Source organism: Rana temporaria, chromosome 8 (assembly GCF_905171775.1).
Source record: "Rana temporaria chromosome 8, aRanTem1.1, whole genome shotgun sequence".
Lineage (NCBI taxonomy): Eukaryota > Metazoa > Chordata > Amphibia > Anura > Ranidae > Rana > Rana temporaria.
In genome coordinates this window covers 47,432,852-47,541,858 of record NC_053496.1, presented here as the reverse complement: position 1 = coordinate 47,541,858, position 109,007 = coordinate 47,432,852, and the positions used below count along the sequence as shown (strand labels likewise).

General features: G+C 42.4%; 1 protein-coding gene across 1 annotated transcript; it reads left to right on the top strand.

Moving 5' to 3' along the window:
- Nucleotides 1-13,455: 13,455 nt before the first annotated feature.
- Nucleotides 13,456-91,593, top strand: LOC120946903 (transient receptor potential cation channel subfamily V member 6-like). The gene is made up of 16 exons (XM_040361725.1): nt 13,456-13,682; nt 19,089-19,390; nt 25,713-25,810; nt 27,701-27,823; nt 29,552-29,689; nt 33,880-33,978; nt 35,648-35,820; nt 37,275-37,421; nt 39,637-39,849; nt 42,095-42,181; nt 52,995-53,062; nt 55,871-56,036; nt 57,791-57,857; nt 63,472-63,740; nt 70,340-70,446; nt 90,867-91,593. The coding sequence occupies exons 2-16, from the start codon at nt 19,371-19,373 to the stop codon at nt 91,336-91,338; spliced, it is 2,247 nt and encodes a 748-aa protein (XP_040217659.1). The 5' UTR covers nt 13,456-13,682; nt 19,089-19,370; the 3' UTR covers nt 91,339-91,593.
- Nucleotides 91,594-109,007: the final 17,414 nt, after the last annotated feature.

Sequence of the window (109,007 nt, the reverse complement as noted above, 5' to 3'; positions counted from 1 at the left end):
GTCAGAACTGTGGCTTTGATATATTTCTATGTTAAATATTTCAGACTAAACATTTAAAGAAAATCTCCTTTAAAAAAATAATAAATTGGGTCTTGGGCCTACTAAGGTTGGGTCATTGAATAATTGGAGGGGACTACACTTTGTGTTTTACCCTGGAGTATTTTGTTATGTATTCTTTTTAGTTGTCATGACGATGATGCCAAACGATATAAGGTGTTATGTACTATGATTGAGACCTCTCAGGTGTTCATTGACGCTTTCAGAATTTGTGGCGATGCTTCTGTATTGTTGTAATATTCTTTCTTTCAATAAAAACTATTGAAATATAAAAAAATAATAAATAAGGCAGTTTTGAGCCTATTAATGCCTATGTTTATTTCATTCTATAATAAATTAATTACAAGTGTGACTATTTTGAAATAACTGTTTGCAGCGTCCGTGCAAAGAACTGTGTCAGCTGATTGCGACCCAAAAGATGCTTTAGCTATGGAACTGGAAAGCCAAACAGACCTACGCTGTCACTTCAACTTCCTCCTGATTCAAGTGTTCGATCTACAAAGATGCTGTAACGCCACCCAAGGAACACATCCATCCATTAAAATGTGTCTTCAACACAACATAATGTCGGAGACTCTTAATCTGTTTATTCAATGTCCAGTGTTCAAAAAAATCATTGCTTTTAGGACAGGTTTAAGAGCACTGTTCAGAAGCTTCATTCAGAAGTACAGCGTAACAACATTATTGTTACATAGTAACATGTTCATTTAGGCTGAACACTTCCATGTTCACACTGCTGCGACTTAAGATCCGACTTGTGAGACCCCAAGTTGCATGACATGTGAAATCCCATGTTAGTCAATGAGAGCAGTCGTAATTAGCACTACTGAAGTCACTCCGACTTTAGAAAAGGTTCCTGTACTTTTTCAAGGCGACTTCTATCCGACCGGGCACATATGAGCACTGATAGGCAGCACTGATGGGCACTGCTGCAGGTGGCACTAATGAGCCGGCACTGATGGGCACTGAAAGGCAGCATTGATTGGCTTTACCAATGGGCACTGATTGGCATCAGTGATGGGAACTGTTGGGGCTGCATTGATAATCAAGGCACTGATAATTAGTGCCCTGATTATCTGTACAGGTCTCCCTCGTGAGGAAATCCCACTGATTAGCTCTCCTCACCTCACACGCTGTCAGTGTGATGAGAGGAAAGCCGATAACTGGCATTTCCTTGCTTACATGTGATCAGCTGTGATTGGACAAAGCTGATCACATGGGTAAGCGAGCAAGCGAATTGGCGGCTGTTGGTCTTTTCTTTTGGGGGGGGCAAAAAACCCTCCCCCCCGGTCAGTCGGTCAGCTGGCGGCAACCTCCCCTCCACGGGAGGACAGTCAGGACATCAAACAGTATGTCACAACTGCAAACCTACCAAGACATGGCCGTCCACCTAAACTGACAGGCTGGGCAAGAAGAGCATTAATCAGAGAAGTAGCCAAGGGACCATGGCAACTCTGGAGGAGCTGCAGAGATCCACAGCTCAGGTGGGAGAATCTGTCCACAGGACAAATATTAGTCGTGCACTATACAAATCTGGCCTTTATGGAAGAGTGGCAAGAAAAAAGCCATTGTTAAAAGAAAGAAGTCCTGTTTGCTATTCGAGAGTTGATGTGTCATGTGGGGGACACAGCAAACATTTGGAAAAAGGTGTCCTGGTCAAATCTGCCTAAAAAAGCAAAAAGCTATGTGTGGCAGAAAACTAACACTGCACATCACCCTGAACACACCATCTCCACTGTGAAACATGGTGGTGGCAGCTTCATGTTGTGGGAATGCTTTTCTTCAGCAGGGACAGGGAAGCTGGTCAGAGTTGATGGGAAGATGGATGGAGCCAAAAACAGTGCAATCTTAGAAGAAAACCTGTTAGAGTCTGCAAAAGACTAGACACGGCGGAGGTTCACCTTCCAACAGGACAACAAGCCTAAACATACAGCCAGAGCTACATTGGAATGGTTTAGCTCAAAGCATATTCATGTTTTAGAATGGCCCAGTCAAAGTCCAGACCAAAATCCATTTGGGAATCTGTGGCAAGACTTGAAAATTGCTGTTCACAGACACTCCCCATCAAATCTGACAGAGCTTGAGCTATTTTGCAATAAAGAATTGGCAAGAATGTCACTCTCTAGATGTACAAAGCTGGTAAGACCATCCCCAAAAAGACTTGCAGCTGTAATTGCTGTTAAAAATGCTTGTACAAAGTATTGACTGGGGGGGCTGAATACAAATACACGCCACACTTTTCACATATTTATTTGTAAAATATTTTGAAAACCATTTATCATTTTCCTTCCACTTCACAATTATGTGCCACTTTGTGTTGGTCTATCACATAAAATCCCAATTAAATACATTTACATTTTGGTTGTGACATGACATAATATGGAACATTTGGGTATGAATACTTTTTCTAGGCACTGTATGAAGACATCGGGAGTCTATTAGACCCCAAAGTCTCTCCTACCCTCCATTGCAACTTATCAAGCATAGAGTGTGCTTGATTATCTGCATCCTCAGCTACAGTAGCCAGGGAAAGACAGCTGTGAACCCAAAAGTGACAAAATGCTGGTCACTTCTGGGTTCACTAGTCACAAAGGATATCGGGGAATGGATGCTACTCAACCTCCTACTGTATGGCTAGTTTAACCACTTCAGCCCTGGACCACTTTTTGCGATTCGGCACTGCGTTGCTTTAAGTGACAATTGCGCGGTCGTGCGACGTGGCTGCCAAAAAAAATGTACGTTCTTTTTTCCCACAAATAGAGCTTTCTTTTGGTGGTATTTGATCACCTTTTTTGCGCTATAAACAAAAATAGAGTAACAATTTTGAAAAAAAAACAATATTTTTGACTTTTTTGCTATAATAAATATCCCCAAAAAACATCAAAATTTTTTTCCCCTCAGTTTAGGCAAAAAATTGCAATAAGTGTTTATTGACCGGTTTGCGCAAAAGTTATAGCGTCTACAAAATAGAGGATAGTTTTATGGCATTTTTATAAATATTTTTTTTTACTAGTAATGGCGACGATCAACTATTTTTATTGTGACAGCGACATTATGGCGGACACATCGGACACTTTTGACTCATTTTTGGGATCGTTGTCATTTTTACAGCGATCAGTGCTATAAAAATGATTACTGCGAAAACTGTCAGTAAAGGAGTTAACCACTAGGTGGCGCTGTAGGGGATAAGTGTGCCCTAGTGGGTGATTCTTACTGTAGGGGGGGATGGGCTGTTTGTGACAAGACAGTGATCACCGTTTCCGATTACAGAAAGCAGTGATCACTGTTATTGTCACTAGGCAGAGCGGAGAGATGCTTGTTTACATCAGCATCTCACCGTTCTTCCTCACCGATAGACGATCGCGGGTATCCCCACGGCGATCACATCCGCGGGAACCGTGGTCAGGCTCACGGAGCTTGCGGCGGGCGTACACGCTGCAGCCGGCGCACGTGCGTCCACAATGTCGTGATCTTAAAGGGGACGTATATATACACAGGTATGTCCTTCTTCCTGTCTGTGCCATTCTGTCAACATATATAGTCGTGCGCTGGTTGGCAAGCAGTTAAGGTGGTCCCGGGCTTCTTGGAGCATTGGGAAAGCCTGGGAACCACCATGAGCAGGTGAGGAGGGATTAATCACTTCAAGCCCAGGACATTTCAGAACTGCCCAAGGATGAGAATTGGTTAAATAAAATTGATTATTTGCATTCAAGCAAGTACCTGAATTTGATTTATGTCAGCCTCTTGAGGTCTCTGCACAGCAGAACTCAGACTGGTAGAGGAAAAAGGAGTCCATCAGTTTTTCTGGAGTGTTCATGTGCCAAAAATCAAGGTGGAGAGAGCAGAGTGCAGAGAGATGAGCACATCAGTTTACTGCTTTTCCTGTCACTGATCAGTCACAGGTTGAGTGAGGGACAAGAAAACCTGTATGTGTTGACTGCAGCATAGAAAAAACTGATTCCCTTGCCCCGCCAGACATGGCTGTGTACATTTCAGGTCTGGATGGACAAAATACAGCTCCCCAATACATATTCAATCTTTATATTTATCTGCTTGCCCGGAGTTCAGCTTTAAAATAAGACCCTCTAGAACAGTGTTTCTCAACTCCAGTTCTCAAGGTGCCCCAACAGGTCATGTTTTCAGGATTTCCCACAGATGAAACGGCTGTGGTAATTACTAAGGCAGTGAAACCGATCAAATCACATGTGCACAATAATGGAAAGCCTGAAAACATGACCTGTTGGGGCGCCTTGAGGACTGGACTTGAGAAACACTGCTCTAGAATACTAAATCAAGGTGAAATGGGACAGAAAGTAGACAGTTATGTAAAAGTTCACACAGTTTATGACAACAAGGCGTCAGTGCTTACTAGACGTGAATTGCAAACGGAAAAACAGGCGATATAATGCCTTTATCAATGTTTTGGCATCAGATCAACATAAACGATTTTATATTTTACTCACGCTGATTGTCAACTGATTACCTGACTGACCTGGTTTAGACAAGAGCAGCAGATCTATTTGAGTGCTTACCACAACACAGCCTCAGGCCATATTCACTATTTTGATGGCCTGAAATGTTTATATTAAGTCATCTTTAAGAGATGCTGAGTTTCAGAGAAAACTATTTGGTAGATTAGTTTGTTGTCAGATCATTTGCAGAACAATGTGTCCATGGTTTCGGGGGAAGGCTGTATATACTGTACAGGGCCCTGTATCCTTCCACTGGTAACTACCGTAACTACCGTATTTATCTTCATATAGCGCGCCCCGGCATATAGCGCGCACCCCCAACCTGGAAGGGAAATTTCAGGGAAAAAAGAAAATACTTACAGTTTGAATGCCCTTCACCGGTGTCTTGCCCGGCGTCCATCTGCGGCCTTGGTGGTGTCCTCCCCGCTTCTCCCGCGCTGTTTTTGAGTCGATCCCCGCTTCCCACGCTGTGTTTAAACACCGCCGCCGACATATACCGAGCGCAGTACACTCGGGCACACTCAGCCACGCTCGGCTCCTCTCGCATAAAGGCTAGGAGGCGGCACAGGGCGTGACCGCGAGGGGAGCCGAGCCTGGCCGAGTGTACCCGAGTATACTGCGCTCGGTATATGTCAGCGGCAGCGTTCAAACACAGCACGGGAAGCAGGGATCGGCGTATATCGCCGTCGACATATACCGAGCGCAGTACACTCGGGAAGCGGGGATCGGCGTATATCGCTCACCCACGCGGTATACACCGATAAATACGGTATATGTAAATGTCAATGCGGTAGTGCCAGCAAACTGTGCCTTGACCCATAGTAGAATACCGACCAGACTAGATAAATACACAAATTAAATACAGATATATAAAGATGGCCTTACACTGCTGGAATTTCATTTGAACGTTCATGTAGGGAAGGCCCTGATGTTAAGTGGAGCTCTAAATTGATGGTGGAACTTCCAATGTGATGGGGGAACCTCTGATATGATAGAAGAACCTCTGATTTGATGGGGAAACTCTGCTGTGACGGGGGAACCTCTAATTGTGAAGAAAGGGACTATAATGTGATAGAGGTCCACTAATTCGATACAGGAAATTTGGGGAAATTTAGTAAACAGCTATCACAGGTCAATTTGTTTAAATATAAATCACACAAATAAGAAACATAAGGGGAATACTAAGACACTGAATTTCAAAATAGCCAACTTCCCTAAACTACCATCCTTGCGAGAAGGTACTAAATGAGATAAAATCTTAGCAACAAAGAACACGGAGGAAAGATGGGTATGCTTTAAGAGCATATTAACAAATGTATTAGCCAGTGCATCCCAATGGGAAATAAATTTAAAAGAGCTAATAAAAGTCCTGGGTGGCTTAACTCCAACGTATAAATGCATATAATAGCAAAGAAGAAGGTCTTCAAAAAATAAAAGGCTGAGGGATCATCATCAGCATTCCAACTTTACAAAGAACGCAACAAGAAATGTAAGGATGCAATCAGGGCGGCTATGATAGAACACGAAAGGCACATAGCGGAGGAGAGTAAAAAAATCCCAAGTAATTCCATAAGTATATAAATAATAAGAAAAGGAGGCCAGAACATATTGGTCCCAAAAGGAATGATGACGGGAATTTGGTTACTAAGGATGGAGAGAAGGTATTGAATTTATTGTTCTCCTCAGTCTTCACAAGGGAAACGGCGGGCCTTCAGTAACCAAAACTGCAATGTTTATTCTCACAACACATTACAGAAAGCATCCCCATGGCTAACAGTGGATAGAATTAGAAATAGACTTGAACAACTTAACATAAATAAGTCACCGGGACCAGATGGCTTGCACCCGAGGGTCCTTAAGAAACTCAGTCAAGTAATTGCCAGACCATTGTTCCTAATTTTTTTTGAACAGTCTACTGATTGGAATGGTACCAGCAGATTGGAGAAAAGCCAATGTAGCACCAATATTTAAAAAAAGGGCCAAGATAATTCCCTGGGAATTAAAGACCAGTTAGCCTAACATCAATAGTATTCAAGCTCTCGGAGGGGATGATAATGGACTATATATAAGGTTTTAGTAGTGAAAACTGCATCATTCATGAAGAATTGTTTTTGCCAAACCAATCTATTAACCTTCTATGAGGAGGTGAGCAGCCATGTAGATAAAGAAAGGCTTGTAGACGTGGGGTATGTGGATTGTGCAAGGGCATTTGATACAGTTCCCCATAAACGTTTACTGTACAAGCTAAGGTCTGTCAGCATTGGACCATAGGGTGAGTACATGGATTGAAAACTGGCTACAGGGGCGAGTTCAGAGGGTAGTGATAAATGGAGAGTACTCGGAATGGTCCGGTGTGGAAAGCGAGCCCCCCAGGGTTCTGTCCTGGGACCAATCCTATTTAATTTATTTATAAACGATCTGGAGAATGGGATAAACAGCTCAACCTCAGTATTTGCGGACGATACAAAGCTAAGCAGGGCAATAATTTCTCTGCAGGTTGTGGAAACCTTACATGAAGATCTGAACAAATTAATGTGGTGAGCAACTACATGGCATTAGATAGTAAGGTGCATAAACCAGACAACAGGGAACCTAAATGCACTTCCGGCGCCTAGGATCTAATATCAACTGATCCCAAGTGAAGAAAAAGATGTGTCAACAAGTGAGGTGGATTCTATCAAATAGTGGTAAATTTGATAAAAGGCCAAGAGCAGCTATTTAAAATGGAAAAAACCCATTGACAGTATAAAAACAAAGTATCAAATAAAAAGAACTATGGTTCAAAAATGATAAAAACAGCGCTGTGTAATAAAGTGATAAATAACCCCAAAAGAGAGGTTTCTGTTGAAGATACAGATGTGAAGTGCTGGGTGATCAAAAAATAGGTGGAAGTGCACCCTCAAATCTATTTAAGATTCACCCATATGCTGTGAGAGTGCCCACTTCTGAAAAAAAGGCTTGACGCAGCCTGTAAAGGGGATGTTTAGAACTCACAAGCACTCCTTCAAATGATCCTCAAATTCCTCTGTGACGGTCAAATTGTCTCTCGTTCTCCGCCGATCAGCTGAGACCACAGCCCTTAACTACATGGCATTGGCAAATGAGGTTTAATGTAGAAAAATGATGCATTTGGGTGGCAAAAATATGAATGCAATCTACTCACTAGGGGGAGAACCTCTGGGGGAATCTAGAATGGAGAAGGACCTAGTAGATGATAGGCTCATTGGTGGCATGTAATGCCAAGCTGCTGCAAGAAAAGCAAACAGGATATTGGCATGCATTAAAAAGGGGATTAACTCCAGGGATAAAACAATAATTCTCCCGCTCTACAAGACTCTGGTCCAGCCACACCTGGAGTATGCCGTCCAGTTCTGGGCATCAGTCCTCAGGAAGGATGTGCTGGAATTGGAGGAAGTCCAGAGAAGGGCAACAAAGCTAATAAAGGGACTGGTGGACCTTGGTTATGAGGAAAGTTACAAGCATTGCACTTATCCTCTCTGGAGAAGAGACGCTTAAGAGGGGATATTATTTCAATGTACAAATACCATACTGGTGACTAGGGATAGGCTATCTCTGTTCGAGTTGAACATGAGCTCAACTCGAACATTGGCTGTTCGCCCGTTCGCCGAACAGCTAACAATTTGGGGTGTTCGCTGCAAATTCGAAAAGCCGCGGTACACCCTTTAAAAGTCTATGGGAGAAAACAAAAGTGCTAATTTTAAAGGTTAATATGCAAGTTATTGTCATAAAAAGTGTTTGGCGACCAGCGGTGGTACTTGACGGGGGGTGGTAGTGGTGATACTTGATGGGGGGTGGTAGCGGTGGTACTTTAGGGGGGGTGGTAGCGGTGGTATCACCACAGCCACCCTCCCTCAAGTACCACTGCTGCCACCTCCCCCCAAGTACCACAGCTACCACCCCCCTCAAGTACCACTGCTGACCACCCCCCCAAGTACCACCGCTGCCACTCTCCCTCAAGTATCACCCCCTCACATACCAGCGGTGGTAAATGAGGGGGGTGGCAGCGGTGGTACTTGAGGGGGGGTGGCAGCGGTGGTACTTGAAGCGGGGTGGTATCGGTGGTATATTTTTGCCAATCTTGTCGGAACAAGATACCAGCGTGATAGCACCTTGTAATTTGCCTCCACCAGGGAAGTGTTGAATGTACTCCTGTGCACCATATTCGACCATTTTGTCCACACCTCCTCCTCAATTGTCTCCTCTAGAGCCAATTCCCAGGTTGTTTGATAGGAGGGCTTATTGCCCTGCCCCGAGTCGGGACCACGTATACATTTGTTCTCAAATAGAGTCCTGGTTGTTTTATCAGTTTGGTCCTTATTTAGAGTCTGCAGATAATGAGTGATTTGGCACAAACGGTAAGTCTCCGTAGGGGGCATCTGTAATGATTCCCTAAAATAGGAAGGCTGTCTAATCCCCTTGTGATTGATAAAATGTCCTATGCTTGATAGACCATTGTCAGTCCACCATGCAAACTGTTGAGTCTGCTGTCCTGGAGGCAAGTGAGGATTATTAAGATGGGGGGCCACTGGGGAGTGGGGTGATTCCAAAGAGTATAGCTTGCATGTCATGTCCCAGAGACGTAAGGAGTGTGACAAAGAGGGGCTCAGTATCCTTTGAAGAGAACCACGTTAATAGATCGGGGGGGGGAAGGGGGGGTTGGACTATCCTGAGCCTCCAACCGAACCCAGCCAGGTTGATATGTTGTAGCAAAGGTTTGATATAGCTGGACCAATTGAACAGCTCTATAGTATCACAAGCAGTGAGGTACCCCCAATCCAGCTCGCCCTGTGGGTAAGTAAAAAGGGGAGTAGCCACCCAACATCCACTATTATTCCAGATGAATTTATAGATTAAAAATTGCAGCTTCTGAAAAAACACAGATGGAACTGGAATCGGAAGAGACCGAAAGTAATAAAGTATTCAAGGAAGAATCTTGATGGCCACTATTCTACCCATCCAGGAAAGAGCGTAGGCTTGGCAGTTCATAAGATCACCAGAGGACAACGGTCTGAAGGACTGTTGTCTTAGGTTAACCGATGAAGCTGACAGATGGTCTGTCGTGCATACACACCATCAGTTAAAAAAACGATCGTGTCAGAACGCAGTGACGTAAAACATATAAGCAGTAGTGTTGTACTTTCGCGAGGAGGGCTGCCAGCTTGCAGGTAGAAGCAAATCTAAATTAGCAAAAAAGGAAAAAAGCAGCGCCCTCTAAGCGTAGTAATCTCATTTTTAATGATAAAAACTGATAATTCATATAAAGGTGTCACTCACAAAGAGATAAAATACATGGGCTTATCTGTACGTGTTGTCGTCCCCTCAGGCATCAGGTCACGGGGAGGTGCGCGCGTTCGAAGCATGCATGCTTCTTTTGTCAGGCTCTATCTGGAGCCTTTATACAAATTATCAGTTTTTATTATTAAAAGAGAGATTACTACGCTTAGAGGGTGCTGCTTTTTTCCTTTTTTGCTCCAGGAGGCAGCCTGTGTATTAATTGAATAAATATGTGAATCAACCTTCTAATGTAAAACACAATTAATAAATCCAACTTAATAACATGTGATAAAACCCATATGGTCACATATGCAATGCAATAAACTACTGAATGTACAGAATATATTGAAAAATCAAAGAAAATATATTAAAAATATATAAAAACCCTTGAAAAAGTCACGTGACAAGTGATGCAACGCATCGGGGAGTAGTCTAGTGACGACACCCAGGAGATACAGAGTGAGGAGCTCGTTATTGTATCTGATCGTGTTTATGCGCTGATTCTATTTGACCAAATGTGAGTTATTATATTTACATCTCAGGCATTATAACCATCACTAGCATATTGCGCTATGTTTCACTATCTCTGGTTTGTTTGAGAGCTATGGTACATAAGGCAATCCGAGAATACGAACTAATGTGGAAACACCTGATGCCGCGTACACACGATCGGTCAAATCAATGAGAACGGTCTGATGGACCGTTTTCATCGGTTAACCGATGAAGCTGACTGATGGTCGACTAGTCGTGCCTACACACCATCGGTTAAAAAAACAATTGTGTCAAAACGAAGTCCAATGCTTCCAAGCATGCGTCGACTTGATTCTGAGCATGCCTAGATTTTTAACCGATGGACGTGCCTACAAACGATCGGTTTTGTTCTATCGGTTAGGTATCCATCGGTTAAATTTAAAACAAGATTGCTTTTTTTAACCTATGGATAAATAACCGATGGGGCCCACACACGATCGGTTTGGTTCAATAAAAACGGTCCATCAGACCGTTCTCATCGGTTTGACCGATCGTTTGTACGCGGCATGATGCCCTTACTAAACGGTCTTTGAACAGGACTTTATCTGAACAGCAGAGATCTCTTCAGTGATTACACACTACCAGGACTTTATCCAATTAGCAGGGATCTCTTCAGTGAATACATACTACCAGGCAAGCTCATCTCCACCAGTTTTTGTGGACGTTTTTATATATTTTCTTAGATTTTTTAATATATTTTGCACATTCAGTAGTTTATTGTTTTGCATATGTGACCATATGGTTTTTATCACGTGTTATTTTAAGTTGGATTTGTTAATTGTGTTTCACTTTAGAAGGTTGATTTTAGCGAAACTTCACATATTTGTTAAATTTTTTCCCAGTGTCAGCGCACATTTTTTGTTCGTCTAGTTCCTCGACAAGCCTAACAAGAACTCGACGAGGAAAACGATGTGTTTCGCCCGCCGAGTTCCTCGGTCGTGTGTGCGAGGCCATACACATGACCGGTTTTCCCGACAGGAAAACTCCCAGGAGAGCTTTTGGCCAGGAAAACTGGACGTGTGTATGCTTCCTCACAGTTTTCCCATCAGGAAAACATCTGGGAATCCTGGCGGGAAAATAGAGAACCTGCTCTCTATTTTCCCGTTGGGATTCCCGTAATTTTTTTTTCCGCCAGATCTACTACTTACCTTCGGGAAATACTGCAAGGCAGTGCCGATGGAGCATACACACGGCCAGGATTCCCGCCCAAAGCTCAATGGCAGTTTTCCTGCCGGGGTCTCGGCTTTCCCCTCTGTTTTCCCTGTGGACTTTTTACTGCCGAGAAAACCGAGCGTGTGTACAGGGCTTTAGACTCCAGTTGTGCATGTGATTTGAAGGTTAATGCTAGAGGATGCAAAGGACTGGGACTGCTCATACAGAGTCTCAGATTCGCTGTCTGTCCCATCTACCTCCAGCAAAGGTTGCTGGTAATGGATTAGTGCTTGAGAATCTGTCATCCTTTATCCTTTTTGCTGTTTTGGAGTATCCTGGACCCTCATCCCTCTCTCCTGTTTAATTTTCTTGTAATTTTAGCAACAACCTGTGGGTTTCTTTTAATTATACAATATAAGTGCTGCTTTTACTGACATAAGTAGCAGCCCCCAAATACTTTATTTCTTTTCAGAAAAAATACTTTCTTTTCATTTTCTTCGTAAATCAGAGCTATAGCCCTGATATACAGGTGGAAAAAAATTGGGCCAGTGGCACACCAATTTGACTAAACCGTTTGTGACCCCCGACATAATTTTAGGGAAAAAAAGTATATAAAACATTGGCACTACACACTACATCAGGCCCTAACATAGGTCTTCTATTGTATCTCATTATCATTCCAACACCATTCACTGCTCAAGCCCTGAAGAGGGGTAGGGATGGGGGGCTTTCCACTAAAATGTCTTGGAAGCAATTTATGCCAATTTATGCCACTATAAATTTTAAAAGGACTTTAAGCAATATGAAGTTTATATTGTTGTCTGTGTTCCCAATATAGAGATTCGCCCTCTCTATTTGATCTATTAACCATTGTCGTTGAGAGTGAAAGTAGAGGGAAACAGGGGTGTCACTAGGGTTGGTGTCACCCGGTGTGGTAAAACAGGGTATCACCCCCCCATCCCCCTCCACCAACTATAGTCACCCCTCAATACAGACCCCCTCCTTCAGTACAGACCCCCTTCCAAGTATTGCCCCCCTCAGTACAGACCTTCCCTCCACAAAGTATAGTCCCCCTCAGTATAGACCCCCCCAATTAGTACAGACCCCACTCCCTCAGTATAGATCCCCCACTAAGTATAAACCCCCTCCATCAGTACAGACCCCCTCAGTACAAACTACCCCCTCCCCATCAGTACAGAGCCTTCCCCCAGGACAAACACACCCCCCTCCATTAGTACAGAACCCTCCCCCAGGACAAACTACCCCCTCCATCAGTATAGCTCTTGCCCAGGACAAACCAGCCCCTCCATCAGTACAGCCCCCCCAGGACAAACCACCCCGCATCAGTACAGCACCCCAGGAAAAAACACCCCTCCATCTTAACCCCCCCAGGACAAACCACCCCCTTGGCCAGTTCAGCCAATGTCAGCATGTCATCAAGGACTGGAGACGCAAAAGCATTAAGGCTATGTTCACACTGATTCGACATGAAAGTCACACGACTTACGATCCGACTTTCGACTTCATGTCCAACTTCCATGCAAATTCAGTGAATGGGATCCAATTTTGAGATGATTGCGACTTGTCCTTTGACCAATCAACACAATTCCTGTGCTTCTGGTTTGGATGAAAACCTCATGCCAAATTTATATATATATAAAACGCATTGCCCCGATCCATGCCAGGTCCTTTGAGTCTAGTATTGATCTTCGGAGGGGCCCACACCAAAATGTAAAACAAAAGGGTGTGGCCCCCCAAAATCCAAACCAGACCCTTATCTGAGCATGCAGCCAGGCAGGTCAGGAAAGGGGGGATGAGGATAGGCCCCCCTTCTGGACCATACCAGACCAGATGCCCTCAACATGGGGGTGGATGCAATTTGTTTGAATTTAACCCTTCAGTTGTGTTGTGTTTATGGTTATACTCGAACATGAACATTCTTCCCAACGTAACTCGTCTGGCAGGTTTCAGTCTATTGGTGTTATAAAAAAAATGCTTGACGATAAACTGGGTCTGACAAAGTCATATTATATAGCGGCAGGCGACAGAAGTCACGGCAAGATTTCTACCACAAAACAAAGTAGAAAAAGATTACATTTTAAAGCCGGGTAATCGCAAGAAAAATAATAAATTACTAAATATTGACCTCCACCAGAACCAAGAAGAACCAAGAAGGTAAGTGAATCTCTTCCTTTCCTCTACGTTCTTTAGATGTGAGCTGTCTTGTGTCATACAATATCTGATTGCTTGTTTGAGTGTTTTCAATGTAACTGCCATTGACATGAAAAACATTTTTTTACAATTTCCATTTTCAGTTTGTTAAAATGCAGATCCCAAATCAACAAACTAATTATCAACATGTAAAATAAGTAATCATATTAAACCCTCAGAATTTTTTTTAGTTTAACTCATTGGGCACAATAAAATAAGCATCCCTCATTAAACTATGGCCGGAATCTGTTTCAGTTCTGCATAGTAACCAATCGGCTTCCAGGTTTTATTGTCAAAGCTTAATTGAACAAGCTGAAGTTAGAAGATGATTGGTTACTATGCGCAGAAGCACCAGTTTTAGTAAATCTCCCCCATTTGTTAAAATTCTTTCCCTAGAACATACAGTTTTCAGCTGGCTCCTGCTCTTTATTTATTATATCACTTGAAGGAAATACAAACTAATAAGTATATGTTTAACATACTTGAGTTTACTGGTATCCCAAAAGGGGTGAACAAAAACTGGGGGAAAGGGCAGAAACAAACTGCAAACTAATTAAATGCTTTAGCAAGTCGGTCGGATTATGGCATCCGGGAAGTTTTTCTTTTAAATTTTGCATAGAGTTGATCTACAAATCATGGGGCCCCATAGCAAAATTTGAATAGGGCCCCCCTGCTAAGTGTCAAATGTCATTGAGTTTAATGCAAAGTATACCTAATGAAGGATAGAAGAGCCTTTGGCATAGTCCGACTACTAGGGAGCTTAGGATAAAAGTTTTAAATGTAGTAATAATAATAATAGTAAACATATTAAAGGGTCACTAAAGGAAAACATTTTTTTTGCTGAAATGACTGTTTACAGGGTATAGAGACATAAAAGTTAACTGATTCCTTTTAAAAATGATTACAAATGGATACAAAATCAATCATATAATGTTCCTGTAGGTTAGTTTCACTTTTAAACTGGTTTCATGTTTATGTGAAGTAAAGAGACACACAGAACAAAAACAAACAAATCCAGGGCAGTGTTTTGTTTTTAAAATGAATCTGATTGGTTCTGTTAAGTTTTAGACACACAGTAATGACAGCTTAGACCACAGTGAAAAGCTCCCAGTACCATGGTTATAAGGAAAGAGACAACCAGGAAGTGTGGAGATCAGAGCAGAATTACAGCCACTTCAAAGCAAAAACGAACAATAAGGACATGAAACCAGTACTGCAGTAAGGTAAAGGAAGCTATTTAGCTAAAAAAAAAAATGCCTTTAGTGATCCTTTAATATAATGATATTTTATAATATGACAAAACCATTAATGCTCTTAAAGGGGTGGTTCCCCCTAAAACAAATTTCTAACAATACATTCGTAAGACCCGTTACACTGCGGGTAGGCTGGCTTTTGTTTTGTTTTTTTAGTACATACCTCGATACTGCCGTTTCGTCCCTTGGCGGTGGGCGTTCCTAGTTGATTGACGTTCCTCCGACGGGCACATACGTGACGTCACGACTTTCCGAAAGAAGCCGAACGTCGCTGCGCAGGCGCCGTATAGAGCCGACTCTATACGGCGCCTGCGCAATGACGTTCGGCTTCTGTCGGAAAGTCGTGACGCGCAGTATGCGCCCGTCGGAGGAACGTCAATCAACTAGGAACGCCCACCGCCAAGGGACGAAACGGCGATATCGAGGTATGTACTAAAAAAACAAAACAAAAGCCAGCCTACCCGCAGTGTAACGGGTCTTACGAATGTATTGTTAGAAATTTGTTTTAGGGGGAACCACCCCTTTAAACACAATCATAACCCTAATGCCCTGTACACACGATCGGTTTGTCTGATGAAAACGGTCCGATGGACCAATTTCATCGGACGAACCGATCGTGTGTGGGCCCCCATCATTTTTTTCCCATCGGTGAAAAAAAATAGAACCTGTTTTAAAATTTTCTGATTTTTAAAAAACCGATAGAAAAAAACGATCGTCTGTGGGGAAATCCATCGGTCAAAATGCTCAGAATCAAGCCGACGCATGCTCGGAAGCATTGAACTTCATTTTTCTCTGCACGTCGTTGTGTTTTACGTCACCGCGTTGGACACGATCAGATTTTTAACTGATGGTGTGTAGGCAAGACTGATGAAAGTCAGCTTCATCGGATATCTGATGAAAAAATCCATCGGTCCGTTTTCATCGGATGAACCGATTGTGTGTACAGGGCATAACATAAACTCTCTTGACTACCTGGGAATTTTCGTCGCTCCGAGAATTTTTTTTTGGGGCGATCTCTTGTCTTTTATTTTACATTATTCCTTTTGGTGTTTGTAGTCTACCCCAACATAGTACACATACTATTTAAAGAGGTCAAGTCTTTAATTTAGCAGTAAATTTTGATACATATATTTTTATTTTCTTCCATTCAATATTTTACAATTAAAAAAAAATGCATTTTCTTGTAGTTTTTCCCAACACAATGTTAAAGTAACCTGGTCACCCCCATATGTTTAAATAAATAAACTATATTGACAAAGTCTGCTGCTCACAATATCACATTAGTGCAAGTATTTTGTAATGTAGTGGAAAGGTGAAGTTCAAAGTAAATGTTTACGATTTACTTTGGAGGGTTTTAGACACCTTTCAATTCTACATTGTGCCACACACAGTAGAAAATAAAAATGTTTTCTTAAATATTTTTGCTTAATATTAAAATGAGATTTGTTTGGGTTGATGAGGACACAAGTTAACATGGCGGCGACATTTTCAGAGGTTTGTAGTTGCAGAAAATGACATTCTGTTTGCTTAATGCAATGAAAAAAAAACTTTGTTTTTCAGCATGTTCCAACTTCCTCATTAAAACGACGTTGCCCACACACCATTGTTTTAAAAAAATTATCTAGCAAAGCGCGGTGACGTACAACACGTACGACGGCACTATAAAGGGGAAGTTCCATTCGCCTTTGGTCTGCTTTAGCTGATTCCGTGTTAGTAAAAGACGATTTGCGCTTTTTTGTCTGTTACAGCGTGATGAATGTGCTTACTCCATTATGAACGGTAGTTTTACCAGAACGAGCGCTCCCGTCTCATAATTTGCTTCTGAGCATGCGCGGGTTTTTAACATTGTTTAAGCCCACACACGATCATTTTTTACAACCCGAAAAACGACATAGTTTAAAACGACGTTAAAAAATGCAGCATGTTCAAATATTTTTTTTGTCATTTTTCAGAACCTGAAAAATTATGTGAAGCCCACACACGATCATTTAAAATGACATTTTTTTAAAACAACGTTTTTTTCATGTCGAAAAATGATCTTGTGTACGCGGCATAAGTGAACATTGGAAGCTTGCCCAGTGAATGCAAATGTCATCCAGATCATTGTTGGGACCTGGAGATGGGGAGGGATTTTTTTTTTTGGGCTATTTATTTATTGTATTATTTTTAATGTATTATTTTATATACTGATATACTGTGTGTTTATGTGTGTGTATATGTGTTTATACTATTTACACTTTTCTGTGAAGCAGTTAAAATAAAGTATGCCAATATCAAGGGCAAGGCAACAGGAGAGCTGTCAGTATATTCAGACCATTATGCCGCATACAGACGGTCGTTTTTTGTGATGAAAAAAAATGACGTTTTTGAAAACGTCATTTAAAATGATAGTGTGTGGGGAAAATGTCGTTTTATGTCTTCAGAAAAACGACCAAAAAAAAATTCGAACATGCTCGAATGTGTCAATGAATATGATAGTGTGTGGGCAAAACAACGTTTTTAAACCCGCACATGCCCAGAAGCAAGTTTTGAGACGGGAGGTAAAACTACCATTCATAATGGAGTAAGCACATTCGTCACGCTGTAACAGACAAAAAAGCACGAATCATCTTTTACTAACAAGTAACCAGCTAAAAGCAGCCTCAAGGCGAATAGAACTTCCCCTTTAGAGTGCCGTTACTTTGTTCATCATTTTTCAAAATGATGGTGTGTATGCTACATCGTTTTTGAAAATGAAGTTTCAAAAATATCGTTTTTTTTCATCACTTTACAAGATAAAAGGAGACAATACAATTACCATACAATTCAGAGTGCCCTGCTCCCATGGGCTTACAATCTAAAACAGAGGGTCAATTGATATGTTATATTAAGGGGTAAATGGTTGACTCCACGTAAGCCTACTCTCTGTACATTGCTATATATGTGAAGGAGTTGGATTATGCCCTGAAGAAGCACATTGCGAAACATGTTGGCTTCCTGCATTATCAGGTATTTTATTTCATACATCAAGCATCAACTCATGGTCTATGTAATATGACTGTGCTATTTTAATGTTACTATTGAATACATTTATATTTTACATTTATATTTTCTTAAGAAATTTGTTTTGTGTGCTCACCTTAACAACAGACACAGTGGGGCAGATCCACAAAGAAATTACGCCGGCGTATCTCTTGATACGCAGCGTAATTTCAAATTTTGCGCGTCGTATCTTTGTTTTTGTATCCACAAAACAAGATACAACGGCATCTCGGCTAGATCCGACAGGCGTACGTCTTAGTACGGCGTCGGATCTAAGCTGCAATTTTTCGGCGGCCGCTAGGTGGAGTTCCCGTCGAATTCCGCGTCGAGTATGCAAATTAGCTATTTACGGCGATCCACAAACCTACGTCCGGCCGGCGCAATTTTTTACGTTGTTTGCATTCGGCTTTTTCCGGCGTATAGTTAAAGCTGCTATTATGAGGCGTACTCAATGTTAAGTATGGCCGTCGTTCCCGCGTAAAATTTAGAATTTTTTACGTTGTTTGCGTAAGTCATTCGCGAATAGGAATTTGCGTAGAATGACATCACCGCCGTAAGCATTGGCTGGTTGCGGTTTAATTTCGAGCATGCGCACTGGGATACCCCCACGGACGGCGCATGCGCAGTTAAAAAAAAACGTTGTTTACGTCGGGTCACGACGTATTTACATAAAACACGCCCTCATTAAATCCATTTGAATTTAGCGTCCTTACGCCGCCAGAGATACACTACGCCGCCGTAACTTACGGCGCAAATTCTTTGAGGATTCAAAATAAAATAAATAACTTACGGCGGCGTAGTGTATCTTAGATACGCTGCGCCCGGTGCAAAGGTACGTGGATCTGCCCCAGTATCTCCAATTAAAGTCCCACCACTCTTGAAAGTGCTTAGTCTCTCTTCTTTTTTCTCTTTTTATATCCGTACATTGCTATATATTGTATGCCACCCATAGTTGGGAAGTCAAATAGGTTAAACTGGCCATACATTATTAGATTTTCATTTGAATATTCCTACAGAACATTGTTTCTTTCCATCACTGTTTTCAATCAATGTTTTCTGAGGCTTCAGTAATCAGCTTGATCTTCAAACCCTACAGGTGACTCTCTATGTTCTTTAAAAGGAATCCGAAGAAATGCCTGGGAGCCAACATTAATTCATGAAGTCTCTAGGAATTTGCCCACTGTACACTGTAATTGCAAACTCTTCCCGCAGCCTAGAGGATGACAGAAGAGGTGGTGTAAGGTGCCCATTGTCTCCAAGGTGAACCGTTTGTCTAAGAGTGACTGAGATCTCGTTGTTGGGTGGAACACGCGGTCAACGCATCTATGGGATTGAACTGTTCAAAGATTTAAAAGGGTTTTGCGCTTTGAGAGTCAACATGGACACATGGAAAAAGAGGTAGGAGGAAAGTCCACGTGAGATCAATTTCTGTCAACAACAAAGGTTTTTTTTGTTTTTTTTCATTCAATCAACATAACATAGGATTCCATCTACCTCATTATTAGGAAAGGTTCTAGGCTATGGGGTAGATTCAGAGAGAAGATACGACGGCGTATGTCCAGATACGCCATTGTATCTCTGAGTCCGGCCGGTCGTATCTATGCGCCTGATTCATAGAATCAGTTACGCATAGATTTCCCTAAGATCCGACCGGCGTAATTGTTTTACACCGTCGTATCTTAGGCTGCATATTTACGCTGGCCGCTAGGTGGCGCTTCCATAGATTTATGCAAGGAATATGCAAATGAGCTAGATACGCCGATTCAGAAACGTACATCCGGCCGGCGCATTTTTTTTAGTCGTTTACGTTAGGCTTTTTTCGGCGTATAGTTACCCCTGCTATATGAGGCGTATCCTATGTTAAGTGTGGCCGTCGTTCCCGTGTCGAGTTTTGAAAATTTTACGTTGTTTGCGTAAGTCGTTCGCGAATAGGGCTGGAAGTAATTTACGTTCACGTCGAAAGCAATGACGATTTGCGGCGGAATTTCGAGCATGCGCACTGGGATTTTTTCACGAACGTGCATGCGCCGTTCGTAAAAAACTTCAAATACACGGGGTCACAGTTAATATACATAAAACACGCCCCCATCATCCACATTTGAATTAGGCCGACACAGATCCGTTACGCCGCCGTAACTAAGGGCGCAAGTTGTTTCTGAATACAGAACTTGCGCCCTAAATTACGGCGGCGTAACGTATCTGATATACGTTACGCCGGGCGGACAGATAGACCATTCTATCTGAATCTACCCCTATATTGCTATATTCTTTATTTTCTAAATGTGCAAGTTGCTTGGCAGTTGTGCTGTACCTCAGGAACATGACCTAAGATAATACTGCCTGTGGCAACCGTTTTTTGCTGCCTCATCCCCCAAAAAACATTCAAAAGCCTTTACAATCTCTGCTATTCTGTACCCTATGAATACTCTGGATGTAACTTCAATTTTGCTGCCCTCATTTGGCTGCTAGGATGCTGGGCATGCTGGCACTGAGTGGATGTGCATCCTTGGTTGCTAGGAAGCTGGTGGCTCAGCCTCATGGATTTCTAGTATTCAGGGGGTTGGGCCATACAGCATCAATGGTTGTTATGGTGCAGATAGCCGCCTGCACCATAACAACCAATAATGCTCCAGGATTCTAGCAACCAGCTTAGTAATGCTGCCCTAATTCTGAAGACCACTGAAGTCAATAATGTCAGAATTTAGGTGTTCATCTTGCATTTTCTGCTGATAAATGACCGACTCCCAGCTGTAGTAATATCAATGAGTATTCCCGGTTACATCATTAACCAAATTTTGGTCAATGATCTATATTACCGCAGCCAGGATACTAAACTACTCCTATACTTACTACCCTGTTAGTGGTGGATATCTGGTCACCCCCCCCTATGAATGAAGCTTCTAGGTTCCAGCATAAACCCCCCACGTACCGGCCTCTCCTTTTTGGGACAAGGCCCTTGCCCTTCAACAATTGGACAAGAGGTACTTTGTAAGGGGGTATTCTTTTTTAAATAAATATCACCTTTTGAACTTCATTTGACTCTGGGAAATCCTGGGTGATATTATTAACCATTAAAGGTCACTTTATAAAAACCAATGGGTTTCCCAAGGTCAGCGACTTCCCAAGTAAGTGACAGTACACATTTATTAAGAAAAAAAATGGTGAAAAATTGTATTGGTATCCCCTAATAAGCAAATCAGACTATAAACCTGGCATATAGCTTGTGTTTCCAGGAAAGGGAGGCAGCGGGCATGTGTTTCCCCTTCCTGTACCATACCAGGCCTCATGTCTTTCAATTTTTGTGGGGTACTTTGCACCATAATTCACCCCACCTCATTTTTGGGGCACATGGCAATGGGGATGGCCATTGTCCCTGAACCATGAAATAAGGGTATTTTGCAAGGAAGGGGGGCTTTGCTGCTCCCCTTCCAAAAGGTACCCCTCCAAGTTTTATATGACATTAGGCCTGGTGTTGTTGAGGAAGATGGCGCTGCACTCTCGCTGCCCTCCCTTTCCTGGCCACTTGGGCTGCATGCCTGGATAAGGGCCTGGTTGGAATATTACATTGCAGCGACTTTTTGCCCACTTTTTTGCAAATTGAAGGTTAAAAAAACAGGATTCTGACTGTCTAGACTCCATAGTCAATGAGCCTGTCTCTGCGCAGACTCACCACATTGTTTAATTTAGCCTTGTGGCAAATAAACTGCTCAACTGCACAAGCTCCTGCCTATTTACATGCAGCATCTTAATACCTCTCTCAGGTGAGGGCCTGGTCAGATCGCCAAGGTCCAAGTAGACACTCTCCTAGTGCCTGATCATACATGCTGCTTCTGCAGCAGCTTGTCCCTAGGGGAGGGGGCCCTGAACTATAGCCAGTCACTTGATTAAGGGGGCTGTGTACATCTACACAATCAGGATCCTGCTTTCCAGTAAAATTTGGACCCAATCCAGGTGTTACCAGTCTGACTGGGGTAGAGGTGGCAGGAAAGAGGCAGCTTGACTGTGGGAAGGACATAGCTGGGAAAATAGCAGCTACATGGGGAAGAGGTGGCTGTGAGCGGAGAAGCTCGACAGAGCAAATATGGTAAGGAAAAGAGCTACTTGACTGGGTAGAGGGGGCCAGGGGAGTAGTGGCTTGATGGGGGAAAAGTGGTCAGGAGAGTACTGACTTGACAGAAGAGAGGTGGGCAGGAGAGTTGGGGCTTGACAGGGCACAAAATGGCTGGGAGAGTAGTGGCTTGACAGTGGTTAGGTAACCAGCAGGGTGGAGACTTGATGGGGGTAAGGTGGCTTGGAGAGAACCGACTCAATAGGGAAGAGGGGGCCAGGAGAGCAGCAAATTGACAGGGCAGAGGTGACCAGGAAAGTAGGGGCTTGACATTGCAGAGGTGGAAGGTAGAGTAGTAGCTTGATGGGAGAGAGGTGGCTAGGAGAGTAGTGGCTTGACAGGGCAGAGGGGGCCATAAGAATAGCAGCTTTATGGAAGAGAGTAGTAGGTTGATGGGACAGGGGTGGCCGTGAAAGTATCTGCTTGATGGGTGAGAGGTGGCCAGGAGAGTAATAACGTGCAAATGGTGGACTAAGCAAACCTGCAAACTGTTTGTTTATATAAGGGCAAATCCCGATCTGTCAGCACTAAATACTAAGTCAGTGACTTTGTTTAGGCAACAGCTTTTGCTTATATATAGATAACCCTGTGATGACAACAGAACCTGAAAATATATAATTAAGACTGTGCTCCAGATCTTGCCCAAGGGTTTACAGTTAAGGTAAGCCTGAAGCAATTAGAATTTCCCAGCTATGGAACAAATAAAGCAATACGTAATAGAGAACACCAGCTCCTGATGAGGTCACATGTAGATGAAACGCGTAGGGAGGGCTTCCGTTGACATCACTTCTACTTCCTGGAACACATGTTGGAATGCAAATCGGTGTTACCAATTTCATTTTTTTTTTTTTGGCTTCAGTTTACATTATTGATATAAATCCATGCTAAATTATAACAGGCATCAATAATAAAAGTACTACACTATCAGAGGCTTCCCCATTCTCTCTCAGTGCTTGAGATACTGGGCATTATTGGGTATCTTTAAAGGGACAAAGGCATTTTACAGACTTTAAAGGCAAAGGACCCAGTGGCTGAACCTTAAGCTGACCAAGGACCACCAACTATTTAACAAATACCACACTAGCAGAAAAGCACTATTTGACTTATTTCTTCATTAAGTCAACAACATCTGATAAATGTGGTGTGTATGCTTAAAGGCACGGAGGAAAGAGTATACCTTTGATGGGTCACAATGCACGTTTTGCTATTTGGACTAATTTTATGCACAGAACACTTTTTTCATGTGGATTAGGTTGTGAATTTATTAATACACAATAATTTATTGTAATGTATAGTACCCATGAACGCTATCTTAATTGGTGGACAGTATATGTATGGTGCATGGGTGTACCCCTTTATAAAGGTGGGAGGTGAAGAGGAACAGGTAATACGACCACCCAGGTAATGCAGGAAGACCTTCAGTAACCCTCGGATCTGTGAGAGACCAAATGAGACATGGGAAACAGGCTTGAGTGTGTTTATAAAATCTCTGACTTTTATTGAGTACAACAGTGGCTTATATGCAGAAGAAAGAAGGGAGGGCTGTGTTTTAATGCATGTGTTTCTAAAAGTTATACAAAAGCAGTCATTTCTTATCATGATTTAAACTGCTGACTTAGTTAACAAGAACTAGCTGATGACTTTGCTCACACAACAGGCTGCTCCGTGAATCAGCTTAACCACAGTGACTCACAGGGTGTGTTTCTATGCAAACTGTTAGTTAAGCTAGTTATGTCAAAACACATACATTCAAAAGTCAGTTATTTATACATTCTATTACAATCCCCTCTTAAAGTCATGAACATGACTTTCTCTCCATGGTAACATAATTTGTTTTCTTATCATGGTACATACTAAGGTAGGCTTTATTAGCAGCAGCGGGGTCAGGGGGTCAGGTAGCTCTAGCAATGATACACATTACAAGTTTGAAACATGTATAATAGTCATAGCAATGTCTTTCAGCCATGAAAATATTGCTCCAAATCCCAAATTCCCACTAAAACTGAGCTGCAGCACGCTGGCCAAGACCATAAAGCAGGACAGGTTCCACTCAGAACAGGCCTCGCCATGGTCGGCCGAAAAAGTTGAGTGCACATGCTCAGTGTCCTATCCAGAGGTTAACGGGGCGGGGGTCAGCCTGTCAGAGCTCAGACCATACGCTGCATGCTGCATTAAATTGGTCTGCATGGCTGTTGTTCCAGAAGGAAGCCTCTTCTAAAGACGATGCACAAGAAAGCCTGCTTCAGTTGGCTGAAGACAAGCCGACTAAAGACATGGATTACTGGAATTATGTCCTGTGGTCTGATGAGACCAAGATAAACGTATTTGGTTCAGATGGTGTCAAGCGTGTGCATGAGTGCTGCCGGCACTGGGGAGCTACAGTTCATTGAGGGAACCATGAATGCCAACATGTACTGTGACATACTGAAGCAGAGCATGATCCCCTCCCTTTGGAGAATGGGCCGCAGGGCAGTATTCCAGCATGATAGCGACCCCAAACACACCACAAGATGACCACTGTCTTGCTAAATAAGCTGAGGGTAAAGGTGATGAACTGGCCAAGCATGTCTCCAGGCCTAAACCCTTATAAGCATCTGTGGGGCATCCTCAAACGGAATGTAGAGGAGCGCAAGGTCTCTAACATATACCAGCTGCGTAATGTTGTCATGGAGGAGTGGAAGAGGACTCCAGTGACAACCTGTGAAGCTCTGGTGAACTCCATGCCCAAGAGGGTTAAGGCAGTGCTGGAAAATAATGGTGGCTACACAAAATATTGACACTTTGGTCCCAATTTGGACATTTTCACTTAGGGGTGTACTCACTTTTGTTGCCAGCGGTTTAGACATGAATGTGTGTTGAATTATTTTGAGGGGACAGCAAATTTACACTGTTATACAAGCTGTACACTCACTACTTTACATTGTAGCAAAGTGTCATGTCTTCAGTGTTGAAGTCACAGTCACATGAAAAGATATAAAATATTTACAAAAATGTGAGGGGTGTGCTCACTTTTGTAAGATTCTGTATATCCCATAGTTTGTATCCCATAGTTTGTAGATGCTATAATTTTTGCACAAACCAATCAATATACGCTGCATGGGATTTTTTTTTACAAAAAATATGTAGAAGAAAATAGATTTTTTATATTTTTTTATTATATATGTTTAATAGCTGAAACTATATGTTTAATAGCTGAAACTTAAATATATATATATATATATATATATATATATATATATATATATATATATATATTTTTTTTAATTGTCAGTCTTCTTTTGTTTACAGCACAAAAAAACATGTGCAATTGTCAGTTAAAGTAATGCAGTGCTGTATAGCAAACAATGGCCTGGTCATGAAGGGGGGTAAATCTTCAGGCGGTCAAGTGGATATAGGTGTTAAATAGCATTTCTTGAGCCCTAAAAGTTATTATAAGGGTTCCTCTAGGGGAAAAAAAAAGTTGAGACTGAAACTTCTGAAATATTATAACCCAATAAAAATATTATCTGCTACAATTTCTTACATTTCCTTTCTATTCTCTTTACTATACTAATGACTTTTCTGCGACCATATGCATCCTGTGAACACAAATAATGCAATCTGTTCCTGCAGTATTCAGGAGCTGCCCCTCCTTAAATATGCACAGAGGAATCGCACCAAGGCTCTCAAGAAGCTGCTGGCTTTGGAGACCACTGACCCACTGCAAAGAGGTAAGTACTTCATCCTGGTTATTTGGTAAGACCAGTAATAGATCCACAATAATCAACACTATATACCTACATAGTATCTAGTATCCTCCTAAGCTGGTCATAGAATTTTGATCCAGACAGTGCCTTGAAACAGTATTCATACCCCTTAAAATTTTCCACATTTTGTCATGTGTAGCAAGGTCTCCAGCCTCCTTCAGTCTAATGAGAACCACAAGGGCCAGAAATAGCTGACATCCTTCTGTATGTAGTGAGTTGTGACGCTGTTTTTCTTAAGTTTTCTATTGCCGGAATTGTTTTGTTTACATTTCAGCTGTCAGTGGGGAAGTCCGCTGACAGCTGATGAGCCATAGGTTGTTAAGGATGCAGCGGCTGGCATTCCCGGCCAGCTGATTAACAACCAGCTATTCTTCACACAGAATTTGAATCGGTTGATCGTTTTTCTACCCATCTGAATTCTAATTGTTCTGAAAATTTGGAATTCATTAGAAAACTAAAAAATTAAATGAATTTGAAAGAATTTCAACTAAATTCATTACTATTCGTTACTATTTAATTCGGAGGTTTGGATACATCGGAATCGCAGAATAACCAAACATTTGTCCGAATTTGGATTCGGACCAAAACAAATTGCACATGTCTACTGAATTCCAAGTATGATCTTAAGGAGAATGTCCAGCCCCCCCCAGGAAAAATGTTAAGTTAGCAACTACAAATACTGTAGCTGCTGACTTTTAATATTAGGACACTTACCTGTCCAGGGTTCCCGCAATGCCGGCATCACAGCCGATTTTTGGATCGGGTGCTGGCGCTGCCATTCCTGTTATGGGAAACCAGCAGTGGAGCCTTTCGGCTGCGCAGCTGGATCCCTACTGTGCACTTTCTAATTGGCCCGGTGGTGAAGGAAGGAGGGAGGGCCAAACTTTAGAGGGACGCCGTCGCGGCTCCGTCTCCACAAGTGGGAAAGGCTGACATGTCAAAAACATGTACCCGTTTCCCCCTCCCCCTTTAAAGGTGCCAAATGTGGCACCGGAGGGGGGGTGGAAACAGATAAGCGGAAGTTCTACCTTTGAGTGGAACTCTGCTTTAATTGTATATTTACTTTGGTCCAATATACGGTATGTCATATATTAGGGGCCACTGGGCAGCTGAATATCACTGTAGTGGCTGGCCTACTGCAGTAATTGAACACACTTCCAGATCCTGTGCCAAACATGCAAAATTGATTTTGGGTTGACATTAAAATAAGGAAATAAAGCATACACGGTAAATAAAGGTGAACTTTAACAGCTTTTACACTCATTTTTTTTCACCCAAGAATATGCTGGGTCAGTTCAAGTTTCCCATATATATACCGATAATTATAGACCGAAATGAGACGAGAAAAAAAATATGCAATGTTTATGTTAATGTTAATGCTAATAAGCTCTTATGCCACGTACACACGATCGGAAATTCCGACAAGAAAAGTCCAATGTGAGCGGAAATTCCGACCGTGTGTATGCTCCATCGGACTTTTGCTGTCGGTATTTCCGCCAACAAAAGATTGAGAGCTGGTTCTCTATTTTTCCAATGGAAAAGGTTCCTATCTGAAATCAAATGCTCAGAATCAAGCAGAAGAGCCGAAATGCCTATTGAACTTCATTGATCTTGGCTCGTCGTACGTGTTGTATGTCACCGCGTTCTTGACGGTCGGAATTTCCGACACGATTTGTGTGACCGTGTGACACAAGTTTGAGCCAACATTCCATCAGGAAAAATCCACGGTTTTCTTGTCGGAATTTCCGAACGTGTGTACGTGGCATTAGAGCTTAGAAAACCTGTTCCATTGCATGTTACAGTATATGTCAATATGGCTATGACATTGTCTCACAATGATGGACTTTCTACTAGGAGCCGTTGGAGAGACTGCGCTACATCTCGCTGTGCTCCACGATAACCTGAAGTCTGTGAACATTCTGCTGGAACATACGCCAGAGCTAGTCAACCAGTGCATGACCTCTGACCTTTACAAAGGTAATTAAAGGAACCATTACTGGCGCATTTAAGTCAAAAAATGTATTCATTGTCATTGGTCACATTTAGTTGGGCTTTACATTACAGATCAGATCTAGTTGAATATGAATAACCACTACAAGCTATACCTTGACTTGGATGTATGAGAAGCTTTGCAGATGCCTGATAAGATGTAATGTATTCATAGTATTGTATTGTATTATGGAAGCAAGTGTGGATAGGTGCATAATGTGGACATTTTATCTTCTAAAATGGTGGGCTGGGTCAAAAATCCTTACCCTAGTTTAAAAAAAGCCCCAAAGTTGTACTCTCCCTTTATGCTTTTCAACGCTGCACTTTGTATCCCCTTCCAGTCTTGACCACAAATTCTCTCCTGGCATCACGCTTTCCACCCTCTACAAGTCTCCATCTCCTTCCTAGTTTAAGATATAACATAGAGAGAGGTGTAGAGTCCTGGATAGTGGCATGGCAGTACAATAAAGAGGCAAGTACTGAGTGTGGGTATTTTTTAGGCCCCTGTGGGAGTTCCAGGGCCTGTATCTTTAAAATGCAGACTAATTCATATGGGCTTCCCCACTGGAGGAAGTCAATATTGTGGATCTTTGTGTGGTAAGCTAAGAAGCTGAAATACTCTAAAATAGAGGAAACCCGGGAGTGGGTATTGTACCCAACCATCCATGTCTGAACCATGAAGTAATGGACTATAATGCCTGTTGCACATGTAAAAACAATAAAAAAGACTGAGCCCTGTGATTCCAGTGGCCTATACCTGGGTAACAAAAAGCAAGTATGGACACTGGCTTACGCAGGAGACTGGTGGTGGTTGGGAGAAGGAGTGGCAGTTGTGACGGGTCTCCTGTCCGAATCAGGTCTGTGGAAAATCCATTACCTTGAAGTGTCTGAATAAGTTTGGTATTCATCCTCTGACAGACCCAGCTTGGAGCCACTGTACCAGGGAGCCCAACAACCTTTTTGCATGGTAATCATGTAGACCCCATGCTAAAGACCTTCTAGCCATACACATGGAGACAGAGCCCAGGGAAGGTTTCCAATCTACGTGTCCTTGATTTAGACACACTTAAAGGGGTTGTAAAGGTTTGTTTTTTATTTTCTAAATAGGTTCCTTTAAGCTAGTGCATTGTTGGTTCACTTACCTTTTCCTTCGATTTCCCGTCTAGATGTTTGTTTTCTTTGTTTTCTTTGTCTGAATTTCTCACTTCCTGTTCCTCCTCAGTAAGGTGTTCAGTAAGCTGTACTAAATGACTTTCCACCGCTTGGATGATGATGTAAAGCTTACTGAGAAGAAACAGGAAGTGAGAAATTCAAACAAAGAAAAAAAACATTTAGAAGGGAAATTGAAGGAAAAGGTAAGTGAACCAACAATGCACAAGCTTAAAGGAACCTATTTAGAAAATAAAAGACGAACCTTTACAACCCCTTTAATGCTAAGATCAAAGACACTATGGTGGCCACTGGGGTGGCCCATGAACATCTTGCTATGGGGCCCCATTATCTGTAGTTACACCCCTGTACTTAACATATTTCTGGGAAAAGAAGTGAGGAAAAAAATTTACACTGGGGGACACATAGCTAAATTATCTATGGTTTAACTCTTCCCCACTCTCTTCAAACCTAGGAAAAATCCACCCAATACTCATTGGCAGGTCTGAAAAATATGATATTGGTTCTTTTGTTTTCACAGTTTTCTCCTTTCTTGTGTCTTGGCAGGTCAGACAGCGCTGCACATTGCTGTAATGCGTCAGAATCTGGCAATTGTGCAAGAGCTGATCCGAAATGGTGCCAGTGTGTCTATTCCACGGGCAGTCGGAACGTACTTCCAGTTTAAACCCAACTCCTTCTATTATGGTGAGTGAGGGTATGCTTTCCCTTTTTTTCTACCCCTAAATAAGGTTTCACTTATAGATAGATTGAGGGCCTAAAAAGTAGATAAACCCCAGCAATTCAATTATTTTATTTTCTCCCTTTTGGTCTAGTAAGTAAATCATTAAAAATGATTTGTTATATTTGTATCCCTGTAGCAGCTTTAAAAATGAGCACCTGAAGCCTATTGAAGAATCGGCTCGGGTGAGGACATTGCTGGATCCCTGGACAGGTAAGACCCCATTCACACCTACGTGACAAAACGTCCGACGCCGGACGCTCGTGCCGCTGGAGGGGAGAATTCCGATTGCTGTCTATGAGATGGTTCACATCTCATAGATGCCGTACGCCTGCCGCCTGAAAAAAAGTCCCGGACCCTTTTTTTCAGGCGGCATTGGCGTTCACCCATACAAAGCAATGGGAAGGCTTTGTTAAAAAAAAAAAAGTTACACATTTGCGGCAAAATACGCCGCATACGCGGCGTATCTTGTCGCGGAGGTGTGAATGCAGCCTAAGTGTCCCTATAAAAAGTCAGCAGCTACAGTATTTGTAGCTGCTGAATTCTATTTTTTTTTTTTTTTTGTGGGGACACGGTAGTTCCTCTTTAAAGTGGTTGTAAACCCTATAAAAAAAAAAAAAAAACTCTGCAAGACAAAGGCATAATGAGCTAGTATGCATATCAGTATGAATTTCCTCACATCGAAGCCCCTGCAGGTGATAACAAGGTGCTGGAAATAAATTTTCACTTGATTGTAAAAGGTGAGCATAGTCATGACTTTGATGATATTGAGCTGCCAAGCCAGTCTAGAGCACCTGCTGTCTTTTTTCTACACCCCAGTTCCTATGTTTTCTTTCATAAAACATTGAAACAAGGTTATGCGACTCAACTATGCACAAAAACATAGGAACTGGGGTGCAGAAAAATGGCTCTGGACTGATGAGTCAAAATGTGGCCCCCTTTAAGAGAGGTGCATGATATCAATGTACGGGAGGCCGACGACTGGTGGTTAATTTGCTAGATTCAACCACATGGAAGCACACGCAGCTCCAAGCCAGTTTACACACACTATTCACAGGTCAACAATGGGGCTAATTCATTCCCCATTCACATATTTTACTGGAAGCTTTGTCATCACTTTTTGGATTTTTTGTCCTTATTTGGGTTTAATTACACATTCACCCCCTCATGTAGTCCCCTCATGGAAACACTTAGGCCTTGTACACACAGTCAGACCAAACCGATGTGACTGGTCCGTCAGACCGTTTTCATCGGTTCACCTCTGAAGTGGCCGTACGGCCTGATATGTGTACACACAGTCAGTCCAAAATCCGATCGGGTCAAAATGCGGTGACGTCAAACACACGACGTGCTGAATAAAACGAAGTTCAATGCTTCCAAGCATGCGTCGACTTGATTCTGAGCATGTGCGGGTTTTGAACCGATGCTTTTCTGTACTAACCATCGATTTGGTCCGATGGGGCAGCGGTCCAACGGTTCGATTTTGAAGCATGTTTTAAAATTTTGGACCGAAGGAAAACAGACCGATGGCCTATAAACACGGTCGGTTTGGTCCGATGAAACTGAACTTCGGTTCATTCTCATCGGTTTGGTCCGACCGTGTGTACAAGGCCTTAGAGATATTATCACATCTTCACTAATCAATCTTTAGTTTTGACACATTCCCTACAAGATACTCTACACATCATGTGCACACATACTACACTGGATCATACTATGACCACCCTACCGACCTTTGGATGCTCACCTCAGTCCCTGGAGGATCTCCCTGTCTCAACCCCGGGGAAGACACCATACCCGATATCCCCACTTTCCTGTGCAGATACTGCGCCTAGCAGTAAGGCCATGCAGTAAGTCACCCATTTTGTTAGGATATATGACTCTCTACCTGCCCCCCCCCCTTCCTTAGAGGGCATTTTTTAATAATATCTATTTCCCCTTTCTAGTATATTACATCATTAAACTCCTGATAAATGACTGTAATGACAAGAAATGCCTCGAGTGCCACTAGATGTCAAGAGATACTTGGTCTTATTATGAATTTTTATTTTATTATATACATGTATCATATCTATTTATCAATTGTATTGCATGCTTTGATCAGCATATCTTTTGCCGCGTACACACGATCATATTTCAGCATGAAAAAAACGTTGTTTTTGAAAAACTTCATTTAAAATGATCGTGTGTGGGCTACACATCATTTTTCAGGCTCTGAAAAACGACCACATTTTTTTTCGAACATGCTGCATTTTTTAACGTTGTTTTAAACAATGTCGTTTTTCGGGTTGTAAAAAATGATCGTGTGTGGGCTAAAACGACGTAAGAAACCCGCGCATGCCCAGTAGCAAGCTATGAGACGGGAAGCGCTCGTTCTGGTAAAACTACCGTTCATAATGGAGTAAGCACATTCATCACGCTGTAACAGACAGAAAAGCGTGAATCGTCTTTTACTAACAAGGAATCAGCTAAAGCAGCCCCAAGGCGAATGGAACTTCCCCTTTATAGTGCCGTCGTTAGTGTAATGCCGCGTACACACGATCATTTTTCAGCATGTCCAAAAAACGACATTTTCCCAACTTCATCATTAAAACCAACGTTGCCTACACACCATCATTTAAAAAAAATGATCTAGCAAAGCGCGGTGACGTACACCACGTACGACGGCACTATAAAGGGGAAGTTCCATTTGCCTTTGGGCTGCTTTAGCTGATTCCGTGTTAGTAAAAGACGATTCACGCTTTTCTGTCTGTTACAGCGTGATGAATGTGCTTACTCCATTATGAATGGTAGTTTTACCAGAACGAGCGCTCCCGTCCCATAACTTGCTTCTGAGCATGTGCAGGTTTTTTTCGTCGTTTTAGCCCACACACGATCATTTTTTACAACCCGAAGAAACAACATCGTTTCAAACGACATTAAAAAATGCAGCATGTTCGAATTTTTTTTTGTCGTTTTTCAGAACCTGAAAAAATATGTGTAGCCCACACACGATCATTTTAAATTACGTTTTTGAAAAACGTAATTTTTTTCATGACGAAAAATGATCGTGTGTACGCGGCATAAGTCATGTGACTACCAATTTATTTGATAAATTGTCCTTTTCAAGAGTTTGGTATGAATTTAGTCTGCAACAATAAATCATGTACTGACATTTTCATTTTTGTATTGATCTTGTTCCTAATTTGACATGGCGGGCCTCACTCAAAGTCCCACAATTTCTCCTTTTCTATAACCCATATAGGGATGGAGGTCCGCCATGTGTAATAAGCGAGTGTGCCAGGTCACATCCAATTCACTGTATGGTAAATCTTATGTGAGACATGTGTGATTGGGTTGACATATACACCTCAATAAACCCCATAATATTCTAATGGCCAGATTCAGAAACAGTTACGCCGGCGTATCAGTCGATACGCCGTCATAACTCTGAATCTACGCCGTCGTAAATTTAAGCGTATTCTGGAAACCAGATACGCTTAAATTAGGCTAAGATACGAGCGGCGTAAGTCTCCTACGCCGTCGTATCTTAGGGTGCATATTTACGCTGGCCGCTAGGTGGCGTTTCCGTTGAGTTCGGCGTAGAATATGCAAATGACTAGACACGCTGATTCACGAATGTACGTGCGCCCGTCGCAGTAAAGATACGCCGTTTACGTAAGGCGTTTTCCGGCGTAAAGTTATTCCAACAAATAGCTGTCCTAGTCAATGTTATGTATGGCCATCGTTCCCGCGTCGAAATTTGAAATGTTTGCGTCGTTTGCGTAAGTCGTCCATGAATGGGGCTGGACGTAATTTACATTCACGTCAAAACCAATACGTCCTTGCGGCGTACTTTGGAGCAATGCACACTGGGATATGTACACGGACGGCGCATGCACCGTTTGTAAAAAATGTCAATCACGTCGGGTCACCACCCATTTACATAAAACACGCCCCCTCATCCTAATTTGAATTAGGCGCGCTTACCCAGGCCCCATTTACGTTACGCCGCCGTAACTTAGGAGGCAAGTGCTTTGTGAATACAGCACTTGCCTCTCTGACTTACGGCGGCGTAGCGTAAATACGATACGCTACGCCGCCGCAAAGATACACACAGGTACCTGAATCTAGCTAAAAGTGTCAAAAGTTAATAGTTCTTTATTTTTTTGGACAGGAGAACACATTCTTTCCTTTGCTGCCTGTGTGGGGAATGCAGAATTGGTCCGATTATTACTACAACATGGAGCCGATGCTGAGGCCAAAGATTCCCATGGTGAGGTTTATTACTCTGCTGCACAAATTATTTTTTTCTATAACTGCTTATATGTCTTTCTGTTCTTGGATCCTTATCCTCTCGAGTCTCATGTGCTGTTCTAAAATGGCATCAGAAATCAGCAGTTCTCTCTGGTCCCAACTGGGTCATAGGCTAGAACCGCTGGCTGTCAGTGACAACCAGCATCCAACTCTAGGAGATGGAGAGGTGAGATATGATGTCATGATCTCCACCTCATCCAATCAGAAAAGGCTTTGTATTCATTGAAAAAATTCAAAGTGTTCTTTGAATGGCACCCATGATACATGGGTGACTTCCTGTATGGCAGCAGGGCAGCTGCTCAGCATGAGACCTGGAATCCAGGGTACATTGTTAAGCCATGAGCAGAGTATTGCCCCTGATGACACCACTAAAATACCTTGGCCAGGTGACTCCCTGGCGTCACACAAAGGATAAACACGTACACACAGATGAGATAAATGTTTAACTTGTGTAACAGAAATGGCAAAACAGGCAAAAGAGAACACTTGGCTGAGTCTTTCAAATGGCAAAACCCCAAAGGAAAAGGCAATATAACACAATACAGTACAACTTTAAGCCACTCTCACCCATCCTGCAGGACTGAAGATTCGAATGTGAGCTCCCAAACCAAGAAATCTTCCACAAGTAGGCAATTAGGATGAGAAAAAGTCAGGATTTAACTCTCAGGAATGTTGGCAAGTAAATTCTTGGTAGATACCCCAAGCAAATGGCAAAACACCAACGGAAAAGGCAATATAACACAATACAGTACAACTTTAAGCCACTCTCACCCATCCTGCTGAACCTGTCCAGGGGGTCACACACCCCCGCTAACCCCCTCACAATATATATATATATATATATATATATATATATATATATATATATATATATATATATATATATAATATTGTACAGGACGCCGTGGCTGGGTCCTGGAAGGACGTTACATTTCCTCTATGTTTGGACTGTGGTCGCTTTAAGGCAGTGTTTCTCAATTCCAGTCCTCAGGCCCCCCCAACAGGTCAGGTTTTCAGGATTTCCATTATTTTGCACAGGTGATTTGATCAGTTTCACTGCCTTAGTAATCACCACAGCCTTTTCATCTGAGGGAAATCCTGAAAACCTGACCTGTTGGGGGGGCCTGAGGACTGGAATTGAGAAACACTGCTTTAAGGGAACGGAAAGGGTTAACGCACTTGTCCAAGGATGTGGCTTAAAGCAAGACAGGAAGTTGCAGGTGAGAGTGAAGGAGTGTAGTAGAGACTATGCATGATAATGGTGGACAGGGAAAAGCTGTGAAAGCTGTGAAAAGCTGTGGAAGCCTGCTACCTGAGAACTTACCTGCAAGGACTGTTTAACTGCGATAGCAGTTCTGAGCTCTACGAGTCGGTGAGACTGATTATTTATTTTGGTTTTGCTGCTGTGAAGCCATTTGTGTTTAATAAACCTTAGTTTTGATTTAAAAGCCTGTGTCCTGCGATCAAGCTGGTCCCCCGAACTTTACAATATACTGTATATAGATAGATAGACAAACATATATATGTGCCTGCTGGTGCTCTCCATCCTCTTAAACTTTATATATTTATAGCCCATAAATTTTGTACCACTCTCAGGTCTCTGATTTTTTTTTTCTCTCCTCCTGCAGGAAACACCATCCTCCATATTCTGGCACTACAACCCAACAAAATGTCTGCCTGTCAGATGTACAACCTTATCCTGGGCCATCACAAGGAGAAGTTTGGGCCCGGTTTAGAGGAGATCACCAACAATGATGGGCTAACCCCCCTGAAGATGGCGGCGGTAGAAGGTAACACCGTGGTATGTACACGGAAGGATCCTGCAGAGTGGAGATAATCATTGTTATTGTATTATGGGGTCACGTAGCAAAGGTTAAAATGGGTAAGTGTATGGTGAGTGCATGATCATCGGTCAACAGCAAAGTTGCAATTGTCTGTGATTGCAAGCCAGGGTCCCAAACATAAATATTGGGGTCTGCCTTCACTCTCACGCTGAGATGGAAGTTAGACATGTGCATTTGTTTTCATCCGAATGCAGTTTCGTACGAATTTCGGGTATTTTCGTTATCGTTTTAACAAACCAAAACGACTGCGCAGTATCTGAAAGCTGAAAGATCCGACATAAAAAAATGCTTTATTTTATTTTTCGTTGTTACAACAGTTTCATATAGATAGGAGATTCGACATGACGCTGACAATAGCAATCTGTGTCTATCGAATCTGCGGTCGAATGTGCCTAACCTTAACTCTATTAGTTTGATATTATTCTACATAGAGAGGAAAGATTTGACATAGAGAGAAAAGATTCAACATTATAGAGACAGTGTTGGGGTAGACCATTCGACAACGAAGATTCAACGAAGCAGCGAAAAACATACAAATGTCGAATTTGTCATTAAAGGCTTATGGTGTCTGTCGAAAGTTCTAAGAAGATTCGACAAGCAGCTAAACTGTACGACGCCGCAATCGTACATTTCCGGTCAAATGCTCAGCCCATAGGCTATAGAAGAATTCGAATGTTGTTTGACTAGTAATAATAATTTATAAATATAATTATTACTAGTCATACAACATTAGAATTCTACTATAGCTTGTAGGCAGAACATTACACTGGAAATGTACAATTGCGGCGTCGTACAGTTTAGCTGCTCCATCGAATCTTCTTAGAACATTCGACAGACACCATAAGCCTTCAATAAGATTCAACCTTAATTAATTCGGATTTTCGGACGAATGCATGTTTTTAACGAGACAAAATAAATAAAAACAAAATTCGGGCATAACTAAATACATGTATTTTTCTGACGAAAACAAAATTCCGAAACAAAATATTTCAGTGTGCACATGTCTAATGGAAGTACAGAATGCCCTCATCCACCCACAGAAGGCTGCTATTTGAGGAAGGAGCATAATCCTCCATCCAGCAGCTATCCGGCCCTACTCTTTGTGACAAGAGTGATGCTGTAGTCCCCTCCCTCTCAGCATACAAAGAAAGGAGTGGCTGAAGCGCCCAGTGTGTGTCCCCCCCCCCATCTGTCAACACTGCACCCAGGGCACATGCCCCTAATGCCACCCCTCCTTGTCCCGGTCTTGCCACTCGATACAGTTATAACCCTTTTTCAGTTTTAGAAAAACCCTTTAAGTGCTCTGACTATAGTAAGGTTAAGGGTAATTGGTTGGCATGAGTGACTTTGTTTTGAACATTTAGTGCATTTTGCATTGCTTTATTGAACTACTTAAAATTGGTCTCCCTAGATGTTCCAGCACATTGTACAGACGAGGAGACAACTGCAGTGGAAATTTGGTCAGATTAGTTGCTATCTTTATGACCTGATGGAGATCGATGTTTGGGGGGATCCCAAGTCTGTATTGGATCTGGTGATCTCTGCAAAAAAAAGAGAGGTGTGTATGGAAATATTTGTGCATTTATGAACCACCCCATTCTGGAAGGGGTTTTAGTCTTCCCCTACTCTACTATTATTGCTTATTGCTTGTATAGCGTAGAATCACCCGAAGGTATCGAAACGCTTCCAGACCTTAACAATTCACAACAGGACCGAGTGTTACAGGCATAAATTAACATAGTAACAATATAAAATATGTACCACAATTAAAATCAAATAATAAAACAACAATATAACTAAAGGAAAGTATTTTTATTTCTGTCTTTGTTGCTTTTGGAAAGTTCTCCTCACTTCCTGTCAGGTAAAAGTTGCCAGCAGGACAGCAAATTAGAGAAATAACAGGGCACCACATAGCAATAAAAACAGGGCAGGGTTCTATCCAAAATTAGGAGAATGCAATTTTTGTATTTACAATAAAATCTTTTTATCAATTCCCTTATAAAGGGATCCAGGAGTTCAGCAACAATCAGGTTATACTGCTGTTGGGACACTGGAAAGAAAAAAAAATTGAAAGCCAGTCCAACACCGACTTTGTCCCTCAATAGACTCAAAGAAAGGGATCACACCGTAGGAGAAAACATTTTCACCATCATTCATTGAAGGACATTCAGTAACAGTAGGGATGTTTAAAATCAGTCCAACTGATAGCCACAGAGAAGTCTAAAATAAATTTGTGAACCAGCTACAGAGGAATTTGAATCAGTGTCTGAATCAAAGCTAGATGAATCCCCTAGACATGGGGAAAGTGACCGAGCAGGGTCTCGGTTTTCCCCCCCGGGATTCACGGTGGACGTTTTACCACATGGAATCCCGATCGTGTGACCTTTTGTGTCCCTTGAAGAACGATGAAGAAAGAAAGACACTGTTATCCTTACATACACTTTAACACTATCCCTCCTCCTAATCTTATAGGCCGCATTTACACCTGAGCGTAGCGGTATCGGTCGTTTTTTCCGGCGTTTTGTTGCGCGTATTAACACGTATTCGTGCATTTGCATACATCGTTGTCCGACGTTTTTGAACTTCGTTGTTTTTTATTTTAGCCAATCAGAAAAATGCTCATCTCTTTCATCATTTGTTGCTATGTTTGTAGATTTTTTTTTATCTTCTTCCTGGGTGAATATTCTATTTCGTAGAAATGCTCGTTGTCGCGCTAGACGCTTGAATCGAGCGTTTCCATTAGTTTCTATGGGAATACAAACGTTCAAAAACGCCCAAATCAGCCTGATTTGTTTGAGCTTCAGGCGTTCGGCTTCAGGCGTTTTGGAGTGGAGATGTGAACCATCTCCATAGAGAATAAAGGGCCAGATTCACAGTGGAGATACGACGGCGTATCTGCTGATACGCCGTCGTATCTCTGTTTCTATCTATGCGACTGATTCATAGAATCAGTTACGCATAGATAGCCATAAGATCCGACAGGTGTAATTGTTTTACACTGTCGGATCTTAAGATGCAATACCGCGGCCGCCGCTGGGGGGAGTTTGCGTCGTAAACCAGCGTCGGGTATGCAAATTAGAAGTTACGGCGATTCCCGACGGTTTTTCGCGTTCGCTACGTCGCCGCTAGTCTAGTTTCCCGTCGCAAAGTTAGTCGTTTTTTTTGGTGCCTTAACTTTACACAGCAATCGCATTGCTGTATAAAGTATGGCCGTCGTTCCCGCGTCGAAATTTAAAAAATAACGTCGTTTGCGTAAGCCGTCCGGGAATACGGAATTACGCTACGCGCGTCGCCGTTCGAAAAAATGACGTCACGGCACGCAATGCACGGCGGGAGTTTCGGAAACGGAGCATGCGCGGTAGGTCCGGCGCGGGAGCGCGCCTAATTTAAATGGCACACGCCCATTTAAATTGGCCCGCCTTGCGCCGGAGGCCGCAAGTGCTTGGTGAATCAGGCACTTGCGATGAAAAATTGCGGGGGTGTAACGTATCTACGATACGTTACGCCGCCGCTGCCCTACGTGAATCTGGCCCAATGTATTTTTCCCCTCTAGTGTTTTATAGCTTCAGGCTACAAAACGCTCAGGTGTGAATGCAGCCATAACCTAAGCTTTACAATTGTCTTTTGTCTTTACAATCTTTTGTGTTTACAAAGTTTGTCTTTACAATTGCATTGATCTTAAATTCATTTCTCATTGTCTCTGTTGCTGATTTATGTGAACATGAAAGTCATGATTTCAGATCTTATTGACTAAATACTTCATCTTTTCTTAGGCACATCGGATTTTGGATCTCTCCCCAGTCCAGGAATTGGTCAACAGAAAATGGCAGAGGTTTGGTCGGCCATATTTCTGGACATTGGCCTTTATCTATGTCCTTTACATGATCATTGTCTCTCTTGCCTGTGCCAACCGGCCCCTTAAACCAAGAATGAAGAACGCAACTAATCAAAGGGATATCACCTTACTGGTCCAAAAATCTCTAAATGTAATCATTTTAACCACTTTTCATCGGGGGATTTTAAATATTATTATTTTTTTTTTTACATGCTTATCAAAATATTACTAATATAACTAATTATATGGTCCATATAGGACATGTCTTATGGTGTTTTGTTTATTTTTTACTATTAATTTTCTCGTGAGATATATATATATATATATATATATATATATATATATATATATATATATATATATATATATATATATATATATATATATATAATATTTATTTTTTCTGGTTGTGTATTTATTTATCACATCACAATAAATAGTTTATTTTACTGGTTCACATTATCAATCCTTTTAGCGCAACTCCTTTTGTTACTTATCAAAATATGCATTTTTGCTAGAAATTACTTTAGGTTCAATAAAGGTTTATTGAGTTTTTTTAGACAAGCATAAACAGAAGTTTAACATGGTTTGATCGAGTGTCCGACAAAGAGCGACCCGATCAGAAGATCATAGAACATATACAATCCTTATCGCAGAAATTAAAATGGTACAAACAGTTACTACAGCGAGGGATGGGTTTAGGAAGTGTCAGTGTTTACAAGGCTCATTCTCGGCCTATGATGGCCTCCCCTGACCTGGATGCCCCAATGGGATCCTGCTGCGTCCGCGGCTCAGGGGAGTAAGGGGGAAAGAACTACCTCGGATAGGCAGGTGACTGCAACACCCATACTCGCTGATACCTCGTACATTGAAGTAAAAAGCAATAATAAAATGCAAAAGTAACTGGTCACATAAAGTAGTCAGATTGTGCATGAATAAAACCAGGGTGCGGCTGGGGAGAGTCAGCCAGAAGAGAAAACGCAAAGTAAAGAGGAGAGAAGGCCTGAGGCGGAAAAGGAAGGGGAGAAGGGAGGGGAGGGGAAAGGGTAAGGAACAAGGTAAAGGGAGTGGTGTGCTCAATTCCCATCAGAAATACATCATTTTGGCTTGGGTAAATTCAGATAGGGAAAACAAAACAATTTTTCAAATTCGGATCAATGCTAAAAGTCTTCAAATCAATTTCGAAAAGTTTTCAAATTCGAAAAGTTTTAGAATTCAAATACTTTCCGAATTCTAATAGTTTTCCAATTCCCAAAGAAAAGAAAATAGAATAGAAAATAAAGAAATGGAGTAGAAAAAAATATAATCGAATAGAAAAGAATATAACAGAACATAAAATAATAGAATATAATAGAGTAAAACAGAACAAAATAGGATAGAAAATAAAAGAACAGAATAGAATGGAATAGAAATGAAAAAAAAAGGAATATAATTAAATAGAAAGATTATAAACATCTTCTGAATTTTGAATAGAATAGAAAATAATAGAATATAAAAAAAATAAAAAAATAATAACAATTTTCCAAAATTCAAACTGATTCTATTAGAATTTTGGGAAATTGTTATATTCTTTCTATTACTGTATATTATGTTTCTGTTTATTCTATTTTATTGTATATCCTTTTTTTATTCTATTCTGTTCTTTTCTATTAAAATTAAGATGAACATATGCTTTTTTTCTTTTCTATGCTATTCTGTTATTTTCTATTCTAATATTTTTTGTTCAATTATATTCAAGTTCAAATAATTATATTAGAATTTTGGGAAATGGTTGTAGTCTTTTTTTCTATTCTATTATTTTTTATTCCATTATAGTCTATTCTATTCTTTTTTTTCTATTCTATTATTTTCTTATGTATTCAAAATCAAATGTATTCTATTTGAAATTTCGAATTTCAGAACATGGTTATATTCTTTTTATGTTGTTCTATTATATTATATTATATTTGTTTCTATCATATTCTAGTCAATTCTTTTATTTTCTGTTATATTCTTTTCCACTCTATTTTTTTTCTATTCCATTCCTTAATGTTCTATTCTATTTTATTCTCTTTATAAATTGGAAAAATATTCAAAGTCAAAAACTTTTCAAATATGAAAACTATTCGAAATACTTTTCGAATTTGAAAAGTATTCTAAAACGATTTGAATTCGAATTTTGTCTGAATTTTTTTGTTATTTTGAATTCGGTACTATTGTAATTCAGATGCATCCGAATTTCCGAAAAACAAAGTTTCAATTTGGAACTAAACGAACTGCACATGGCTACTTTGGACCTCTTACAGCAGTGTTTGCTGGGTAGTGTTAGCAATACTTCCAATTCAAGCCTGTTCTGTGGGAAAACTTGTTGTCCACATTGATTATTCATCATAATGTTTTCTTCTTCATCTCACCAGGAATCATACCTCACTTCTGAAGACCACCTACGTCTGGCAGGAGAGCTCATTAGTGTTATTGGAGCAATTGTACTTTTACTTCTCAAGGTATACAGAAAATCTAAAGTGCATGCCAAGCCAACCATTATTTTATTAGTTGGATAAAGTAGGGAAGTATAAGTACTACTGTTGGGGTTTTACTGCTAACTTGTGCACCTTTAGAGAGATCTACCCTCTCTTCTTGTTCTATGGACAATGGTTTTACCAGACAGCCAGGCTTGGGCTAACATCTGTCTCTGTACTGGATTTTATGAAAGCCTTACCTGACCATTTGTGAGCAGTTGACTATGGAGGACGATGGTCAATTAGAGGTGTGGAAGGATCCTTGGTTTGGCTGATTTTAGAGTGTGGAACAAGGGAAGTGAAAGGTTTGTTCCCTTTTCTGAATAGGAAAGGGAACAGTCTGTGATCTAGACTCACCAAGCCTTTCCAGCTGTGCTGATGACCAATTCTAAGAATTACTTAGAAGAGCTCATTATTGTTTTTGTTGAACAATATTTTTGACTTAGAAACCGACATTAAGCTTGTTTGAGAGGATACAATGGGAACAATGAACTATTGTATTTCATTTGACAGTTAAATGTTTTTATTGTGTCTGTAACCTGGTCAAACAATAGCTTGACTTTTTGGACATATATGACCTATGGCATGTATGATACAACAATACCATATAGAGGTTGAGTTGGAGAATGCTTCTCGCATTGCAACACAGTATTGCGAAAGGGACCACACCCATGTGGAAATTGTAAACCTTTTAAAATAAAAAGCCAACAACAGAGACTGAAAGAAACACGATATAATGACTTAACACTAAGGTTAAGGAAAGTCTGTACAGCCACAAGAAGCTATACCTGAAAACACTTTTGCCTGATCTCCAGCAACTGCTTATAGATTAAGCCTGGGATCCTCTTTGCCAACGGAGCTCATGAACCCACTCTAACCTGAATTAAGTACATTTTCAGCGTATTTCTACTGTTTACAGGTCATAGTTTCTGTTTATTTGCTAGTAGCATTCTGTTTGTTGTATGTACAATGGATATTGAAAGTCTACACACCCCTGTTAAAATGTCAGGTTTTTGTGAGGTAAAAAAAAATAGACTAAGATAAATAATTAAATGAACGTAGGGAGGGGTGGTGGCGCTGCCCTACCTACAACTGGACACAGCAAAAATTGTGCACAGTAACCCAAATGGGTATGAGGTAACGTATAATAGTCTAGTGATCAATACAGTAAGTGAGAGTAAACCTGTGTTCCAACAAAATATTATGGTGATAATACAATGCCCCACCACATATATATATTATGGGGTGAAGGTAGGTAAAAGTAACACTAGTAGGCTATAAAAAAATAGCCTATGTGGGTTCCACTGTGCTATAAATACAAATAATACTAATAAGGTATGTAAAAATTATACATGTGACAAAAAGGATGAGCGTGTGACAAAAATGCAAAGTTGTGATACTTGTAAATAAATATTGTGATAGTCCAATTTTATGTATATATAATACAGAAAAAAATATATAAAAAATGTTTATAGTCCAACAATATATATGCAGTGAAAAAAACTTAATGCAACAAAAATATGAAAAAGGCCATCCAGGGAGTGGTAAAGTCCGTGCTGTTAAAGGTGCACCTGTGAAGGTGAGTGCTCAGGTATACAGTAGTGGAACTTGCACGCAGTGGTCACGGTGCTCCCCCTTATGGGTCCCCACTTACCAGAGGCACTAACCCCTGCAGGGGTAAAGTGCAAGTAGTCAGCCTCGGACGGCTCAATGGTCTCCCGTAGTTCCTCAGTTGTACTTGGGACCTCCTAGATGTAATAGTGGTGTTTTATCCGGATCCAAGGTATGTGGTTGTTTTAGAAGCCAGCAGCCCTCCGAAGAAAAAAACACACTGACATAGCGTGGTATGTTGGAATAAGTGCTTGGTTTATTAGCACTCACAAAAGCATGCAGGGTACATCGAAAATATGATAAAAAATGAACATAAAAATATATTAGAGCGGGGGTAGTTGCTCTAAGGAATAAAAATTTTAAAAGCAAAAATATGGATGTGGAGCAGCTAACAGCCTGTTAGCATAGCTCCGTCGCTGCACTAGGTAAGACAGGAAGTATCGGCTAGCGCCTGGGACCGGCGTGTGTTCCACTGATACTCAAGCTAGAAACCGGAAGTGCGTGCGTGTGTGCGTGTATCCGCTTTACGCGCGTTTCGTCATATTACGTCTTCAGAAGCGGGTGCACGCATCCAGCAGAAGGTGGCCTATATAGTAGGTTTCAATATGCAAAAACCCCACCCACTAACGGCAGTGGCCAATCGTATTTTTCCTGCGGGGTTCCCATCGAATCCGATCTTAAGGGAGGTGTAACCTTGGGTTTATCCTGTTTGCATATTTGCACCCTATTATCCTAACTGTGGCTATAATGTACCATAATCCTACTATCCGCAGTATTTGTGCGGGTCTGCCATCGCCACAATCGGTATAAATCAATGTGTATAACCAGGCAACCTAATCTGCTAATTGCGCCATTAACTAGCGGTCATTTACAGAAATCAAAAAACAGATATATAGAACATAATAAAAATAAATATATAGAGCATAATAAAAATATAATAAAAATTGGTATATAGAACATAATAAAAATGTAAGTAAGATAATTGAATATTAAATGTCCGTCTTATATATATTATTAGAGACAAGGCGTAAGGTTATTTAGCATAAGCTCTTATTTAAAGGGCTACAACCAAACTGTTCATGGGTAGCTCAGCCCATGGAAGGGGGTCTGTATGTGCAATGCGCCCTATTACCAGCGCAGATAATTGGATATGTTTATTAAAAACATGGTAGAGCTAGCTATCTAAAGGTGCATACGTAAGAGACATGGGGGAATGCAAATCGCAAATGGAGATAGCCATAAAGGGTTGATAGCTCCAAATTGATACTGGTTAAAGGTAGCTACACTTGAGTAGAGGCTGTACTTCCAAGCCTTCTTACAGGGGTGTTGTGGAATTACATATGGATGATATAAAAGGGGTATATGAGAAAGTATATATAGAAGACACAACTAAGCATAGAAATAAAGGATATATATATATATATATATATATGGAAAATTGAATATATTATTAGGGTAGAAATGTATTAACTATGTATAAATGGACGTCAGTTATCTAGGGTATGTAAGCTGGCATACCCGACAAGGACGTACAATAATGTGGGGATTGTAAATATATATGTCAATATGTAGTTAGGTCTATAAATAGTGTATGCCCTCTTGGGGGAAATAGATGTTGGCCTTCAAGGCATTGCTGTATGGAAATAGTAGGGCAATGGAGGCATTTAAATGTGAGAGTGTCAATATAGTTAACCTGGGGATCTAGTTCAGGGGTTTGCCAGGAAGCAATTTAAATCAATATCCTTATTTAACCCGTGAGGTGCCAATGATCCCAGACGATAGATCCAGCTGGTTTCATTCTGGGAAATAGCTATAGTTTTATTACCGCCCCTCCAGTTATCTTTTACAAGATCTATACCGTAAAAGATCAGACCACTAGGGTCTTGATGGTGGACCTCTTTAAAGTGGCGTGATAGATAGTGCTTATCATATCCTGTTTTTATCCTATTTATATGTTCACGGATTCTCACTTTAAGGGGTCTGGTTGTCCTTCCTACATATTGTAGGTGGCAGGGGCATTCAATAATATACGTTACATGGGTGGTACTGCAAGTAATGAGTTCTCTTATTTTGTATTCTCTAAAGTCAGTTCTTGACTTAAAACTCATTTTTCGTCTTGGTTGTTTTTTACTAACCCTGCAGGGCAGGCATTTCTGGCATTTATAAAAGCCCTTGAGTTCAGGACATATACTAACTGATCGCGGTGGGTCTACAACATTGTGCACAAGATGGTGGCGGAGGGAGGGAGCACGTCTGTAGATAAAGTTGGGTTTTTTCCTAAGTATTTTGGAGAGGGCGTGGTCCTCTTGTAGGATCGGCCAGTACTTTTTGATTATGTGCTCAAGATCCTTATATTGCGAGTTGAAACCTGTAATGAACGCCACATCTGGCTTATTTTGCTTGTTCTTTTTCTTAGGTGCCAGCATGTTGTTCCTGTTCATATTTAGAACTTCTTCCTTCAATTTTATCAGGTTTTGCTCTTTGTATCCCTTTTCCTTGAATCGATCTATGATTATATCGGCTTGTATTTTATAGTCGGCAATTGAACTACAGTTTCTCCGCAGTCTCATCATTTGTCCTTTGGGTATATTGGACTTCCACCTGGGGTGGTGGCAGCTTGCTGATGGGATGTAGCCATTGCGGTCCGTTGACTTAAAGTGTGTTCTTGTCTGTAGTATTGGGCCGTCTTTAAAGATCTGAAGGTCAAGGAAATCTATACATTCACTATCACATTTTCCTGTGAAGGTAAGACCATATCTGTTGGAATTGAGCTCTTCCAAAAATTCCTGGAAGCTGTCCGCCGTCCCATCCCATAGGATGATAATATCATCGATGTACCGCCGGTATAGCTTGATATGGGAGATGTTTCTGTTGTAAACATATTCTTCTTCCCAACAGTCCATCAATAGGTTAGCAACGCTAGGTGCATAGCGTGCCCCCATCGCCACGCCCCTAGTTTGAACATAGTAGCTTTTTTTATACCAGAAGTAATTACATTTCATGGCCATTTCTAGCCCTTCTATGATGAAATTGATCTGTTGCTGTTTGAGCCTGGTGTTCTGATGTAACGCTTTCTCCACCCCCATAATGCCATCTCTCTGAGATATACTGGTATACAATGAGTTGACATCGATGGTAGCTAATAGTAGATTTTGTACTTCACCAATATGCTGCAGTTCGTTAATAAGTTGCAGACTATCACGGAGATGTGATTTTCCCTCTTTAACAACAGGTTGTAGATATGTATCCAGATATTCTCCTAAGCGAGAAAAGATGGAATTGATCCCGCTTATAATAGGGCGGCCTGGGGGCTTATGCAGTCTCTTATGGATCTTGGGGGTGTAGTAGATCACTGGTGTCTTTGTAGAGTTGGAAACCAAATACTCCGCCTCCTTCTTATTGAGTATCCCCATGGTTGCACCCTTTTTGACAAATTTGGTCAGTTGTTTGATGAATCGTATTTTCGGGTTACCTTTTAATTTTTTATAGGTGTTTTCGACACTCAGCAGGTTTTTCATTTCTTCCTCGTAATCTATTTTATTTAGAATTACCAGTCCGCCCCCCTTATCTGCTGGCCTGATAATCACATCATTCTTATTGCCAATCTCCTTAATGGTTTTCCACACATTTTTGTTTTTGTTTTTAAATTTCTTCTGTAGTTTTCTTAAATCCCCCTCCACCATCTTTTTAAACGCTCCTATACATTGGTTGCCCGGTGTATTGGGGTTGAACGTGGAGTTGTTTCTCAGATTGGTTTGAGTGTATTCCGACGCCTCCATTTCATGCTCCTCTGTGTTGTTCAAAAAGAATTTGCGTAGGTTCAGTTTTCTAAGAAATTTCTGGAGGTCGATGTATACCTCAAATTGGTCTAAAGTTTTTTCTGGGGCATATTTAAGGCCTAAATCTAATATGCGTAATTCGTCTTCAGTTAATTGAATATTACTAAGATTAAATATCCCTTTCCCTAATGAACATATAAATAGGATAAAAACAGGATATGATAAGCACTATCTATCACGCCACTTTAAAGAGGTCCACCATCAAGACCCTAGTGGTCTGATCTTTTACGGTATAGATCTTGTAAAAGATAACTGGAGGGGCGGTAATAAAACTATAGCTATTTCCCAGAATGAAACCAGCTGGATCTATCGTCTGGGATCATTGGCACCTCACGGGTTAAATAAGGATATTGATTTAAATTGCTTCCTGGCAAACCCCTGAACTAGATCCCCAGGTTAACTATATTGACACTCTCACATTTAAATGCCTCCATTGCCCTACTATTTCCATACAGCAATGCCTTGAAGGCCAACATCTATTTCCCCCAAGAGGGCATACACTATTTATAGACCTAACTACATATTGACATATATATTTACAATCCCCACATTATTGTACGTCCTTGTCGGGTATGCCAGCTTACATACCCTAGATAACTGACGTCCATTTATACATAGTTAATACATTTCTACCCTAATAATATATTCAATTTTCCATATATATATATATATATATATATCCTTTATTTCTATGCTTAGTTGTGTCTTCTATATATACTTTCTCATATACCCCTTTTATATCATCCATATGTAATTCCACAACACCCCTGTAAGAAGGCTTGGAAGTACAGCCTCTACTCAAGTGTAGCTACCTTTAACCAGTATCAATTTGGAGCTATCAACCCTTTATGGCTATCTCCATTTGCGATTTGCATTCCCCCATGTCTCTTACGTATGCACCTTTAGATAGCTAGCTCTACCATGTTTTTAATAAACATATCCAATTATCTGCGCTGGTAATAGGGCGCATTGCACATACAGACCCCCTTCCATGGGCTGAGCTACCCATGAACAGTTTGGTTGTAGCCCTTTAAATAAGAGCTTATGCTAAATAACCTTACGCCTTGTCTCTAATAATATATATAAGACGGACATTTAATATTCAATTATCTTACTTACATTTTTATTATGTTCTATATACCAATTTTTATTATATTTTTATTATGCTCTATATATTTATTTTTATTATGTTCTATATATCTGTTTTTTGATTTCTGTAAATGACCGCTAGTTAATGGCGCAATTAGCAGATTAGGTTGCCTGGTTATACACATTGATTTATACCGATTGTGGCGATGGCAGACCCGCACAAATACTGCGGATAGTAGGATTATGGTACATTATAGCCACAGTTAGGATAATAGGGTGCAAATATGCAAACAGGATAAACCCAAGGTTACACCTCCCTTAAGATCGGATTCGATGGGAACCCCGCAGGAAAAATACGATTGGCCACTGCCGTTAGTGGGTGGGGTTTTTGCATATTGAAACCTACTATATAGGCCACCTTCTGCTGGATGCGTGCACCCGCTTCTGAAGACGTAATATGACGAAACGCGCGTAAAGCGGATACACGCACACACGCACGCACTTCCGGTTTCTAGCTTGAGTATCAGTGGAACGCACGCCGGTCCCAGGCGCTAGCCGATACTTCCTGTCTTACCTAGTGCAGCGACGGAGCTATGCTAACAGGCTGTTAGCTGCTCCACATCCATATTTTTGCTTTTAAAATTTTTATTCCTTAGAGCAACTACCCCCGCTCTAATATATTTTTATGTTCATTTTTTATCATATTTTCGATGTACCCTGCATGCTTTTGTGAGTGCTAATAAACCAAGCACTTATTCCAACATACCACGCTATGTCAGTGTGTTTTTTTCTTCGGAGGGCTGCTGGCTTCTAAAACAACCACATACCTTGGATCCGGATAAAACACCACTATTACATCTAGGAGGTCCCAAGTACAACTGAGGAACTACGGGAGACCATTGAGCCGTCCGAGGCTGACTACTTGCACTTTACCCCTGCAGGGGTTAGTGCCTCTGGTAAGTGGGGACCCATAAGGGGGAGCACCGTGACCACTGCGTGCAAGTTCCACTACTGTATACCTGAGCACTCACCTTCACAGGTGCACCTTTAACAGCACGGACTTTACCACTCCCTGGATGGCCTTTTTCATATTTTTGTTGCATTAAGTTTTTTTCACTGCATATATATTGTTGGACTATAAACATTTTTTATATATTTTTTTCTGTATTATATATACATAAAATTGGACTATCACAATATTTATTTACAAGTATCACAACTTTGCATTTTTGTCACACGCTCATCCTTTTTGTCACATGTATAATTTTTACATACCTTATTAGTATTATTTGTATTTATAGCACAGTGGAACCCACATAGGCTATTTTTTTTATAGCCTACTAGTGTTACTTTTACCTACCTTCACCCCATAATATATATATGTGGTGGGGCATTGTATTATCACCATAATATTTTGTTGGAACACAGGTTTACTCTCACTTACTGTATTGATCACTAGACTATTATACGTTACCTCATACCCATTTGGGTTACTGTGCACAATTTTTGCTGTGTCCAGTTGTAGGTAGGGCAGCGCCACCACCCCTCCCTACGTTCATTTATTCTTCTACTATCCCCTATGGGGATTTGTTTTTGGGGGGCTGCAGCCTGATTATTGATTATTATTTTGATTACTTTGATTAGTTTGATTATTTTACTCATCGTCGTTTTTTCTGGACGTGATTAGAAACTTGTCTAGGTATCCACTGCCATTTATATCAGCCTGGCCAGATCCTAAGCGCGGACTAACCCCTATCTTACTTTAAGATAAATAATTTTAGAACTTTTTTCACCTTTAATGTGACCTATAAACTGTACTAAATGAGGGGTACTCCTGTGCCAGCGTCACTAATAACTCTTGTGTCTAGGGTCACCCTGTGTCCCTTTTGGGCATAGGGTGACTGAGAAATATTAATTAGAAATTACAGGACAGGGGACATTACTGATAGCTCATATTACAGGATCTTGAGATATTGCAAAGTGTTGGTTTATTCTGACCCTACCGGTCAATAGAATGACTCTTTCAATGCTTAGCCCAGGGTATTGAGTTGTTAAATGAGGCTGGCTGCTGAAAGGCCTTTCATTGGGTGATAACACTGTTTAAAGCCTATTGATGATCAGGTGTGAATACCTTTCTGTCGGAGACAGACCGTCTGTCTAAAGATGTGGATTGAGGGGAAATCATTGTGTGATGGTGTTTTGTTTGAATTCTATTAATAAAGGAATGTGACTTCTCAGGTATAGTGATTAGGTCATGTTAATTATAGACCGGCGCCGAAATGTCTGGAATGTTTAATAATTTGCCCATCTGAAGGTGTATTGAAGCCCCCCAGTGTGTGATGTGTGGGTGGAGAGTTTGATTGTTCCTTTGATGATAGTAACCTGTTGTACTGTATATAAGAAAGCTAAGTTACCATTAAAAGTGTTCATACATTTGAAACCAGATCCCAGAGCTGTGTGTCTCGGTTATTCTGAAAAATGGGATGGATCGGGTCATGTCGATTGGAGTGTCAGATAAGCTGTCGTGGTTGATGGAAGGTCGTAAACGGTGGTGACCGTTACAGGGGGAAGTTAAAATAATGTGACTGCATAAGTGTGCACACATTCAAACTCATGTTAAATAGGAGTCAGTACCTGCTATCATTTAAAGTGCCTCTGACTAACCCCAAATAAAGTTCAGCTGTTCTAGTAGGTCTTTTCTGACATTTTATTAGTTGCATCTTACAGCAAAATCTATGGTCTGCAGAGAGCTTCCAAAGCATCAGAGGGATCTCATTGTTAAAAAGTATCAGTCAGGAGAAGGGTAAAAAAGAATTTCCAAGGCATTAGATATACCATGGAACACAGTAAAGACAATATGGCACAACAGTGACATTATCAAGAACTGGACACCCCCCAACATTTATAAAAAGATGAGAAGAAAACTGGTCAGGGAGGCTGCCAAGAGGCTTACAACAACATTAAAGGATCTGCAGGAATATCTGGCAAGTACTGGCTGTGTGGTACATGTGACAAAAATCTCCTGTATTATTTATATGTCTGGGCTATGGGGTAGAGTGGCAAGACGGAAGCCTTTTCTTATGAAGAAAACGCTTCAAGCCCAGCTAAATGTTGCAAAAATACATATGAAGTCTCCCAAAATCATGTGGGAAAATGTGGTATGGTCTGATGACACCAAGGTTGAACTTTTTGGCAATAATTCCAAAACATATGTTTGGCACAAAAACAACACTGCACATCACCAAAAGAAAACCATACCCACTGTGAAGCATGGTGGTGGCAGCATCATGCTTTGGGGCTGTTTTTCTTCAGCTGGAACATTGGCCTTAGTCAAGGTAGAGGGAATTATGAACAGTTCCAAATACCAGTCAATATTGGCACAAAACCTTCAGGCTGCTGCTAGAAATCTGAACATGAAGAGGAACTTCATCTTTCAGCATGACAACAACCCAAAGCATACATCCAAATCAGCAAAGGAATGGCTTCACCGGAAGAAGATTAAAGTTTTGGAATGGCACAGCCAGAGCCCAGACCTAAATACGATTGAAAATCTGTGGGGTGATCTAAAGAGGGATGTGCACAGGAGATGCCCTCGCAATCTGACAGATTTGAAATGTGTTTTTGCAAAGAAGAGTGGGCAAATATTGTCAAGCCATGCTGATACCCAAAAAGACTGAGTGCTGTAATAAAATCAAAAGGTGCTTTAACAAATTACTTGTTTAACCACTTCAACCCCAGAAGGATTTACTCACTTTCTGACCAGGCCATTTTTTGCGATACGGCACTGCGTCACTTTAACTGACAGCTAAAAGCTGCTGGAGGGAAAGACACAGTGTATCATCCTGTAATTGTTCTCCCATCCTGCCACACTGATCCCGCTCCCTGTGCTGCCCACATTTGATCCCCCCCGTGTGCCTGGGCCTGCTGCATCACTGCTGACTTTCTTCTCCCGCTGGCTACTGGGGCACACAGACAGATGTAGAGTGGGGGAAGGGGCTGGTAAATATGTCATTTACCAGCCCCTTCCTATTCTGCATTGGACAAAAAACTAATTGTAAAATGTGTTTATTTATTTTTTATTGGAAAAATGTCAGGTAGGCTGTACAGGCCCCCTGATTTCTAATGGCAGCCCTGGGTAGATCATGTTCCATATGGGGAAATATGAAGTCAATAGTTTATTATGCAGAAAATGGTGCAGTCATGTTTTTCTACTATCCAGTGAATTTTGTTAATTTTAGATATTTTTCTAAACTCTTTAGATTCCGGACTTGTCTCAGATAAGAGATCCAAAGGACCTAACACAAGGAGGACCATTTACACTTATCATGTAAGAACCACAGGGAACAATTTTATGTAAACTAGGCAAGGGTGTGAGATGACGATCGGAAGATCAGCCTGCTGGAGATCTCTCCATAAACATGTGTGATTGGTTAGACCAGCCATTCCCAATCAGGATTGGGGGGATCATTTTTGCCATGGCTGCATCATGTGTACACCCTTGTTCTCTGCCTTTGTAGCTTAAAGCGGAGTTCCACCCATTTAAAAGTCAGCAGCTACAAAAAGTGTAGCTTGCTGGCTTTTAATAATCAGACACTTACCTGTCCCACAGTCCAGCCATGCAGGTGCACAAAGCCTTGCTCCTCTCCCCCTCTTCTCCGTGTCGCTGGCATTTTAACTGTGGGCACCCGGCTGTGGCTTCACAACCGGGCGTGCACTGCGCATGCATGGGGTGTGCACTGTGCATGCGCGAGCCGCGCTGCTCATTGTGAATGGCTGTGCAATCTACTGGGACCAGTGACGTGTCCCAGAAGATTACAGGGAGGAAGGGGAGGGGTGAACTTCGTTCCAGCGCCAGAGGAAGGTGCCTATCACAGTGGGTATGGTTTTTTTGCCCGAGGGCCCCATGCCACTAGGGGGCCCCATCAGGGTTGCCAGGCTAAGTAAAACCAGGGACAGTATGTAAAAATCTGTGTTTTTTTTAGATCTGTCCCTGATATGTCTGAAACTGACATGCTTTTAATGTGAATATCCCAAGATTTTAGCTGCCCTGCCTCTGAACTGCCTCCTGGCGTGGTGGCCATCTGTAAGCCAGAGGGGCCCCATAATCTTCTATTGCCCGGGGGCCCCATGAGTTGTCAGTCCGCCCCTGGCAACGCTGTATCCTGGCCTAGGCCAACAAGGCCCAGGCCTAGGGCAGCACAGAAAGAGTCCCTGCCGGTTTCAATGTGTAGCGCCAGTATTATGGGGTGGACCGGGCTAAAAGGCAAATTAGTCTAGTACCCCCATAAAGTGTCCGCACTGCTTCCGGTATGCAGGCGGCCAGAATTTCGCAACTGTGGGGGTGGCGCTGCTTCTAATTTTGACTATCCTTTCATCCTGGACCACAAACCTTCCTTACTGTGCTATATGTTTTCTGCTGCACCGTTGGCATGGTTATATGTTCTTAGTCCTCTCCATAAAATTATCAGAAATTTGTGCTTAAACTAGAACTAGAGGCAACACTTTTTGTTTTAATTTTTGATAGAGTAAGGGAGGGTTATAGCCCCTGTCAGTTTATTTTTTACCATCCCTGTTCCATTGCAGAGATTTCCCTTCACTTCCTGCCCCATAGTCAAACAGGAAGGGATAGTAAATCTATGCAAATTAAGGGAATCCATTGCCCCCCTAGGCCCTCAGAACTAGTGTCCCCACGCAAAGTTTCAGGGCGGGTCTTAGAGAGGAAGGGGTGGGTCATATTTAAATTAGGGAGTGCACGAGTTTAATCAGGCCTAGGGCAGTCCAAAACATAAATACACTACTGCCGTAGGGTTCAATATTGAGTTGGCCCACCCTTTGCAGCTATAACTGTTCTGGGAAAGCTGTCCACCAGGTTTAGAAGTGTGTCTATGGGAATGTTTTACCATTCTTCCAGAAGCGCATTTGTGAGGTCACGAATTGATGTGGAGGAGAAGGCCTGGCTCGCAGTCTCTGCTATAATTCATCTCATATAATTCTATCAAGCGGTTGAGGTCAGGACTCTGTGAATGCCAGTCAAGTTCCTCCACCCCAAACTCGCTCATCCATGTCTTTATGGACCTTGCTTTGTGCACTGGTGCGCAGTCATGTTGGAACAGGAAGGAGCCATCCCCAAACTGTTCCCATAAAGTTGGGAGCATGAAATTGTCCAAAATGTCTTGGTATGCTGACCTCTTAAAAGTTCTCGTCACTGGAACTAAGGGGCCAAGCCCAAAACTCTGAAAGACAACCCCACACCGTAATCCCCCCACCAAATGATTTGGACCAGTGCACAAAGCAAGGTCCATACAGACATTGATGAGCAAGTTTGGGGTGGAGAAACTTGATTGGCCTGTACAGAGTCCTGACCTCAACCCGATAGAACACCTTTGGGATGAATTAAAGCAGAGACTGTGAACCAGGCTTTCTCATCCAACATCAGTGCCTGACCTCACAAATGCACTTCTGGAAGAATGGTCAAACATTACCAAAGAATTATGGTGTCTAGAAGATGAGTGCCGGTGGTGCGATTTAGAGGACCCGACTCGCTGTGATGTTGGTCAGGCCTAGAAGGACTAAACCTTGTGGACAGCCTTCCCAGAAGAGTTGAAGCTGTTATAGCTGAAAAGGGTGGGCCAACTCAATATTAAACCCTACGGACTAGGACTGGGAGTCCATTAAAGTTCATATGCATGTAAAGACAAGTGTCCCAATATGTTTGTTAATTTAGGGTATATGCATGATGATGCTGCATGCAGGAAGCTTCCTCTGCCCATTCATGATCAAGCTCCAACAATGCAAATATGGATGGGCCTCTGCAGCCCCTCTCATCCTCCCAACGTCACTTTGGCTAAATGCCCACTGCCCATTCTCAGCGCTCTTCTTATGTACTAATGTACACCCACTGTGCCAAAGTACACTGAACCCCAGCGCCAATACAGCAAAGGTAATACCACAGAAGAGGTGTGGTCATGTGACCATGTGTATCAAAAAGGTATTTATTTGTTTTTCTATAAATTGACTTTTAAGAATGAAATAGCAATATAAACAGTACCATTTGGTCTGTTGTGCTGTGTTTAGCCTTTCCAATTACTTTAAATAACCTACATTTTTAAGTAACTAAAATATTGTTTGCCAACAGAATCGCCTTCCCTTGTTTTGTGCTTGTGACGCTCATTCTCCGACTCACAGACACGGATGGAGAGGTGGTGCCGATGTGCATATTACTTGTGCTAGGCTGGTGCTATGTCATGTATTTTGCACGTGGATTCCAAATGCTCGGACCTTTCACCATCATGATCCATAAAGTAAGTTGACTTGAGAATGGGGCAGTAAGCTTTGGGCTGGACATGTACAATCTCTTATAGGACCAATCAATGTGAATGGTTTGATGTAGAAATGCTGTGTTGCATTGTGAATTGATGAGATGTTGGGAAAGTTCTTGCCAAAAGCAAAATGTTCCCTTTTTTTTTTGTAGAGCTTTTGCAACACATCCGTCAAATGAACTAAAAGGAAAAACAAATGGGCCCCGATGAGCAAATTTTCATTTATTTTATTTTATTCAGGAGCTTACAACCCAAGATCCATATCTCACATTCATACATACACATACTAGGGCCAATCTAGTCAGGTGACTATTAGCCTACCAGTATGTCTTTGGAGTATGGGAGGAAACAGGAGGAAACCCACACAAGCACAGGGAGACAATGTGATCTCTGTGCAGATAATGTTCTAGGTGGGATTTAAACCAAGGACCACTGCTGCAAGGCAGTTTTCAATGTTGGGTGTATACTGTATCTTCCATCTACCCTAGCAGTATTACATAGTAAAGTTAGGGCCTGTGTCATTGGGTTTTGGGCTTTGAGTGGTGGTATCAGTTTGAGATACTTCTGAGATTATTCAGAATTAATTTGACAGGTGCATTTAACCTTACGGTGGACCTCCCTCTAACCTGCATTTGACCTCCAATTGACTTGTATGAAAATGCGAAACCCATCTGATGCAAACAAAAGCCTATCAACACTTACCCTTATGGTGTAGAATAAATTATTCTTAGCTATGGGGGTCTGATCGTTATGAACACTCAGAAGCTACGAATCATCGGATGTGTGTTATCTACTTGAGATGAAGCCATTGACAGGGCAGCAACTATTAGACCTTCAAGCGAAAATTTACCCATAACAACTTGATAAAAAATAACATTCATTATTATTACATATCCTACCAAAATTTGCATGTGCTTTAAATTGCCATCAGCATTGCTTGTGTTTCTTCTTGCTGAAGGCCACCATTTTGCTGAAGCCCAGAGTCTCCAAACAATAGTAAATCTTTAGGCTGTCAACAGATCCGAATCTAGTGGCTCTGTTTTTTGTCACAATGTATTACTGGATTTTAAACAGTATAGTCACTTATGTTTAATGTTTTACATTAAAGGGCCAGTCTGAAGTGATCTAGTGGGACTTCATTTTCTGACTAAAGTTCCACCAAAAGTGGCACTCCACCCAAAAGGGGAAGTTCTGCTTGTCTGTCTCCTCCCCTGGTTTTGACAGATACCCGCTCCTACTGCTGGCTCAGTTCGCCGTAGTGAACTGAGCTGGAAGTTTGCCCCCCACAGCCAAGCGCAGCCCTTTTCGTACATGCACAGTAGGAAATCGGCTGTTAACCCGCAAGACTTCATTGTTGGTTTCCCGTAATCAAGATGCCGGCGGCAGCACCCAACAGTCGATTTAAAAAAAAACGGCTCAGGTGAGGAAACCGCTAGATTCCTGGACAGATAAGTGCCCTAATATTAAAAGTCAGCAGTTACAGTGTTTATAGCTGCTGGCCTTTAACTTTTTCTGAAGGAGCCTGGAGCTCCTCTTTAAAGGGTGTCATAGCCAAATGACCAGTTCACTTTTTACGTAAAGAGGAAATTAAGGAAATATACAAGAAAGTTAAAGAGACAGACCAAAGCTACACAAGCAGGGAAGGAGAAGTATATCTGATCTCGGTATTTGAAGGAAATTTGATATGTGTCCAATATATTCGATGTAAGAAAATCTTACTATCTTGGTTCTTGCAGATGATTTTTGGAGACTTGGTACGCTTTTGCTGGCTGATGTTTGTGGTCATTGTTGGATATACAACTGGTAAGTAAAAAGTTCTTAAAATTATTTATAATTATACAAAAGATATTAAACCGTAAATGATCAGTACACTCAATAATTTTATTATACCTTTGGGTAAAGTCTGGTGAGTAATCCCCTTAATGGTTCTTATATTGTATGTCTTGAATATTTCAACAATATAATCTTTTTTTTTTTTTTTTTTTATATATATATATTTTTGATGCCATTCTAAAATAAAATTACAATGTCATCTTGTAGGAAATACAAACTCGTCTAAAGTAATGTAATAAAAGGAGAGAGAGAGAGGATCACGGTGGAGATCACGGTGGAGGATCACGGTGGAGATGGGGGTCGCGTAGGAGGGGGTCTCAACTAGTTTTGCAACTGAGTCGCTTCGTCAGGAGAGTTCTAAAATTAATATACAGTCGTTAGCAGTGAAATAGGTTGAATAGAATATGCAAGCACATATACAGTACAAATCAGCCAGATACTAAAGACAGTTATTAAATACAAATTACAAATGTCAACAGATAAACGCAATGTAGAGTTTGGGGAACAAGCACTGTGTGGCTTACCTAAAAGCAAAAGTCCCATCGATATATGATACATATGATATAGAGTGATGATTTTCTGCGATTGGCTTATCCATGAAAGAGGGTTGGAATCTTATGATTTTCTTTGGGCAAGTTGTGCTGATGAAATCCGCGTATTGCATAATATGTATAAAGTGGTGGGAAGGTAGACTGAATTCTTCTGCAGTCAGTTGGAATGGTTTAAGGGTACTATTTGCACCATGGTAGAGGGAATATGCATTGGTCAACCCTTTGTCTCTCCATTTGGTGAACAGTTCGTATTGGAGTCCAAGTTGGAACATGGGATTGCCTTGGATTGAAATGAACTTGAATACATAGGGTGACAAGCCCAATTTTTTCCTCACCTCCCTCCAGGCTATTTTCGTATCTCTGAAAGCAAATGTTTGATATGTCTTGGAATTTTCTGTAGCGAACTATGCAAGAGAGCGGCTAAGTTTAATGGATGTACCATGTCCGATTTTAGACCATAGTTGGAGTATTTAGATGATTGTAAGATCCAGTCCATTCCTGTTCTTAGTAAACATGCTAGATTATACACTCAAATGTTTGGGAGATTGGTTCCGCCCTCACTTTTTGGGAGGAATAGTTTGGTCAAGGCTATTCTCGGTTTACCCTTTTTCCAAAAAAAGATTATATTGCCTTGTTTAGAATATGTATATCTTTATGTTATAATAGCAAAGGTAATGTTTGTAGGGGGCATGAGAGGTGGTAAAAGCTGACCATTTTGAATAGCGAACATCTCCCAAAGAGTGATAGTGGCAGGTTGGACCAAGCTTCCAATTCACCCACAATTTTTGAATAAGGCGAGGATAATTGAGATAGTATAGAGAGGAAGGTTCCTTGCCAATTTTTATGCCCAAATAGGTAATGTGTTTCTCATTGATGTGGAAGGGGGAAGAAGGCAACCAAGATCGTGAAGACCTTGTACTAAGATTGAGAATTTCACTCTTGGCATAGTTTTTTTTCAGGCCAGAAAATTTGCGAAAAGAGTCGAATACTGTTTGGATGGCGGGTATATCTATTTGGGGGGAGGTAGTAAAAATCAGTATATCATCCGCAAAAAGAGCAACCCGCATGTTGCCTTGCCCGAATGGCATTCTGTGAATGGAGGATGTGGGGCTAAGGTATCGTGACAGGGGTTCGATGGGCAGATTAAAAATCAAGGGGGAGAGGGGGACATCCCTGTCTCGTGCCCTTGGGTAGCCGTATTAGGTTTGATTGTTTGCCTGCAGCTACTACTGTGGCTGATGGGGGAGAATACAGGTTATGAATAAAGTGGTAGAAGGGGCCTGAAACTCCTAATTTTTGCATCACTAAGGATAACCATTGAAAGCTTACGTTATCAAAAGCCTTTTTGGCATCTAGGGTGATTATTGCTACATCTTCCAATGGGTGTTGTTTTGCGTATTCTAGGGCGGCGAGAACTTTTCTCAGATTGGAGGAGGCTGACCTGCCCTTGGTGAATCCTGATTGTGCATGATGGATAAGAGATGGCATAATATTTGCTAATCGGGAGGCCACTATCTTGGAAAGGATTTTGGAAGCTACGTTTAGTAGAGAAATGGGGCGGAAAGATCCTGGATCCTTTGGGTCCTTTCCTTTTTTGGCAATGAGTTTAATGTTAGCTTGATGTCCGGTCGGGAGGTAAGGTCCTCCGTCCCAGATTGAATTGTAGACCGCTAGTAAAGAAGGGGTAATTTTTCTCTCGTATCATTTTATAAAATTTGGGCGTGTACCCATCAGGGCCTGGGGCTTTGCCATTCGTTAGGCCACTAATGGCAACCATAATTTCCTCTTTGGTGATTGGGGTGGTTAACTTTTTTAAATGGTTTGGGTTGATCTGTGGAAGGGGAGTAGAGTCTAGCCAGTTGGACGCTACAGTTGGGTCTATCGTTTCTTGGGCATAGAGGTTGGTGTAAAAATGTTCTAGCGTTTTATTAATGTCCTTGGGAGATGTGGAGAGTGTACTGTCAGGATTATGCATTGCAGTAATATGCGTGGGAAGGTATGTATCCTTGGTGAGTCTGGCCAGTAGTTTCCCTGTCTTATTCCCATAATTATGCTATTGAAATTGAACATAAGACATTTTCACTTGTTCTAAATTATCTGCCCAGGTATCAAAGAGATCCTTGGCTTTCAACCAGGATTTACGTTTTTCTGCAGTATTCTGTTCATTAAGACGAGCTTGGGCAGTTCGAATTCTGTTACTGGCATTTTTTTGAAGCTGTCATTTTGATTCAAATGCATCTGGATTCTCCATTGTCTATAATCTGGGTGGGTCCGTAGATTGTCTAGGGTGACCAAAATAGGGGAATGATATATGTCATGTCATGTATATGTGATTCTCTGACATTTTGCAGCATGGAGTGGGTACAGAGGAAGTGGTCTGGCAAAAGAGTTATGAACTGGGAAGAACATTTTTAATTCTTTATCTAGGGGGTGGTGTAACCTCCATATATTTATCAAACGGAGGGCATGAACCAAGTGGTAGAGGTGGGTGTATTAGTCAAGTGGGTATGGTCTTGGATGATGGTGGGGTCTGGATCTGTCTTCATTGTTGCTAATGGTCGAGTTAAAGTCCCCCCCTATGAGGTGAGGGATACTGCACTTGTTCGCTAGTTTAGATGTTAGGTCAGTGAAATAGGACTTGAGTTTGGGGCATAGACATTGGTTATCCTTACTTCTCTTGTCGGAAATTTGAGGTGAATTGACACTAACCTGCCATCCTCGTCGACAGAAATTAAATCGTATGTTAGGTTTTTGTGCAGAACTATAATTGTGCCTGCCTTACGGACCTTGGAAGTTGAGTCTATCACCTTCCCTACCCATAGTTTCTGCATGCAGAAGAAGTAGCTTTCCGCCAGGTGTGAATCATGCTGTTGACTACACTGTACAGCCTGTATACACTACAGTAAGACACAGGCTGTATAGTGTAATCATTAGCATGATAATAATGATCACAGGTGCTGTGGCTGTATTATTCATGACTGCAGACATTGATTGCACTGTTACTGTATACTTGTACTACTCCATAAGGGACTGCAAGGCATGTACCAGGCTGCAGAACAGTTGGAAGACATGAGCCTGGGTGAAAGTGCAGATGTATGCGAGTGGAGAGCAGAAACAGGAGGCAGTGAACTGGAAATGGGGGAGGTGATGAGGATCAGTGTGAGAGTGTGTGATTACTGCATGGTCTTACTGAGAAGATAACATGTAGTACACGGAGGGGAAGTGCAGCATCAGGAGAACTTATCAGGAGGAAGGGCTGAGTGACTGGGAAGGAGAGGGTGTCGATGGCAGTGGAGAGAGCTCAGTGAAGGCGGAGAGCGACATGCAGTGCAGTCAGTAGCAGATCACTCACCTCTGATCACTGCAGGACTTTCTCTTTGCACGCAGCTCTTGTTCAGGCTTCTCCCCGCATGGGAGCTGCTTCATCCCCCACACCCACAGGAAGCCCGCGGGATGAATTTGAAGCAAAGAACAGCTCTTTGTGTACCCATTGGCCGAGGAAGCAGCTGTACCGCCCCCTGCTGCCTATTCAGCCAATGGGTAGCTGAAGTTCACAGTGCACTGTATGTGTCAGAGCAGAGGGGAGCGATGCGGCTGCCATACAAGTGTAACGCGCGGCATTCGGGAACCATGGCAACCCGCACACGCCGTGGCCATTCTGGGACACTCATTGGAAGGTGTGGATTAGGGTGTGCCTGGGCACACCCGGCACACCCCGTGGGCACGCCTATGACCTTATCTGTAGGTGTCTGATGCAGCTAGTGTGGGTGGGAGTGCTCGTAAAAATGCATTCACCTTTTCCAGAGACTGGAAGGTGAGTTGTTCCCTGGCCAGGACTTGTAAGCATAGAATTTCGGGGTATGCCAACGTGAAGCGGATGCTCCATTTGTAAAGCTCTGCGCAAATTGGTTGGAGTTCTTTACGTTTTCGGGATACCTCCACCAAGTAATCCACGAAAATTAGAAGCTTGTGGCCCTCTATCACCATGGACCGTACTTTTCGGAAGCTCAGCAATATGTGTGTGCGATCAGCGTAGCTGCTGTATGCTCTTAGCCGCTCTGTCTACAGCAGCTGTATGGTGGGAGAAAGCAGAGCAGCCACCACCTGAGCGATTTTGTCATGGGATTGTCATTTATGCAAGTAAATGACACTTACGTGAGACCCCACTCGACAACGAGTTGCCCTCCCCATTTTTTCCTTCTTTTCTCCCATGTTTGGAGCCCATCTGTCTAGTGACAGTTGAATCTCTCTTCCCTCATTTTCATCATTGGAATTGGATTGGAGTCAGCAATCTGGGAGCTGACCCATAGAGTCTCCTATCGGGAAGATCAACGCCTAGCGCAAGCAGGAAGTTTGACCGTGACAGCGACCAGATTGGGCAATCGGCCTATCATGCACATGTGACCCATCGCCGTATGCTGTCTTTGGGTCCACTCCATCCGGTAAGGGTATTTTATCCTTTTCCTTGTGTTCGTGGGAATTGCATCTTTGAGGGGAAATCTTCCATGCTGAGTGCTGACCCTACAGGGATCGTCTAATCATTTCCAATATTTGTTGTTCATATATGGACACTTATAGAATCACATTGGAGTGTGTTTTATTGTTTAAACTATTTATGGTGTAATCCTATATCACCTTAAGGGTGTAATTTCTGAATTATTCAATTTTTTTCACTATTTAGAACTCATATCTTTGTGAGTTCCTCATTGGCGCTGCACTTTTATTTACATTACATCATTAAGCATTAGTTTAGGCAAATGATGGAAGCTTTATAGAACAGATACATAAATCCCTGAAAACATGTTTGCACTGATAAAGAAGGGAAACTCAAGGTAGAAAGTTTCAGAGAAAGCAATCTAGTCCTGCAGGAGCCTGGGCTTGGCTGTGACTGCTGCAACCCTTGTTCCTTGTTCCCATGCATTGATGCACTAGAATGCACGTAAGCCAAGTTTTTGGAAATCTGAAGCTTCTTCTTCTATATTTAAATGTAACTGATCATGTTCATTGATTTCTTTGTGTTTTCTTTCTGCCAGCATTTTACATCATATTCCAAACAGAAGATCCCAACCAGTTTGGATTTTTCTCTAATTACCTCATGTCCATTTTAAGCACGTTTGAGCTCTTCCTCAACATCATCAACTCCCCCACCAACTATGCTGTGACCCTTCCGTACATGTTCCACATTTTATATTTTTCCTTCGCCATCCTCACCAACCTCACGATGCTGAATCTGCTGATCGCCATGGTGGGAGACACTCAATGGAGGGTGGCACAGGAGAGAGATGAGCTGTGGAGAGCTCAGGTACCGTAAGGATTAATACCTAAAGATCTTTGGACATAATCTATATTGTCAAAAGTATTAGGGCGCCTGCTTTTACACACACATGGACTTTAATGGTATCCCAGTCTTAGTCCATAGGGTTCAATATTGAGTTGGCCCACCCTTTGCAGCTATAACAGCTTCAACTCTTTTGGGAAGGCTGTCCACAAGGTTTAGGAGTTTGTCTATGGGATTGTTTGACCATTCTTCCAAAAGTGCATTTGTGAGGTCAGGCACTGATGTTGGACGAGAAGGCCTGGCTTGCAGTCTTTGCTCTAATCCATCCCAAAGGTGTTCTATCAGGTTGAGACCAGGCCAGTCAAGTTCCTTCACCCCAAACTTGCTCAACCATGTCTTTATGGAGCAAACAAGGAGAGAGGCGCCTCTGGGTGCAATACTTAAAACAGTTTAAAAAATGAATTTAAAATTAAAATTAAAAGAACCACAAGTAAAAAAGAAGCCACTCACATTTTGGTGGTCAATCGAAAACGTGTGGAGTCAATTTTCCAGGAGGGTAGGTAGGTATCATCTGGCGGTGTCTTTTCCCTTTTGTCCCGGGTACAGCGCTCTGGGATGCAGGGGATCTGTCCTTCTGCCGCTGGTGGAATCAGTGATTTTCGGCGGTGGGCAGGGGAATTCCTCTGCTGGCGCTGTGAGCCGTGTGTGCCGATGGACGAGCAGGGATGACGTCACCAGGAAAGCGACGCGTTTCTGAATGCTGGCCGCGAATGACAGGGCTGCCGCATTCCTTTCTCAAGCTGCTGATACGGAGCGTGGGGCTAGACTTTGTATGACGGGGGAGTGGGCGGAGCTAGTCGGGAACAGACTGCAGTAGGTTTAAACTAAGAGCTGGGCGGGCTGATCTCGGAGCAGGACGAAAAAATTTGATTAAAAATTAAAAAATGAGGAAATGAACAAGGTGATGAAATAATGGAAAAAGTATATATAAATGGAAAAGGATGTATAAAAAATCGGAAAAGAAGTGGAAGAAAAAATAATAATAAAAATAAAAATAAAAATAAATATAAATAAAGGTAAAAATAAATATAAAAATAGACATGGTAGAAAGATAAATAAATAATAAAAATTGATAAAAAATGATGATAAATGATGATGAAAAATGATGAATGAAAAATGATGAATGATAAAAAATGTTAAGAAATGATGAAAAAATGAAAAATGATGTTGATAAGTATGTGTGTGAAAAAAATATATATATATATGTATATATGGGTGTAATTATGACATGAATGGTAGTAGATTGGGCAAGAGGACATGGGGAAAGAAGAATAATGAGCGATAGATTTTGTGTGGTCATGAGGCCATGATACTGAGGGATAGAGAAATTTTATTATAACTAATTATAAAGTTCAAAGAAAGGGGGGTGAGCCATGTGTATGGGGTGTAGGGGGGAAGGCGGCTGGTGTGATTGGAACAAATTATAAGTAGGAACAAAAACACACTTTTCGGTGATGTGGGTACATATATAAATATGTATATGGAGGGTACATATATAACCATATAATACTTATTATACTGAGGATAGTAGGAAAAAGGGGGGGGGGGGGAGGGGATCACGATTCTAACAATTCTGCTTCTATCAACATCATCACTTCCCCCACCAGTTCGCCTGCACCTACCCCTTCTTCTTTTTTAGTACTGAGTCCTCCTCTGTCTACAACATCAAGAAAAAGAAAACTCACAGACGAGGCTGCAGAGGAGGACGAAGAAAACAATTATCAAAACTTCCAGAAACACCAAAAACTGTCAAAATCTTCAATCTCTCCTCCCACAACCTCTCCGCAGCCGACTCCTCTCTCCTAAGTCGTGGCCTTAATTTTGCACCCATCAACAAACCCAACCCCTTTATGCTTTTCAAAGACCTAAACCAATACATTCGCAATCTGACTTTAAAAAGATATTTTCAGATCAAACAAAAAGATGACAACCATGTCATTTCAACAACCACTCCATCTACCCAAGATCCAACAGAATCATTTATTAACTTTATTGATTTAATGGAAGAAAACACTGACCCCAATGAAGACGACCCTCTGAGACTATACACACAACATTTTGCCACATCCCCGCCCATCACCCACTCCTCTCTCAGACCCAAATCCATCTTTTTTCCCACACACTCCAAAGGCCCCTACATAGAGAGCTTCTATAGAGTAGTCTACGCAGACTTTGTCAAAATGTGTAACTCCACGTCCATGTCAAAAACCAACAACCTATCTCCATCTGAAATAAAAGCCCTAGACAAATTCATCAAAGCTGACAATATCATAATAAAATCAGCCGACAAGGGAGGAGGGATTGTACTGTTGGACAAAACAGCCTACCTAGAAGAAGCTTCCAGACTACTCTCCGATGCAACTACATACACCAAACTCCATAATGACCCCACGTCAGCTTTTGCAAAAGAAGCTGAGATCCTCATATCTCAGGCACTGAAAGATGGCATCATTTCCAAGATTGAAAGCTCCTTTTTAAGGAAAAACTTTTTCCAGATCCCATACTTTTATTATCTCCCCAAAGTCCACAAAAATCTATCAGCGCCCCCCGGAAGACCTATTGTGGCAGCCATGGACAGCGTTACCACCGGGTTCAGTTTATATATTGACCATTTTCTCCAGCCCATTGTGTTCCAATTAGAATCGTATGTTCGAGACAGCACACATCTTCTTGAGCTTTTATCCCCATACCAGTGGGAGCCAACGTACACATGGCTCTCATTAGATGTCTGCTCCCTATACACATCCATCCCACACTCTTTCGGATTGATGGCTCTGGAACAATTTCTGTTAAATGAACCCCTCATCAATCCTCGCCAAGCTTCTTTCATCCTCTCAGCCACACTCTTTTGTCTTACACACAACTACTTCACTTTCAATGGAGATTTCTTTCATCAAATACAGGGCACCGCAATGGGCGCCAATTTTGCTCCCTCATACGCTAATCTAGCCATGGGCTATTGGGAAAACAATCACATCTACCGTAACAACCCATTTTCCGCCAATATAGCCTACTTTGGACGCTATATCGACGATATCATCATCATCTGGGACGGCCCTCAGGAAACCATTCCCCTATTCATCGACCACTGCAATAGCAACCAATATGGGCTATCATTTACATCTGCATCCAACCCCATCTCCATGACATTCCTTGATCTTGAATTGGGACACGACGGACACTCCATCTGGGCTAAAAATTACACAAAACCAACAGCAGGAAATTCATATCTACATTTCAAAAGCTGTCATCTACCCAGCTGGAAAAACAACATCCCCAACAGCCAGTTCTGTCGCCTAAGACAAAATTGTACCAAAGATTCAGACTATATCGAACTCAGTCAACATCTGAAAAAGAAATTCACTGAGAAACAATACCCAGAGAGCTTAACCGAAGAGGCATTTAAACTCTACCTGAATGGAAAACCACTAAAACCCAAAAGAACTATGGACAACCATCCAGTTAGGTTCATGACAACATTCCACTACAAACACAAAAAAATGGAAAGCATACTAGTTAAACACTGGGATATCCTCCTACAAGACCTTCATCTCAAACCCATCCTTCCTGCTCGTCCGAAAATTACATACCGTAGAGCTCCCAACCTCAAAAATAAAATTGCTCCCAGCAAACTCAAACCCACTCCCACCACATCGGTTACATCCACTCTCATACCACTAGTCGGTATGTACCAATGCCGAAAACCTTGCTGCAAAACATGCCACTTCGTTCAACATGGACAAAAAAATTTCCACACTAAAGGGAAAACATATCCTTTAAAAGACTTTTACAACTGCTCATCTGAGTTTGTTGTATATGGTCTCAGCTGCCCTTGTGGCCTCCTTTATATAGGGCGAACCATACGACCCCTAAGAGAGAGATTTGGAGAGCACAGGAGAAACATAGAAGGCGGTACAGACCCGCATAGTGTCCCCAGACACTTCACCATGTTACACCAACAATCTACCTCAGGACTCCAAGTTTGGATAATAGAACAAATTGATAAAACACTCCCCCCAGCCGAAAGATTCAAAAAACTGTGTGCTCGTGAGACATATTGGATCTACAGTTTGGACACCCTCTCGCCTGGCGGCATCAATGAAAGCATTGAAATCTCCACCATCCTATAACTACCCACCCTTCTCCTACCCCCCACCAGCCCTCGTCTCCCTCTCTTTCTGCCTTCCCCCCCCCCCCCCCCACACTTTTTCCACCTAACCCTATTCTTCCTCTCTCCCCCCCCCCCCCCCCCCTACTCCTCTCCCTCCCCACCCTTCTTCTTCCCCCTATCCCTCCTTTTCCCTATCCATCATATGTTGTCATCCATCTCTAATACCTTCATCATTTTTTACTTTCAGACATACTTATAGTCTGGGTTAACTGGTGGGTGCTCACTCCTTATAGTCTTGACGGGTGTAAGTATCACCTTATATATATATTTATACAATAAATTGGATATATATAATTCTTCCCCCCCCCCTTCCTTCCCCTCCCTTCCCCCCCCCCTTTTTCCTACTATCCTCAGTATAATAAGTATTATATGGTTATATATGTACCCTCCATATACATATTTATATATGTACCCACATCACCGAAAAGTGTGTTTTTGTTCCTACTTATAATTTGTTCCAATCACACCAGCCGCCTTCCCCCCTACACCCCATACACATGGCTCACCCCCCTTTCTTTGAACTTTATAATTAGTTATAATAAAATTTCTCTATCCCTCAGTATCATGGCCTCATGACCACACAAAATCTATCGCTCATTATTCTTCTTTCCCCATGTCCTCTTGCCCAATCTACTACCATTCATGTCATAATTACACCCATATATACATATATATATATATTTTTTTCACACACATACTTATCAACATCATTTTTCATTTTTTCATCATTTCTTAACATTTTTTATCATTCATCATTTTTCATTCATCATTTTTCATCATCATTTATCATCATTTTTTATCAATTTTTATTATTTATTTATCTTTCTACCATTTCTATTTTTATATTTATTTTTACCTTTATTTATATTTATTTTTATTTTTATTTTTATTATTATTTTTTCTTCCACTTCTTTTCCGATTTTTTATACATCCTTTTCCATTTATATATACTTTTTCCATTATTTCATCACCTTGTTCATTTCCTCATTTTTTAATTTTTAATCTAATTTTTTCGTCCTGCTCCGAGATCAGCCCGCCCAGCTCTTAGTTTAAACCTACTGCAGTCTGTTCCCGACTAGCTCCGCCCACTCCCCCGTCATACAAAGTCTAGCCCCACGCTCCGTATCAGCAGCTTGAGAAAGGAATGCGGCAGCCCTGTCATTCGCGGCCAGCATTCAGAAACGCGTCGCTTTCCTGGTGACGTCATCCCTGCTCGTCCATCGGCACACACGGCTCACAGCGCCAGCAGAGGAATTCCCCTGCCCACCGCCGAAAATCACTGATTCCACCAGCGGCAGAAGGACAGATCCCCTGCATCCCAGAGCGCTGTACCCGGGACAAAAGGGAAAAGACACCGCCAGATGATACCTACCTACCCTCCTGGAAAATTGACTCCACACGTTTTCGATTGACCACCAAAATGTGAGTGGCTTCTTTTTTACTTGTGGTTCTTTTAATTTTAATTTTAAATTCATTTTTTAAACTGTTTTAAGTATTGCACCCAGAGGCGCCTCTCTCCTTGTTTGCTTGCTAGTTTGGAACATGGTTTCTGTTCCTTATTGACGGCAGCCCTGTGTGCATACTCCCATCCTAATATATCCGCACATTCCCCATCACCACCCCAAACAGCTGGAATTTTTTACTGATTTCAACCTTACAGATTGACTATGCTGCCTTCTATAACAATGCTCTGATAAACTTTTTTTGCGCATAATCTACTTGCTATACATGTCTTTATGGACCTTGCTTGTGCACTGGTACAAATCATTTGGTGGAGGGGGTATTATGGTCTGGGGTTGTTTTTCAGGGGTTAAACTTGGCCCCTTAGTTCCAGAAAAGGGAATACCAAGACATGTTGTTGGACACTATTGTGGGAACAGTTTGGGAGTGGCCCCTTCCTGTTCCAACATGACTGTGTACCAGTGCACAAAGAAAGATCCATAAAAACATGATTGAGTGAGTTTGAGGTGGAGGAACTTGACTGGCCTGCACAGAGTCCTGACCTCAACCCAATAGAACATTTTTGGGATGAATTTGAGTGGAGATTGCGGGCCAGGGCTTCTCGTCCAACATCAGTGCCTGACCTCACAAATGCGCTTCTGGAAGAATGATCAAACATTCCCATAGACACACTCCTAAACCTTGTGGACAGCCTTCCCAGAAGAGTTGAAGCTTTTATAGTTGCAAAGGGTGGGCCAACTCAATATTGAACCCTACAGACTAAGACTGGAATGCTATTAAAGTTCATGTGCATGTCGACGTCCCAATACTTTTGACAATATAGTGTATATACATATGTGTTTTGTTTAATTATTATTGGAAATTAAAGTGTATTGTACAAGTTAATTCACCATCATAATAAAGACATACATCTCGCCTCTCTTTTTATCAGGTTGCTGCAACTGTAGTGATGTTGGAGAGAAAGCTCCCACGATTCCTCTGGCCTCGATCAGGCGTTTGTGGCACAAAATTTGGATTAGGAGACCACTGGTACTTACAGTGAGTGGAATTGCTGTAGTTTACTTTTTCTTTTTAATTCTGCTCTGCAGAGATCTCCTGTATCTGTTTTAATTCAACCAAATGTCATATGTACAGTATGTCATAGGTCGGGTCGGTGGTTGCTAGGGGATTTTACACACAGCAACCAGGAGCGTGTATACATTTCACAAGCCAACTGTTTTAGGTGGATGCGATCCAGTAGCTGTCCCTCCCACAGGCCCAGGACCCTCATGGTGTATGTCACCAGGTAAACAGGAGGGAGACTAGTGAATGTCCATTTGCTAATCTCCTCTAGATAATAATGTAGCGCCCTGCTCCTGTTGAGTAGGCACTATTTTGTAAATTCAGTTATCTGAGCTGTAGTTTAGCTCAGAATTTTATGCCAAATTATGGGTCTTTGTTCCAGCTCGGCTGCGTTGCGCATCTTCCACCTGACTGTAGGTGTCGGTGTCACCAGGGTACAAGGTTGGAACTGCAATGGGCTGAGTGTATTGGGTGCTTCTTGCCCAGAAACAGCTCAGTGGCGTGGCCCCAGCCGCTGTGCAATTCTGGGGAGGGGTACTTAAAGCGGGAGTTCACCCAAAAAACAATTTTTAACATTAGATTGAGGCTCATTTTGTCAATGGGAATCGGGTGTTTTTTTTTTTAAATCGAAGCAGTACTTACCGTTTTAGAGATAGATCTTCTCCGCCGCTTCCGGGTATGGTCTTCGGGACTGGGCGTTCCTATTTGATTGACAGGCTTCCGACGGTCGCATACATCCCGTCACGAGTTGCCGAAAGAAGCCGAACGTCGGGGCGGCTCTATACGGCGCCTGCGCACCGATGTTCGGCCACTTTCGGAAAATCGTGACGCGATGTATGAGACCGTCGGAAGCCTGTCGGAAGCCTGTCAATCAAATAGGAACGCCCAGTCCCGAAGACCATACCCGGAAGCGGCGGAGAAGATCTATCTCTAAAACGGTAAGTACTGCTTCGATTAAAAAAAAAAAACACCCGATTCCCCTTGACAAAATGAGCCTCAATCTAATGTTAAAAATTAAGTTTTTGGGTGAACCTCCACTTTAAGGGGCAGACACCATTCTGGTGGGGTCTTCCGATCCCGACCTGAGGGCCCTCCTGGCCTCAGGGATGTGTTAGAGCAGCTTTTTGGCCTTGGGACCTGCTGGCCCGAGGCTCCGTTACTGTGGGTGGGCCCAGGAGTTTTTGGGCCTTACTGTTCCAGGGATGGTCCGGTGCTGTCTTCTCTGCAGGAGGAAGCCGAACAATTGGGGATTCAATTAGATGACGCATCCTGGCCAATTTACCTCACCGTGCGGCCGGATGGCTGAAAGATCCTGGCGCCGTGAGCTGTGTATTTTCTTTGAACTTTGCAAAGTGCATGTGTGGTTACACGGCCCTGTGGCAGAGGACCGTGTAGCGACATCAAGTCTGTGGCAGAGACTTTTGAACGAGGTTAGCACTAGTGTTGCTCACGAATATTCGCATTGCGAATATTCGACTCGAATATAGCATATTCGAGAAATCGCGCTATATTTCGAAATTCGCGGTGAATATTCGCAATTCCGAATATTCGATTTTTTACTATTTTTTTTTTTTAATCAGATCACATCCTAGATATCTCCATCGACGTCTAAAAGCATTGCTGGTATCATTAGAGACCCTGGGCCGAGTAGCTGAAGCGTTCATTGAATTTTCCAGAAAGATCGCAATGCGATTATTCGGCAAACGCAATATCGCGCGATTATTTTCCTCGCCCCGATCTTCCGCATCAGAGCGATTTTTACAGTTTCATTTTTAAAACAGATCACATCCTAGTGATCTCCATAGACGTCTGAAAGCATTGCTGGTATGATTAGAGCCATTGGGCCGAGTAGCTGAAGCGATCATTTTATATTGCCGAATATTCGCAATGCGAATATTCGGCAATAGGAATATTGCGCGATTATTTGCTCCGCCCTTTTGCATCAGAGCCAATCAGAGTTCTCCTTCCACACTCGTCACAGGTTAGCAACCAATAGGAACCTGCCTGCATGGACATTATATAAGCTCACTCCCAGCACCATTTCATTGCAGATTCAGAAGCTGGCTATAGAGTGTGGAGGCTGTTTCTGTGTTCCTGGTTTCCTGTGTCTTTGTTCTTGATTGATTTAGATCATCACCAGCATTGCTATTTAGTGATTCCAGTGGATCTTTTCCAGTATATCAACTGCTTTTTTCAAAGCAATAGACCCAAGAGCTTTTTTCAAAGCTACGTTTTGTGCTGTTTTGTGCTGTTTTTTTCATTTGTGTTACTGTTTGATCCTGCAATCCTCCCTGTTCAGTTATATTTGCAAGAGATTTCAGAACACATTTTGCTGAGCTTTATAAAAGAGCTTTTCTAAAAGCTAAGTTTTGTTCATCTTGTGTTACTGTTAGATCTTGCAGGTTCGCTGTTCAGTGATATTTGATAGGCATCTCAGTTCAAATTTTGTTTAGTTTTCCCTAAAGAGCTTTTATAAAAGCTAAGTTTTGTGTTCAGTTTAGTTAAATTTTGTGTAGTAATTGTACACACTGTTAGTGTACATTTATTTCATCTAGCTTAGCTTAGTGTGTGTTTAGTGTCTGTGTTTTGTGTTTAAAAAAAAAAAAAAAAAAAAAAGTTAGTGTTTGTTTAGTGCTTTTTTTTTTTTCTTTAATTTTGTAGTCCTTGTCTGGTGTACTACTTTTCTTATAGTTTAGTAGCTGTCTGTGTACGTCTTTGTCTGCGTGCCTGTCTTGTAAAAAAAACACAAAAACACATTTTGTTCACATTTTCCCCCCCCAATAAAGTTTACCCCCCCCACACACATATCAGCAATAATGAGCGGCATCCGTGGCCGTGGCAGCAGGGGTAGGGGAGTTACTCCCAGTGCTGGATCGCTGCCAGCACGGGGTACCTCTCGTGCCCCTACTAGTGGTAGAGGATCGGGTGCAAGGGGAGTACGCCTGATCCGGGAGTTCTTCCCATCGGGCAGCCGCCCGATATTGCCATCTCAGGCTCAAGTAGTGGTGGACTACATGGGGCACAGCAGTGCCACTGAGTCGTCGGTCCCGACTCACAGTAGTACCACCATTACACCGTTGCCTGTACTACCCCCCCCCAGCCCCCAAGAGTCCAGCATCTTACTGTTCGACAGCGACAGTGATAGGGATCTCTTGGGGGAGGCCATGCATCAGGCAGACCTCCAGCTCTGTCCTGATGGTCAGGACCTTTTTGAAGGGATGGATGAGGAGGATGGGATACCTGCTGGCAGTATCCCAGAGACATCCCTTCAAACTGGTGCTGCTGTTTTGGTGCAGGAAACAGCAGCACCTAGTCAGACCCAGGCGTGGGTGAGGGGACAGCGGAGCCAGGCTAGAGGCTCCATGTCACGTGGTTCCCTCAGACCAACACATCTCAGCCCTTGGTCTGACATCTCTGGGGGCGAAGAGGGTGACCCATCATGGTTGCCATCTGACGCGTCGGCTCACTACGTCAGTGACGACGGGGAAGGTAGGCACCCTGGTGAAACGGTGCGCCAGGTCACCACCAGGGAGACCATCGTCAGGGTCTCCACTGGTGATGGCAGCAGGAGGTGTCAGGAGGAGGAGCAGCAGCAGCAGCAGCAGCAGCAGGCAGCTCCACCTGTGCGCACCGAATCCCAGCAGGTGCAAGTAAGCGTCACCCCATCTGACAGGAGGGCGGTGCTGAAGTCACCTGTCTGGAATTTCTTTACCCTGGTGGCAGACAACCCTACCGTGGCCATCTGCCGGATTTGTAAAGTGAGGGTGAAGAGAGGGAAGTGTTTGGCTCGGGTGGGTACCACAGCCCTGAACCAGCACCTGAGGATAAACCACTGGGCGTTGTATGACGAGATGAAGCGTGGTGGTGGTAGCAGCGCCACCACCACAAGTGAGCAGGGTACAGCAGCCCCTGCCACATCTTCATCTGTTTCCAGCAGGTCATGCCCCCCCGCTCCCTCTAGTAGAGGTACTGGTACCGGCAGCCAGACCTCTACTTCCACAGCACCCTCCACGTCTGTGTCCCGCACTGCCGTCCGGCGCCAGGCGTCGATTTCAGACGCCTTTGACCGCACCACTCCCTTCCCCCCTGGAGAACGACGTGTGCGTTCCCTCAATGGGCTCCTGGCAAGGGTTATTGCCCAACATCTGCTGCCCTTCAACATAGTTGACAGCAACCCCTTCAGGCAGATGTTGGAGCAGGCCCAACCCCAATGGCGTGTCCCCAGCCGCCATTTCTTTGCCAGGACTGGTGTCCCTGCCCTACACCAGCACATTGTGCAGAATGTAACCCTGTCGCTGGATCACGCTGTCAGCGACAGGGTTCATCTGACAATGGATGGCTGGACCAGCAGGCATGGGCAGGGACGCTACATCAGCTTCACGGCCCATTGGGTTTCCCTCCGAGGCGTCGGTGAGGGATCGTCGGCAACCGATCTTGTGGTGCCGCCCCGGGGTGTCCAGGGGAGAACTGCTGGTCTCCCTCAAGCCACTGTCTCCGCAGCTGCTGAGCCTCCCAGCAAGCGCCCCCGTAGCTACTCAAGTGTGGGGCACGTGCGCTGTCAGGCCGTGCTCCAGCTTGTTAGTTTAGGGGACCGGAGACACACTGCAGAAGAAGTGCTGAAAGCACTTCAAGCTCAGGTCCAGAAGTGGCTGACACCCCGAAGGCTCCAGCCAGGTATGGTTGTCTGCGATAACGGCAGCAACGTGCCCTGTCTGGCACATGTCCTCAACCTGGTGGTGCAGAAGTTCCTGCGCACTTATCCAGGGTTGAGTGACATTGTGGCAAAGGCGCGTAGGATTGCCAGCCACTTCAGGCGCTCCCCAACCGCTACCGCGTCCCTGTCCAAATTGCAGCGGAAGTACAATCTGCCCCTTCACAGGCTGATTGTGGACAGTGTGACGCGGTGGAACTCCACCCTCCACATGCTGAAGAGGTTGTGGGAGCAGCAAAGGGCGGTGAGGGAGTACCTGATGGAACTAGGCACTGAGAGGGCTTCACCACAACTCCCTTTCATCGCCTGTGCGCAGTGGGGGCAGATAAACCAGGTCTGCCAAGTGTTGTCCTCCTTCGAGCAGGCGACCAAGATGGTCAGCAGTGAGCAAATTGGCCTCAATAGCGTGCTGCCAATACTGTTCATGCTGGAGAGGACACTAGATCGCCTGCTCGAGGCTGGGGAGAGGGCCTTGGTGGAGCAGGAGGAGTCAGCAATGCTCCACCGAGACCAGGGCCAGGACCAGGAGGAGGAGGAGGAGGAGGAGGATGATGATGAAGAGGAGGAGGAGGTGGTTGCTGGTGTCGTCCCGGAGTCAGGGCCTGGTCAGGAGGGAGAGCCGGTGTTGGGGGCACCGATAGTCCGGGGGTTGGGCATGTCTGAGTTTGACCAGCAGCGCCTCAGGGATGAAGAGTCGCACCTCATTCACCTGGCCAGCATTGAGGAGTCACAGCGGGCTGTGCTCTTCCCCATGGCTGCCCACATGCTGAGATGCCTCAGGAGGGACCCCCGGGTTAAGACCATCAAGACGAGGGATGATTTCTGGATGGCCACCCTTTTGGATCCCAGGTGCAAGGGGAAACTGGAGCAGTTCATCCCAGCCAGCCGGAGGCAGCACCGGATGGAGGAACTGCAGGCAGCCATTGTCAGACGGTTGGAGCAGGCAACTCCCCGGCCTCCAGTTGTCCCCCCTCATCTCACCCAGCAGGTGGCTGCACCCAGCTGCAGCCGAGCAGGGGACCTAATGGAAGAGATGAGGATGTTCTTCCAAACCGAGCGACCCAGTACCACCACCAGCAGCAGCAGCAGCAGTCACCACCAGCGGCTGGCCCACATGGTGGCAGACTACATGGCGTCCGTCGGTGCTTCTGACAGTATGAGCACCGACGACCCCATGGAGTACTGGGTTGCCAGATTGGACACCTGCCGCGAGCTCGCTCAGTATGCGCTGGAGTTATTGTCTTGCCCCCCCTCCAGCGTACTATCTGAGCGGACATTCAGCGCGGCAGGTGGGGTGGTCACGGACAAGAGGACCCGTCTGTCCACAGACTCCGTGGACAGACTCACATTCATAAAGATGAATGAGTCCTGGATCGGCGGTGACTTTCTGGCACCCGTCGTCGGTTCAGGGCGCTGAAGGGTCCCTTGCCATGCATTCACTGATGAAGCCCCGGACCTGATGTATTTACAGTGCTGAATATAACTATTTCAACATCAGAGAAAATCAATGTTAATATTTGGTACAGTAGGCTTTCTTTGCAATTACAGCGGTCAAACATTTCTTGTAGTTTTACACCAACTTTGCACACACTGGAGGAGGGATTTTGGCCCACTCCTCCACACAGATCTTCTCTACATCAGTCATGTTTCTGGGCTATCGCTGAGAAACACGGAGTTTGAGCTCCCTCCAAAGATTCTCTATTGGGTTTAGGTCTGGAGACTGGCTAGGCCACGCCAGAACCTTGATATGCTCCTTACAGAGCCAATCCTTGGTTATCCTGGCTGTGTGCTTTGGGTCATTCTCATGTTGGAAGACCCAGCCTCGACCCATCTTCAAAGCTCTAACTCAGGGAAGGAGGTTGTTGCCCAAAATCTTGCAATACATGGCCCCGGTCATCCTCTCCTTAATACAGTACAGTCACCCTGTCCCATGTGCAGAAAAACACCACCAAAGCATGATGCTACCACCCCCATGCTTCACATTAGGGATGGCGTTCTTGGCATGGTACTCATCATTATTCTTCCTCCGAACACGGTTAGTGAAATTATGATCAAAAAATTATATTATAGTCTCATCTGACCACATGATTTTCTCCCATGACTCCTTTGGATCAGTCAAGACAATTATGTCAGCAGTTATTTCACACCCTATATACTCTTATTAAGACTGCTGTACATCATGGCAACTCCTGCCCATGTGATATGACTCTGTATCAACTACTACTGTTAATACTACTACTGCTGCTTCTGCTGCTGCTGCCGCCCAGTCAATACACCTATGTCAGCAGTTATTTCACACTCTATATACTCTTATTAAGACTGCTGTACATCATGGCAACTCCTGCCCATGTGATATGACTCTGTATCAACTACTACTGTTAATACTACTACTGCTGCTTCAGCTGCTGCTGCCGCCCAGTCAATACACCTATGTCAGCAGTTGTTTAACACTCTATATACTCTTATTCCTACTGCTGTTCATCATGGCACCTCCTGCCCATGTGATATGACTCTGTATCAACTACTACTGTTAATACTACTACTGCTGCTTCTGCTTCTGCTGCTGCTGCCCAGTCAAGACACCTATGTCAGCAGTTATTTGACACTCTATATACTCCTATTCCTACTGCTGTTCATCATGGCACCTCCTGCCCATGTGATATGACTCTGTATCAACTACTACTGTTAATACTACTGCTGCTTCTGCTGCTGCTGCCCAGTCAATACACCTATGTCAGCAGTTATTTGACACTCTATATACTCCTATTCCTACTGCTGTTCATCATGGCACCTCCTGCCCATGTGATATGACTCTGTATCAACTACTACTGTTAATACTACTGCTGCTTCTGCTGCTGCTGCCCAGTCAAGACACCTATGTCAGCAGTTATTTCACACTCTATATACTCCTATTCCTACTGCTGTTCATCATGGCACCTCCTGCCCATGTGATATGACTCTGTATCAACTACTACTGTTAATACTACTGCTGCTTCTGCTGCTGCTGCCCAGTCAAGACACCTATGTCAGCAGTTATTTCACACTCTATATACTCCTATTCCTACTGCTGTTCATCATGGCACCTCCTGCCCATGTGATATGACTCTGTATCAACTACTACTGTTAATACTACTGCTGCTGCTTCTGCTGCTGCTGCTGCCCAGTCAAGACACCTATGTCAGCAGTTATTTGACACTCTATATACTCCTATTCCTACTGCTGTTCATGATGGCACCTCCTGCCCATGTGATATGACTCTGTATCAACTACTACTGTTAATACTACTGCTGCTTCTGCTGCTGCTGCCCAGTCAAGACACCTATGTCAGCAGTTATTTCACACTCTATATACTCCTATTCCTACTGCTGTTCATCATGGCACCTCCTGCCCATGTGATATGACTCTGTATCAACTACTACTGTTAATACTACTGCTGCTTCTGCTGCTGCTGCCCAGTCAAGACACCTATGTCAGCAGTTATTTCACACTCTATATACTCCTATTCCTACTGCTGTTCATCATGGCACCTCCTGCCCATGTGATATGACTCTGTATCAACTACTACTGTTAATACTACTGCTGCTTCTGCTGCTGCTGCCCAGTCAATACACCTATGTCAGCAGTTATTTGACACTCTATATACTCCTATTCCTACTGCTGTTCATGATGGCACCTCCTGCCCATGTGATATGACTCTGTATCAACTACTACTGTTAATACTACTGCTGCTTCTGCTGCTGCTGCCCAGTCAAGACACCTATGTCAGCAGTTATTTGACACTCTATATACTCCTATTCCTACTGCTGTTCATCATGGCACCTCCTGCCCATGTGATATGACTCTGTATCAACTACTACTGTTAATACTACTGCTGCTTCTGCTGCTGCTGCCCAGTCAAGACACCTATGTCAGCAGTTATTTGACACTCTATATACTCCTATTCCTACTGCTGTTCATCATGGCACCTCCTGCCCATGTGATATGACTCTGTATCAACTACTACTGTTAATACTACTACTGCTGCTTCTGCTGCCCAGTCAAGACACCTATGTCAGCAGTTATTTCACACCCTATATACTCTTATTAAGACTGCTGTTCATCATGGCACCTCTTGCCCGAGTGATTTGACACTGTATTGTCAATGTCTACTACTACTATTACAGCTCAGTCAAGACACCTGTGTCCCAATTTTTTGGTACACTATTGACTACTATGACCACTACTGATGCTGTAAAGTATTCCCCAAGTGTTTTTATGCTATGTATTACTATTACCACTACTGCTTGTAAATCATGCCTGTGTGATACTTAGTGGGAATGCTTTAATAAGCATTCCTAGTATGGATACCCGTAAATGTATTAATCTTAATTAGTGTGAATGCTTTAATAAACATTTCCAGTATTGATATCCGTAAATTTAGTAATCTTATTATTCCTTACGTTTTTTGGTTCTGCGTAACTTCGGCATACTTTCAGCTATTGAGACCATTCAACTGTAAAAATGTTCGTCTCGTTCAGCTAATGATGGGACTTCTTCAAGTTTTTTTCTACTTTTTACACTTTTATAAATTTTAAGCTTTTAGACCCTTTTTTTAAACATTGAAGTCAATGAGAACATCCTTTTCCCCTTTGAATTCACATGCCATGCCAAAAGTTTCAGCTACTTCATACTTTCACTTACAGACACTGAAAAAACTTTAAAGCGGTCACAAAATATTTAGCTATCCGGCTATGACTTTTCAGATCGTTATCGTTTACAATTTTTTGGTGAAAACGCAATTTACGTTTTGCGAATTTTTCACAAAAATGCAATAGGTTATAATGTAATCCTATGGAGGGGATTTAGAGTCTGTCATGTGACCTTAACATTGGAGATCTTTGTAATTAAAAATATCTTTACAAAAAGGGGAAACAAATTGGTCTCACGCCCACAAGATCTACTTTTCATACACAATTTTTATATCAAAACGTAGCTATGCTTGTCTGGTTTATGGCAATGTGACCAATTCTGCGATACGTATTTTAGTTTTAATTATTGGAGCAACAGCCAGAAATTATGTCTCATAGACTCTCATGTGAAATTATCTAAAAAATGTTGCTGCAGAACTCACAAAGACGCTCTTTTCTAAATCGCAGACATGGCCACATTTTTAAGTTTATCTACATAAATTTCATATCGATGCGTTTACAAGGGCCGTGTATTTCAAACGGTGTAGTCGTTGTATCAATTGCATGTACGTTTGAGGATTTATTAAGCTTTGTTTGGAGGCTTAAATCATGTATTAGATCTGTGAATTAAAAGCGTTTGTAATGTTATTTCTTTCCATAAATAACTTTCCTGACCTCAGTGCAATATTCCTCCTCACTGACCTGGGGGGGAGGGGAAACCTATTGAGGGGGGAGGGGCGACCAGGAAGTCAGCATACTCTATACTTTGCAGATAGAGAAAGAAGCTGTGTGTCCTAAAGATAGTGTAGTGGTTATGGTGAATGTCTTTGGCAAGGGGCTCACCAATTAAGCTATTCAGCATTCCCACTCGCATTTTCCTCAGGAAATGCATTGTCTAGTTATATTATATTTTAATACTCCTGCTGCTGCCTCCATGCTGAGTAAAGCTTCATGACCTTTCTGGCACAGCGGATCCACCAACAGCCTCCGCTACAAGCTACCAGACCGGACTACCAGACCGGATCTAAACAGCAAGTGTAACTATAACAATGAACCTTATGTTAAACCCTGTTTTGCGGCATTTATACTGCAACCATTGGGCTGACTGCAAGAGCTCATCTGCATTCTCTCTCTTTCTTGCTCTCCCTCTCTCTCTCTTTGTATATATATATATATATATATTGTTGCTTTTGTTATGTTCATTTTTCAACAGTTTATTTTGTGTTCGTCGTGTCTGTGTCGTGTGCTTTAGTTTGTCCTAGGTTAATGTTAAATAAAATAATAGTATAAAATGTTTTTGCTTATTATGAAGTTAAATGTGTTGATGTTGATTTGTTTGATGTGAAGTTAGATGTGTTGAAAAACCTACAACTCTATCTCAAAAAGAAATGAAACATTTCCAAAAAATAAGTTTTTTTAATACAAAAATAAATTTAAATATAGCTCTCAATCCGTTTCTGAATGCGGTGCATTTCCGCAATCTGACCCGATAGCTGCTGCTCTAGCAGAGCATTTTGTTGGGTGAGGTAGCTCATCTTCCGCTGGTTCTGAAGGATCTTCTGGTGCGTCTTTTCGATGAGTATATTTTGCCTCCTCAGATCTCTTGATGCTTTTAGGATATAATAAAAAAACATTTGGATTTCAAATAACGTTACCAAATAAATAAATATTTTTTTTTGCTTATTAATCAATCATTATCATGTGTATACACTTGTTATGTGTCTAACACATCCCGGGAGTGCAGAATTATTAGGCAAATGAGTATTTGGACCACATCATCCTCTTTATGCATGTTGTCTTACTCCAAGCTGTATAGGCTCGAAAGCCTACTACAGATTAGGCATATTAGGTAATGTACATCTCTGTAATGAGAAGGTGTGTGGTCTAATGACATCAACACTCTATATCAGGTGTGCATAATTATTAGTCAATTTCCTTTTCTTTGGCAAAATTGGCCAAAAGAAGGATTTGACAGACTCTGAAAAGTCCAAAATAGAGAGATATCTAGCAGAGGGATGCAGCACTCTTAAAGTTGCAAAGCTTCTGAAGCGTGATCATCAAACAAAAGAAGCGTGTGGAAAAACAAAGGTGCAAAATAACTGCCCATGAACTGAGAAAAGTTAAGCGTGCAGCTGCCAAGATGCCACTTGCCACAAGATTGGCCATATTTCAGAGCTGCAACATCACTGGGGTGCCCAAAAGCACAAGGTGTGCAATACCCAGAGACATGGCCAAGGTAAGAAAGGCTGAAAGACGATGACCACTGAACAAGACACACAAGCTGCAACGTCAAGACTGTGCCAATAAATATCTCAAGAAAGATTTTTCTAAGGTTTTATGGACTGCTGAAATGAGAGTGAGTCTTGATGGGCCAGATGGAAGAGCCCGTGGCTGGATTGGTAAAGGGCAGGGAGCTCCAGTCCAACTCAGACGCCAGCAAGGTGGTGGTGGAGTACTGGTTTGGGCTGGTATCATCAAAGATGAGCTTGTGGGGCCTTTTCGGATTGAGGATGGAGTCAAGCTCAACTCCCAGTCCTACTGCCAGATTATGGAAGAGACCTTCTTCAAGCAGTGGTACAGGAAAAAGTCACCATCCTTCAAGAAAAACATGATTTTCATGCAGGACAATGCTCCATCACACGTGTCAAAGTACTCCACAGCGTGGCTGGCAAGAAAGGGTATTAAATAAAAAAAAGTAATGACATGGCCTCCTTGTTCACCTGATCTGAACCCCATTGAGAACCTGTGGTCCATCATCAAATGTGGGATTTACAAGGAGGGAAAACAGTACACCTCTCTGAACAGTGTCTGGGAGGCTGTGGTTGCTGCTGCACGCAATGTTGATGGTGAACAGATCAAAACACTGACAGAATCCATGGATGTCAGGCTTTTGAGTGTCCTTGCAAAGAAAGGTGGCTATATTGGTCACTGATTTGTTTTTGTTTTGTTTTTAAATGTCAGAAATGTGTATTTGTGAATGTTGAGATGTTATATTGGTTTCACTGTTAAAAATAAATCATTGAAATGGCTATCTATTTATTTTTTGGTTAAGTTGCCTAATAATTCTGCACAGTAATAGTAGTCACCTGCACACACAGATATCCCCCGAAAATAACTAACACTAAAAACAAACTAAAAACTACTTCCAAAAAAATTCAGCTTTGATATTAATGAGTTTTTGGGGTTCATTGAGAACATGGTTGTTGTTCAATAATAAAATGAATCCTCAAAAAATACAACTTGCCTAATAATTATGCACTACCTGTATACTTCTAGCATCAATACCATATTATGGTTCTACAATCTGACAGGTGCGCTTTATATGTTGTCCATTTTTATATCTACATTTTGTTGTTGAAATGTTATTAATCATTGTGCACATATTTACCTTCCTGAACGAGGCTCACAGGACCGCTCTCTTCCTCCTGCTCTTCTGCTTGAGAAGTTGGGGTGGTGGGGGGGGGAAGCTCCTCAGCTTGCTCCTCAACAGGAGCTGGGGTTGGGGAGTGGGAGGGCCCTGGCTGCTCCTCCTCATGCATCTCCTCCTCTGCCGCATCCTCCTCTGCCGCATCCTCCTCCTCCTCCTCATCGGCCTGGCGCCTTCTGCGCTTGGCGCGGACAACTGGCATTGGAGCTCCTATAATAACACAATGTTCATATATTATAAAAATGTTTTCTAATGACGTATGCAAATTCTGTGTACTCTGCTGTATTGTATATGAATACAAATTGATTTATATAGACAGTTAACGAATGGGACAATGTTATATTAAAGGGTCTTGTGGGCACTACAGGGGACTGAGCGTGAGCTGGGATGCAACCATGTTAAAATGAGCTGTTTTTGTCTACTTTGTTTTGTTCAGACCATCTCATGTTAAAAAAAGGGCCTGATGGAGCACACGGGATTACTATAACAACCCCACGCCTAACACAGGAATTTAGTGGTAATCTATATATATAAAACTCAACGTGTGTGTTTGTGCATAAATGTATGTATGTATGTATGTATGTATGTATGTATGTATGTATGTATGTTCCAGCATCACGTACAAACGGCTAAAGATATTTATATGAAACTTGGCACACAGGTTACTTATATGTCAGCCACAAACATAGGATAGGTGGTTTAAACCTTACCCACCCCCACTTGCCATGGTCGGGGTTTTTCTTTAAAGTCCCATGCAAAGCAATGGGAAAATTATGTTCCCACATAACTTCTGTGTTCCTGTCTGCTGTCCCATGTCTTTTTTCAACAGTACTATGAATACCTTGGCTGGTGGTGATATATGTTAGCACAACATGGCATCTTGGTTAACAACATCTGACCTTACATGAATTACATATGACCTTACATAACTGTCACCAAAGGAGCTGCGGTGGCTCCACGCGATTGCCACTGCACTGACAACTGATTCACCTCTGCAGCTAGGGGTTCGGATCCCGCTCTCGGCTACCTGTGAATTGAGTTTGGTGGTCTCAGCCCCGCCCCTGGTGGGTGTGCTATGCGAGGTTGGGTTGGGAGGACCCCCTCACACCCGCCATTGCCAACCGGGGCATGGAGAAAGGTGGCAGATTGCCTCTGGGGGAGGCCTCCCAACTCCTGCAGGCCGGCTCCTCTCTCTTTCGAGTTCACGCACAAAATACACTTTTTAAAAAAAAAACATAACTGTCAACAATAACTTACCTGGATGATATTTAGCCCGAAGACGTCTGACCTGAACCATTTGGCGCCTCTTCAGGTCAGACCACTTCTTAACAATTGCCTTGTGGTCATGTTGGCCGCCAAAGTCAGCGATTAGGGCGCTGACCACAGCCCTTTTCTCTGGCTGCCTCCGCAGCTCATCGTATCCTGTTTCCAGGAACTTCTGCAAGATGAAGAACAAAGTATATTGTAATACTTCTGTTGACAGCCTTATGGATATATGACGTAAATGTATGCTATTCAACAATTGGAAGCATTCTCGCCTTATTAATCAATGACAGGGGTAACATGAAAGATTTTATATCCTGCCATTTCGGTCGCCACCTTTTTTGCATAAATATAGCAGCCATTATCATTTGCATAATTATGAATATATTATTAACAACACAGGATACACGTATAGGGGAGATATGCGTTGCTAACTCTTTTCCCTGTCAGGAGCCTAACGCCCCGGGGGGTCAGAGACGGGACCTTTTTCCGAGGACCACTGACGTATGTACCCGTCGCAGTTTTTTGTGATGTCACTCTTTAGGTGTGTGCACATTTTTCACTGCATCCGGGTGGAGTTTTTGGGTTGTGTTTTGCACGCCACAGGCTTTTCAACAGGAAAAAAACAGCTGGAGGCAGAATGGTTGCAAAACACTACGTGTTTGTTACTTAACTCTGGGTTTCAAGACCAGTCCACCTCCAGCTGTTGCAAAACTACTACTCCCATCAGCCACGGTCTGTCAGTGCATGCTAAGAATTTTACTTTTGCTGCATCTAGGGTGCCACAGTTTAGAGACCCGTGCATAAAGGCCTGAAAAATGGGGGCCTGCAGAACTTACAATACTAGAAGTGCCAGCATTCCCAGGCATGCTGGAAGTTGTAGTTCTGCAACATCTAAAGGGCAATATGTATTCGAACGTCCTTGGGCCTTGAGGACACTGAAGTCAGGACGTTCGCATACGTCCTATGTCCAAAAAATTTTTAAATTCATTATGCTAAATAACAAGGAAAAGTGCCTAAATACACATTTGCCAACCAGGGTGTCTGCAGCTGTCCAGGCATGCTGGGACTTGTAGTTTTGTAAAAGCAGGAGACACATTTTTTGTGAAATACTAATATATGATCATATATACTAACTTTTAAACTAGACTAAAATGCTGGGCTGGGCTGGGACTTGTAGTTTTGTAAAAGCAGGAGACACATTTTTGGTTAAATACTAATATCTGATCATATATACTAACTTTTAAACTAGACTTAAATGCAGTTGAAGATGATGAAATAACAGTGGTCAAAATACTTACACAAATCAGCAACTTTTCCTCAGACTTAGTGAAATTGCTTCCAACCATCTTGCTCTGCGATTGCGTTGCGATCATAAGTTGGAAACTGGCAAGGCTCCAGGAAATGGTCGCGTGTTGTTCGCGTGTTGATTGCGCTGCTTGGACCGAGATGGGTCCATATGGCTTCGGCTGTATGGACCACAGTAACTCTTTTCCCTGTCAGGAGCCTAGGAGCCTAACGCCCCGGGGGGTCAGAGACGGGACCTTTTCGGAGGACCACTGACGTATGCAACCGTCGCAGTTTTTTGTGATGTCACTCTTTAGGTGTGTGCAAATTTTTCCTTGCACCGGGTGGAGTTTTTGGGTTGTGTTTTGCACGCCACAGGCTTTTCAACAGAAAATAACCAGCTGGAGGCAGAATGGTTGCAAAACACTACGGGTTTGTTACCTAACTCTGGGTTTCAAGACCAGTCCACCTCCAGCTGTTGCAAAACTACTACTCCCATCAGCCACGGTCTGTCAGTGCATGCTAAGAATTTTACTTTTGCTGCATCTAGGGTGCCACAGTTTAGAGACCCGTGCATAAAGGCCTGAAAAATGTGGGCCTGCAGAACTTACAATACTAGAAGTGCCAGCATTCCCAGGCATGCTGGAAGTTGTAGTTCTGCAACATCTAAAGGGCAATATGTATTCGAACGTCCTTGGGCCTTGAGGACACTGAAGTCAGGACGTTCGCATACGTCCTATGTCCAATAAAATGTTAAATTCATTATGCTAAATAACAAGGAAAAGTGCCTAAATACACATTTGCCAACCAGGGTGTCTGCAGCTGTCCAGGCATGCTGGGACTTGTAGTTTTGTAAAAGCAGGAGACACATTTTTTGTGAAATACTAATATCTGATCATATATACTAACTTTTAAACTAGACTAAAATGCAGTTGAAGATGATGAAATAACAGTGGTCAAAATACTTACACAAATCAGCAACTTTTCCTCAGACTTAGTGAAATTGCTTCCAACCATGTTGCTGTGTGATTGCGCTGCGATCATAAGTTGGAAACTGGCAAGGCTCCAGGAAATGGTCGCGTGTTGTTCGCGCAATTGCGCATGCGCGATCGAAAAATCGCAATCGCAATATGTATTTTGGTTAAAATATCATACATATTCGATTTCAGAGTGCTGCTACAGCAGTTTTCGAAATATCTGCAATAAATTTCGCATTCGCATGTTGCGATATTTCGATAAAATATCAGGAATATTCTGAGCCAATCAGAGCGCTCCTCCAGCATATCTCGAAATTGCGCAATAAATATCGCATTCGCATGTTGCGATATTTCGATAAAATATCACGAATATTCTGAGCCAATCAGAGCGCTCCTCCAGCATATCTCGAAATTGCGCAATAAATATCGCATTCGCATGTTGCGATATTTCGATAAAATATCACGAATATTCTGAGCCAATCAGAGCGCTCCTCCAGCATATCTCGAAATTCCGCAATAAATATCGCATTCGCATGTTGCGATATTTCGATAAAATATCACGAATATTCTAAGCCAATCAGAGCGCTCCTCCAGCATATCTCGAAATTCCGCAATAAATATCGCATTCGCATGTTGCGATATTTCGATAAAATATCACGAATATTCTAAGCCAATCAGAGCGCTCCTACCGCAGTTATTAAAAAAATCGCAATTATTTTCGCATTCGCAATAGCGAAAAATCGCATTCAATTAATTTCGATAAAATATCACGAATATTCGAATTTAGCGAATATATCTCGAATATTCGAATATATATTCGAGATATATCGCGAAATCGAATATGGCATATTCTGCTCAACACTAGTTAGCACCGGCTGCTAGGCCAGTGAGAGAGGCCTATCCGGTGGTCACTGGATCCAGTGTGGAACAGTTTGTCCTCTGGATCCAAGATTATACCCGCAATACGCAAAGCAAGGTACCTGAATCTTCCCTAATCCTCTATCCCTCTTACGGAACTTGTTTAAAAAAGCTTGAAGAAAAGGAAACCAAGTGTTGGTGTGGACATTTATAATTCTTCAAGAAGGACCCCTAGGACAAGAATGGTGAACAGTAAGGTAACGGCAGGCGCAAATCTAAACCAGCAGCTCCTTCGGGGTTGGTGCTACAATAAGAACCCAGAAGAGATGAGGATTTTGTTACTTCCGGGTTCTATTGTCATTTTCCCAGGTCACTGTGCAATCTGCGTGGAGTGCAGGAGAGACATCAGGGGTCTAATACACCCCTGATTATGCCATGAAGAGATTCTGTTAAATAAAACGCTATGACATAGCAGGTTTTGATCTCCTATGTGGTAAAGTGGGTGAAAAATTGGAACAAAGGAGAGGGACGCTCAAGCACCCAAATCATCCTCTCTCAAAAAAGAATTTGGAGCCCATCTTGAAACCACGTACTGTACATACGTATGTAAATGTACATATTGGGAAAAATGTGGATTGCACAATACATGTTACATATATCCAGAGCGATAACGCTAGGCCCACTATTCATGCTTAATTCAAAACTGATGACCTGTAGGGGTTTTTAAAGTGTCACCTATGGAAAATATGGGGTATCAAAGTTCATCGTCATTTCATGAGTGCGTACACTTTTAAGGCTTGATGTGTTGGTTATGCCACCTCATCTTAAAATGTGTATTTGTTTTCCCCTTAAGTTAAGGTTAGTGTGTTTGTTACTGAAAAGTTTCTCATGATAAACCGTTGACATTACAAATCCGAACTATCACCATTATAGTCTCTAGGGTCTCTGCTTTCAGAAAATATATACAGTGGAACCTCGGTATAAGAGTAACTTGGTTTGAGAGCGTTTTGATTTGCAAGCAACTTTTTTTTTTTTATTCTGACTCGGTTTGCGAGAATTCAAGCCTGAGGTACGGGGGCGCAGAAGCCGAGAAAAGCCAAACATTGGCCTGTAGTACCTCATTTGGTCTGAGGTACAGGGGCGCAGGAAACAAGCTGAAGTGTCCTTGGGCCTTTTCGTCCGTTTCCGGCGCTTTCTGGTGCCCCCCACCTCTGGCCGCATTCGGTATTGCATCCCATTGAAGTCAATGCGGAACAAATTATTTTCGTTTCCATTGACTTCAATGGGAAAACTCACTTTGATATGCGAGTACTTTGGATTACGAGCATACTCCTGGAACGGATTATGCTCGTAATCCGAGGTTCAACTGTACTGTTTTTGATTTTAACAAATCTTTCAGTCTAAATTTTGTGTGTAAAAAAAAAATGCAAAAATGGACCTGGCAGCAAAGGGATTAAGAGAACCGTTCAGTTAATTTTAACATTCAAATTAAACTATTATAATTGTCCAAAGTTGTACTTGAGAGTCAGGGGTCAAGGGCCACCTCAAACCTGACCTTCGCTGTCAGGTCAAAAGCCCAACATACAATGTCCTTTATTCACATATTGTATAGCAAAAGGAATCACAGGCCAACCTTTTGGGACCTTGCAGAATGCATTTTTCAAGGTATCCTTTAAAAAAAAAAGGATCCTACAAGGTTCAGAAATGTGAATAAAACACACGATTGTCAATACCAAGGTGTGATTTTAAAGATCTTTTTAAAGATCTTTTTTTTTTTCAATCCACTACATTATCCTACATCAGGGGTAGGCAACCTCGGCCCTCCAGCTGTTTTGAAACTACAAATCCCATCATGCCTCTAGGAGTCATGCCTGTAATTGTCAGGGTCTTCCAAAGTCTCATGGGACTTGTAGTTTCAAAACAGCTGGAGGGCCGAGGTTGCCAATACCTGCCCTACATGATCTATGGGTGAGCATGTAAGGAGAGCAACAAATACAATACAACTTCTCTGTGGTTCCCTTTAAAGCGGGAGTTCACCCAAATTTTTTTTTTTTAACATTAGATTGAGGCTCATTTTGTCAAGGGGAATCGGGTAGTTTTTTTAAAATCGAAGCAGTACTTACCGTTTTAGAGAGCGATCTTCTCCGCCGCTTCCGGGTATGGTCTTCGGGACTGGGCGTTCCTATTTGATTGACAGGCTTCCGACGGTCGCATACATCGCGTCACGAGTAGCCGAAAAAAGCCGAACGTCGGTGCGGCTCTATACGGTGCCTGCGCACCGACGTTCGGCTACTTTCGGAAAATCGTGACGCGATGTATGCGACCGTCGGAAGCCTGTCAATCAAATAGGAACGCCCAGCCCATACCCGGAAGTGGCGGAGAAGACCGCTTTCTAAAACGGTAAGTACTGCTTCGATTAAAAAAAAACACCCGATTCCCCTTGACAAAACGAGCCTCAATATAATGTTAAAGATTAAAGTGGAGGTTCACCCGAAAACTTAATGTCATGTTTGCTATGCTCTGCAATTGCCTGTCCAGTAAAACCTTACAGATGTACATCTGATCATGGACTTGAGAGGAGCACACTGTGATGTCACCATGTTATGTCTATAATATTTTTTCCCTTTATGTTATGCTTTTTAAAGCCATTGTTCGAAGAATGTATAGGGGTCTTTGGGTGCCACTGCAGAGGTTGGCAGAATATGGCACCTTTGCATACAACCACACATTATAACTGTGGTTGGGCTTTTTTTTCCCCTGTTTGTTAGGTTTTCATTGTTCACTCCAGCAGACATATTCTGCAATCTTTATATCTATGAGGGCTATAAGAAATTCCCCTTCAATATTTGAGGGAGTGATTTTGTTCCCCCATGGAAAAATATTGGTACCAGGAGTTTATGCACTCTCTTTCACTAAATATACAGGGTGGGCCATTTATATGAATACACCTTAATAAAATGGGAATGGTTGGTGATATTAACTTCCTGTTTGTGGCACATTAGTATATGTAAGGGAGGAAACTTTTTAAGATGGGTGGTGACCATGGCGGCCATTTTGAAGTCGGCCATTTTGCACCATTAATTTAAAAGTGATTGCTTGATAGGTATGGGCAGGTGCATACCAATGTTTTTAGAACACTTTTTTTAGATTTACTTTAGAAAATAGTTCCCCAAAAAGCACTCTAACCTTGTCTTCTGGTACTATAGGGTGGTGGTAAGAAAGGACCGTAGTCAGCAGAAGATCCATTGTTATGTCAAGGCTTTTCAAGGTCAACAAGTAAACAATCACTCGGACAAGGAAACACCAAATTACTTAAAGGAAGACCAAACTGTAAAGCCAGATCTGACCAAATTGGTGGTGACTGAGGCAAAAGAACCACCAACAACCTCTTTTGAGCAACTAAAGACTTCTCAAACACCAAGTGGGTTGCTACGTGATGATACAGCCGGGACACAAAGTCCTTCACAAATGGCTCCCTTGGACATACAAGTATGTGTGGAACCATCTAGGTCAGAGCTTCAGTCTTCAGAACGTGAAGTGCCAGTGGTAAGGAGGGCCAGTGGACATGGCTGGGATATCGTAAGGCCAATTCCATTACAACGATTACAAGTACAAACCTCTCAAGCCACCCTCAGTGAGGAGGAGGAGGAGGAGGAGGAGTTAATATGTTATATCTAATGGTTTCACTCAAATGTAGTGTTTTTCTTAAACTTTGGTCCAGCCAGGGAAGTACTTTTTCAGGGCTTGTAGCCCAATTCTATCTACATTCACAGGGGTTTTCAGTATCACCACGACAGAACATACATTTTCAGCCATCTGGCTATAACAAGTCTGGCCACCTTCAGCTGCACAGGCTACTGTCTAGTTACACAGAGACTCTAAGGCCCCTTTCCCACTTGCGGACCATATGTCCGCTTTTTCATCCATCCGTTTGCGGATGAAAAAGGGACATACATTGGTCCCTATGAGATCGCGGGTTTCAGCGGATGAACATCCGCTGACACCCGATCTCGCCCGATTCAGCATTCTTCCGATTCTGCAGACGGAGGAAAACCCTATTTTTCCTTCCGTCTGCGGATCGGATCGGATGACATACAGTCCATGTTCATCAGATCCCCCCATAGGGGAAAGCAGAGAATATACAGGGCGGTCCCTGCACAGTGTGCGGGGACCGCCCTGTCATCCGGTCATACACTGACCTGACTACACTGACCTGAACTACATACATACACAATCACTGACGTCACCTACCTCAGCTGTGGTGTGCGGCGCCGGCACGCCCAATGTGCCCATCATAGCGATGCAGCCAGGGAGGCTTAGGAGCCAAGGAGGAGAGAGACTCAGGAGAGGAGGGCCGCCGAGCAGGGAGTGGGGATGTGGCATGGTGTCCCCGTCACACATATGCAGCCACTGCAGCCAGTCAGCCAGAGGAGGCGGCTCAGGAGCCGTAGAGAGTCGCCAAACCGGCATTGTAATTCCCGCCTTCTAAGCTTGCGGCGCCTATGATGGACGTCACACGTCCCGCGGTCCCGGATTGGACCAGTGGGATGTCCATCATAGGCGCTGCAGGCTCAAGAAGGCGGGACCTGTCACTCGGCGCCGCTCGGCAACAAAATGGTCCCTGCTTGGCGGCACTCTGGGCTAGTCATTAAATACTTCATGGCCGAGACTCTGGGCTCCAGCCTCCCCAGCCCACCCCTAATGACACCCCTGATCCTATGTGTCCATGCACACATAGACTGTTATCCGCAGTTTTGGGCAGTGGCGTTTTTGAGCAGTAAAAAAAAACCCAAACTAGTGGGTTCTGAGAGACGTTTTCAGCTGTAAAAATGCTCTAACGCTGATAAACGCTCAAAAACGTCACTCACCAGCGTTTTTTAACAATTTTGATCCATTGAAAAAAAAAAAATGTCTTCAACAAAAAAACACTAAAAAACGCTAACGCTGAAAACGTGTGCATGAGGTCTTAACATCGCTTTACAGCCACAGCCTTCATCGATCTGGTCACCTCTCCTTGAGGTCTGGGTAAAATGTCTCCTAGCGTCTCTCCATACACCTTCTGCTCCGGCAGAAGTTTGTCTCTAAGGTAGGAGCCTACCACCTAAAAATTCTGTGCAAATCTGCACATCTGTCTGTTGCTCTCCAGTTGTCATGGTCAGGGGTCAGGCTTGGAGACCAGTAGCTACAGCAGCAGAGAGGCTCCCAAAAACCAGCTGGAAAAGTATACAGACGGGTCACCCTGGCGCAGTGCCGGCCCAAGACATTGTGCTGCCTGGTACCAAGAATGAAATGCTGCCCCCCCCCAAAAAAAATTACGCCCACCAAAATGCCCCCACATCCATTATTTTATATCATGATAACTAAAGTGGACCTATCATGGCTCTATACATGTATATAGGAGTATAAAAAGGACCTGTTATGGCTCTATTCATGCAATTAACCCCACAGTGGAGCAGAGAGCCGAACGGGAGGAGCAGTCGGGTGGCAATTAGCCCCACAGTGGAGTGGAGAGTGGAGCTGGCGGAATGGGATGGCGTGCAGGCAGGAAATAAATTTGCTGCCCCCTGAAAGTGCTGCCTGGTACAATGGTACCATTAGGTCCCATGGTAGGGCCGGCCCTGCCCTGGCGGATGATACATGTTCCTGCACTAACCGATATTCAGCAGAGCTCCCGATGGTGGAGATGGTTTTGCTGCATGTTAGTACCAAATCAAAATTCTCAGAACCCTCCAACAAGAGGTGAGAAAGATGGGGTCCAAGAGCAGATATAGAAGGTAGGGAACAGAAGCGTAATTGAGGCTCATTTTAGTAAACAAGCCAAAGGCAGGTAATAAGTGGTTGCTGGTTGGGATTATGTAGAATCGTAGTCGAGTAACAAGACAAAGGTTGGTAATGAGCGATAGCGAAGATACAGACAGCAGCAGGATTGACAAGGATTGAGTGAGAAATTGGCTGAAGAAGTCACAATATTCTGGCAAACAGGAACTGCAGAGACATGGCTTAAATCAGGGACCACATACCTCACAGTTTTAAACCTAGACCCTGACACCATAAGATGTGTACACAGGGTTACAGGCATTAACCCTTTCAAGACCATTTAAAGCCTAGTTTGGGCTCCAGTACAAAATCCAGGAGTTACCAATCCTAGACAAAGCTGCATAACCAAGTTTCTCCACTCAAAATAGACCTCCTCAACCTGCACCATAGAGAGCAACATCTACTAAAAAATCTCTCCAACGCTATGCGGAGGGCCTAGATATAAATGTGTTGTACTTCCGTAAGGGGCTTAATAGATGGATATTGTGTGCCCCGCTGCCTCAGCCAACTATGGGGAGTTCAAAGAAAGAGAAGGCGTGTGGCCTGGTGAATTATCATTGGTGAAAAGTTTTATTGAGAAACAGAAGTAGGTGGAGTACTCACATTTAGTAACTTGAATAACATCACATGATTCCTCCAAGTGGCAATAAAACAAAACCCATGTCTCATGGGATGGTGAGATGGAGTAATTGACTGATGTGTTTCGAGGATTTTTCCTCTTCCTCAGAGCCTTACAGGAGCGAGTCTGGTATGTATGTTTATAGTAGTGGTCTGGATGGATGGTATAGCCTTGGGGGAATAGTCCTCCTTCGCTGTTGCAATAGTCCTTATTCATCGCAGCACACCAATAGATGGTGTTGGTATGACCCTTCAGCCTTATGGAACCGAGTCTGGTCTGTACATTTATAAGAAGTGGGCTGGAGGGATGGTATAGCCTTGGGGGAATAGTCCTCCTACGCTGTTTCAATAGTCCTTACTCATTACAGCACACCAATAGATGGTGTTGGTATGACCCTTCAACCTGATCCTGACCTATTGATAGACATCCAGAAGAGGACTGCACTGGACCTGCAGTGCCTTGAGTTCCCCTGGGCTGGTGTAACACGATGTGGACAGGGAAGTTCGAGTGATGAGCTTCCACATCGTGTTACACCAGCACAGGGGACCCTGAGGCACTACAGGTCCAGTGCAGCCCTCTTCTGGATGGCTATCTCCTACTCTGGCTGTTTTTACTGTAGGTGATCCCTGAAAACTCATCTCTTCTAGAACTAACTGAACTTTTATCACTTCCATCAGGTCATCCCCCAGTTATGACTTTTTGTACCACTTGTCCCACCCTAATAGATTGTAAGCTCTTACGAGCAGGGCACTCTTAACATTCTTGTATTTTATTGAATTGTAACTGTATTGTCTCCCTTTTGTATTGTAAAGCGCTGCACAAACTGTTGGCGCTATGTAAATCCTGTATTATAATAATAATGATGATGACCTTAAAAAGTGATTACCTATGCTTTAAGTTGAAAATCTGCCAGAGGTGATGAAACTGAGCAAAGCATAAATGAATAAAACCTTGTATAGTATACTGTAAAGCCTTACTAATGCAATATACAAAATATATTTTTTAATCAATAAAAAAATTATACCATTTTACTTGCTGTTGTGTATCAGGTCATTTCCCAGATACATAATTACCACTCCAGTCGGTCACCGGCAGGTGACACTTTAGCTCCGTACACACAAGCTGAATATTGGGGGGAATTGGCTAAACATCCAGCTTCTGTTGAAGGGACATGATCAAAAAAGCCTGCTGATCGGCATGCGGTGTGTTCTGGCGGAGTGGGGGGCATCCCCCTTTCAGAACACAATAGCTCAGCTGAAAGATTGCTGTACTAATATTGGATAGTCAGTACATCTGCTCATCCCAAGCTCTTCAAACTCACAGTGTGTACTAGGCTTTATTGCAAACAAGTCAGTTGAATGGGAATGCTAATGAGGGAGGCTGGACCGCCAGAGGCTATCAACCCACTAAAAACACAATGTTTCTAAAGTGTCAGAGGACAGCATCTGTCAATATATATTCGGTTTTTAAACGAGAGTACATAGTGCAGTGTTTTTCAACCTTTTTATCAGTCAAGGAACCCTTTAGAACTGTGCACAATCCCGGGCAACACCACTCTGAGGGCTTGTTCACACCACGTGCATTTTTTGCGTGTTCGCTCACGTAGCATTTTTTAATGAACGTAGGCACACTTGTTAGATGCATGGGGGTGTCATTAATTAATGATTTTGCACGTGTTACCTCACTGCACCTGGTGTGATGAAGCCCTTAAATATAGCCCGTGTAGCAGAGTTCAGTGATCTTAATGTGATAGAGCAACACAAAAAGGCACATAATTGTGAAGTGGAAGGAAGATGATAAATGGTTTTCAAAAACTGATACCCTAACTAAAATCTAGTGGAACCAATTGCCTTCAGACATCACCTAATTAGTAAATAGAGTCCACCTGTGTGTAATTTATTCCCAGTAAAAATACAGCTGTTCTGTGATGCCCTCAGAGGTTTGTTAACAAATAATATTATGAAGGCCAAGGAACACACCAGACAGGTCAGGGATAAAGTTGTAGACATTTAAAGCAGGGTTAGGTTAATAAAATAAACGTCCCAAGCTTTGAACATCTCACTGTTCAATCCATCATCTAAAAATGGATAGAGTATGGCACAACTGCAAACCTACCAGGACATGGCCGTCCACCTAAACTGACAGGCCAGGCAAGGAGAGAATTAATCAGAGAAGCAGCCAAGAGGCCCATGGTAACTCTGGAGGAGCTGCAGAAATCCACAGCTCAGGTGGGAGAATCTGTCCACAGGACAACTATTAGTCGTGCTCTCCACAAATCTGACCTTTATGGAAAAGTGGCAAGAAGAAAACCGTTGTTGAAAGAAAGCCATAAGATGTCCCGTTTGCAGTTTGTGAGAAGTCATGTGAGGGATAAAGCAAACATGTGGAAGAAGGTGCTCTGGTCAGATGAGACCAAAACAGAACATTTAGGCCTAAAAAAAAAACGCTATTAGCTAGATTCAGGATGGCGAGCGCAAACTTGCGGCGGCGTAGCTTATGGCATTTAGGATACGCCGCCGTAAGTTAGCGAGGCAAGTACATGATTCACAATGTACTTGCCTGCTAAGTTACGGTGGCGTAGCCTAAAGCGGGCGGGCGTAAGGGCGCCTAATTTAAATTAGGCTGAGGGGGCATGTTTTATGATAATTAGGCTTGACCCGACATGTTTGAAGTTTTTTTGGAACTGCGCATGCGCTGTGCGCCTACATTTCCCAGTGTGCATTGCGGCTAAGTCCGCCGCACGGGCTTATTGATTTTGACGTGGACGTAAACGACGTAAATCCCTATTCACGGACGACTTACACAAACAACGTAAAATTTTCAAATTTCGACGCGGGAACGGCGGCCATACTTAACATTACTATTCCATCTATTTGATGGAATAACTTTAGGCCTGCTAATGCGTTACGTAAACGGTGTATCTGTACTGCGTCGGGCTGGCGTACGTTCGTGAATAGGCGTATGTACTGATTTACATATTCTACGCCGACCGCAATGGAAGCGCCACCTAGCGGTCAGCCTAAAAATTACACTTTAGGATACGAGGGTGCAAGACACTTACGCCGCTCGTATCTGAGCCTAATTTAAGCGTATCTGGTTACCAGAATACGCTTAAATTAGCGCCGACACAAATTCTGACTTAGGCTGGCGTATCTACTGATATGCCAGCCTAAGTCTCTCTGAATCTAGCTATATGTGTGTCAGAAAACTAACACTGCACATCACCCTGAAGACACCATCCCTGCCGTGAAACATGGTGGTGGCAGCATCATGTTGTGGTGAAGCTTTTCTTCAGCAGGGACAGGGAAGCTGGTCAGAGTTGATGGGAAGGTGGATGGAGCCAAATTCAGGTCAATCTAAAGGCCCATACACAGAATCGGACTTTCCGACAACAACGGTCCGATGGACGTATTTTATCGGACAATCAATCCGAACGTCTGTATGCTCCATCGGACAATTGTTGTTGGAATTTCTGACAACAAATGTTCGCTGTGCATGCTCCCAAACTTTCCGACAACAAATGTGTTACGTCAGATCATTGTGTGTATACAAGTCCATCGGACTAAAATCCAAAGTACAAACACGCATGCTCAGAACCAATGTTAGACATCAGAAAAAAATAGCAGAATTTGCCCAAAGGGTGGTGGTAAAGAGCTGAAAAAAACATGTGATTTGGTGAATGTTGGCTGAAAATGTTCTGCCGTGTGTATGCATGCCAAGTTCACGGCCAACGCCCCTTCGGACAAAAATCAATAGAAAAGTCCGATCATGTGTATGAGGCTTTAGAAGAAAACCTGTTGAAATCTGCAAAAGACTTGAGACTAAAGCCTCGTACACACAACCGTTTTCCTCAGCAAAATCCATCAACAAAATTGGAGGCAGAGCTTTTTTGCCGAGAAAAACGGTCGTGTGTATGTTTTTCGTCGAGAAAACTGTCGTGGATCTCGACGAGAAAAAAAGAGAACATGCTCTCTTTTTCCTCATCGGGAGTCTCAATTTCCTCGTCGTGTTTCTGGTCGGGCTGGTTTACGACGAGAAACACGTTTGTGTGTATGCTTGGAAACCCGCGCATGCTCAGAATAAAGTATGAGACGGGAGCGCACCTTCGGTAAAAGTAGTGTTCGTAATGGAGATAGCACATTCGTCACGCTGTAACCGACTGAAAAGTGCAAATCGTCTCTCACCAAACTTTTACTAACACGCGGTAACACAAGATTAGCAAAAGCAGCCCCAAGGGTGGCGCCAGTGAAATCAAACTTCCCCTTTATAGTGCCGTTGTACGTGTTTTACGTCACCGCGTTTGAGAACGACAAGATTTTGTCTTGACAGTGTGTACGCAAAGAAAGCTTGACAAGATTCTCGACAAGCCTAACAAGAAACTCGTCGAGGAAAACGATGTTTTTTTTTACGACGAGATTCTCGGTCGTGTGTACGAGGCCTGAGGCGGAGGTTCGCCTTCCAGCAGGACAACGACCCTAAACATACAGCCAGAGCTACAATGGAATGGTTTAGATCAAAGCATATTCATGTGTTAAGAACGGCCTTGTCAAAGCCCAGACATAAATCCAATTGAGAATCTGTGGCAAGACTTGAAAATTGCTGTTCGCAAACGCTCTCCATCCAATCTGACAGAGCTTGAGCTATTTTGCAAAGAAGAATGGGCAAAAATATCACTTTCTAGATGTCTGAAGCTGGTAGAGACATCCCCGAAAAGACTTACAGCTGAAATGGCAACAAAATGTGGTTCTACAAGTATTGATTCAGGAGGGCTCAATAGAAATCCACGCCACACTTTTTACATATTTATTTGTAAAAAATTTGGAAAACCATTTATAATTTTTCTTACAATTCACAATTTGATCTATGACATAAAAGCCCAATAAAATACATTTACGTTTTTGGTTGTAACATGACAAAATGTGGACAATTTCAAGGGGAATAAATAGTTTTTCAAAGCACTGTATATCCAAGATTTTCTTTAGCACCCGTAGACTGCATACTATAAAATAAACACTAGAGGGCAGAGGGCATTCTCCATTTTATGAAGAGTAACGTATTCTGTAAACGGAATACATCAGCTTTTGCACATAAGACAGCAATCTTTGTGTGAAAGAACAGCACCTCTATTTCTTTTGTTACATGAGCCTGCAAATAGATTGTCAGCTGTTTGGCCCAAACCATGTAGCAATGCATTCAGCAAAAAAAATTATAAAAGCTCAAAATAAGTCAGTTTATAATACATAGCGGGGTTGATTTACAAAATCTGGTGCAGCTGAGCATGGTAGCCGATCAACTTTTAACTTCAGCTTGTTTAATTAAGCTTTGACAAAAAATAATAGAAGCGGATTGGTTTCTATGCACAGCTGCACCAGATTTTTCACTCTCCAGTTTTAGTAAATCAACACTGTGCTTTAAAACTGATTGTCCATTTCTATGACTCTTTTTTTCCCTGTAACCCAATTTCATTTATTTCTAATTGCAGGATTTGTGTATAGACAGCATCTCACATAAGTGAGTACACCCCCTCACATTTTTGTAAATATGTTATTATATCTTTTCAAGTGACAACACTGAAGAAATTGCACTTTGCTGCAATGTAAAGTAGTGAGTGTACAGCTTGTATAACAGTGTAAATTTTCTGCCCCCTCAAAATAACTCAACACACAGCCATTAATGTCTAAACCGCTGGCAACAAAACTGAGTACACCCCTAAGTGAAAATGTCCAAATTGGGCCCAATTAGCCATTTTCTCTCCCCAGTGTCATGTGACTAGTTAGTGTTACAAGGTCTCAGGTGTGAATGGGGAGCAGGTGTGTTCAATTGGGTGTTATCGCTCTCACTCTCCCATATTGGTCACTGGAAGTTCAACATGGCACCTCATGGCAAAGAACTCTGAGGATCTGAAAAAAATAATTGTTACTCTACATAAAGATGGCCTAGGCCAGTGATGGGGAACCTTAGCACCCCAGATGTTTTGGAACTACATTTCCCATGATGCTCATGCACTCTGCAGTGTAGTTGAGCATCATGGGAAATGTAGTTCCAAAACATCTGGGGTGCCAAAGTTCGCCATCACTGGCCTAGGCTATAGGAAGATTGTCAAGACCCTGAAACTGATCTGCAGCACGGTGGCCAAGACCATACAGCAGTTTAACAGGACAGGTTCCACTCAGAACAGGCCTCGCCATAGTCGACCAAATAAGTTGAGTGCATATGCTCCGCATCATATCCAGAGGTTGTCTTTGGGTAATAGATGTATGAGTGCTGCCAGCATTGCTGCAGAGGTTGAAGGGGTGGGGGGGGGGGGGGGGTCAGCCTGTCAGTGCTCAGACCATATGCCACACACTGCATCAAATTGGTTTGCATGGCTCTCGTCACAGAAGGAAGCCTCTTCTAAAGATGATGCACAAGAAAGCCTGCAAAGAGTTTGGTGAAGACAAGCAGACTAAGGACATTGATTACTGGAACCACGTCCTGTGGTCTAATTTGGTTCAGATGGTGTCAAGCGAGTGTGGTGGCAACCAGGTGAGGAGTACAAAGACAAGTGTGTCTTGCACACAGTCAAGCATGGTGGTGGGAGTGTCGTGGTCTGGGGCTGTATGAGTGCTGCTGGCACCAGTTCATTGAGGGAACCATGAATGCCAACATGTACTGTGACATACTGAAGCAGAGCATGATCCCTACCAGTGGCGGCCCGTCCATAGGGGGCGCCTGGGCGCCGCCCCCCCCCCACCCCAAAGCCATTAACAAAAGAAAATTAAAAAAAAAAAATGAAAAAAAAATTTTTTTTTTTTTGGCCCTTTAAGAAAAAAAAGGTCCTTTAAAGTGTTCGGGGCGGGCTCTGGGCGCCGGGAACAGTGCGATATTAAGGAATAGGCATCATTGAAACGTCCTGCCAATGCTGCAGCAGGACGTTTCATTTGCAAGTTTTTTTTTTAAGCTCTGTGGCTATGTGCAGGACGCCACTCCAGCCAATCACATCGGTCCTGTGTCTCTCCAGCCCCTCACATTGGTTCCTTCTGCACTGCTAGGAAATGAGCAGTGCTTTTCCCGGGCGGGCGGCTGTGTCACTTTCAGTTCTCTGGCTCCAGGACATGGAGGTAAGTAAAATATTCTTATTAAAACCCTTTATTTATTCTTTTAACCCAGTGTCTGTCCAGTGTCCACTCCTTCCACACTTCCTTGCTGGATGTATTGTCAGCTTGTGATGAAGAGTGGGGGGGGGGGGCCATGCTTCACCCGATCTGTGCTGGAGCCTTCATTATCTCCTGTGTGTGAGGGCGGGCTCCCTGCTCTGCGACCTACAGCCATGCTTTACAAGTCTCTTATATCTGTCTCTTATATCTGTCTCTCTCTGTCCCTCTGTCTCTCTCTCTCTATCTATCTATCTATCTATCTATCTATCTATCTATCTATCTATCTATCTATCTATCTATCTATCTATCTATCTATCGAATTATCTGTCTGATTATCTATCTATCTATCTATCTATCTATCTATCTATCTATCTATCTATCTATCTATCTAATTATCTATCTATCTGTCTAATTATCTATCTATCGAATTATCTGTCTAATTATCTATCTATCGAATTATCTGTCTGATTATCTATCTATCTCTATCTAATTATCTGCCTGATTATCTATCTATCTCTGTCCCTCTGTCTCTCTCTCTCTCTCTCTCTCTCTATCTATCTATCTGATTATCTATCTGTCTGATTATCTATCTATCTATCTATCTATCTATCTATCTATCTATCTATCTAATTATCTATCTGTCTAATTATCTATCTATCTAATTATCTGTCTGACTATCTATCTATCTATCTATCTATCTATCTATCTATCTATCTATCTAATTATCTGTCTGATTATCTATCTATCTATCTAATTATATGTCTGATTATCTATCTATCTGTCTAATTATCTGTCTGATTATCTATCTATATATCTATCTATCTATCTATCTATCTATCTATCTATCTATCTATCTATCTATCTATCTATCTATCTATCTATCTATCTATCTAATTATCTGTCTTATCTATCTATCTATCTTATCTATCTATCTATCTATCTATCTATCTATCTATCTATCTATCTATCTATCTATCTATCTATCTCTATCTAATTATCTGCCTGATTATCTATCTATCTATCTATCTATCTAATTATCTGTCTGATTATCTATCTATCTATCTAATTATCTATCTATCTGTCTAATTATCTATCTATCTAATTATCTGTCTGACTATCTATCTATCTATCTATCTATCTATCTATCTATCTATCTATCTATCTATCTATCTATCTATATATCTATATATCTATCTATCTAATTATCTGTCTGATTATCTATCTATCTAATTATCTGTCTGATTATCTATCTATCTATCTATCTATCTATCTATCTATCTATCTATCTGATTATCTATCTATCTAATTATCTGTCTGATTATCTATCTATCTAATTATCTGTCTGATTATCTATCTATCTAATTATCTGTCTGATTATCTATCTATCTATCTCTATCTAATTATCTGTCTGATTATCTATCTATCTGTCTAATTATCTGTCTGATTATCTATCTATCTATCTATCTATCTATCTATCTATCTGATTATCTGTCTGATTATCTATCTATCTATCTATCTATCTATCTATCTATCTATCTATCTATCTATCTATCTATCTATCTATCTATCTATCTATCTCTCTATCTATCTATCTATCTATCTATCTATCTATCTATCTATCTATCTATCTCTATCTAATTATCTGTCTGATTATCTATCTCTCTATCTATCTATCTATCTATCTATCTATCTATCTATCTATCTATCTATCTATCTATCTATCTAATTATCTATCTATCTGTCCTATCCAATCTATCCCTCTGTCTAAATGCAGGTCACATTGTCTGTGAGTGACATTGGGGGGGGGGGGGTTTGGTTGGGGTTTTGTTTGCGCCCCCCCAAAAAAATGGAGCACCAGCCGCCACTGATCCCTACCTTCGGAGACTGAGCCACAGGGCAGTATTCCAACATGATAACGACCCCAAACACACCTCCAAGACAACCACTGCCTTGCTAAAGAAGCTGAGGGTAAAGGTGATGGACTGGCCAAGCATGTCTCCAGACCTAAACCCTATTGAGCATCTGTGAGACATCCTCAAACGGAAGGTGGAGGAGCGCAAAGTCTCTAACATATACCAGCTGCGTAATGTTGTCATGGAGGAGTGGAAGAGGACTCCAGTGGCAACCTGTGAAGCTCTGGCAAACTCCATGTGCAAGAGGGTTAAGGCAGTGCTAGAAAATAATGGTGGCCACACAAAATATTGACACTTTGGGCTCAATTTGGACATTTTCACTTAGAGGTGTACAGGCTTACCCCACTTTTAAGTACACAATGGGGTTTATTTAATAAAGCTGGAAAGCGCAAAATCAAACTCACTTCTGCATAGAAACCAATGAGCTTCTTTTTTTTATTATTCTTTTTTTAAATCCCAATAAAATACATCTACGTTTTTGGATGCAAAATGTGGAAAATGTCAAAGGTGTATGAACACCCCCTCAATGGACTGTACATACTGTAGCATGAGGAAAGCCCATGCTTTGTGTATTTTTGATTAACCACTTCCATACCGGGCACTTACGCCCCTTCCTGCCCAAGCCAATTTTCAGCTTTCAGCACTGTCGCACTTTGAATGACAATTGCGCGGTCGTGCTACACTGTACCCAAACAATTTTTTTATCATTTTGTTCCCACAAATAGAGCTTTCTTTTGGTGGTATTTGATCACCTCTGCGGTTTTTATTTTTTGCGCTATAAACAAAAGAAGAGTGACAATTTAAAAAAAAAAACACTATTTTTTACTTTTTTATTTAATAAATATCACAATTTTTTTTAAAAAAAAAACGTTTTTTTCCCTCAGTTTAGGCCGATATGTATTCTTCTACATATTTTTGGTAAAAAAAAAAAAATCGCAATGATCATATATTGATTGGTTTGCGCAAAAGTTATAGCGTTTACAAAATAGCTGATAGATTTATGGCATTTTTATTTTATTAATTTTTTTTCTAGTATTGGTGGCGATTTTGCGATTTTTTTACTGTCACCGTGACATTGCGGCGAACACATCAGACACTTTTGACACGTTTTTGGCGCCATTCACATTTATACAGCGATTAATGCGATAAATATGCACTAATTACTGTATAAATGTGACTGGCATTCAAGGGGTTAACACTAGGGGGTGAGGGAGGGGTTAATATGTATACTTAAATTGTGTTCTAACTGTGGGGGAAGGGGGGTGACTGGGGGAGGTGACCGATCTATGTCCCTATGTACAAGGGACACAGATCGGTCTCCTCTCTCCCCTGACAGGACGTGGAGCTCTGTGTTTACACACAGAGCTCCACGTCTTGTCCCTGTAGCCGCCGATTCCGAGTGCCTGGCGGACATCGCGACCGCCAGGCACGCGCATCGGCATCTCGGGGGCGCGCCCCCCAGTGGCCGCAAGAATACAGGACGTCAATTGACGTCCTATTGAATTTTCAGAGTCACCGTGGAGCCGTCATTTGACGATGGCCCGGTACTCTAGTGGTTAAAAAAAACCCGCAACTACAAAATATAAAATTTAATAAAGTACCATACACCTTCCTATATACCTTGTATACTATTGCTCAATTCTGCAAGTGATTCTAATTTATTATCGCTGTTTTTTAGCTGGTCTAAAACCACTTTTGACATAAAAGGGACACTTTTTGGTTGCTACGGACAATCTCCAGTTTCCAGGCAGAAAGAACAGTTTTTATAATATAAAAGTGCATGTAGGACACTGGGCAGACCACTAGGGACAAAGGGAGTGTGTAATTATTCCATACAGTACTGTAATCTATAAGATTACAGTATACTGCATGTATTGTGTTTATTTACTTTTTTAAATTTGGTGCCGATCTCTGCCCCTGTGCGCCGTAATGTTGCAGGAAACGGAGCTCGGCGGCACTGTGAATCGAGCGAGGACGACACTGCTCGATCACACAGCGGGGAGGCATCGCAGGATCCAGGGACAAGGTAAGTACCGTATTTATCGGCGTATAAACGCGCGCAGGCGTATAACGCGCACCCCAATTTTAAAAGGGAATTTTCTGGAAAAACTATTTTTTTTAGTCCAAATAGTAAATGCAGTTACAATTAAAAATAAGATAAGCAGCAATGTACACCAAACAACTCAGAGAGCAGAGCCTGTAGCATAAAGAAAATGCATTAATAAGTATTTTTTTTGCTGAATTCCTAAGGGGGTGCAGTTACTTTTTGTGGTGAACTGTAACTTTTTTAACATTTACACATTAATAAACTGTGCTTTTATATTATTTTCAACTAGTAGAACATCATTTTTTTTACAAACAACGTTTAATACAGGATGCTTTCATACTCCTCTTAAGGCAGAGCATTCTGCGCTTTTTTAATGAGAATGTCCTGCATTAGCTTTGCATTCGTTGGCTTTTGCTACAGATAAACAAATCCAGAAGATTCCTGCATTGCAGGAAGGGTGTCCTTCCTTTAGTTAATTTGGCTGTCTAGGTGACTACTTGTGATTACCAGCAGATCAGATTGCATAGTCACCTCACAGGCAATACACAGTATACGGTAGTAGTAGTAAACTGTCCTTCTAAAATGGCATACCTCGGAGGGGAAGGAGGGGGACGATCGCCCGCCGGATCACCGAACTGTCATCTCCACTTGGCTGTCACATCACACACGCACAGTCCCGCCTCCGCCATCGGCATTGGACCATCTCCTGTGACAGACAGAATACTGGTCCAATGCTGGTGGCGGAGGCGGGACTGTGCGTGTGTGACAGCCAAGAGGAGATGACGGCTCGGTGATTTCCGTGGGCGCTCGTCCCCCTCCTTCCCCTCCGAGGTATGCTATCGGCGTATAGCGCACACCCATGATTTTCCCCCTATTTTCAGGGGGAAAAAAGTGTGCGGTATACGCCGATAAATACGGTAACTTGTGCCTGTGGACACTGCGAGGCGATCCCGAGTCTGGCTCGGGGTTACCGCTTTTGGTCCTGAAATTCCACCCCGAGCCAGACTCGGGAATACTGCCAGGGGGGTCAAATTTTCAGGTTAAATATTTAATTATTTATTAGCTACTTATTGTAATAGGCATGTGTTGATTCTTACATGATTTTCTTAAGATTAAAACAAAGTTATATTTTGTTTACAAGGATTAGTTTAATAAATAACTTACATAAGTTATTAATTAATATTGGATGTTTACAGTTATCCATGGTTGTTATGCATGTAAATGCAAGGCCATTCCATAGAATATGATTTTAGGAGTATGCATTTAATGGCAGTTAATTACAGCTCATACAAATAGTTTCTGGCAACATCCTCAAATATCCTCTAATCCACTGCTCAATTTACGTATGTAAATTGGCAGAGTGTTTCTAGGATGAGGATACAGGTTATTCTGGTCTGATTTCACAAGCGCACTTAAAGAAAAGGACATTGATTTGTGCATTTTTAAATAGCTTTGTATGCAAAACTTTTACAGACATAATAGAATGGAATATATTTGAAATAGACTTGTGATCTTAGAGGTGCATAGCTCCAAGTGTTTGAATCCTGCAGTCAGTCTCATTCCTTCTGGCACCTACAATATGGCATTTTTTTCCCAGTGACACCAAATATTGGGAATTCTTCCTCCCAATGGCCATTAATATAAGGTGCACTGGGGGTTGATTCACTAAAACTGGAGAGTGAAAAATCTGGTGCAACTAAACATGGAAGCCAATCAGCTTATATTTTTAGCTTGTTCAATTAAGCTTTGACAATAAAACCTGAAAGTTGATTGGTTACTATACATAGCCTTGTATACTCCAGTTTACAGTTTACCGCTACACATTTTTGACCACTGAACACAGAGCTGTATGTTACTTACTTCTGACCACTTGACTTCACTCTACATGCCATGTTGTACATTACACACTCTAAGCTATGTTGTATGTTACATACGCCTGACCACTGCACTTTGTACTGTATGTTACATCCTCCTGACCCCTACACTGCATGAACCATAATGTGCATTACATACTCCTTACTCATATGCCTTATGTTACATAATCCTTTTCCTTACATGCTACGTTACCCCTACAACCCTGACCCTTAACTCTATACCCTATGTTGTACCTTACATACGTCTCACCTCAGCACTCTGCAGAATATGCTCAATGTTGCAAGGGAAAAAGTGCCGACAGTTGTATTCTACAAGATTTAATGTACATTATATACTGCTGATCAAAATATTTAACTTGTCTCAACAGTTGCTGCTTGCCAACTTCCAAGTAGCCTTTAGCTGTTTTGATGAAGTCCCTTAAGGTTGGCCTACACAAAAGTGGTGGCTCTGTGTCCAAGTTAATATTATTATACAGGATTTATATAGCGCCAACCTTTTGCACAGCGCCCAACGACATAAGAGCAGACAGTACAGTTGCAATACAATTCAATACAGGAGGAATCCAAGGGTTCTGCTCATTACAGCTTTCAATCTATGAAGGAGGGTCAAGTGTTATGCCGCGCACACGACTGTTTTTCATGACGAGAAAAATTCAGTTTTTTAAAATGGTCATTAAAAATGATTGTGTGTGGGCTCTAGAGTATTTTTCGCGATGTGAAAAATGGGCATTAAAAATTTAGAACAATGCTCTAATTTTTATCGTTTTTCACGTCGTGAAAAATGGTCGTGTGTAGGCTTTAACGACGGGGAAAAAAAATGTGCATGCTCAGAAGCAAGTTATGAGACGGGAGCACTCGTTCTGGTAAAACTAGCATTTGTAATGGAGATAGCACATTCGTCACGCTGTAACAGACTGAAAAGCATGAAGACTGAAAAGTGCGAATCGTCTCTCACCAAACTTTTACCAACACAAAATCATCAAAAGCAGCCCAAAGTGTGGCGCCATCCGAATGGAACTTCCCCTTTATAGTGCCGTCGTATGTGTTGGACGTCACCGCGCTTTGCTCAAGCACTTTTTTTCACGATCGTGTGTATGCAAGGCAGGCTTGACAAGAATCACGTTGAGAAAAACGTAGTTTTTTCTAGGACATTAAAAATGGCCGTGTGTACGCAAGCTTTACTGTGGGGATGAGCTGATGGAGAAACTAAAAGTACAGTTGTTAGGTGGAGGTGGGATAGGCTTCTCTGAAGAGATGGTTTTCAAGGATTGCTTAAAAGAAGACAGAGTAGGAGATAGCCGAACAGGAAATTCCAGAGGATGGTAGAGGCTCGGGAGAAGTCCTGGAGGCAAGCATGGGAGGAGATAACAAACTAAATAGGGAGCAAGAGGTCTTGGAAGGAATCAAGAGAATTATTTGGTATGGCATTTTGAGACTAGGTTTGTAATGTAGCTGGGGGGAGTTGTGGATGGCTTTGGAAGTTGTTGTTAGTATTTTGAATATAATTCATTGGGTGAACAGAAGCCAATGGAGACATTGACAGAGAGAAGTGACAGACACTGTGCAATAGACAAGGTGGATGATTCTGGCAGCAGCATTCATAATGAACTGAATGAGGGGTATCATATGTAAAAGGTAAGCCAATGGGGAGGTAGTTGCAGTAAATTGAGGTGAGATGACCAGGTAGCGAATTAGGAGCTTTTTGATGTCATTGGTTAGAAAGGGGCGGAAAGCTACTTTGAACAGTGATTGGATGTGGGGCTGACAGGATTGTTTAGAGTCCATGATAACATCTAACACCCTAGCATGCAGGGACTGGTTGATAGCTGTGCTAACAATTTAATCAGAGAAGTCAGAGGAAGAGGCACATAGGGGGAGAAAATATTATGAGCTCCATTTTGGAAAAAATGCAATGGAGGCTCAAGTTATGTTTACCAATGC

Bases quoted from the DNA above. Each gene is read 5' to 3' on its own strand.
- LOC120946903 (XM_040361725.1), top strand. From the start codon at position 19,371: ATGGACACATGGAAAAAGAG. The intron at 56,037-57,790 runs GTAAGTTGACTT...TGGTTCTTGCAG, and splicing joins TCACCATCATGATCCATAAA to ATGATTTTTGGAGACTTGGT. The intron at 63,741-70,339 runs GTACCGTAAGGA...TCTTTTTATCAG, and splicing joins ATGAGCTGTGGAGAGCTCAG to GTTGCTGCAACTGTAGTGAT.